The 116,783-nt window shown below is 37.7% G+C and overlaps 7 protein-coding genes across 10 annotated transcripts; 3 read left to right on the forward strand and 4 right to left on the reverse strand.

Annotated features, from left to right (window-relative positions):
• Positions 1-5,188: 5,188 nt before the first annotated feature.
• On the reverse strand, positions 5,189-7,387 carry LOC105437373. Its single transcript, XM_011663891.2, has one exon. The coding sequence runs from the start codon at positions 7,235-7,237 to the stop codon at positions 5,189-5,191; it is 2,049 nt and encodes a 682-aa protein (XP_011662193.2). The 5' UTR covers positions 7,238-7,387.
• A 10,115-nt stretch (positions 7,388-17,502) lies between these two features.
• Positions 17,503-24,831, reverse strand: LOC115918525 (lymphokine-activated killer T-cell-originated protein kinase-like). Its single transcript, XM_030981793.1, has 6 exons — positions 24,462-24,831; positions 23,011-23,137; positions 22,491-22,623; positions 21,891-22,087; positions 20,134-20,284; positions 17,503-17,979 (listed from the first exon to the last, which is right to left on the reverse strand). The coding sequence occupies exons 1-6, from the start codon at positions 24,668-24,670 to the stop codon at positions 17,762-17,764; spliced, it is 1,035 nt and encodes a 344-aa protein (XP_030837653.1). The 5' UTR covers positions 24,671-24,831; the 3' UTR covers positions 17,503-17,761.
• On the forward strand, positions 24,822-45,319 carry LOC582137 (integrator complex subunit 4). The gene is made up of 18 exons (XM_030981792.1): positions 24,822-24,965; positions 25,671-25,827; positions 26,969-27,124; positions 27,997-28,103; positions 28,887-29,093; positions 32,013-32,348; positions 33,113-33,287; positions 33,538-33,743; positions 34,478-34,620; positions 35,249-35,364; positions 36,460-36,593; positions 37,770-37,933; positions 38,661-38,754; positions 39,301-39,384; positions 40,953-41,158; positions 42,612-42,909; positions 43,424-43,544; positions 45,026-45,319. The coding sequence occupies exons 1-18, from the start codon at positions 24,912-24,914 to the stop codon at positions 45,187-45,189; spliced, it is 2,922 nt and encodes a 973-aa protein (XP_030837652.1). The 5' UTR covers positions 24,822-24,911; the 3' UTR covers positions 45,190-45,319.
• Positions 45,320-46,818: 1,499 nt separating this feature from the next.
• Positions 46,819-53,435, reverse strand: LOC582091 (cilia- and flagella-associated protein 300-like). The gene is made up of 7 exons (XM_011663887.2): positions 53,231-53,435; positions 52,135-52,216; positions 51,506-51,578; positions 50,808-50,974; positions 50,155-50,327; positions 49,418-49,484; positions 46,819-48,254 (listed from the first exon to the last, which is right to left on the reverse strand). The coding sequence occupies exons 1-7, from the start codon at positions 53,335-53,337 to the stop codon at positions 48,123-48,125; spliced, it is 801 nt and encodes a 266-aa protein (XP_011662189.1). The 5' UTR covers positions 53,338-53,435; the 3' UTR covers positions 46,819-48,122.
• On the forward strand, positions 53,434-57,069 carry LOC582048 (transmembrane protein 256 homolog). The gene is made up of 4 exons (XM_011663888.2): positions 53,434-53,634; positions 54,563-54,594; positions 55,308-55,388; positions 55,918-57,069. Exons 1-4 carry the CDS (start codon positions 53,541-53,543, stop codon positions 56,071-56,073), a joined length of 363 nt encoding a protein of 120 aa, XP_011662190.1. The 5' UTR covers positions 53,434-53,540; the 3' UTR covers positions 56,074-57,069.
• A 2,864-nt stretch (positions 57,070-59,933) lies between these two features.
• LOC115918106 (transmembrane protein 254-like) lies at positions 59,934-66,284 on the reverse strand. Its single transcript, XM_030981794.1, has 4 exons — positions 66,145-66,284; positions 64,256-64,359; positions 63,319-63,378; positions 59,934-60,840 (listed from the first exon to the last, which is right to left on the reverse strand). Exons 1-4 carry the CDS (start codon positions 66,229-66,231, stop codon positions 60,720-60,722), a joined length of 372 nt encoding a protein of 123 aa, XP_030837654.1. The 5' UTR covers positions 66,232-66,284; the 3' UTR covers positions 59,934-60,719.
• A 2,442-nt stretch (positions 66,285-68,726) lies between these two features.
• On the forward strand, positions 68,727-107,970 carry LOC115918526 (E3 ubiquitin-protein ligase RNF13-like). 4 transcript variants are annotated; one of them, XM_030981797.1, is made up of 10 exons: positions 68,727-68,868; positions 73,475-73,793; positions 79,595-79,669; positions 80,377-80,505; positions 81,386-81,473; positions 85,058-85,139; positions 97,454-97,559; positions 103,366-103,459; positions 105,867-105,947; positions 107,327-107,970. In XM_030981797.1, the coding sequence occupies exons 2-10, from the start codon at positions 73,677-73,679 to the stop codon at positions 107,761-107,763; spliced, it is 1,209 nt and encodes a 402-aa protein (XP_030837657.1). In that variant the 5' UTR covers positions 68,727-68,868; positions 73,475-73,676; the 3' UTR covers positions 107,764-107,970. The 4 variants fall into 4 exon arrangements, with proteins under 4 accessions (XP_030837657.1, XP_030837656.1, XP_030837655.1 ...); XM_030981796.1 differs by lacking the exon at positions 97,454-97,559 and adding an exon at positions 98,436-98,541; XM_030981795.1 differs by lacking the exon at positions 97,454-97,559 and adding an exon at positions 94,984-95,089 and having other exon boundaries at positions 68,728-68,868.
• The last annotated feature ends 8,813 nt before the right edge of the window (positions 107,971-116,783 follow it).

Raw genomic sequence — 116,783 nt, forward strand, 5'->3', positions numbered from 1 at the left:
TCAATCTAGGCGGGTTTTGTTTTGTTTTGGGGGGAGGGGTAGGGGGGACACGGAATATTTTGCAAATCTTGAGTCAAGCCGTTACCTCTGTTTAAAGGAGGTGCCATACGAGATTGTACCATTTATATACATGTTGTGACAAAATGTTTTTTTCAGACTGTATGTTCACGAAAAAATAAAATTAGACGAGCAATACTGAAGATCTGTTAAGCATCATATTAAAGAAACTATGTCTCTTTTGCAGCCAATATCAAATTCTGTAAAACTGTGCAGGAATTATGAATATGTCATGTATTTCCTATCTGTGAAATTTAAACGTTAGCAGTGTCCTAATATTCAAATTAAGCAAGGAAACCTGTTTACTTGCTAGACTTCCCTGTCAGACACTATTGAGTGACAAACTGGCCTTTTTTCCCTTTTTGGTAATAACATACATAAAATGAGCTGTAAAGGGTACATGAGCATTTGTCTACATCAATAACCCACGTACGACCATTCGGTACAATGGTATGAAAATCAGACTATAACTTACTGGCTCTTTAGCTAGTAAGTCGATTCGACAACTAATAGTCGTTATTTTCCCACTTAAAGACATTTTCAAGCCCCCCTTTTTTTAAGGGAAGTTCTAAATTAGTATTATCTTTCAAATGCTGTTGGAATTTAACCTTTTAATTTTTTAGCCTGCAAATGGGACAGAGTACTTTTAAATAATGTTTTTTAAGTTCATGAAAATTTCTTCAAAAGAATTGCACGGTTTCACGTACAATTCCATATTTCATTTATTTTTTTTAATTGAGTTACGCTTTTTTTTTTTTTAGCAAAGTGCTCTTATTATCTTGTATTTGTATACAGCATACAACGACATAAGTTGTTAACATATTCTTTGTTAAATGTTATGTGTAATTTCGATTAGGCTTGCTATCAAATATATTACATAAGGCGAAGTTTTCCCAACTATATACGTATTTTCATATTCTCGAGTGGGGGGGGGGGCGTGGGTCGATTAAAGAGGGATTTCTGATTTCGTATCAGGCGCAATCAACAAAGAATTTTTCGGTAGGTCGTCACTCCCTTAAAGTTCTATTTTTCTCCATGTCTCATCACATTATTATTATCATTTTTTTGTCGTAGTAGAAGTCAAGGGCGTCAATCCCGGGGGACAGGGGGACGCGTCCCCCCACAATTTTTTTAAAGGGGGGGGGGGGCGGGACATCATATCAAATGTCCCCCTGTTTTGTCAGAAAAGAAGAGGGACCACCAGGGAGCAACGATTTTGTATACAAAATCTCACGAACAGGCACCAAAAAAAAAATAAATAGTGCCTCTTACCCCCTCCCCACCCTTACTTAATAACTGGCTGGCTGATTCGCCACTAAATATTTCCTCTCGAATTGGGCCCCCCAAACAAATTAAATTGTGCTCTAACACCCCCCCCCCCCCCCCCCCCCCCCCCCCCCCCCCCGGCTTATTCACTGGCTGGCTGGTTCGCCGCTAAATATTTCCTAACGAATTAGGCAACAACAAAAAAAGTTATTGTGTCACTCCCATGCTCAAGCTCGGATTGACGCGATTGGTTGAAGTAGTAGTAGTAGAAGTACTTTCATAAAGTATTACGAATAGCTAAAGAGGAAAAACCCTCTTGAGTCTGACATTTTTGAAAGAATTGAGTTTTAAAAAGTCTGGGTTAAAATAAAATGGGAAAGTGGTCCATTACTCGCAGAGCAATAAAAGATTTAGCCAGTATGAAGAACCCAAACCAATAGTGATTACAAGTTTTTAAATGTATAACTTTCTCATTTTTTCCCGAATTCCTTTAAACTTTCAACAGTCTCCTTCTCTGATTTTTCTGCTTTCTTCTAGTCTAAAGTAGTTTACCATCACGGCTGGATTCCCGTTATTGACCTCTGACCAATTGTTACCGCAGCATAGTCGTGCAACCTTTAAATGGGTTGGGGCTTGAATATGGAATTCTCTTCAAACGACTTGAGATATTGTACACCTGATGTTGAACTAGGTTAAAGAATCTTCTTGCCAAATACATGGAATGAATTACTTATCTGCAAACTTTACCTGATTATTTTTCTGATACCGCTATGATTCCGTTTTCTGTTCTCTCTCTCGCTCTGTGTCCTTGTCTATCTCTCCCTTTTACTTCACTCTCTCTGTCTCTCTTTCTGTTCTTCTCTATCTCTCCCTTTTCCTTCTCCCTCTCTCTCTCTTTCTCTCTGTTCCATTCTACTCTCCCCTTTCTCTCTCTCTTTCTTTCTTATCATTTTGTTCTTTTCCCTCCCTCTTTCGTGACCAAAGTGTAGTAATAAAATATTGCATGTGTCTTTTTGTGTACGTGTGTATGTGCGAGCTTGTGTGCGTGTGCATAATGGGCGGATGGACCGCATGCGTGTTACCAAAATGTCCGGTAAAGGAGTACTTTTTCGTGCGACAAAGTCCGGCCCGAGAATTGTAAAAAATGGGTGTATTTGACTTTTCACCCGGAGATTTCTTTAAAAAGGGGGTGTTTTTCATTTTTTTCTCTCATCTCTTTGGACTCCTGAGAAATTATTTCGAATTTAGGGGGGTACATTGAGCATTTTTCCGTATTTAGGGGTTCGGAAATGTTGGCAGTCCTCACATAGGGGGTGCTTTCAAAAAGAGGGAACGAACATACGCGTACCCTAAATAACAATGAGTGGGGGGGGGGGCGGGATAGAATGTTAGGCCTATTCATACGTATGTATTTTTCTCATAGATATTATATTAACCCTCCCAACGTTCGTCGCGTATATATCATTTACGCTTCATAAAGAATTTTTACAATGTTATATGTATAACCTTTTTTTTATATAGTTCGTCAAATTACGTGTAATACACAAGGTTATAAAACTACACAAAGTTCAATGTCTTTTTTTTCATTTTAATTTCATTTTGATTTTTTCATTTCCAACAAAATACAATACATTTAATGAATACAGTGTAAAATGTATACAAAACATAGTTACATTTGTAAAAAACAAATCTTAATAGTAGTTTATACATTTGAGGAAGACAAAAATTGAATTTCTAAATTCGAGGAAATGGAGAGATCCACTGAAAAGCAGAGCTTGTAAATTGTGGACCCCTTTTATTGACGATGCCTTGTAATTAAATATCACTGACATTTTCCAAGTAAATGAAATGAATAATGATGTTATATGCGTATATTGCTGTTCCTGAAAGGATTAATTTATTATCCATATTTAATTTTTAAAAATAGGAGAATATCACATGGTCGATTAAACTGGGTTTAAAAATAAGTTGTTTTCTACCGTTTTCTACATATACTGGCATGCATAATTTCGGAAGACACTCATTTTTTCGAAAGTTCGATTATCCTATAGGTTCATTATTCCTAATAAGCTCGTAAATACGAAACACGAATTTCCAAAAATGGAGGGGGGGGGGGCGTTCGTAATGAATAAGCTTCATAGTTTCAAAAGTCAAATAGGTTTCGTTATTCCGGAAAATGAGAAGAGGCATATTAAAGGATCTATGCCATTTGCGGAACGGAGAACCTTTGGAATTGTTCACCACCGGACCTTCGAAATCAACAACCTTCTGAACAAAGAACCTTCGGAATTATGCCCAAGGGGGGGGGGGGGGGGGGGGGGGTAAGAGGACACTTTTTTTTTTTTTGGTAGTCCAAAAAAATAATCGCAACCGATTCAGCCAACCGAAAAGTCGCTCAGTGGGGGGGGGGGGGGGGGGGGGGGGAGAGAAGAGGACACTTTTTTTTTTTTTGGGGTAGTCCAAAAAAAAATCGCAACGACTCAGCCAACCGAAAAGTCGCTCAGTGGGGGGGGGGGGGGGGGGGGGGGGGGGGGGGGGGGGGGTAAGAGGACACTTTTTTTTTTTTTTGGTATCGAAATTTGAAAATTTGACATTTTGCTCCGTTGGGGGGGGGGGGTAAGGTCATCTTTTCGAGGTCGGCCATGGGATTTTTTTTTTTTTTTTTTTTTTTTTATTTAAAAAAAAAAAAAAAAAAGGGGGGGGGTTAACCCCCCAAACCACCCCCCCCCCCCTGTGTACGCGCCTGAGTAGTAGTAGTGTGACCATCTGGAATAACGGTAAATGATGTACACACATGTATATTGCGTAGATTTTCAGTTAAAACTACTGTCACAATCTTCACTGCGTCCCAATTCGTTCGCAAAAGGAATACCAAAAACAAAGTTTAACATGTTTAATAATAACCACAAACGTAGGCACAAGGGATGGAGAAATGGTAGTAAAATCTCGAATAATAATTAACATAATTCAATTTGTTCACAATCTTTATGATCACCCAAATACATTCACATTTACAAACATTCTTTTCGCATAACTCTGAAATAGCTTCTTTTCAACATCATATAAGTGATGGTATTTGTGTTTCATTTGGAGCTAGGGTGCCAGGAAAGGTTTTTTTTGCAATCGTCATTGCCTTGTTTTCGTTCACATTCTTCCCCATTAATATTCTTCTTCTTCCTTGTTATCGTCAGGAAATCGCATTCGTTTTGCACCTAGTGTTACGTAATTAGCGCGTTCAAGTTAATGCGTGCAGTACATTGCGCGCAGATGAAAATGATGTCACACTGACCGCAATGAAGTGCCCTTTCGAATGATATCAAGTATGGTATATGTTCACACAAAAAAACTGTATTTTAGACACCATATTATACTGTTTATGATTGTGTTAGTACAGACGACCGTTAGTGCCACATCGCCCGTCATTGCACGCATATCTTTGTGCCACGATTGCAGGTCTAGTTTTTAATCGTTCTCGTTTGTAACAATTAAATACATCATTACTGTATTTCCATGAAACAATATTGTTTATTTGTTAAGTCAATCTGCACATGAATGTAATGTGCTTCTCCAGTTCAATCATGCCATGTTGTAAAACTGTTTTGTAATACATACACGATCGAGTTTGGCTGCGTGCTAGCTTTGCACAAACAAAAGGGACTTTTAGATTTGCGTGGACTGATACGTGTGACATGACGTCCAATCAAGGCAGTGCATTAAAAGGACGTCGATCGTAGCAATCCACGTTGTCGTTGTGCAAATCTAAAAGTCCGTAATATTTGGTAATTCCACCACGTCCAGTGTATATACGTAGGGCTACGTCATGCATATGGCAGCAGTTGAGTGTAGTCTTTAATGATCTACCTAATTATTTAGGTAAGGAAGTTTCGTCGCCAGTGAATTCACGCACAGTCGAAATGAGCGTCACCTTGCAGTCACTGCCCTCACCAGTAACAACAGCTGCAGTTCCACTGGGTGATACCGCTAGGAGAAGTCTCGAACAACCATGCGCTTCTCCTTGAAAGAGGGTATCCAACGGGTCTCCATTCAAATAGAACCTTTGCAAAGTTATCAACCCCGCTTCGTTCTTCCAGAGGGCATAGAGTATATTGTTGTTGTCGCATCCGATGGCAACTTCTTTCCATTCAGGACGGGTGATGGTCTTCAGAAGCTTTCCACTCCAGTCAACGATTGAGATCTTTGTTGAACCGTGGGTGAATATGATCTGGTTAGGACTCCGTGGACAAATTGCAATGCGTTGTGGCTCAAGGTTGCTTGTGGGAATCGATTTAGTTACGGGCCCGTCGCTACGTACGACATATATCTTTTTGCTGCTTGGAACACTGCAGTAAATGTTATCTTTAAGGTCCGTAGCCACGTCCGATATGGGTCCAGGTAATTCCCTGACATGGTATATATCACTATGGGCTTGTTTGCCAGGACAGCTTTCATACTTAACCAACACGAACCTTAGGTCTGAGAGCGATGCAAAATCCGAAGAAGACGTATTGGAGTCCATGATTCTTGTCTCTATGCCAAATTTAGTTGCCACTTTTGAGGAAGCTGTAGTTTGTAGTATTGCTAAATACCTAACAATTTGACACAGACGATCCTCTGTTACTTTGTATTTTTTCTGCCATGTTTCGATGTAGTACTTTGATGTGGTTACAGTTGTGCTAGGTCCTGCAAGGGACGCTAAAATAGCTACTCTCCCATCATGAGTAAATATCATGGCCTTGATGATCACTCCTGGGACCTGCATGCCTATGTCGATGCTCTTTTTCTCACATACCTCACGGTTGGTGAACAAATTAGCTTCAATTGGAGACCCGTTGTCCGTCAATCTGAAATGAAGCTGTCTTTCCTCCATGACTTTCTTGATCGTTTTGCGAATATATTTCTCTGGCGCCTTCGAGAGAAGGCTGTCAAGGGATTCCAGAAGACCGTTATATAAGGTAGCAATAAGACTGTAGTTCTCACCCTGATCTAGCGTCTCTTCCGCCTTCAACTGAATTATCTCTATGATTTTGGTCCGATCTTCTATTATCTTCTGCCATTGACTAAGTGTTTGATTCCGTAATTCGAAGAATTTTTCATTCTTAACTTTCACACAATGGGTGTATTCATCAAAATCGTCTTCAATCTGCTTATCAAGAACATCTTTCTGTTTCTTGGCCAGATTTTCGGCTTTCTCAATCATGGGAATAATGGCCGCACACTGTTCGCCCACTTGAGCCAGTCTTGACATTCGTGATTGTATTTTCTCGCGCATCATCGGGACAAAATCTTCAACCTTTACACACTTATGGTTTTCCTGAAGACGATGTTCATTGATAGAACACACCTGACAGACTGGAATGAGACAAAATGTACAGAACAACTCTTTCTTCTTCCCTCCATGTTTCTCACAAAAGATCCTCCCATCTGGATCATCATTATTCTCCAGATCCATCCCGGCGACAGGTGTTCTGCTTGATATGTCTGCAATGCAGTGGTGCTTATGCTTCTTACTACATGCCATGCACAAAGCTAGCTTGCACTCGGTACAGTTGAAGAAGGGCGATGCCGTATCTGAATCAATGTTACCACAAACCTCACAAAGTTTGTTAATCACTTTCTCCGTCTTCTGCTGTTGCTTTGGCTTCTCTTTCTCCAGTCGTTCTATCAGGGTCATGGCGCGAAAGTCATGCCTCAGGCCTAATATTCCCGCATCGTTGAGAATGGTCTCTTCGTCACATAACGGACATGCAATCTTCCCAATGCTAGACTGTTCTTCCTTATAATATTTCTCCAGGCATTTCTCACAGAAACTGTGAAAACATATGAGCAAACGAGGCTTTTTGAGCTGTTCTAGACAGATGGCGCACTTCACATCTTCACGAAGCAGCGCAAACATATTTGGATCTGCAGATGCCATATTTCTGTATTGGTTATCATTGACAATTCAACTGCTGGAATGTAAAACCCTCGAAGAAGTAGCTGCGAAGTGGCCCAGGCCTTTGTCTTAAAATCGAGGGGCAAAACTTCTGATCTTACGACGATCCCCGAAGTTCAGAAGTTTTGCAAGGTCGGTGATGTGCAATCAAAGCTATCGAGCAGTATAGGTTTAATTTTTGAGAATGCGGATTTTCTGTTGGTTCCCTTCTTCTTCTTACGTTTACAAGAGCAATTTCAAGATAAAACATAATATTGACTTGCAAATTATTATCGAACCTATTAACTGTTATCATACGAAAGAAATAGCTATCCAGTACTACTGCACCCTATAAGAGTCAACATACATAGCTAGAAAATGTGTCAAACTTGGTATCGCTCACTTTCAAATTGTTAGCAGAATATGAAATACCTGCAGAGTCAGTTCAATCGGTGGTAAACTTGTGTAGCCAAGGTTGCCATGTCTTTTGGTGGCGTTACATTAATGTCGTTTCTTCAATGGTGTTCCTCTCTCGATCACCAGATAACGTCTCGAGATGATTTTCAACGATGACTTCAGATTCCCAAGGAACTCATCCAATCATTCACATTTGAGTCAACAGCTAGGTCCTAAACATCTGAAATTAAAAAAACAAGGTAAATTAAGCGCGAAGGTCCTTTGGCAAGACATTAATCTACCCGACTAAGAATAAATGGGTAACTGCTTCACATAAAATTATTAAAAATAGTTTCCTTGAAATGCTAGATCGCCGTAATGGCAGCCATGCTTACCCATAGGAAAGTGAAAAGTATCCCGCAGACCTGCCACAGACCTGCCGCAGATCTGCCGCAGATCTGCCGCAGACTTTTAGTCTGCGGCAAAGAGTATGCCGAAGTATGCGGCAGAAAGAAATTTTGCTGCAGACTTGCCGCATACCAGTATGCCACAGGAACAGTCTGCGGCAGATCTGCGGCAGGATGAAATTTTGCTGCAGACTTGCCGCATACCAGTATGCCACAGGAACAGTCTGCGGCAGATCTGCGGCAGGATGAAATTTTGCTGCAGACTTGCCGCATACTAGTATGCCACAGGAACAGTCTGCGGCAGATCTGCGGCAGGATGAAACTTTGCTCCAGACTTGCCGCATACTAGTATGCCACAGGAACAGTCTGCGGCAGATCTGCGGCAGGATGAAACTTTGCTCCATATTTGCCGCATACTAGTATGCCACAGGAACGGTCTGCGGCAGGGCGAAACTTTGCTCCAGACTTGCCACATACCAGTCCGCCACAGGAACAGTCTGCAGCAGGTCTGCCATAGAAAAGTGGGAAATTATACAGTGTGAAGCAAGGCTATAGGCGGCCATTTTGTAGGACATGCAGTACCATATGAGGTTGCAGGCTGTGTTAATTAGCACTGTGAATTGTCTTTTTAGCTTCTGTCAAACCAAACAATTTGCTAGGGCCAATTGAAACCAATTGTAACCAATCATCTCATGCATATTCAACTATTACTTTACACGTGTGACAGAAAAATACATTTATCATGATTTGTTAAGCAAATTAAGACAATGCACATCATTTTTGTGATTTCTATTTTCCTTTTGCCATTATTAACCAATAGATTATTTTGTCTGATCATGTTACAATTACATTCACGTTTTAGCAATAGATATATTGATTATATCAGGGATATATATGATTACTAACCAAGAAACAATATACATATTTAGTATATATATGTGTACGAGCCTGTGTCACTTTAAATGTTACTCTTGAATACACTTCAAATGATCTATGTGATGGAGTTAATACAATTGAGAATAGAATATACCTAATTGGTAATATTTATATATATTGGTATTACCTAATTGGTAATATCGATATTGCCAATATCGATTATGAAGTATCAATCAGTATGCGGCAGGTCTGCAGCAGGTCTATATGAGATATGAATATTCATGATGAAGAGTCTGCGGCAGGTCTGCAGCAGACTCTTCATCATACTGAAGGAGTATGCGGCAGGTCTGCAGCAAGTCTGCAGCAAGTCTGCGGCAGACCTGCAGCAGACTCTTCATCATACTGAAAGAGTATGCGGCAGGTCTGCAGCAAGTCTGCAGCAAGTCTGCGGCAGACCTGCCGCAGACTCTTCATCATACTGAAAGAGTATGCGGCAGGTCTGCAGCAGACTTGCTGCAGACTTGCTGCAGACCTGCCGCATACTCCTTCAGTATGATGAAGAGTCTGCTGCAGACCTGCCGCAGACTCTTCATCATGAATATTCATATCTCATATAGACCTGCTGCAGACCTGCCGCAGACTCTTCATCATACTGAAAGAGTATGCGGCAAGTCTGCGGCAAGTCTGCGGCAAAACTAATTTGCATGTGAAAAAGATGACTGTCTGCGGCAGGTCTGCTGCAGATCTGCCGCAAGTCTGCCGCAGGAGTATGCGGCAGGCTCATTTCTTTCCTATGGGTACCCATAGGAAAGTGAAAAGTATGCCGCAGATCTGCGGCAGACTTTTAGTCTGCAGCAAAGAGTATGCCGAAGTAGGCAACAGAAAGAAATTTTGCCGCATACCAGTATGCCACAGGAACAGTCTGTGGCAGATCTGCGGCAGGATGGAATTTTGCTGCAGACTTGCCGCATACCAGTATGCATGCCACAGGAACAGTCTGCGGCAGATCTGCGGCAGGATGAAACTTTGCTCCATACTTGCTGCATACCCGTATGCCACAGGAACAGTCTGCGGCAGATCTGCCACAGAAAAGTGGGGAAATTATACAGTCTGCGGCAAGGCTATAGGCGGCCATTTTGGAGGACCATGCAACCAACCATGACGTAGTACCATGAGGTTGCAGGCTGAGCCCAGCATGATCTTGTAAATTCCTGTGTTATAGGCACTAGTCTTTTTAGCTTCTGTCAAACCAAACAATTTTCTTCAAGTAATAACTGGTATCATGAGAGGAATTTGTTATACAAAAAGAGAAAGTTTTGTTGTGCCATGTGATCTTATCTTCAGCCCCACTAACTCACTTTTTTGTTGTAACTCTTGTGTATGTGTGCACAGTAGCACATCTTTGACTCTACTCTGGACTCAATGTATATGCAGTTATTGCATTCTTATACCTCTACCTCTACTTCTGCATTGTGTTAATCCCACATTTGCAGAATTTTTGAAGCAATTCCGCCTGTTCTAGCTGTTTCTACTAATTCAAGGTGCTAGAATGATGCAATATGCATGCCTCTCCAGCATAGCATAATTCCTGCAAGACTGCATACTTAATTGCCACGTCCACTGGGCTGGATATTAAAGAGTATGCCACAGGTCTGCAACAGGTCAATATGGGATATCTTCATGATGAAGAGTCTGTGGCAGGTCTGCAGCAGACTCTTTGTCATAGCCTTGTCTATGAATATTCATGATAAAGAGTATGCGGCAATGGTGCGGCAAGTCTGCGGCAAAACTAATTTGCATGTGAAAAAGATGACTGTCTGCGGCAGGTCTGCTGCAAATCTGCGGCAAGTCTGCCGCAGCGAGTATGCGGCAGGCTCATTTCTTTCCTATGGGTAAGCCGGTGTAATGTAATCGTTGAGCGCCAGGAGTGTAAAGCTTTGGTTTGACAAACATGACTGCCAGTGTGCGCTATACAAGAACCCATTTATCATTATTATTATTACTCACATTACGAGCATTTTTTTCGGTCCGGGAATTTCTGGCCCATTGTATTATTTTTAACGTTTTTTTTTCCTCGAGCCAATTCCACTGTGTATAGAATCTTATTTCTGTCAGTGCCCAATATCATAGATTTCACTTATTGTAAAATACTGATCGATTTAATTATTAAAAATTATATATCTTTTGTAACATTTAGTTGCGGTATATACAAGAAAGGTGAAAGTGTTAAAATTTTGATGAAGAAATTGAACTTTGTGAAATTCGAAAATCGAAAATCGCTAGGGGGGATCCGCATGTTTGTTAGCTCAATTGCGGTTATGTTTGTTGAAGTCATATAGAGAACTATCATTTTTACCTAGGGGCTGATTTATGATTTTTTTTTCTATTATTTTTATGTGCGGGGGGGGGGTTACAGGGAACTGCATATAGCTCCGTTTAGTCTCATTTCACAACGCCCCCTATCGTCAGAGTCAGCAGCCATACATGTTAGCCTATGGACTTTTTTTTTTTTAATCGTTAAAAATTCATTTTTTGTTTAAACGAAAAGCACATCCACCCCGACGTACGTTATCACTAGCTCTTTCATTGGAGCCCTCATGTCTCGTTGACTTTTGAAAGTTCACCCACCGTAATTTTTCAAAATAGGTTGCAAGCTCGCATTGCCTATAATACACATGTGAAACAAGTCGAACTTTGGACTGCCAAGTGATTGTAAGATTATAGGTCAAGCACACGAAGGATAAGAACCATGAATTATCAATTATCACTTCTGCTATGTTCATTATGTCCATTTCATCCAACCCCCCACCGTAAGTTTTCCATTTAGTAAAAGCAAACATTTTGCCGAGTTTAGCAAAAACATGAATATTCATGAACGGTCAGATAATACAGCCTTTTAGTACGTAACGTATAGTGAATGGGAATGGGCGATGATCCGTCCAGGAGGTAGAGGTCAGTGTTTTGTGCTGGCAATGTTCACGCTAGCGAAAATGAGACAATCGGAGCAATATGGATAGTATACTCGTATTTGACCAATTTCCAAAGAAAGTTGCAAAAATAACCATACAAAACCATATATAAATGGAAAGGTTATATATCAAGGACGATTATGATTGTAAAAATTGCCACCATAAACGCTAATTAGCATTACATTATGCAAATTAGCCAATATTTTCAAATCTTAAGCTCTACTGAATACTATTCACACTAGAAATATATTTCTAGGGCGTCGAAATATCAACATTTTGTTTTGTAAATCTTTTTTTAATGATCTTATGACTTAATTTCTTTTGTTTTTTATTGTTTCGGAGCTAATTATCTATTCATGACATTATTATAAGAAAATTAAAACATTCAATGGAATTATAAATAGATCACCTCCTAGAAACACGTTTCATCAACAAACATGCAAAGTTTGAACATAAACAGACATCCTACTCTTGAGTTATCCCTATTTGGAATTCGGACAATCAATCAAAAGACTGATTCCTAGAAAAACAAAGAGAAACATAAGCTCACATTTCCCAATTTTTCTGAGACACAGTACAAGTTATAAAAATACAATATAACGATAAATTTTACGTTTTTTAAGGTCAAATTGAATTGTTTTATTATGAAGTTCTCTCAAAATTTCAACAATTGATATTTCCATTAAAATGTTTGTATTTGTACAATGAACAACAAAAGTAATAAATTTAATTGATATAATAATTTAAATTATCTTAGACTCTTTGTTCAAGGTCACCTCAGAAAAATTTGCTCTAATTAACAAAAGCGCTAATACCAAGGCTTTCTCTTAATTTTTTTCATGCTGATTTTTTTTGATGAAATGGAAAAAAAAGTATGTAGTTTCAGAATATGACAAAATCAGAAAATTGTCATCATTTTGGGCCAATACTCACGTTTTCTCCATTTCAGCAGGGCTCCGTGTTTTACATAATTATTAATTCTGAATATTCCACACAAGTCATGAGTAAACTCGATCTCCTTGCTAAATCTTGCTCACTGTAAATCCACGAGACTTTGCGTCAAATGTCAATCGACTGTGATTTTTCTGTCATGCTAGCATTAGTTATTTATAAAAAATAAAATTGAAGAAACTCCATAGGAAAACAGGAAAATATACTGTATGGCAGGTTTCTAATGATTCAGAACAAGACGTCCATGCATGAACTTGAAACCGAGCTAGGAGCCTCAGCATTCTGATTTCAGTACGCAGTTAATCATCCCTATATATACACGGAAAGGCGATAAAGAGAGGGTGGATAAAGAGAGAGAAGAGAGAGAGAGAGAGAGAGAGAGAGAAAAGAGTCCAATCATTTGCCAGATGGGATTGCGAAATGTTTGCTTCCTGCTATGTTCATGAGTGGAGGAAATTGCGAAATTTGAATGCGCTTCCTAAAGTGCCCTGGAAATCTGACAACCAGAATAATAAAAATAAAAAAAACTTTAGCGAGGGACTCCGAAACAACATGCTTCAAAAAAAACTGGATTAGGTATGTTGGTAGTCTTTACCACGAAGCAATTTAATCTAGGCAATTTTTCGGGAGGGGATGGGGGGGGGGGGGTGTTGGGCCGCGGAACATTAAAAAGAATTAGGAGCATCAGAGATTTCTTTATTGATATACATGTTGTGGCAGGTTATTCCAGACTGTATATTCGCGAATAAACGAAATAGACGAGAAAAACTGAAAACATGTAAGGCATGCATCACCTTAATCTTAATCATCATTCCTATAAAAGAAATGCTTCGTTTTACGTGCAGCGTTTTTATTTTTATTGAAGAAAGACGATACTAATGTTCGGGAAATAGTTGCCTTATGTCATACGAGTAGTAGAAGCATTATTAGTAGTAGTAGTAGTAGTAGAACTCGTAGGAGTAGCAGCAGCAGCAGTAGAAGTAAACACAAATATTATTATTATATGTATTATTCTCTCCCGCTTTAGACATAATTTATCTAATTACCTTCCAGTGATATGAATTTGCTACTACATATACCTTCCAGAGCTGTCTTTCTATCTCTCACAACTAGCTTCTTGCTCACATTCGGGTAAGCCTATAATATATTCTTTTATCTTGTTCTGTAACACGATTTGGGAACTCTCCAATTCCCTTTTCCCTCTACCTCAATCCTTTCACCTTCCAAAACTCTTTCCTTCTATCCATTTTCTACCACAGTTTTATTCAGTACTTCCTTTCTTTCTCTCCCTCCGATGATCGCCCAAATTTTTTCCTCCTCTCATTCTTCTATCCTTAACCACCACAAAATGCACACTATCTCCTTCCCTCTGTCAGCTCCCATCTCTCTCTCTCTCTCTCTCTCTCTCTTTAGTTTCCCTCCTCCCCTCTCTTTATTCTCAACCCCCCCCCCCCACACACACACACACACACTCTCTCTCTCTATCAATCTATCTCACAACAAAGCCCTTCGGATCACAAATGTCTTGTTATACTAAAAGCTCGTTATAACTATCAGGGTGGAAAAAAAACACAATAGAAAACAAAGAACGGGACGGGATGAAATACCTTGTTAATATATTAGATATCTCCAACAGATATCAAGGTGCGTTTGCTCCACAGCTTGTCACGTGAGGTACGTGACACCCAGGTGCAGTAAATGGGTACCTGGCAGGAACTAACTCCTTAAAATGCTTGAGCACTAGCTGTGATGGCAGCTGTGCGAAAAACAGGGTAATAATGGTGCCTGGAGTGGCTATGAGTCAGCCATATGAGCGCTATAGACAAGACTCCACTATTGTTAGAGGTGTTGTAGCCGAGTGGTTTAAGTACTTGATCTGAAATGCAAAGGTTGTGGGTTCAATCCCCGACACAGCACTATTTCCTTTGGCAAGGCATTAATCTACATTTGCCACTCCATACCCAGGAGAAAAATGGGGACCTGGTAGGATGAAGAAAGCCTTCGTGTTGGTAATTGCAACATGCCCTCATGTCGACCATACGATAGGAATAGCCTACAGACCATGAGTGGAGATGGTGCACTTCTACGTGAATAAATCCGATGACTGGGGTAATAATATCTGTAAAGCGCTGATAGATGGTCTATCGTATTAAGCGCTATATAAATCCATAGTATTTTCATTATGCCCCACAGAAATAATGTTAGGCTTACATAATACATTGTATGTTATTGTAACGTTCGGCACTATTCATAATCTTGCCCGAGGTTGATTATTTTTAAAGTTGTGGCGTCTGCGTGTAATCCAGCTAAAAGTGGAAGTTACACATAGATTTAACCGAGGACACAGGTTCAAAGCTGAGTCATGTCTTTCGGATGGTGACGTTTAAAGTTCGGTCCCCAGACGTAAATAATCATATCTGATTGATACACGTCTGTAAAAACCCAATACACACACACTTCAGCAATCCAGATGATAAACAAAATACAAAAGGTAACTGAGCTATGCTTCAAAATTGTTTTATTTTGTTCAAGGCTAGATATTTCAATAGCTGTACACAATTCTTTGGATATGATTAAAGTCATACACATTAAAGGATGTACATAATCAATGAATGGATAAAAACATCATAATAATAGTTATTAAAAAGAAAATATTTACAGTCTATTCATATTCTACATATTTACATTTTGCAAACAAATGTATACAAAGCTACTTTAAGCTTTCATCTGCATATACATGCATATCAGTGATTTACCTCCATTATCAATTGTATTGTTTTTGACTTGGAATTTACAAATAAACAACATCCAAACACAGGTTGGGCATTTAAAGGGAAAGTCCACCCTGATAATAAGCTGGTATTAATAAAAAAAAAAGCAGAAATATGAGAGAAACAAATTAGTGACAGTGTGAGCGAAATCCAATTAGAAATGGGAAAGTTATGAATTTTTGAAGTTGTCAACGATGAAACACAAATCGGCAACACACTGACATAACTCAGCTTGTGATGTCTTCTCCAATTCAAGTTCCTCTGTACAGGAAATCACATAGACTTTTATTTTCTTAGTTTTTTATGAGGCATATGTCTTATACAGGGGTTGTATACACAAATATTTGCAATAGTGATATTCAAGGTGCATGTATAGTTGGAAATTATCTTTCAAGCAAAAAAAATGACATGTCTGATTTGTTTAAGTTCAGAGCAAATGGGAGAGAACCTGGCAAGACAAGTCACAAAGTTGTCAATTTGCATTTGATGACTGATCGCAATTTTGAAAATGTATAACCTTCTTCTTTTTAATCAGATTTTGCTAAACAATCACTGACCTGAGGAGTGTTTCACAAAGCCTTTTTTTTCAATGACAAATGACAAAAATCAGTGAAAAAAAAATCTGCTGATAACCAATCAGAAGAAAGGATTTCACTAACTTATAACAAAAAGATTTCATTTGTCATTGATGGCAAGTTTTGTGAAACACAATTTTCTGTCACCCAGTACACGAATCCCAGAATCGCTATATTCCTAACCTGCCAACCTTTCTCAGAAAAAAACTAAAAAGGAATCTCTCAAGGCAAGATTAGGAGTGGAGGTGTCATGGTACAGTGGTTCATTCACTTGACTCTCAATCCTAGGGTCGAGGGTTCAAAACACTACCCGGCACCAATGTCCTTTGGCAAGACATTAATCCACATTTGCCACTCTCCACCCAGGACTAAACAGGTACCTTGCAATTGCTGGGGTAATAATGATTGCTGGGCCTGCATGAAGGGCAGTAGGAATACTGATCGTGTAGCCACCCTGGGTAAATAAGACCAAATTAATATTCTTATATCAGTTATACTAGAAATGCAGTATATTTAAAGCCTATCTGCACTAGTTTGGCCAGGAGGTATTAGACCCCCTGCCCCCCCACTCAGAGGTCGGAATGATCGCATGCGTGTTGCCAAAATGTCCGGTAAAGGGGTACTTTTCGTGCGACAAAGTCCGGCCCGAGAATTGTAAAAAAAGGGGTGTATTTGACTTTTCACCCAGAGATTTCTTTAAAAAGGGGGTGTTTTTCTTTTTTTCTCTCATCTCTTTGGACTCCTGAGAAATTATTCCGAATTTAGGGGGGTACATTGAGCATTTTTCCTGATTTAGGGGGGTCTCCAAGGCAGGAAAAGCCCGCTAAAAGCCCGCGAAAGGGGGGTTCGTAAATGTTTGCAGTCCTCAGATAGGGGGTGCTTTCAAAAAGAGGGTACGAGCATATGCGTACCCTAAATAGCACTGAGTGGGGGGGCCGGGATTAGACCTCTCTACGTGGTCACTGACAGGTGGTTATCTCATCAGCTCTCAGTCAACATAAGAAAAAGGGGACCATGGGGGGATCAACGGGTACCACTTTGGCATTGTTGGCTATATAATAATAATAATAATAATAATATTGAATATTTAGGAGTGCTAAACACAATAAGTACCATAGCGCTTACAATACAAATATATGAAAAGAGGACAAAAATGTACAGTACAGGAAATATATCACATAGATCATTGGGGAAAAAGGCGAGTTTTGAGGGACCTTTTGAAGGTGGCAAGACAGGTAAATTTCCCTTAAGGAAAGAGGGATGCTGTTCCAAGTCTTTGATGCAGCTACTGCAAAGCGTTTTGAAGCTGCTGAGAGTCTAGATTTGGGAATGTTAAGTTTACATGTGTCGGTCGCTGAACGAAGATTACGAGTTGGTGTATATATTTGGAGGGTGTCATTAAGATATTCAGGTGCCAAAAGAGGGCGCAAGTAGCCACAAGTAGTGCAGTTCCCGCTTTAATAGACTTTAATGCAGACGTTTTTAATCAAGAGAGAGAAACTCCAGGGTTCTTAACACTAGTCTGAAGGCCCTGAAATAGGGACCATTCCTCCAACATAGGAATAGTTGGCTAATCTCTAGTCTAGAGCATCACATCTTCCAGGGCAGCGAGAGTCATCTTAGCACTAGGCCTCTGGGTGGGGTCTTCGATGGTACAGGCACAGAAAAGTTCAATGAGGAACTGGTACGCGGGTCCTAGGTTCTCTTTGGGTAGCGGGGGTCTGGTTCCCAATGCTGCCTCAAACTCAGACTCGTCAAAGCTTGTCTCATCGTCGTCATACTCGCTGTCATCTCCACTAACTGTAAAAAAAAAAAAAAACAGAACGTCAATGACGTAGCGCTCATCCGCATCTCGCAACAACAAATATCGTAAATTTTATGTGGTACACTTTTGAACTGGTTTAATTTTATTTTTTGTGATTTTTAAATTATTTTTAGAATAAATTTGCATAAATTACCATAATTAATCAATGGAGCAAAATCTCAAAATTCTGTGTAGAAATTTAGTAAACCAAATTTAGCTCTATCAGATAAAGCAAACCAAATCAAAATCGGTCAAGAAATGAGGGAGAAGAAGCAATTTTTGTTTTTTTCTGGAATAAATTTGCATAAATTACCATAATTAATTAATGGAGAAAAATTTCAAAATTCTGCGTAGAGGTTTAGTGTACCAAAGTTAGCTCTATGATATAAGGCAAATCAAATCAAAATAGTCGAAATATGAAGGAGAAGAAGCATATTTTGTGAATTTTTAATTATTTTTGGAATAAATTTGCATAAATTACCATAATTAATCAATGGAGCAAAATCTCAACATTCTGTGTAGAAGTTTAGTGTACCAAAGTTAGCTCTACCAGATAAAGCAAACCCAATCAAAATCGGTCGAGAAATGAAGGAGAAGCATATTTTGTGATTTCGAATAAATTTGCATAAATTAGCATAGATAATGAATTTCACGATTCTGTGTAGAAGTTTTAAATCCCCCTCCTAGCCCTATCATAAGAAACAATCAGAATCAAAATCGGTTGAAAAATAACGAAGAAGAAGCATTTTAAAATCTGTGGATGGACGGATGGAAGGACGGAAGGAAGGACGGACGGACGGACGGACGCCACGCCATGGCATAAGCTCATCAGGCCCTTCAGGCCGGAAGAGCTAAAAACACTACCGTATTTATAGACCTGTTTACTTATGAATGAATTTCAAGTTATGCATGTTTTTCTCTAGAACCCCTGTGTACTTACTACACCCATCTATTTAAAGGGGAAGTCCACCATGATATCAAGCTTTAAATAAAAGCAGAAAAATGAGGGAAATAAATCAGTTAAAGTTTGAGCAAAATCATATTAGTAGTAATATGAAAGTTGTGAATTTTCGAAGTTGTCATCTGTGTTAACACACAGTGGCAACACTGAATTATCTTGCAAGCTCCTCTCCAACTTGCTCTGTATATACATTTACAAAAACTTTCATTTTCTTATTTATTGATGATGGAATACCCTTGTTTCATACAGGGGTTGTATAAAACATATTTGCAATATTAACATTTAGGGTGAATGTATGATTGAAAATTTTCTGAATGGAAAATAAAGACTTTTGAACTTTTTTTTGGGATTGATTGCACCCTCAAAACAAATTTCAAATTATTTTAATCGGTTTTCGATCAAAATTTCATTGATCTGGTTCTCTAATTTTTCTGCTTCTAGGACTTTCAAGAAATACCCTATAATCTCTCGGAGAGTCTTCAAGTGAGGGAAAGGTTAAAGCATGACTTTACTGTATGGGTGATTGGATGGGGTATGGGGGTATGGGTGATTGAAATGTAAAGCATAAGGCCTGTTTATCATAAATCTGAAGGCTAATCCCGATTATTGACAACAACTGACATTGGGTAAACACCAGAACAGTGTCAAATTCTCTGTGAGAGTCCATTTCTATCCTATACCAGCGTGCCCACACACAATTTTTTTATTCCGAAACTCTATAAAGAAACGTTGTATAAAGAATCATTGTATAAATTCCAGGGCGTCCAGACTGTGAGACACACAAGAAAGTAATCCCCAAACTCTACAGCGAAACGTTGTTGTTCGCAGTTTGCTACTGCGGTCATGAAACGAAAGCCGGAAATGAGAGGTTAGGTCTCGTTAATTTGCTCGCGGTCACGTTAAGCCCCGCCAAGTTATACCGTTCTAGTTCGACCAGTTACACTAGTTACGTCCACACACAACACATTCCTGGATTCTTTATCGAGTTCTAGTTCGAAACGATGCCCAGACCCGCGTTTCGTTATTCAACGTTTCGTTATACGACGTATCGTTTGTAAGCATACGCACACACCATTTCATTGTATAAATATCCCGAAACGGTATAACTATACCGTTTCAGGATAGTTATACAATGAATCTGCTGTGCGTGGACACGGGGTATAATACTAAAGAAAGGAAAGAAACTCACAAAGTAGATCAAGATGGGGGGCCTCTAGGGACATCATCTCCCAGATGACCAGACCGTATGAGAACATGTCCGTCTTATGCGTGATGTCACCGGCCATGTGGACCTCCATAGCATTCCATGGCTGAGAGCCGACGTAGTCATCAGTAGGGTTCTGAAGAATGGATGAATGTACAATTATTATGATTATTATTACTATTATTAATATCATTATTATTATTAATATTATTATTATTATCGTTATCATCATCATCATTTTTACAACAGCATTAATTACATTTTGTCCATTCCTTTCCGTTTTAGACATATATCCAGTTACCTTCCAGCGCTATTAATTTGCTACTACATGTACCTTCCAGAGTTGTGTTTCAATCTCTCACAACTAGCTTCTTGCTCACATTCGGGTAAGCCTACATTCTGTTATCTTGTTCTATAACACGGTTTGGGAACTCTCCAATTCCGTCTACCTCAATCCTTTCACCTTCCAAAACTCTTTCCTTCTATCCATTTTCTGCCACTATTCAGTACTTCCTTCCTTTCTCTTCCTTCTATGATCTTTACATTCTGCCCTTCTCTCATTCATTAAGAAATGGAACGCAGATTAGCAAAGAAAAGGTGCACATCTGATGAATCCTGGAATGCACTTAATTGTTTTATACATTGAATTAAAAAACATCATAGGTGTACAGATCAAATTCTATCCGAGAGGGGGCAGTAGGAGGGGGTTGATGTACTAACTTACAATATAATTTTTCCTGAAAATACACAAAAGCTTGAACTACATTGATGCCTAAACATGAATATTTTGGTGTGGGATATAACAGCAACTATCTGAAATAGGTTTTCATGATTCACGTATTTAGTTTTCTTAGATTGGTTCGGTTTGCCTAGATGTTTTCTAGTCTAAATTTACAGTGCAACATCCAAATCCTTGGGTTCCATGTCCATGGCACAAAAATTCTCACAAATGGGAGGAGTCAAGCTCAAACCTGTCTATAAAGGCCACTCAAAGCAATCAGAACAGAGTAGTGTTTCACAAAAACTAAGATCGACTTTAAGTTGGACTTAAATATGGCAGGCCGTTCATGCCACTGTTTGCTCTCACCATTAACTGGCATTGTTCTTTCAAGGGACGTACAAATCATTGTAATAAACCTACAGAATTTACATTTTTTGCTAATTCATTATTGAAGGAAAAAATATTATCTAAAGATCATAATGGTGAGAGCAAACAGTGGCATGAACAGCCTGCCATAGTTAAGTCCAACTTAAAGTAGTTCTTAGTCTTTGTGAAACACTCCCCAGGAAACAATAGACAGGTGCCATTGCAGACAGGCTGTCGACTACATAATTTATTCTAAAGAAAATACATGTGACCATTATAGACAAGTCAGGTGGTCTTTCAATACACCAAGGACCACTATAGATGGACAGATTTTTATTAATTTGATTTCAGGAAACAAAAGTGACCTTTGCATATGAAGAGTTTATTTCCAAAAAGAGCTAAATCCATTTTTGTAACTTCAGAGAAAAAAAATAGTTTACCAGATTTTGTACAGGCGTCTAAGGAAAAGTGATATTAGAAAGTGCATTTTTTCATAATTGCTGTCAAAATTTAGGTAAATAATTTTGTTGAAAGATGGGTACTTAAGTGACAATGTTCTGATATCAATAACTCAATTTTCATCAAGTAGATTTAGCTCCTTTTGGAATTCAGCTCTTCATATAGAGCTCGCCACTATGACTAGTGTTGACTGTACCTCCAGGCCGTTCAAGTCGTCCGTCAGTTTGAGTGCGACTCCGAAATCGCAGAGCTTGACCGTCTCAAAGTCGCCCTTGACCAGGACGTTGCCACTCTTGAGGTCACCGTGGATGTACTTGAGGTCGTTGTGAAGGTAGTTCAGGGCCGAGGCCAGGGACAGGGCCACTTGGTAGATCTGGGCTGCCGGGAATGGACCTAAAAGTCAAATTCATATGACGACTTGCTTACACATCTAATATTAATTGTCACTACATACAGTTTAAAACTAAACTATTCTATTCATAACCTTACTGAGTTTTGTAATTATTTAAATATGTGAAAAATTGATTTGTCCCGATTTATGTTTCTTGAGAATGTGATGTTTCAAAGCTTACTTATACAAAAATATCAACGAGGGCCCTAATTCAGACAGTCAGACAGAGAGAGAGAGAGAGAGAGAGAGAGAGAGAGAGAGATGGACAGAGTGCAAAATGCATTCTTCTTGTCCAACACTGAATTCTTCAGAGATATATCGACGCTCAAACTTGAATTGCCAATTTTTTTTTAAATGAGTTTAGATGAAAGCTATCCTAGACTTGTTCATCTTTCATACTCTTACCTTTTCCCGCTTCCTTGCGTTGATCGATCATACCCATCAAGGACTGTTGACCATTTTCCATAGACAGACACAGCGATCCATCAGCTGACTTGCTAAGGGCTCGGAACTCCACGATGTTAGCATGGCTCATTTTCTGAAAAAGCATAATACTTTTATTACAACGAATGCTTTGAATAATTAGGTCTTGTTTACACAGGGTAGCCATATCAGTATCAAAGCTCGTCTATACTACTTTGGCCAGGGGGTATTAGACCTTCCTGCAAGGTCAGTGACAGATGGTTATCTCATCAAATTAGCTCTCAATTAACATAAGAAAAAGGGGATCATGGGGGCCAACAGGCACAGATTAGGAATAGTTTGCTATAGAGGGCGCAAGTAGCTATAAGTAGTGCAGTGGGGCTTTCTAAAGGCCCTGACATAATAATTACTACATCATTGCCAGGTTTCCATTTTACAATTTTGGAGCAAATGCATTTCAGTCTCCTTTCCTAGTTGCTTAGAATTATAAAGATAGAGGTACCTTAAGAATTACTGCTTCCTTTTTAAGCCTTCCTTCTACGTCTACATCTCCTCTGCCTTTTTTGTACTTGCTGCGGATTTTTTTGACAGCCCATGGTGAACGTCCACTACCGTCAGGCCTTGGACTCCTTCAGAGAAAAAAAGAACAAAACAAAATAAAAAATAGTGGTGGTGGTCAGGTCTTAGGAATTAGGATTGTATTGTAGTCTACCACTTGCTACGAAATTTTCAGTAGGCCTACCTCTGACAGACCCACAGAAGTCAACATTAATAGGAGGATGCTAACCGAACGAACCAAGTTCAAAGACAACATGCACAGGGCCCAGTCCTCATAGGACGAACTTCAGTCTCTATAATCGGAGGTCTAGTGGAGCCAGACGTAGTCTCAGTGGAACAACCAACGATTAGAGAGACTGAAGCTTTTGGTCTAAGAGAGTCAATGATGTAGTGACAGAACGTCACAGGACTCACAGAACTTCAGATTCAGATGTACCAACACTGGCAAGAGAACACTGATTGGGCCAGTAACTGGGCTGGAGAGATCATTTGGAATTGGATGTGAAACAGACCCACAAGTACAACAAACGACAAAAAGAATAATAATTTGGAAGACAGATGAGATAGATCTAGATCTAAAACAAGTCAAATGGGAAGTTTCTAATAATCGGTTAACTTATAATATGGGATGGGCCCATTCATTGCATGACATGACTTAGATCTCTAATACTATCTGTAGTGTACTGTAGACATAATCACTGCTAAATCAGTTTTTTAGTTACAATTTACATCATCATCATTCATTCTACCCCAATGACCCACCATCAACAATAATCAGACAGGCACTGACCATAAGAGCACAGCTCCTCACATCAACCTACCTCACCCGAACCCGTCTTACCAAGATTAAGAAAGCAACCAACACAAAGTGTCCTCTCTGCAATCTTGAGGAGGATACCGTAGTTCACGTTGTGGCTGCCTGCTCGACTACTGTCAACCTTCTGGAAGACCTTATCGACAGAGCCAGTAGACTCCTGCATAATGTCCTCGACTCTGCACCAAATACACCACTGCTCAACACCCAGGACCCTTCCCATCTGACTTGCGCTATTCTCTTGCCATATGATCCATACCTTCCCTCCACTGTCAATGATTCTATTTTAAAGATGACACTTCACTATCTTTACAAAATTCATGCCCATCGCCTGCACTCCATACCCTCCAACTAAGGATTTTATAACATATTTACAGCAGCCTACTACTTCGAATGCGATATAGACTCTACTCGCTGATCTCCGAAAAGCGGAGGGACAACAACACTCAACAGAGAGAGAGAGATCATCATCATAAAAATCAGCAATCCATCATCATTTTTTTTAGTCTTTTACTCTTTTTATATTAGCTTTGTAGATTAGATCTACAATCTACAAATGTTTAATAATGAAAGTGACAAACCTTTCGAGCAAATAAACTGACACGCCAGTTCCCCAACCAAGCTTCTTCATAAATGGAGAAGCGGGAATTTGAAGCTTGGTAGCGGGAGAGTTCCGGGCGGGGGTAGCCACCGAGACTCGACTTCTCTTCGCCGGATGCACGGGGGTCAGGAAATCCGAACTCACGTTCTTCAGGGAGCCTTTGGTAGCTTTATCCTCTGTTGATGCCATAGCCTTTCCGAATTCCCTGTTGTTGGAAATACAATTAGATCTAGTTATCCTTCCTTCTTTGAATATTGCTGTGATTTTGATTTTTCAATAAAATTCGTTATCGTTGATTTTAATTTTACCGCAAGTTACATAATTTCTGCCATGAGAGGGCGTGGTTTAATTTCCGAAATGGACAGCGAGCTTGTATTTCCACCACGAAATTATTGACTGTAATTGGATTAATTGAATTTCTCATTACAGAATGGCAGCCCATCTGAAAAAGCGTGCATATGAGGAGTTCAGCCAAATAATTCAGGTAATAAAAGCAAACACAAGGTAGCTAGATGTCGATGTATTCTTCCACTGGTAGATACAGTACTGTACCACATACTAATATTAGTGTAGTGTTAATATCAGTGAGCAGTTGATGTTGTTCGTGAAGCCAGGACACAGCCCCCCCCCCCCCAAAAAAAAACAGTCCCAATTAATCTTGATAGTTGTAAATACTAGAATGTAAAGAATAGATATAAGGTACTCCAAAGCCATTTGCATGATTTATCGCATGACTCGTTAAATTTAATCTAAGATTTAAGAATGGAATTTCAATTGTGAAAATGACAATGTCGCCGACAGACGCGAGACGTCCGACTGAGAGTGAGACTCCATGAGAGTGAGACTAAATTTTGAAAAAAATCTGAGTCGAGTGAGGATGACCGGTCTTGGGAATGAAAGTCATGGAGAGTTACACTTGCACAATGAGGTGAAGTGAAGGTGAGGTGAAGTTGAAGGTGTCTATTTCAATTGTTTTCTTCAAGATTTTGCCCTAGGCCTAGCTAGTATTGGGTAATTTCATGTTATTTACAAATATAAAGGTCATACTGTCTTAAACATCTATTATTGAAAATATAGTTCTTACAGGCTTGTCCTTGTGCCATTATTTTTGTTAACCAAATGAGTGTCTCTTTTCATAACAAAATATGAATAAATGATTATTTTTGTTTTACTTATTTTCATTGAACAGGAGGAACCCAAGGCACCTCCAATCAAGGTTAGGCTTGTAACACGCCCCCAGACCTCCCAGGTCACCCTCGATCTTCAGAGGGCTGGCACTTCAAGAGAGGCCCTCACTCAGCTGCTTGATCTAGAGAATCAGTTACCAGTCAGCCAAGATGCTGCAGGTGATGATGGTGGTGATGGTGGTAGTGGCGGTAGTGGTGGTGGTGGTGATGGTGGTGGTGATGGTAGTGGTGGTGGTGGTTTAGTAGTGGTGGTAGTGGTGGTGGTGGTGGTGGAAGGGATGGTGATGTTAGTGATGATAGTGGTGATCATTATATGATCATGGTGGTGGTGGAGATGATGATGGTGGTGGTGGTTGTGGTGGTGCTGATGGTGGTGATGGTGGAGGGGATGATGGTGATGATAGTGGTGATAATGATGATGATGGTCTAGGTGGTGGTGGTGATGATGGTGATTATGATTATGGTGAGGAGAATGATGGTGATAATTAATAGTGAGGATGGGAAAATCGCGTTGAAAAGAGCCAAACTTAAGCTTTTCGTCTTGCACCCATCAGAGTAAAACGTGAGAATGAACAGAAAGCCGAAATCAAACGATTTAAATGGAAAGACCTTGATAGTGAGGATGATGGTGATGGTGGTGGTGGTGGAGATTGTGGTGGTGGTGATGATTGTGGTGGCGGAGGCGATAGTGATGACGAGGATGGTGGTTGAGGTGATGGTGATGATGGTGATAATGATGATGATTATGATTATGATGATGTTGATGTTTGTGAAGATGGTGATGATGGTGGTGATGATGATTATGGTGAGAGTGATGGTTATGAATGATAGTGATGATGAAGATCTTGATGTTGATATTGATGGTAGAGGTGACTGATAATAATTGTTATGATGATGATGATGCTCCTCCTGCTACCGATGATGATAGAGTATAATGATACTGATTGATGTGATGTTGGTAATATACGAGTATTGATTATAATAGTCTTGACGTTAAAATATGTACAACCAATTAAATATATGACAGTTTAATATTCTACAAATAAAAGGCATCTTTACATTCAGGCTGAGTTTATTTTGGATTTCCATGCACATTTTTGTGAATGAATTAGGATGTAATTTACACCCAAAACAAGAGTATTATAAACAAAAAATAATGATACGAATGCCTAAATTAAGATCAACTCTGCCCCAAGTTGAAAAGTGGTCAAAAATAATGGTAAAACAATTTGATGTAGTCTTTAAATTGAGCATTTTGTTCAGCTGTAACAGTACTAGTTTTGTTTGTTCTTCCAACCAGAGAGTATTATCAACACCCTTTTTGAGCACTACAGCAAAGAAGAAGGAGCCCACGTCAGGTCAAAGATCATTGAACTCTTGGGTCACATTGCAAGACTCCCAGGTGTGAATGCTGTGGGTATTGCCAATGACCTGATGACCCTGTTAAATACAGAAGGTGAGAAAGGGGTGAAAGGTTAACTTAGGAATATGGGCAGCGTCTCACGAAACTGTCATAAGTACAAATTCAACGACATCGCATTGAAATGCTTGTATTAAGTTTAACACACGTTTCGAGGGGATCTCGGTGAACTTGCCCTTATGACGGTTTCATGAAATGCTGCCATGGAAAAGGGGACTGTTTGACTTGTTGGATGTTGTAAATTTGATTAGGGTTTAGTGGTGGTGTTGTGGTCTAGTGGATAACTCGCCGGACTGTCAATCACAATGTGTGGGGTTCGAATCCCTGCTGGAGCTCTGACGTCTTTTGGCAAGACATTACTAGTCTATGTTTGCCATACGAGACCCAGGTGAGGTAAATGGGTAGCTGGCGGGAATCAATTTCATGAATTGCTAGAGTTCCGTATAAATGGCAGCCATGCTGATAGCAGGAGTGTCAAGTTTTACAAACATGAGTGCTGTACAAAAAAACACTGTTATTACCAATATGCATTTTCCATAGACTTCAACCCTCTTTGATAGACCCATAGATGTACAGGAGCCCCCAAAAATGTGTAAAGGGAAAAAGTGCTCATAGCATAAGATGAGGGAGAAAAAAAACAACATGATGTGGAACAAATTATGACCATACAGAAAGAATCTGTGAAGGAGGTTGGGGGTTATGATAACAATGATTGAAATAGGAGAACCAAAGAGAGAGAGTAAAGGGTGCTATTTTGTTAATTTATTTATCTCTCATCTACATGAAACCTCATTTTGTTTACCCAGGACGCCATGGTTGGCCAATACATGAAATGAATAAAATTTAGTAATTGTTAATTTAGGAATTGCATTTACGTCAAGATTTCATGACACTGTTTATTTGTGCAGGTTCTCACAAGGTCAAAGGTCAAATATTTACCACACTCACTGTGATTGGCCGAAGCCTTCCACTGACTTCTGATCTCCACCGTCAGCTTGTACAACTTGCTCAAAAGGTAATCCTAACGTTTATACTTTGAAGTGTGTCAATTACAAAATCATGTGCTGCTCTTGATGTATTACAGGGGTTCCATTTTGTTATACCGCAGTCAAACTATGAGCTTTAAAGCGGGACTGCACTACATATAGCTACTTGCGCCCTCTATATAGCAAACAATGCCTAATCGGTGACCATTGGTCCCCCAGGGTCCCCTTTTTCTTATGTTGATTGAGAGCTGATTTGATGAGATAATCACCTGCCAGTGACCACACAGGGTGGTCTAATCCCTCTTGGTCAAACTAGTGCAGAGGGGCATTAAATGTTTCTTCTACAAAGAAATGTTGCAATTTAAATACACTCCCATTTATGTGCTTACAGACTCGCATAGAAAAGGATTCGCACTGAAACCAAGTCCAACTTTGATTTCATGCGCTCTTTACGCAAGGTTTAATGATATCTTATATTTTCTTCATACTCCTTAACCATCTACTTATGGAATGGCAATGCCAGATAAAGTTTGTTGAGGTCGATTTTATACATTCTACCTATATATACAAATTGTTTTTTACCTGTCTAATTTACGTTTCCTGGTATACATGTACACCAAGGTAATCGCAATGTTGCAGATATAACTACTGGTCAACTGACAATTTTATATTTGCTGAGATACATTTTATTTACAGTGTGCAGTATACATGTACATGTATGTGATTTTTAACACTGACAAAACTTTTTGAACATTTTTTTGGAAATATAACTTTTCAGTAATTCCAGCATTACAAATCTTTTCCCATTGAAGCATTTAACGGACTCTAACCATGCCGTACGATGTGCCAGCTTGAGCATGATTGGTCAGCTTGGCATGTGTGACCTCAAATCTGTGGCGTCGTCATCGTCCTCTGGAAAGAGTGGCAAGGAGCGTCGTAAGGGCAATCTGCAGAGGATGCTGGGTGAATTCACGAGCGACAGGGACGCTCGGGTCAGGGAGGCCGCTTTCCAAGCTATGGTAAGGAATGAGATGACCATGGGACCAGGGGGTGTTTCACAAAGATCCTAAGTCAAACTTAACTCTAAGTTGGACTTAAACGTTATGAAGAGCCATTTGCAGCCTTAAAATAAAATATATTCAAAAGCAAAAATTCAAGTATTTCAGACTTTTCATAAATTCCACATCAAGAACATGAAATCTCCTTGATAATAAAAAAAAATGTGAATGATTTGAATCAACATTTTATGCCTTCAAAAAAACTTTTACAAAATATTTTCAAGATGCTACAGCTTTCCATACTTGATAAAGATAAGTTCTACTTAGGATCTTTGTGAATCACCCCTAGGGCCCTGTTTCATAAAACTCGTCATCAATAACAAATGCTGAATTTCTATGACAAGTATGCTCTCAGCCAATCAGATGCCACAATTCTAGTAGCTTATAACAATTATTGAAACTTGTAGTAGATATCAAGGTTTATGAAACAAAGCCCTGATATACGGTATACTCCTTAGTAAATTGATTCGATCCTCATTTCATGAAAGGTATACTGTACATCTAGGCTTAGGGTAAGGGTTAGGTTTGCGATGGGACGTTAGGTAAGGTTTAGGGTAGTAGTGTTTGGTCCAGGGTTTAAGTTCAGAATTTGGGTAGTGGAGGATTAAACCATGAAGCAATTATCACCGGAGCACGTGTTGTACAATTGAAAATTCACCTGCTAAAAATGTACTATTTTTTTCTTCCATCTTCATTGATGTAGTCACCATACATGTATAGTTTCTTAGCCTGGTTATTCTTTCTCCTCTCTGTGCATCTTAGTAGTAGTAGTAGTAGAATGGTTTTTTTATTAGACAACTTCAAAATGGTAGCCCGAAAGCTAAATTACATTGCAAGTTTTACATGTATTAAAAATCATTTCAACAAACTTAGATAATATGGACAAGTACACATAATACACAGTCGGGTAGATCATAACTAATTACATATTCCCTACTTACAAACAAATTGATGAAACAAATAAAATAGATTCTGCGTTATTTTTTTCCTGTGATCATTGTTAAGTGAGGAATATTCATATTTTAAATATAAATTGAGGCTGATTAATGGAGTTATAACAAGTAAGTACTGAAGATTTGTTTAACTTCGAACCGTAATGCACATTGAATGTCTATAAAGCTACACAATATATAAGGATTTATCATAGAAACATGATTAAAGGTTAGGGAGAGAACGATGTAGAGAGAGAGAGAGTGAAGTTAGAAAGAAAAACAGGAAGACATGCGGAAGATGGGAGAGGGAGAGGGAGATAGGGAGGGAGTGGAATGAGAAGAATGGAACAGTTGGAACTGTGAAGACATGGAGAAGCGGAATGATGATGAAAGTAAGACGACAAGGAAAAGGCGATTAGAAAGAAATTACAAAGTAAATTACAAAGTTTCCCTTACAGAGAAAGACAGTACAATTTACCAATCAATAACAATAACAGAATATATGCGTAAAAACTTTAAATATGTAAAGACATAGAATGTACATGGGAACGTGCGTAACTATAAGAGATATATTCACTAATTAATCAGTTTGACAGTTAAAAACACAAGTGTATCCATTACAATGTGGATTACATGCACTAATCTTTATGAGTTGATGGGTATAAAGTTGAGCAGTATTAAAAGCAACAAAAGGCATACGATTTAAATAAGAGGTGTGGAATCGGGCAGGAATCAGGGGAATTTATGCGTTGTTGAGTAACCTGGTGAGATATGGGACTGGGCTTTTCCTGTAACGTTCTGTTTTGGACTTAGGTTCTATACAGATACGTGATTTCCGTGTGTTTCTGGTGCTGGCGTTTAGTTTAAACCAGTCTGATTGGTCGGATTTTAGTGCTTTCAGGGCAAACTTGAGGCATAGCTCTTCTCGGCGAGCATGGAGAGTTTGAAGCTTGGTCATTGAAAGGGCATTTGAATAGGATATGTAATATCTACCTAGTATAATTCTTAATGCCCGTTTTTGAACATTTTCGATCTTGTTGGACTGGGCGAAAGTCAATGCTCCGTTCCAGGCAGGGCAGGCATATTCGAGGAGTGGTCTTACAAATCCTATGTAAACTATGTACTACTACTACTACTACTACTACTACTACTACTACTACTACTACTTATCAAGATATTAATGATTGGAATTACAAATTTTGAAGACCGTTCGCTGAACGGTTTTCATAACACTACAGTCTATAGGGGAAAACAAGTATGGCAAAACCGGTCACTCAAATATTTTTACTCTTTTGAGGCACTTCTTGATCATTTTGAAGCGCAATTTTTTTCAGGGCTTCAATATTACACCATATCACAGACACTGGTAACATTTAGGAGCGTGTATCTCAGATTTAACATTGTTAAACGATCCCTTTAATTGACAAGGAGGGAAAGCCCTGTCTCATTTACAAAATGGTGAGACATGTACATGCATAGAGCAGTCAACACTTTTGAAGCAAGTCATCAGAAATTTGCTTTGTGGCTTGTGTGCATGCTAAGAATCTGAGAGCGGCACAACAGCTTGTCAGTCTGATTAATGTAGAAGATCGACGAACCCTATCTTATCTACTCATTTTTATCTTTATCTGTTTTGTTGAGAGTAAAACATACATGTATGGCTGTTATATTCAATAATTTATATAATCATAAAGCAAATATAACATAGTTTTTAGAGTAATCTTGTAATGCTTGTAGCTTGTGGGGGAGAGAATCTTCTGTATGAAAGATGGTCCTCACCTAGAGTATACTAAGTAGAGTTTATGCCTTCCCATATCTAAATAAAAAAGTTGTAGATTGATATTAATGATCAATACAGTTATGATTATGATGCTTTTATTTGTTCATGCCTGCTACCACTCTAGCGCTCACTCATTAAACTTTACAATTCTAAACTCCCCCATCACAGTTCGCCCTCCACCAGCGAGGACAGAAACTTGACCTGGATCTCTACCAGCAGTCCATCAAATCCTTGACGGACGACCACGAAGGGGTACGGCTGGTGGCACTCAAACTAGTCTGGGTCCTGGGCCAAGTCCACCCTGACGAGCCCGTCTCAGCTCCTGGAACTTCCGAGGAGACCCTGAGACTCGTCGACGACGGTTTTGCCAAGATTTGCGACATGGTGACAGATTCTTCGATCAAGGTGCGAGCGGAGGCAGCGGGTCTCCTGGGCTCGCTGCATTCCGTCAGTACCAGGTTCCTGGAGCAGACTCTGGACAAGAAACTGATGTCAGGACTCAGGGTGAGACAGGGGTCAAAGTTCAATGATGATAACTTTTTTGGGCAAGCAAACACTTGTAAGAATACTGCCTTGCGTGAAGGTAGAAATATCAAGAGAGAGAGAGATTGAGAGAGAGAGGGAGAGATTAAGAGAGAGAGAGAGAGAGAGAGATTGAGAGAGAGAGCGATAGAGATAGATAGAAAGATAGAGATATAGATAGAGAGATATATAGAGAGAGAGAGAAAGAGAGAGAGAGAGAGATTTGTGAAGATTTGTAAAAAAAATCAGAGAGAGAGAGATTTGTGAAAGTTTGGACAAAATCAAACAGGTTATGGATGCTTGAAAGTTTGGTTCACTGCATGGATGACAATCTCAAATTTTTCAATTAGCCATATATTGATGTCATGCAATGTTAGAAAACTGATTTGTTTGTACAATGAAATAATAGTCATTTTCAATTGTCTCCTTAATTCCATTTTCCCCTTGATGCTCTACTCATGGAAAGCATGCTACATTGAATGAAAATAGCCTTTTTTGCCATGAAATCCAGATTTGAAATGTGTGAGATTCAGTATTACAAGAAATATTTCTGTCCGATATCCTGCTCAGAATTTTAGATTAGTCTACTATTTCCACCAGGCCATGGCTTGTGTTATCCTATCATACCTCCTAGGGAGGGTGGGAGGGTAAAAACTTGTTTTTAACAGACTTTGTTAATAAGGGTTGGAGTCATTGCATATTGATTCATTTAACATTATTCTTATCAATGTACCAACAATTTTCAGAAAAAGTTTTCAGCCCATGAAAGACAGAAGGAGCAGTTCACATCGGGTGAATGGTCGACCGGTAAGAAATGGGCCGATGATAAGCCACAAGAGGACGTTGACCCCGATTCCGTCAGTCTAATTACTTCCGGGGCATGTGGTGCCTTCGTTCATGGTCTCGAGGATGAATATTTAGGTGAGGTTTCATAGATATCTCCAGTCATATATTTTTTTTAAAGGTCATTTAAATTTTGTTTTCTTCTTTAGTTTACTTTCAAGTGATAGGCTTTGAGGTTCAAATCTAGTGTTACAGCACTAGTGTTTACTTAAGGCTTAACACAATCTCAGCTCTAGAAGTGGTGAAAGTCAAATGGGGGTTTCAATTTTAAAGGAAAAGTTTTCATGATGACTGATATTTTTTAATGTGTGTTTGTTTTTTGCATCAGAGGTGAGATCCATTGCTCTAGACTCTCTCTGTGAGCTGGCTTTCCAGTCACCGTCCTTCGCCATCCTCTCCCTTGACTTCCTCGTCGACATGTTCAACGACGAGATCGAGAGTGTTCGGCTGAACGCCATCCACAGTCTAAGGAAGATCAACCACCATATTAAGCTGAGGGAAGACCAGCTTGAGATCATTCTCAATGTGCTAGATGTGAGTTTGGGAAATTTTACTTGATTATTAGGCTTAAAGGTATAGACCAGTTTAGGAAACGCTTGTAACTTTACCAAGACTAGGCCAAATTTCTTATCATTTTGATGATTCCATAACCTTGCAGTACACACCAATACTTATATGCTAGATGATTAACATTTTCTGATCGATTCCACAACATTTCTTTCACAATGCAATCGCATGACCAGAACTGATCTACACTGTATACCTTTAAATTGTGATTTCTTTCTTTGTGGAAAGGGGTGAGGTAGGAGGGGTAATGGCTCAGTGGTAGAGCATTGGTTTTAAAAATCGGGAGGGACTGGTTTTGAAACCTTGTTGATATGCTAGTCTGGTAAGGTTGACTTGTTCAACAACGAGATCGAGAGTGTTTGCCTGAACTAATGCTGGCTTTCCAATTGTAAAGGGAAGAAAGATAAAGAGGCATGATGGCTAATTAAGAGTGGTGGTTTTAAATTCAGGAGGACCTGAACTAAAAGCTTATTTCTAAAACATTCTTTGTTTTATCACTGTGAATTAGCAAAATTGTGTAACTGACCTAAACAAAATCCCCTGAATTGCTGTTTGTAAATGTGTTACACAATTTATTTTCATAATATAATTTAATGAGAAAAAGAAAACCCTCATATCACCCCCCTCACAACAAAATTATGACATGTATCTTTATTCATTCATTTCATTTATTACTTTGTTGATTTTGTTGCTGTTTGCAGGATTCATCCAAGGAAATAAGGGAGGCTCTCCATGAGCTGCTCTCCTCCATTACCATGGTAACCAAGTCCTGTCTCCACAAGGCCCTGATGTTCCTCATCAGGAACCTGAGCAAGTACCCCCACGACAGACTCTCCATCTGGAAGTGAGTTTATAGATTGTTCACTTCATTTTATCATACCTCGAAAGTAGGCATAAAGTTATACAAAACTTTTTTGCCCCTCGGTGTCCGCTAGTGAGTTACTCCTGAATTTGGTGCTGTGCAGTTACGGATAAACATGGACAGTTTAATAATTGAGCAGGATTAAACTTGTCTTTGTTCAGTGACCAGTACATATCAAGATTTGATTTGAAAGAATTGAGTGATGGACTTTCTGCTACATATGATGAAAGACTCTTCCAACCGTTTACTACTCTCTGTGAAAAAGAGCTCTGCCTCAATTTAGATTTTATGTGCTTCTTTTGTAGTTTGAACTGGTGACCTCTTTTTACTGTGACAGTGGTTACGATGACAGAATTTAGTTGACTGGGGGTCGTCGATTCCTTGCATTATCTTATAGACATTGGCTCATTCGTTTACATACATACATTTGTATTCACATACGGGAAGCCTTCATCTCAATGGTATTGCGGGTTTACAAAAACCATTTTCATAGAATGATAGCCAGTAGATGCTCTATCAATACTCATGTATCTATAAATTTTGATAATTGTTACTGTTTCTGCAATTCTTACTCTTATCATATTTTACATTTTTTATCAATTCATTTCAGCTGTTTGAAAAACCTTGGTACTGCCCATCCAGACCTGACCTTAGCCTTGGTACCAGACCTTCTTGGTACACATCCTTACTTTGATACACCAGAGCCCGACATGGACGACCCAGGCTGTATCCTTTAGTGTGTCTGATATTGAGACTATACACACATGCATTAATGCGTAAATATCCATAAATGAATGATACATGCCAATACAACTAAAACAATAACAACAATGAGATCTGCTGGGGGGTGTTTCTCAAACCTCCTTAAAGTCAATCTTAACTCTAAGTTTGTAGCCTTAAAATAAGTATGTTCAAAAACGAAAATATAAATGATTTGAATGAACATTTTATGCCTTTTAAAATCACTTTTACAAAATATTTTCAAAGATGCTAATGACTTTCCATAATTGTTAGTCCAACTTAGAGAAAAGTTCAATTTAGGATCTTTGTGAAACACCCCCCTGAATTTTTACAGACTGAGTTTTACGTCACCATCTATACAAGAGATAGTCAAATTGAACTCTTAACCTTCTTCGGTCGACTAACGGAACATGCAGTTCATTGCCACAGTCCTCTTTACTCACATCACGTGTGCAGATAATACTCCAAAGAATGTTGCACTCTAGGGTTTCAATCCATCCAGGTGAGTGTTTCACAAAGACTAAGAGGCTGTTCAAACCGCAATGAGATAGCGCGGTCTATCGTAGCACCCCCTTCTTTCTAGCGCGCTAGACCGCGCGCTCTCTCGTGGACCACCCCCAATTTAAGAGGTGCTCCAGTGGCACGCCGTTTTGGCTCGCCGTGGCTCGCTGTTGGGCGGACCGACACGACGTTGTACCTTCCAAACCGCAGAGATAGCGCGGTCTAGCGCGCGCCGTCACTGCCGGTGTGAACAGCCTCCAAGATCAACTTTAAGTCGGACTTAACTTTGACAGGCCTTTCATGCCACTGTTTGCTCTCACCATTTACTGGTATTGGTCTCTCAAGGGACTTACAAATAATGGTCACAAATCTACAAAATTTACATTTTTTTGATAGTTTATTATTGAAGGGAAAACTATTACCTAAAGATCATAATGGTGAAAGCAACTAGTGGCATGAATGGCCTGCCATTCTTAAGTCCAACTTAAAGTCAATCTTGTGAAACACTCCCCAGAAATTTTTCTGGGGTAATATTTGTTCCATATTCCATATTGTGTCCTTGACTAATGCTTTACCCAGACATTGCCGTGATGATCATGATCTTGAATTCTGCTGTCAACTCTCCCACCATGTCTGCCCTATTCCCTGAGTATACCTTCAGACATTACACCTATCTGAGGGACTCCCTGCCACACCTAGTACCTGTAGTTGAGGTAGGTTTCAGATAGGAATGTTCATTGTTGATGAATTTAAGAGTGATAGTGATGGTGATGATGATTATGATGATGGTGATGATGATGATTGTGATGTTGATGTGGATGATGATTGTAATGATGGTGATGATGGTAATGATGATGATAATGATGATGATGATGATGGGGGTTTTGGTGATGGTGATGATAATGATGATAGTGATGATGATGATGATGATAATGATGATGATAATGATGATGATGATGATGATGATGATGATGATGGTGATGATGGTGATGATGATGATGATGATGACGATGATGATGGTGATGATGGTGATGATGATGATGATGATGATGGTGATGATGGTGATGATGATGATGATGATGATGATGATGATGATGAAGAAGATGATGGTGATGATGGTGATGATGGTGATGATGATGACGATGATACTGATGATGATGATGACGATGATGATGACGGTGATGATGATAATGATGACCATGATAGTGAAGATGATGATTATTGCAGTGGTGATGATATTGATAGAGGTTACTAGTAAATCTTTGGGCTATGATGTTGTTCATATTGATATTGGTGTTGGAGTGAATTTAGAATTCAGATACTTTTTGGGGGTGCTGATAGAGTTTTCAAAGCATCGTTTAACAATGCAATTCTGAGATGCATGGCCCTACGTGTTATCAGTGTTTGTGATATGGTGTATTATTGAAGTCCTATAAAAATTGCTATTCAAAATGATCATGAAGTGCCTCAAAAAAGTAAGAATTTTTGAGTGACCGGTTTTACCATACTCAGTTTCCCCAATAGACTGTAGCGTTATAAAAACTGTTAGGAAAACAAACAATTTGATTTCGATTTCAAATCATAAATATCTTGATAATCAGACAGGTGATCAGCTTGTAAAAGTCATGGGATTCCTGACTGACCTAAAGGTATATAATTATGATTGCAGAAAGGGCTAAGTCCAGGATTTTGTTTCAGAATCTGAGGCAATTTTACAGATTCACTTTAAGTTGTGATGATGATTATGATGATGATTGAAAGAAAATAATGTCCATTTTAATTGTTGTGACTTGCTCTTGCACATCAACTTGTATACAAGGAAAGAGGAGGGGGGTGAAACAATTATCTAATTTTATTCTAATTTGAACTTTCTCTCCATCATTTCATAGAACCTTCAGCTAACCAGAAGACAGGGGTTATCAGAAACAGGAGACAGTATGGCTGACAGACAGACCAACCCTCAAGACTTCTTACAACAAACCTTGGACAAACTCAAGGGTCTCGATGGTCTATCAAACTCAGCTGCTATTAACATCATGCAACTCACTATTAGGTTGGTGCAGTATAGAAGGGAGGATTATATAGAGAGGCAGGGAGTGATAGAGGGAAGACGGAAGAGAAGAGAGAAAGAGAGAAAGGGATAGAGGGAGTAGAAGAGAAGAGAGAAAGTGATAGAGGGAGAGGAAGAGACGAGATAAAGAGAAAGGGATAGAGGGAGTGGAAGAGACAAAAGAGAAAAAGAAAGGGATAGAGGGAGTGGAAGAGACAAAAGAGAAAGAGGAAAAGAGAAAGGGATAGAGGAAGCGGGAGAGGAAGGTAGAGAAAAAGAGTTGGAGGGTAACAGAGAGGAGTGAGACCAGGATGGTAGAACAGAAGAGAAAATAGAAAGAAAGCACAGAAAAAAGGGAAAAGTGAAATGAAGAGAAAAGCACAGAAGACATACTTGTCAAAACTAGCTGATGTCAAGATCATTCAAGGAATTGGAAAATGAGATAAGATACAGAACATCTGTTTTATTAATAAAGAAATGAAGGACAAGAGTGATAGATAGAGAAAATGAGAGAAAGAAGCTAAGAGAAGATGCATGAACAGACGAAAACAAAGGGGGAAGAAACTTCTTCAAATATTTGAATATTTGTTACCGCATATAGTCTCTGTTATGAATTTTCTTAACAACTCCTCATTTAAAACTGACTGAATCCAATACTGCACATGTGCTGTAGCTTGCGTTCAAACACGATCTCATTCATTTTTATCATCTCTCCGTCTCTTTTTCTCAGAGATCTGCAGCGTATCAGCGAGTTAGAGCCAAAGATAGCTGCCACCGCCCAGTTATATTCCATGTACATTGATTGTCGGCTCACCCTTGCAAAGGTAATCTATGACCAAACATATATACAGTGCGTCCCAGAAAAAACGAAACTGAGAATTATCAATGTTTTATCATAACTTAGTCACATTATTTTATAATTAATAAATGACACATATTTGGAGAGCTTAGATCCTCTTCTTTCATTTGATGCAATTCATATGATGCATATTTCACGCATGAGTGATTGAAATGAATTTGAAGAGAGGACACCAAAAAGTCATTTGGCGGACGGTATCTGAATTTCAAAGAGAAAATCACATTTCTAGAAAGTTGAGTTTCTGCCCTTTTATATGACACCTCAATCAGAAGAAATGAGCAAGGATTGACAAAGTTCTGTTTGTTTATAGTAGTGCTTGCATTTCCATAATTTTATCAAACGAATTCGTTTTCACTGGCTGCCTGCCATAGCAACAAGCAGAATTGACAAAAGACTTAACTCCGTTTCGTTGACGATCAGCTATGCATGAAGTCTTTCGCCTACGACTGATTGTCAACGAAGCGGAGTTAAATATTGCATATTAAACCTTGAGTCTTTTTTTGTGTTGCAGGCATTGAGTGGTGAACACTGGAACGTCCCTGCCATGCTCTGCCCTCAACAGAGTGCCGAGACTGCTCTAGCCGCTTCAGAAAGGGTAAGTGAACCATTCTTATCATTCAGTGCTCTGAAGTGACTCTAAGTGACTCTGTAACAAATTGCCTCAGATTCTGAAACAAAATCCTGGATTTAGCTCATGCTCCAATCATAATTATAAACCTGTAGGTCAGTCAGGAATCCCATGACTTTTTCAAGCCGATCGCCTGTCTGATTATCAAGATATTTGTGATTAGAAATCAAAATTTAATTTATCGTTTTCATAACACTACAGTCTATTGGGGAAAATGAGTATGGTAAAACCGGTCACTCAAAGATTTTTACTTTTTTGAGGCACTTCATGATCATTTTGAGGCACATTTTTTTAGGGCTTCAATATGACACCATATCACAGACACTGGTAGCACGTAAGGCCGTGTATCTCAGATTAAACATTGTGAAATGATGCTAATGATTGTTAACATCTGAACAAGCCTTTACTCTCTCTCTCTCTTTCTCTCTCTTTCCCCCACTCCCTCTCTCTCTCTCTCTCTCTCTCCCCACCACCCCCTCTCTCTCTCTCTCTCTTTCCCCACTCCCTCTCTCTCTGTCTCTCCCCACCCCCTCTCTCTCTCTCTTTCCCCACTCCCTCTCTCTGTCTCTCCCCACCCCCTCTCTCTCTCTCTTTCCCCACCCCCCCTCTCTCTCTCTCTCTTTCCCCACTCCCTCTCTGTGTCTCTCCCCACCCCCTCTCTCTCTGTCTCTCCCCACCCCCTCTCTCTCTCTCTCTCTTTCCCCACTCCCTCTCTGTGTCTCTCCCCACCCCTCTCTCTCTGTCTCTCCCCACCCCCTCTCTCTCTCTCTCTCTTTCCCCACTCCCTCTCTGTGTCTCTCCCCACCCCCTCTCTCTCTGTCTCTCCCCACCCCCTCTCTCTCTGTCTCTCTTTCCCCACTCCCTCTCTCTGTGTCTCCCCCCCCCCCTCTATCTCTCTTTCCCCACTCCCTCTCTCTCTCTGTCTCTCCCCACCACCCCCCCCCCACCCTCTCTCTCTCTCTTCCCCACTCCCTCTCTCTCTGTCTCTCCCGACCCCCCCCCCCCTCTCTCTATCACCCACACACTCGCTCTTTTACTCTAAGACCTAATAGAGTTCAATAAATACATGCAGCTCCTTCGTTGCACACAGCTACTGTTCATTTACACATAACAAAAACATGGCAACTATTTTAGTGGCGATGTAACGCATCATATGTGAACAAGCCTTTACATGTAGAATCAAAATTCTTTGCGCATGCCCTCTCCTGGGGAGTGTTTCACAAAGACTAAGATCAACTTTAAGTTGAACTTAACTATGGCAGGCCTTTCATGCCACTAGATCCTCTAACCATTCCTGGCATTGGTTTCTCAAGGGACGTACAAATCGTGGTCACAAATCTACAGAATTTTCCTTTTTTGAAGGAAAAAATATTGTCTAAAGATCATAATTGAGAGACCAATGGTGAGAGCAACTAGCGGCATGAACAGCCTGCCATAGTTAAGTCCAACTTAAAGTCAATCCTAGTCTTTGTGAAACACCCTCCAGGCCTCCATAATCTACTCAATGCCACTCCTCTTGATTTGATCCCTCCTAGGTGATAGAGCTGAGTTACAGACTCCAGCACCTCTACGTGGGCTGCAGCGAGTCCGAGCTCGCCATGGTGCAGCAACTCCGTCTCCGAGCCTGGGCCCTGCAACTTGTGGTACAGCTCAGGGGGAGCGCCAGCAACAGTGGCAGCAGTGGTAGCTCCTCCAGTCACCTCGCGCAGAGGTTTCTCACCAGAGCGTCGGCCATGCAAGAGTGAGTTATCCTCACAAAGTTTGAATTTGAATTTTATTAGTAAACCTCAATTATATACATGAACATTTTGTTTCACAATACGTATATAAAACAATTATATAAATAAGAAAATCACAAATTAACAATTAACATTGTAGCTTTTATATGCAGTGGTAAATGATATTACGGTATAACAAATAATTATATGACACGTACCATCCTATGTTTTTACAAAAATACAAAACAAATGGGAATGATAATTTTGATAATGATGTTCTTAAAATAAAACAGGTGGGATGTTAAAATTCCCCTCATGTATTTATGATTGTTTTGTAAAATTTTGTATAAAGGGATAGGCACGTTTCCATGAGAAAAATGACAAAAAAGGGCCATCGCATTTTCAGGTGCTTTTAATTTCTCGACTGGCATTTGAAGGAGAAACAAAAATAGATCTCAGGAATTAGGCACTAGAAGCTGGAATCCTGTGCTAATGTACATGTACCAACTATATTTCATATTGAATATTCAACATATCAATGCCAAATGCATGTATCATGTCTTTTTAAAACTTCTGTAAAAGTGATTCATTTATTCATTTATTTGGCACTTTCAAGAAATATAACAATAAAACATTATAATCATGGTGATTTCGAAATTAGAATGACAAAAATTATACAAATACAAATTTTTGTAACAATATTCTGCAGTATGATAGTGTCAAACTTGCAGGAAATTTGCAGCAATCTAGATCTTGTCAAATATTGCAAAATTATTTCTCATTATCGTCCAAGGTACATTTACAAAAAATTATTACAATTATTATGTATGATTTCCTGCAACTTAACAATTCCAAGTTGTCTTTTCAAAGCAAAGCCTCCCTTTAAAGCCCCACTGCACTACTAATTGTAGCTACTTGCACCCTCATTACAACAAACAATGCCTAATCGGTGACTGTGGTCCCCATGGTCCCCTTTTTCTTATGTTAATTGAGAATGGATTTGATGAGATAATCACCTGTCAGTGACCATGCAGGGAGGTCTAATCCCTCCTGGCCAAACTAGTGCAGATAGGCTTTAAGATTGAATCATTCATCACTGTTGATGGTTTTTTCGCATGACTAAAAGTAAATATCTCTGAATTTTACCCATTTTGAAAATATTCGGTTCTTTCTACTCTTGATGAAAAGAATATAAACCCATCATCGTTTATACACAACTGAAGGTGAACAAATTAAACATCTTGTGTAGTCAAACTAACGTATAATTTTACGTTTCACTCGCAGACACTTCACATCGGCGAGCATCACTCCAGACTCTTTTAACACATGCCGTCTTCTCCCAGGTGCTGAAGCTCTCTGCAGCGAGACAAGGCATCCTAGAAAAATTCACACAGTTTTAAGCATAACTATTCCCTATAATTGATTTCAAGTTACAGTACGTTTCATTTTCCGTTTCATTTTACGTTTCTCTTGTAGACACTTCACATCGGCGAGCATCACTCCGGACTCTTTCACACACGCCGTCTTCTCCCAGGTGCTGAAGCTCTCCGCAGCGCGACATGCCATCCTCACCAAGTTCCTGCAGCCCCTTCTCCTGCACAACCGAGCCCCGATCCTGTGCCTTGCCAACACCATAAGCTGCGTCTCGGCGACGATCCGCGAGCCGGTGGGAGGGAGCGACAATCCCCACCGCTTCACCGCGGGACTCACGCTCGGGCTGTTTGTGGACGCCGAGCTGGAGAATGTCCGTGACCTGGAACGGATCAGGATTCAGGTGAGAATGACGGCCTAGCAATCTTGATAGCGAAGAGAAAGTTATCGTGGGGTGTACGTATGTAGCGTCGAAGATTGCTCTCTTTTGTCATAGAGGTAAACGTCTAATGAGTCATTCCAAGAGCTCTAGCACACTAACTTAGAAAGATGGAAAGAGATGTGCAGCAGAGATTCATTGCATTTTGTTTAATGTTATGCTTATTTTCCATTCTGTTATATGCCAATTGTAAGCATACAAGTCTGCTGCCCCCTCTTTGATTACTTGATTATGACGTATACAACCGTAGCATATTATTACAGGTCCTCTAAAAAGAAATCAAACTGGTGTGGGTTGTTGCCAATATCAGCTCACATTTATGCAATATCGTATAGCAGGAAGTCTATAAATAAAACAGAAAGTATTTTGTAGAGAGTATTATAATTTTGAAAGATAATGTGGCAAATAAAGATTAAACAATCTGGCATCCAAGATCTTTGAGTAGCAATAACTGTCTACGGTCCTCTCGCTTTGACAGGTGCGTTTCCCAGACTCCAGGACTCAGCTCTTCATCCCCCGTAGTAGTGACTTCAGAATCCTGAGCAACCTCAGACATCGCTTCATGACTGAAATCTACCTCTCGCATGGCTTATGGTCAGGTTAGTCCAATTACCCCGTCACTGTGTTGGTCTACTTGATTGAAAAGATTTAATTATAATTGCGCTTCGCAGCCAAATGGCTGAATTATGTACAATTTACATTGGCAATAATACATACATGTACAAATGTGGTTTGAAATTCTCACAAAGTATAATATACAGTATATAACAAAATTTCTTCACCAATATGACTAAGGCAATAACAGACAAAATTAGGTTAGATGCTGCTTGTAAGTGTCGGCTTGCATGGTGATGTAGATATACAGTAGGTTTGCGGGTGCACCATGCACTCCTGACGACGGATAGTCAACCTGTTCGAAACATCGAGCCACTCATCCTCTCCAAGCGCTATAGTTCTCCTTAGAACTATATGCTAAGAAAGATAACAAACAGTCCTTTTCAGGACTCCTCAAACCTCTCTCTCTCTCTCACACATGGTGCACCCGCAAACCTACTGTATAAAATTAGGTTAGGTTTAAAACATATTTGTATGTAATTTGAATGTAATCGATATGCATAATTTTTATATTGCAGTTTTCATGTTTTCATGTTTTAATGGCAACTTGCCTACCTTTTTATCTACATGTTTTAACTTGAATTGTGATGTGCATAATTTTAATACTAGAAATGCCCTAAATTATCACCTCCCCAAGATTAGAACGACTTGTATGAAAAATTCACTATTTTTTAAAGGACCATTAATATGGAATAGTATACCTCAGGAAATTAAAAAATGTAAAACTCTCAATCTTTTTAAAATCAAATATAAACAATTTCTGTTAAACAAGTATATAATAATTAGTATCAATAGTATCGGCCAATTTTTGACATTTTTTTTTTATATACTCTGATCGTGCATGATAGTAAGTTTTAATATGTTCTTTGTTTTTTGTTCTGTTCTTTTGTTCTCGTTTTCATGTATGTGTGTTTTTAGGGGTAGGCTTTTATATAAGGAACTTCCCTCCTTTCTGCCTATCCCAAATGCTCTTATAAATTGCCATTGTATTTGTTATCACTTTCTTGTGTCTTTTTATATTTATAACTCCATTCTGTATTTGTATGTTTTAAATGTTTTTATGAAGAGTATTGAATAAACATTGAATTTGAATTTGAACATGGTCTAATAATCATTTGGTCTACATATCGTTTGGTCTAGCAAGCATTTAGGCTAATAGTCAAATGGTCTAATGTCCAATCAGTATACTACCCATTTGGTCTATTTGGGCTGGGTGTAGACCATATGGGAAAAGACTAATTGGGTAGTAGAAGAACTGGTTATAGACCAAACCACAATTCACCATCAAGGGAAGTCTAAGCTTGCAGACTATTTTTGATCAGTGATAGATCAGGACCATTTTTACTTGGTGCATGAGGACAATAGAATTAGGCCTACATGTGTGTTTCAATGTTGAAAATGAATTCAGGATTCTAATTTTCCCTGTTTTTTGTTCTTCTTTTCTTTCTATTCTTTTCATTCACAGAGCCATGTCAAGTCGAGGTCAGCATTGTAATGACCCATGAACCCCATGCGTTGGGCCCTTCCACTTCATCCAAAGGGGAGACATCATCAAGTAGTAGTGGAGGGACTGTGGATCTGTGTAAACCCGTCAAGGTGTTTTTAATGCCCAAGCCTGCCAAGAGATGATGAGAATATTGGGAAAATTTGCTGAGAATTGCCAGAGATATGTCAAATATATTGTCTGTTTGTAGCCAGAGGGTGTTAACTTATCTACTTTAACACAGAGTTATAGCCCCACTGCACTACTTGTTCCTTCTATATAGAAAACAATGCCTAAGCGGTGCTTGTTGGTCCCCCATGATCCTCTTTTTCTTATGTTAATTGGAGCTGAGTTGATGAGATAGCCACCTGTCAGTGACCACGCTGGGTGGTCTAATCCCTCCTGGCCAAACTAGTCCAGATAGGCTTTAATGACAAGAACAGGGTACCTTGTACTAGTATTTGAAATTAATGTAAAGCCGATAATGGTACCTTAAACGGTTTCCTTAAACTTTTATGAAGATGGTGATGGTTTACACAGTAATTTTTCCATTCTATGTACTTGTGTATTTCTCTACGATGCAAAACCTGAAAATGCTGTGTACTAATGACAAGCATTTCGGCACCGGGAAATTCAGAAACTTCAACAAAATCAAATTGACGAACAGATTTTAAAAGTTACTTGATTTTCGGGGGAATTCATATTCAAATTATGAGTTTCCATCAGTCAAGAGAGTCGACCCTCTAAGAAATCTTTCAATATTTTTATGCTCTCTGTCTTGGGCAGAGATATCACTGCTCGTGTTCATTACCGGTAGGTTCCCTTGTTTTGAAGATCTAGTTTTGACATTTTTCTCATGTATACATTGTACAGTGTATATGTAATAAACTGTATCTGCTCAGTGGACAAGTGGACAAAAAAGTGTCCAAAAAATGTGAATTGTAATGTACATGTAAGATTAAGATAACAATTGTTGTATCATAATAAAGAAGTTATGTAAATGTATCATTCTGCAGTGTATATTCTCATTCTTGTTGTATATGTGGGATAATGAAGGGTACTATTTGGGACTTTGAGTTCATTATAAATCAGGGCTCTGTCTTTTAAAGGTTGCAATTGATCCGAATTTCAAGTCCTTTAATCAATCGCAAGTTTGCAGTCCCCTATCTCTTATGTATATAGTTGCAATTGATATCAATCGCAAGAAAGTTTTGATATATCCCAACTTTTTTTAATAATAATAATAATAGCCTAATAGTCCACTCCAGATTTTATTAAACCGAAACAGAAATTGCACTATCCCTTATTGTTGAACGCCAAACAAGGTAGCAACAACTCGCATCTTTTAACGTCTTTTTGGTATGACGCAGCCGGAGTTCGAACCCACGACCTCCCGGTTGTGAGGCGGACGCTCTACTGACTGAACCAACACTCCGGTACATGGCCCAGGTATATCTGAAATGTTGTCTTCTGTTGGTTCTCTTTCTGTGCATCCCCCTCCCCCTTTCCCCTCGACTCCCACTCTCTCTCTGCATCTCCCTTATTCACAATCAAGTATTCAACTCTCTATCTCTTTCCCACTTGACATCGGTCACATTCACTCTCTCTTGTTATTTTCCATCCATTTATCTTGTTTACCTTTTTATTTTAATTCTTCTGTGTATCTTGCTCTCTTGCTCTAAACTTCTTGAGATTTCTCTTCATGAGTTAATCATTCCTTTTTAAAACTTATTTGCATTTATGAAATCAAGAGAACAGTTGGAAGTACATAGATATAGATAAAAATGAAAGCACAAATTGAATTTAAATTCCAAAAAATTCATGAGGCATGAAAAAAATTCTATGAATACCTAAAATCTCAAGTTCATACGCAAACTTAGAATTGAAACAAATATATAACGGGAAAAACAAGAAGGGAAACGAAGTATATTTCACCTCCAATTTGGGAGGCAACCCCAATAATGCACATTCATGATGTAAAAGTATTTGTGCATGTCCCCTCTGAAGTCTTTTGATTGTCGTGTAAATTTGCAACCTTCAAACCGATGATAAAAGAATACGGACATGTCTTTTTAGAGGATCTATGATGAAGTATCCACAGGTCTGCTGACGATCTGGGACAAAACGATCAAACTGAAGCAGAGATATAACTGCAAAACTAATGGTAGGAGAGAATAGTCCAGTCTCTTTTAAAGCCCCCACTACACTACTTATAGCTACTTGCACCCTCTATACAGCAAGCAATGCCTAAGTGGTACCCGTTGATCCCCATTGATGCCCTTTTTCTTATGTTAATTGAGAGCTGATGTGATGAGATAACCACCTGCAAGTGGCAATGGAGTATGCACAGGATTTGACATTCATAGGTTGGGTGGTGTACATGTATGAAGACAATACTTCCAAAATAACGGCAGCAAAATATTGGTGTGTCTCTTTAGATGATTCACAGTGAAGTACCCATATTCCAGAGTTCGGCGATAGAAGGATATCATTTCCAAACCAATGATATAGAGAATACTCCATCTTTAAACAACTCACAATAAAGTACATGTACATGTACATAGTCACAATTTTAACAATAACACGTTGAGTGTTTATGTGAAAGCATCGCTTTCAGTCCGATGGTAAAGAATTCAGATATGCCTTTTTCTTTTAGCCGGTCAACTGTGAAGTACATGAAGGTCTGCTGATGGTCATCACCACTTCCAAAGTTTGGCTAAGTGCCATGTATGACACCATTTCCTAACCGATGATTAAGCATTTCGACATCCCTCTATAGATGACTCTTGACCCAGTACACTGATCATATACTTTCAAAAGTTTGGCAAACGTAGGTTGAGTGTTATGTAAAGACTAAAGACACCACTCCCAAACCAATGGTAGAGAATATCGACATCCCTCTACAGACGATCCATATATGTACATGTACTCCAAAGTTTGATGATGATTTGTTGAGTGTAACGTAAGACACAACTTCCGAACCGATGATTGAGCATACTGACGTCCCTCTATAGACGATTCATGACCAAATACACCGTTCATACTTTCAAAAGTTTGGTGATCGAACGTAGGTTGAGTGTTATGTAAAGACGCCACTTCCAAACCGATGGTAAAGAATACTGACGTGTCTTTTTAGAGGATCCACGATAAAGTATGCAAAGGTCTGACGATGGTCTTGGTCACAAGGATAAAACTGGTAACTGTCTTTATCCTGTGGAGACAAAAACAAACAAAATCAATGATTGGTAGGAAAATCAGGGGGGTGTTTCACAAAGATCTTAAGTTGAACTTATCTCTATGTTGGACTTAACAATTATGGAAAGCCGTTAGCATCTTTGAAAATAGTTTGTAAAAGTTATTGTTTAAAGGCATAAAATGTTGATTCAAATCATTCATATTTTCTATTATCAAGGAGATTTCATGTTCTTGATGTGAAATTCATGAAAAGTCTAAAATACTTAAATTTTTGCTTTTGAATACATTTTATTTTAAGGCTTCAAATAGCTATCCTATAGCCAACTTAGAGTTAAGTTTGACTTTATATCTTTGTGAAACACCCCCCAGCAGTCCTTTTTAGGGATGTGATGCCACAACTTGTTTATGACATGAAAGACATCTTTCGTTCATGTACTTCATTGAAATATTAAGGGAGATGTGAGTTGGTTTTAATAGCGGTAATGTCTGTGGTACAGTCAGCTCTCTGTCTTGACCTACAAACTGACTCAGCGGACTCGGGTTCAAGACTGAGTCACGTCTTTCGGATGGTGACGTTAAAGGTTGGTCCTCATCAGACGTAAATAATCATATCTGATTGATACAAGTCCGTAAAAACCCAAATTACAACCTCTATTACCATGCCTTCCTTATACTAAGAAAGTAAGGCATATAACAGCCTCTTGTTGCATAGACTGTAACTGTCTTCTATTAAAATGGATGATTAACATATTGGACTGTGACAAAATAGTATAACATTGACCATATCAAAATGCCTATGATGATTAGAGAATTCTGCTTAAGTCTTTTATACACATCGTGCATCATGCATATTTTGATTTTCGATTTTCATACATCTCGGTGGTCATACATATGAAATTTATGAAGTGAAAACAAAAATATACAGTTTAAAGTTGTACTTTCAAGAAAGGTTTGGAAAATGTTAATCTCTAGATCTCTCTTGATTCTACAGTTTCTGATATTCTGATGACAAATTTGGAAACACATGTAGATCTGTTGCGAGACAAAAAGATAATATGAATTTAAATATTCGCATACATTTTCTGCCCTTCTAGTCCTGTGCATATTCTGTCAAATAAATGTGCTAACGGCCTGTAAATGAATTTAGCCAAAAGACTCATTTGAGATTATTAAACTTACCCACGCCTTGACCTTGAATACATGAGATGTAACTCTCAGCTCTTTAGTTGAGGCATCTTTCTGGACACTGCAGAATCAAAAATAAAGAAATAAATCACGATCAATCAAGTACAGTATTCATTTTGATATTTTGTTGTTGTGTAACATATAAAAATGTAGACAGCTTCAGATTCTCGACATTTCATTTCATGTCAGATTTGTATCTGGCTTTATACATTGTATCACAATTGTATCAGTGAAATTCCAGCTTCCTCTAATATACAGTAAGGATTTTTTAAAGCAACTAGTGGTAATTTGTAACAATTTAATGTGAGTCAGAAATGCTTTATATTATATTTCATCACAGTCCTTCAATATATATATATATATATATATATATATATATATTATATCTCCATGTATATACATTTATCTGCCAAGAATTATTACTGTTAATTAAAGAAAAAGCAGTCCTTTGGAATATCATTTCCAGTCACTTTCTGTTACAGTAGGAAGTAGCTCAAAGTAGCCCAAATCAAAATCAAAAGATTAAATTGAAGAGATTGTCAGATAAACATACTCTTGCTTCCTCATACTTTTGCTTGCATCAAGATGCTTGCAAAACCATGTAGTTTTACACATTCAGACCTTTATCTGCATATGTTTTTGTTGTTCTTTGTTTTTTATTAAAACAATAGCCATACTTGTTATGAAAACATTACATGATAGCTATCCAGGTAAGAGTTTGAAGGGTTTACCTGACAAGATCTTTGTAGAGCAGTTTAGTGGTATCCAAGTACGGTGTGATGCTATCTTCATACTGACATAATGAGCCGCCGAGACACAGATGCTCGAAAAGATGGAAGAGAAACTGCTCCCTCTCAGCCTCGGAGTAGACCTCATAATTATCAGAATCTTCAAGAAGAATCATCTATAAACGGTTTTAGGAGAGATGAAAAAGAAGAAAAGTAATACTTATCTGATTTTATCAAGAATAATTAGCAAAGGAACAATCAAATAACCTGAAAAGTTATCACAACTCTTAATTGTTATTGTATTGATAGCACAAATAATTACCTACCGGTAAAACCTTTCAATGACTTCGTTGCCAGATATTGTAGTAATCAAAGAATTTCCTCTACAGAGTAAACACCAAATCTTCCAAAAGTTTCTGTAAAACTTTGAATACCAACGTTATTTTTTGTCTTAAAGCATCCCTATTTTAAGCAACAGGTACTGTAGTCTTTTTCTTTTCATTTTCATATGAAAGTTAGAATTTAGAACATGAAAGTATGAATTTAAATCTGTACAATGGACTAACATCATACATTACATATCAACATGTGTGCATGCATACTTTGCTGTAAAAATACATGTCATGCAATTATTTCGCACAAAAAGCTCAACACACCTTTCTAACTTCATCAGATATTGTGAATTCTTCATAGAATTCATCGAAGCACTTGACGATGCGTCCCCCTTCTCTAACAAGCTCCTCCTTCTCCAGACGATCAAAGAAGGTCATGGAGGTCACGGAACAAGGCACCTGAAGAGCCTCGACTTTCTCAGCAGTGAATCCTTTAGATAGTAATAGGAAACAAAACATGATTATAGATGGAACCTTCAGGCCTGGGCCCAACATCGCAAATCTTTGAAATTGATCATACGGTCAACTGATTGATAGTTTGATGAATTGATTGAACATACCGGTACATGTAATGTTGTGCTCATGCAGTAGGCCTACATTGCAAAATATCAATCAACCACAGAATTATTTTTGTGTTACAGGTTCTAGATTAGCGGAAAATATGAAAGGAACAGATTAATAGTATTTGACCAATTCCCTCCCGCTCCCCCCCCCCCCAAAAAAAAAGAAGAGATCTTGGCTACATTTAAATTAAATCTTACACATATCTCTTCAAAATTGTGTAGGGACACTGAGAAACATGTTCATGTAGGCTTAAGAGTATCTGCACATCCCTTTTTTCTCTTCTGAAAAATGGTTAAATTATCATTTGGCAGATGCACAGCATATAGATTTTGTACAATGGAGGGGAGGGTCAAACTTAATTGGGAACAATGTTTAGATGATGAATTCATGATACTTGCCTGGAGGACCCCATGACCCACTGTCTGATAAGACGCCTAAGGTTGCCTTGACAACAGGGTCTTGGAAAAAATCCTGAGAGAAAATCAGTAAAAAAATAATGTATTTTCAACTAGATCTACATTGTAACATGTATGTTATTGCATGATATATGGAGGTTTGCACTGATAGGATTTTTAACAGAGACTTCAGATTTATTAAAAAAAGAAAGAAACAGTCATTTTGTATGAAGTTGAGGATCATTTTGGATTTGTGATCTACTGTTTTATTCTACTGTAAAAAAAAATCAAATAAGTGTATTTATTGGCTATACTAGTGTAGATTCTATGATCTAACACTATAATAAAATTGAGCAATTCATTTTCTGAGATATAGATCTATGTACTATTATTAGTAGTATTAATGTTTTGAAATGTGCATATAAATGGGGAACCGATTAAATCCTAGAAAATGATGTGGATTTATTAAAGACTTGAAGTGTGAAGTGATTCCAAGTTTTTTCACTGAAAAACTACAACACACACATTTCAGTAAACTGTGTTCAATGTTGCTTCATTGTTATTTCTTTTCTTGTAGTTTTAATTTGCTATTAGTTTTGTATGTTAGATAATCACCATACATACATACATACCAAAATAAAGTCATCCTTTTGGTAAGCCTGAAAGAGTTGGTCATAGCTGAAAAACTGCACAAACATCCGACCTTTCATTCCCCTGCGAAAACAATTTGTAAAATATAACTAAATTAACAAATGAACATAACATACACGTACAATATGTGAGTTAAAGGCACAATATCAACATTTTCTGACCAAGTCTAGATCTAAAATGTTTGAGGGAGGAGGGGGGGGGGGGAGGGTGTCCAGATCGATGCTTAACATATATGTAAAAAAATCCATCACTAACTACAGTGTAGATCTAACTAACCAGCACTAACCATCATGAATATTTGTTCTTAATAATTATTGTCTAACATAACTCTTATTTCACACACAAATGTCAAAGGAAGCTTATTAATATTATTATGAGCAAGTTAATCAGACAACATACATGTATAAGTTATAACATATAGACCCCTCTAGATCTAGGCCTATATGATTGGTGTAAAGAGGTGCGTGCTTGGCCTAATTGACGTGTACCTAAACTAAATTAAATTCAGATTTTAATACCATTTTTTCTTGGATCTTGGATTATTTTCCTCCTAAATACTCCGAAGAAGAGTTTTGACTGGAGGTGGGGGAGGGTGGACGATTACAATTTTGACATTGAGTCAATGATAATTGTCATTTCCTGCAAGACCAAGGACCATGCAGTATGTGCATGTGCCTGAATTTCAAAATATCTTCAAGACTCAAGTAGGCTACATGTATCATTCTCAAGTTCATTCAAGTTCCACATTGTTACGCAAGAAATGAGTCAAGACAAAAAAATGTTGGCAAATTTGGTAACATTAACTGTCTTTTAAGAAGATTCTTCAACTAAAATATTCCCCCCTTTTATCGGAAATATGCTAGTCGGTTTTTATTGGCCACCCTGGCCCTGTAACTTATATAAAAACTAAGCAGTAGAATCTAGATCGTACTCGCTGAAAGTCTAGGCTCGCGCTCGCGGCCGCCCCGCGACGCGCGGCAGGCCAGGACCCCGGCATGACGGGCAGAGTCTGAGCTGAGGAGTGCAGTGAGTGATACTGATAATTGAGGGCCTAACTTAAGCCGAACATTTTCATACCATTTCATCAGCGAATCTTGCACCTCATTGTTCTTCAGAGATGCACTGTTCTTATCCAGTTCCCTGAAATGGAACTTCTTGTCCTTCTGAACATCTCCAGAAGCCATACTTTATCTGATCTTGCAACAATTAAGATGGAAAAGAAAACTGATCGAGATCGTGAGAAATGCAGTCGAAACCAAGGACGCTTTTTTGTCGTTCAGTCTAGCGCCATCTACGATTTTTAGATGATATATTTTCCACATCGACTCCGAAAAAACTTGACTTTATCATTGTTTGAGCTTTTGATCATTACTTGATTAAATTAAAAATGCCTGCCATCGTTAAACCAGGGGAACTCTTTGTTCAGATTGCAGGAATTTCGGGTGCTCTGGCCGTTGCTCTTGGGGCGTACGGAGCTCATGGTATGTGCCTTCTTCGCCTTTAAAAAAAATATGTAGTCCCACATGCCTAAATTAATGTAGTAAACAAATAGCTTTTGAACTAACTTTTCCATGCATGTAAAATATCCCCCCCCCCCCCAAAAAAAAAAAAAACTCAAATAACTTTGTTAATATAAAATAGGTTTTATAAGTAGCGGCGGATTTGCCAGGGGCGGGGCGGAGCAGTTCTGTTGTTTGTTAGATTGTTCTTCAACTTATTATTATCCTGATTATGTTATGACGTGTCATGTCTGTAATTATTGCTGTCTTAATTTTGCCTTTACTTTTGCTTTAGATCTAGGGCTAGGCCTATCTACTTTACCGTCCTGAGCTGACTTTTCTTTATAATTATTATCCCCAGCATCAACAAATCGTCAACTCGCGTACAGCCAATGTGATTCATAACACTGTTTCATGAAATAATGTAAAACGTTTAAATTCCACACCTCTCTTTGTTTTTATCCAATTAATATGAAGAAACTTACAATGTTTTGTTTGTTTAATTTTCCTCTATTTATTCCTTAAAACTTACAGATGGGCCTGACACGCCCTTTAAGTTTAAGTTAAGTTAGATTTACAGTTGATTCTATTAATAGCACAGACAACATCATTTAGGTACATGATGCAAGTCATATTTATTCAAGATCAAGAGATACTGAGTTGCGTATGATCAACAATTGAATTGTTTACTTGAATGACATATATCTCTGCATGGTTTTGCATAATGCTTTGGCAAAAGTACGAAAATACTCTAGCCAGAGGACTGTACTTGCATTGGAAGAAGAGGAAGAATTAATTTTGTATTATTCTTTAGAAGAAAAGAAAAGTTCTTGTACAGAAATACGATTCTACTTGTTAAATCATGTACATATATTTCCAAAGTCTAATTTTTTTTTCTTTTTCATTAAAGGCATGAAAAATCAATCACCTGAAGCGAAACATGTAAGTAAAAGTTGTTATTATACAATAGACCATTTTCAAATTGTATTAAACTATACTATTACCTAGCATAGAGATCATACATTTAACTGCTTGTATCTTGCATGTATGCAAACACTAGTCGTTGGTAGGTCCTATGGACATGCTGGATTCTGAACAATATTTTGTGTAACTTGCATTCTACATTTCTATACATAAATTAAAATACAATTATTTGTAAAAAGGTGCATATAGAAATAATTTCTAAGGTGCTCTTAACAAAAATGTATCCATTTAAATTTGAATGCATTATAAATGGAAGTAGCCATTTTAATTATATTCAAAGTCTAAATGAAAAACCACTATTCATGTACATGTAGCTTCTCAATTCTTATTTGATCATTCAAGGATATAGTTGACCTTTTCCATTCACAGTGAAAACTGAATCATAAGTTTTCATGTTTAACTTTTAAAATGCTTGATAAATACACGTTTTAGAGAATTGCAATCAGATGCTGTGAACTAACAAATCTAAATGCCTTAAGTGCTTGTCATTTTGTTCTCCCTTTTTGTAATGCGTGATTGGCAAGCTCACACAATGCAGGCATTACAAGTTCCTTTCATTTTTATTTGTAATGTATCTGCATTTATTTGAATTGATTTAATCACTTTACTTGTCTTTTCTGTGTTTATATAGTGCTTATGATCTTTGTTTATCTCTTTTCTAAATACTCCAGACATTTGACACAGCAAGCAGATACCATTTTGTGCACACCTTGGCTCTCTTGGGGATCCCTCTCACCAATAACCCTAATCTGGTAAGAGAAGGTTCAAAACAAACCTGCCATGATTGCCATTTTTTTAAGGCAGTAATGTCACCAGCGTAATAGTAATTAATGACAACAACAACAATAACAATGATGATGATGATGATGTTGATGATGATGATGATGATGATGATGATGATCTTGATGATGATGATGATTATGATGATGATGATGATGATCTTGATGATGATGATGATGATGATGATGATGATCTTGATGATGATGATGATGATGATGATGATGATGATGATAGTAATAATAATAATGATAATGTCCGAGTGGAAAATATTAATACCAAAAAAGTACCGGTATCTTGGGAAAATAAAATAACCCTGACTTCAATAATTGCAAGCTAGGTAATAATAAATCTCCATCAGAAATATTAAGAATCACCCCATGACTGACCAGTAACAATACTGCAAACTCTGATTACTTCAAAAGAAGATAAATAGACAAGACATTACCATGGACGTCATTAATTCCTTTCTCATTATAATCTTTTGATTTTATTTGCATCCAGTCCGGTAGCCTGTTGACATTGGGGATGGTGTTGTTCTCAGGTACTTGCTACTTTTCTGCCCTGACTGGTTCGACAGCTCTCAACAGACTGGCGCCCATCGGTGGCATGACCCTCATTGCAGGATGGGCGTCCATGGCTCTGGGTAATCTGAGATAACTCGGCTTTAAATAGGTTCTTTAAAACAAACTACTCTAAAAAATAAAACAGGGCCCTAGCTGTTCCGTAAACCTAATTGTTAACGATAGCAAGTTACCATAACTGTTTTAAGCTACTGAAATCATTGCATTTGGACTCGGTTGGCCGAGAGCAAATTTGTAATAACATTTTGGCACTTGTTATTGAATATTCGCATGTGTGAAATGTTCTTGAATTTCATGATCGGTTCAGATTCACTATGTGAAATGAATGAATCATAACTGATACATGTACAACTGAATTTATTCGCAATTTTGGAAAGTTTTTTGTCTTCTTGAAATTGTTGTTGTTTTCATGAATTTTACGATTGGTTCAGATTCATGATAATTTCATGTGAAATTAATCAATTATAACTGATACACCAGAATATTTTGCAATTTGCAAATGTTTCATGCCGGCAGAAATTGTTATTGATTACAAAATGCGGAAGTTTCTGGTTTTTAGAATACGTTAATTGACCCCTTCTCTGACACCAAGTTTTTGAACAATTGTCAGGAATAAAAACCTACCAGTGTTAAGGCTTGCTTGTTCAGCTATGACGTGGCCAAACCGCAGCGATTTTTACAACATAAAGTGTAATACACTTGACATTTCTGTGTCTAGCAGTAACGCGTAGCTCAATACGCGCAAGTCCTTAGTTGTGCACAGTTGCCATTCATTTACACATATAAAAAAACCTGTGGGGCTTTTTTGCTGCAGTTTACTGCGATATATCTGAACTCTTGCCACATCAATTTGACACTTATTTTTTAGCTAAACGTTAATTGTATCATATCATTTCTAAATGTACTGGTCTCTAGCGTGAGTATTGCTAGAGGGGTCAGGGTTTACACACTAAAAAGTTGTTACTATCAATGCCAAAGGTGTATATTGTCATCAATCACATTCATAGCTTTATAAACCAAAAGAGTTGTGTTTTTGATTTTCAAGATGAAAAGTCTTTCTACTTCCCATTTTTTTTTTAAATGTTAATGATTACATGTAATTAAAGTGATGAATAAGATGTTTCCTTCCTGCAATATTGGCTCTGTGCACCACTCAAAATGATGGTGGTGTATACTTGTGTACACTGTACTTAAAAATAAAATCATTGTTTTCAAATGTTGTGGTTGGGTCTTGCAAAGACATAATTTTGTTCACATTTGGCCAATATTTTCATTATCTATAATAAATTGTTATAAATGCTAAACACAAAAAAATAGGCAAGTTCCCCCCTGATCAAGCAACTTCTCATAATTTGTTTACTAGAAATTTTTGAACAAATGTTACCTATAAGGGACTGTGACCACATGTGGTTCTTATGTAACTTTTGTGTGAAAATCAGATCAAGTTATGCTTGAATGAGCACACTATAAAGACAAAATGACCACATTTCAAAATCTACTTGTAAGGTTGTCATTTCTCTGGTGTACTGAGAAACAGTCAAATTCATGACAAAAGATCACACAGAATGTGTATACATGTAAGAACCACACATCAGGCACAGTCCCTTCTAGTTAAATTTATTCACAAATTCTGGTTCAAAATTATGAGGAGCTGCTCAAGGAGGGAGGGGGGGGGCTTACCTTTTTGTCATGTACAAATGTACTGTATTTGGTAAGTAATAGTAATTTTGTTTGTCATGTCACATGTAAATTTATTTCTCTGTTTGATGACTATGTTGTTTTATATATTGGTATAATAATTAATTGAAGATACAATAAAAAGACATAAAGATTGAAAATGTTTTCAGGGCTGTTTGTACTTAAGGCCTCTGTGCCTTTATTCTACATACCAAAGGTTTTTATTAGGTTTTAATTTTCAGTCTTGGGTATTTATTACTGCATTTTGAAATAAACTCTATAAAATGCATTGTGAATTGTCTATCATATTAGTCATAATTTCCAAACTGTGCAAAATTGTGAACACTTCCAAGTACCCAATGGCATGTAGTCCCATGATTTTCAGCTAGGTTATTTCAGTCGGTCATAAATCTGATGAGTAGAAAACCTCCCAATACTTGATCATCAAAAGTGTGTAAAAGGATGGACATATGAAATGAGAAAGAAGCTTGAGAGAGAGAGGAGAGAGAGAGAGAGAGAGAGAGAGAGAGAGAGAAAAGAGAGAGGGGGGGGGGGAGGTAGGGAGATGAGACAAGGAGAGAAGAACAGGTGAAGAAAGTGTGTGAAAAATGTGTATACAGTGCACAACACAAAACCTACCACCCCTTCCCCCACACATGTTTTAGAGCTTATGGGACAAATGCATTATTATCACTTAGATCAGAACATTTCCTTGAACTGCCTCCCCCCCCCCCCCTCCCCCTCTAAAGTAATGAATGCAACAACATTGTTGTACCGTTTAAAATGGCACAATCAGTAAAAAGACATGAATTGTAATTTTTCTGTTTAAAAAATGATCATTTTATTTGAAGACAATGATATTTGATGAAAAAGTACTCCATTGCACGTACAAATATATGCAACTAAAGCAAATTGCATAGGATGAATACGTCTCACAGTAAGATACATGTATAAGGAATGAAAAACAATATCAAATTAATTAATTTGTTCCAGTTACACCTTACAGGCTGCATTCATGTGTATATACCGGTATATCTCTATTCTCTATGCACATGTATTAGATTTGATCATATTCATTTGCAATTTACAACATATAATTGTAAATAGCAAGATATTAGCAATTAAAATTGACATTACAATCTTATCTATTACACATTCTTCTCTCAAATTGTGACGATAACAAATATTGATCATAATAAGCAAATAGACACAGGGTATTTTGTACAAGCAAAGACTTTCCGAAAACTACGGAATGTGGAATTACATGTACTTTTCAAATCATACACATTTATCTTGCATACCACAATGATCTAATAATAATAATGACTGTTTCTTGTAAAGAGCTTTACCAATTGACCAACTGATGCACAAAACAATATTACTATTACCCGTTACTAGATTTTATTACGATTGAACTGCACTTAAAGGTACTATGTCCCTTTTGCAGCCAACCTCAAATTCTGTAGAACTTTGCAGGAATTATGAATATGTCATGTATGTCCCATCTGTGAAATTTAAACGTTAGCAGTGTCCTCATATTCAAATTATGCAAGGCAACCCGTTTACTTGCTAGACTTCACTGTCAGACACTATTGAGTGACTGACTGGCTTTTTTTCTTCTTTGGTAATAACATACATGAACAGAGTTGTAAAGGGTACATGAGCATTTGTCTACATCAATAACCCACTTCTTGTGATGGCCAAGATTAAACTGATTGAATCTTTGCGCAGCATAAAACGTATGACCATTCGGTACAATTGTCTGAAAATCAAGACTATTACTTTTGGGCTCTAAAGCCCTAAAGTCGATTTGACAACTAATAGTCATTATTTTCCCACTTGAAGACATTTTCAAGCCCCACCTTTTTTAGGGAAGTTCTAAATAAGTATTATCTTTCAAATGCAGTTGGAATTTAACTTTTTCATAATTTTTTTGGTCTGCAAATACCTTTAATAGTACGCATTCACCACTACTGTACTAGGGAGCATTCCAGCCAGTTCCCTTTTTATGGGTGCAAACATGCGTATCCAATCGCATTAGATTTTGCATCCTATTACATGAAGGCATTTTATGACAAGATATGCAATATATGTAATAGAGGTATCTGTGTTTTTTGTGCTTTTTTACATGGAAAATCCATCACAGTGATAAGAGTGCTTTGGAGTACAGGGTACATCAATTCTGCAAAAAATGAGGTATTACAGATGGTGATTCTTTGCCTCTATCTATCACTAATCTGTTTTATCTCATTTTGCTGCTTTTTAATACAGAAATAAACATGATATCAACATGGACTTCCCCCTCTATGCTGTTGAATACTGTTTGAAATTGTTGTAAAAGCCATGTCCTGTTACTGAGCACCATTGTCAATCGGTTAAGGTAGCTTGGCAAAATGCAATGGCACGAAAACATGCATCCGGAACGTGAACTGCATAATTGATGAAAATCATAATTTTATCACATTGTTAGGATATGGAGTTGGTAAATGCATGAGGCTTAATGTTAGCTAAACTTTCATTCAGATATGTTAGCAACAGGAACTGTTGATTAACAAACATCACTGTTATGCATTTTGCATTCTGGACGCATCTGTTCATGCCATTTCGTTAAAGAAAAGACTCCTACGAACTACTTCTTTCAGTTCATTTCCTCTTCTGATCTTAGGTTGGGCGACATGGATCATACTTCAACAAATGATGCATGCAAAAGATTCTCCTTTAACCTGTTGAAAACGGTATGATTTCGGTGTAACCACCATTTCCTATAGACCTGAGCCTGTCATATTCTGGGCATCATTTCAGAAAATCATCATCCCATTGAAAAGCATGTTAATTTTATCACACACGTTTCAATGGGTTGTCAGCGAACTAGTTATTACAGGGATACCAGTTGGCTTTCTCCAATTGGCCTGAAAAAGGACCTACTGGTAAACATATTAAAACCCATATGAAAGCTGAAGAGGGTCTGAAAATCAGGGAATAATTTGAAAACTTGCATCCCTGAAGAAAGCTCATATTATTTCTACACCTCATACTTTATTCACCTCATTCTCTCTTCTGGCCTTTGGTCGGGTTATACTTTAACAACTGATACATGCAGAAGATGCCGAAAAAGAAGGTGCCAATGCCCCATTTTAGTCTCGCGGAGCTTGATAATTCTTTCATCCTGTCAAATGATGGGAAATGGAAAAGAGATAAAGGGGAGAAACATCAATAAGATTATGACATTTGACGCAGAGTGATTAGTGAATCCTGTTGAATTCAATATAAATGCTTGAAGTACATTTACGATTGTTCCAAGACCATCTTAAAACCTTGAATGAGTCGAATCTAACTCCAAACATTTTTTATTTGTCATCTCGATCTGAAAAAGACCCAATGACATCTGTGGTACAGTTTTATCTATTTTTGGCTGGTATGCTTCTTATACCTGACCCATCATCACCCCCTCCCCCCTATCAGGGTGCTACAAGAATTTTTTTCACCACTTGCCCTGTCGGGCAAGTGGGTTTTCAATTTACTTGCCCAAACAATATTTCCACTTGCCCAAAACTTTAAAGCGAAAAAGGACTCGAGGTTAAAGCATTTATTATCTCGTAATGATAAGTTAGTGTTTTAGATAGCAAATTAATGCACATACATGTACAGTGTAACTGTACTGAATAATAACCTAATATGTCAAAGAAAATGGTCAACAAAGGATGGTTGAAGGTTTAAAAAAACGCATTTTATTGATTCTCCATAAATAATCAGATTCACATGAAACTAGACTAAACAACGTCGCTAAAACCATGAAAACAAAACAACAACGGCTTATATTCTGGGGGTCTCGATACTATTATCAAAATGACTCGCTCGGTCGGATCTTGAGACCGCAGTAATAAATTGAAAACGAGACAAAAACATTCATCTGATTTATATGAGCAGCGAGTTTTAAATAATATGTTCACAATCATTAACAGTCATTATGAATAAATATCAAACATTTGACTTTTTGTACTTACTAGAAAATCCCTGTTGTTTATTCCATTCCGATTCGCACGTGTTCATTTCCCTAGAATAATGACGTCATATTTGGCGTGATTCAACCAATCGGCAATCAGAGAATAGCAAAGGCCTGTCGGTGCGGCCTGCAGAGCTAGAGAGAGAGAGCGCGAATAAGCTCGCAGCTGGTACGATCGCGCTAGCTGTCTCTAGCTAGCTCACGGCCGGCCGTGCGTGGAGGCGGAGCGGCATTCATGGCTTGAAGTGTCACTGTTGCATGCGCGCTGAGCTAGCTGAGCTGGCTAGCTGTCTGTGAAGTTTTTTCGAAATCGGAACGATCGCTTTTTTGCTTCTGGATTTTGACGACGGGTAAGAAGTTGACGGGTGAATGGTAGAGTTCTTGGACACTAGGAAATTACTGTAAAAGTATCACTTGCCCGAATCGGGCAAGTGATAATTTGATTTACTTGCCCGACGGCTCAATTTGGTTGCCCCGGGACGTCGGGCAAGCGGGTTTGTCGCGCCCTGCCCCTATGCCAACAACTCTAACTCTCTTACACTTACTCCTACAACAATATTGTTAACCTCAGACAACCAAACAACTTCCCCTTATTATGGGCGTTCCCAACTCAAGCTACGCTTTCCGGGTTTTCGCCTCCTTCCGTATCTGAATTAATTACTGTATACTCTATGTTGAAATAATTGTTACATATATCATGTATATATACATTGTGTTTTATATTGTGCTGTTGAGAAGGAAATAAATGTTAATAAATACAAAAAAATACAAAATACAACTAGCCCATACTATATTACCCACTAGGCAGTCATTTTAGTTATCTGGAGGATTTTGGGGGGTTAGTTATGAAGGAGATGGTTGTCCTAGAAGGTTGTAGGAGTAGTTGTCTTGGACAATCAACTTTCATTGTTAGTAACTGGCCAGGGAGGGGGGGTCCATCATGTTACAGATTATTTCTATTATTAAAAAGATTGAATAGCAGTCCATAAAAGAATCATACTTGATTTTCTGCAATCTATATGATGTAGATGTACTAACATCTCTAGCAGGGTTCTAGCTCTTATCTACAGTAGAACAATTTTGTGACTATCATACCAATAAAAAGCGGTATTCCACCTTGAAATTGAGTTGGTTTTAATAGAAGTCGAAAAATGGGAAAACCAGGTCAGTGAATGCTTCAGCAAAAAACTGATTAAAAATGAGAAAGTTGGGCATTTTGGGAGCTGCGAACAAACTAACAACTTTGTGATGTATCTTGCAAGCTCCCCACCCAATTAAACCTACATGTATACTAAAAAATTTACAAATGTAAAGTTTCCCTCAAGGAAATTTTCAATCATATTTTTCACTCCTAATAATTGTTGCAAACTATACCACCCCTGTAGGATGAAAGTTTACAAAATTCTCTGTACAGAGCAAATTGGAGAGAAGCTCGCAAGATATGTCACAGTGTCTCCAATTTGTGTTCCACTGATGACAACTTTACATATAATATTCATAACTTTCTTATTTTCAATCGGATTTCGCTTGAACTTTCTCTGACCTATTCCTCTCTCTCTTTTCTGCTTCTATTAAAACCAATTTCATATCAGGGTGAATTTCCCCTAAAAGAATTCTTAAAGCACACTTTAGTATACTCACCCTGCAAGATAATAAGCATAGAAACTCTCTAAAACATGCATGAAGATTGCTGTATAGCATCTGTAACAGGAAAAGAAACAAAAAATGTAACATGTATGTAAGAAAACGCATCCTGCACTGGATGAATGCATGTAGAATTATGACATGTACATGTACATATGTCAATTGTCATATGGAAAGTGGCAAGTTATTGTAATATCTTTTTAAGGTCTAAAATGAGATACAAAGAGATTGTAACTACATGGATTATTAAATATTAAATCAACAAAAACACTGAAAATATATTTGCATAATCCTGCTTTACATGACTAATATTTTAAGAGGTATTGATCATAAAAGGGTTTTTATAAAATGATTTGCAGTGATAATATACAATATATGTTATCATGATCTCATTTTATGAGATTCTTAAATAAAAAAGGACATGTATGAATCTTAGAGGGCGATTTATGATTTTATGCGAAAATTTACTACATTACATTGTTAGAATACAGATACTTCAGATACTTTCATTTGGGAAAAACATTTGTATTATTGATAAATGATGTCTTAATTATGATGTGATATGTCAATCTGGTCCATCTACCGGTACCAGGGCTGAATTATTCATTCCATTACCAAGTTTTGAAATGTTTTAAGGATGTGAAAAATTGATTTTCTCCCGATTTATGTCTCTACTTCTACTTGTACTTCTATTAATTCTGCTACTACTTGTCAACGCCTGTTCAGCATCTAGACAAGGGTTCTTCTGCCATATTACAGCTTACATCTAAACGTATTCAACAAAGGCCCTAATCAACCAGTCCACCTATTATTCATATTTCATGAGTTACGAAAAACACGAAACGCATTATTCCGAACTTCCCATAATACCCCGTCCTATTTCTGTCTGTGAGACATTGTCTGAGTTATCCCATTGTCTTACATATAAACTTACATCGTCTGCATCACAAGGGTTTGTTTGTACGCAAGGTAGTGGGCCAATGCACCAAGGGGTCCCAAGTAGTCGTAAGGCACAACATCAGGTTTGAAGGTACACAACTGAGACAAAAACAAAATATTATATAAAAACTAAAAAGCCAGCAATCTAAATTGAGATCGAGCATCTAATATAATAATCCAGAAATAAGAGTTGACCTACATATAGCTAACTTTAGACCGAAAGCTTCCGTCTCTGACTCTGATATCAATGGTTCTTAAATTCTTAAATTACGTCTACACTACAGTTTTAAACTCATTATTCCAGTAACAAATTTAAGGAATATACAAGACAGATCTAGATCTATGTAAGAACTTAGAACAACTTGTTTTTCAATTTAAAAACTATGGAACAAGGTCCAGGTGATATAGGGTTGGCATCTTTGTCGTTTGTTAATATAGATTGTATTATTTTACTGTACCATTTCTGTTCCCCATGAAAGACCAGGGGCATCATAACGATACCGCTGAATATGGGCTATCCAGATCCAGCCGTTTATTTCATCTCGTAATTCATAATTCTGTCTGTTATTATTTTACTAAAATTAATGCATGATGTCTTTTTATATGGAAACAAGGGAAACGCTCTCGACGGTCTCACCTGCATTACGTAATTCGATATGATGAAAAATTGAGGTTGGAACATTATTTATAGGCAGGGTGGCCCATTTAGCGCAGGCCCCCCAAAATGAAATCCTCTGAATATCATCAGCATTTTGAAGTGAATATTGACTAAGAATCATCAGAAGAATTATTTACTGTTGATTGTACCACGATCGATAACTTAAATGAAATATGAACAAATTAATACAAAAAATTGATTTATTAATTATCATATTAAGTTGTGAAAACATAATCCAAGTCTACTGACCTAAAATGACCTTTGACATTGTGACCTAGAATGTTCATCATATGATTTGTGATACTTGGGTACAAATTTCATGGAATTTGAACAAACAATTTTGAAAATAAGTTAAAATTCAAAATCTTGATGTTGATGCCACAACAAAGTCTAACTCTAAGTTTGTTGGCCTAAAATGACATTTGACCTTAACTTAGTGACCTGAAATTCTACTCACATGATTGGGAATTTGCTATAGTTCAAGTTTCATTGACTAAGTTATACTTATAGTTATACAATTATATCAAAAATTAAAAAATCTAACTTAAGGTTAAGTTTTCGATGATGATGCCACAACATAGTCCAAGTCTGTTGACCTGAAATGACCTTTGACCTTGACTTTGTGACCTGAAATTCTGCTCACATGATTGGGGATGTTGTTGTTGTTGTTTTAGTTTTAAGGGCGTGTGTCATTCAATTGTGAATATTTACGCCGAATTCAAGTTTTTTAATAATTTTAAATGGAAAAAAAAAAAAAAAAAAAAAAAACTTGATAACCCTAGTCTAGTCTAAGTTTCATTGACTAAGAACTTATACTTTAAAAATGATATCAACATTTCAAAAACCCAACCTTATAGGTTAAGTTATTTATGCATGTTGACGCCGTCGCCGTCGTCGTCACCGGAAAAGCGGCGCCAATGGCTATATCTCGCTTTTCGCTACGCAGGCGGCACAATAAAACAAACAAACACACAAATATCAGATCAATCCACTTATCCCAAAACCCCGTTTCAGAGCTGCTAGCGCTAGCTGAGCTGAGCCGCAACTACATCATGTACCTAACTGCAATTCAACTGCACGTCGCAACGCGCAACGGTACACTGGGCCATGTCCTCCCCTGGCCTGGCCGCTTACCAGGATGTCAAAAAACCAACCAGTTCAGGGCCAAGACAACTTCCACATATCACAATCTTGCAATGCAAATATACAATTTCGTTTCAGCTTACCACTGTCAGTAAAAGCCCTAATGTTACTACAACCATTATCATGACATTGGGAAGCACAAAATGATCAGAATGTTTAGCTAAAGGCATTTTGATGAATTTAGGTCACAAGCTCCAAAGAAACAGCAGACTGCAGTACGGCAGTTACAGAATGATGACGTCATTGAAAAACTGAAGATATCGACAAATTATGGTTCGAAATGTGAAAAAATCAAAAGAAAGTATGTATGGGGCGCAGAACTTCATTATTTTCAGTTCTGTGGCATGGAAGAACAGGCGTTGCCAAAAAGTTGCCTGCTGTTCAACTCACATAACTTTTTTTTTGTTCAAAACAAAACAGAGACATGCCGTATCCTTCAACAAAACGAGCAATCCCCCCCCCCCCCCCCACTGCTATCATGCATGAAGAAAAAAATTAAAAGGGAAGAAAATAGAAGAAGGAGAAGAAGAAAAAGAAGGGAAAAAAGAAGAAGGGGAAAAAGATTTTGTTGAAGACTCGTAAAAGGTAAAAAGGAGAAGGAGAAGATCGAGAAGAGAAGTGAATGACATGTTATATGATTGAAATTTTTATTCTTCTGTCGGTTCATACTTTTTCATGTTGTATATGTTTTCGTACGTTATAGAAATTCTACAAATTCATCATTATTTTCCTCTTCTTCCTTCTCCTCTTTTTCTTCTTCTCCTTCTTCTTTTTCTTCTTGTACTTAATATCATTTCTATCATCAGTTTAATGTTGTTATTATTATTATTATCTTTAATAAGTAGTTCTTTTAATTTTCTTATCTGTCTGTAAATATTACTATTTTAACTTATTAATTTTATACATGTCTGGTCCCCGGGCCCCACTGGAAATAAGCTCTCGAGCTTTCGTGGGTTATCCTGTTCAAGCTGACTTAATTTTGATCTGTTATTCTTGTATATTGTTGTTGTTGGAAGCTTGTCGAATAAAAATCAATCAAATCAATCAATCAATCAATCAAAGAAATAAAGAACACCTCTAGGCTCTACTATAATCTCTAATTCATGAAAACTGTCAATCGTGAGAGCATATATCTTTTGTACATGGATATATGAGCTCTGTATAGCAGGGCCCATGTTCAGTTGCAGGACCTCTTGTCTAGCTGTTCCATTATTAAAACTGCCTGCACACGTACGCAGGGGGGGGGGGGGTAACCCCCCTTTTTTAAAACCTTTTTTTTTAAATTCTTTTGTGCTAAACGAGGCAAACAAAAAGTGTTCCTCCCCCGCCCACCAAGCCACTGAACGAAATATCTGACGACGTAATTTTCCAATTTCCGGGGCTAAATATTAAAAAAAATGTGCTCTTACCCCCCCCCCCCCCCCCCCCAATACTGATGGGGTTATAAAAGCACATTCTCATAACGGAAGACTGAAAAGACCTTTAATAAGTTACATCAAAATCTATAACTACGGGCGAGCGTAGCGAGCGAGCGAGCATTGGGGAAATTGCTAGTCGCTTTAAATTAGGGGCACGTTATTATGATGAGAGGAAAAGGGGACACTTATTAGAAAAGAAAAGAAGCAAGTGCTAAAGCACAAAGGCTAATTATCAGAGGTGAAAATGGGGCACTTCTTACACCTACAAAAAAGGCACGCCAGGGATGAAAAGGGATTTATGAAATAACATCTCTATATGCGCTTCCAAAGAGCTTTGGACTTTATTACCCTATCTTTAGCTCCGGCATGCAGCCTTATCAGGGAATAATCCTACCAGGTACCATTTACCTCATGGGTTGAGTGTGGCAAATGTAGATCAATGTCTTGCCAAACTTGAGGACATTAGTGCCGCGGCGGGACTCGAACCGCGGACCTTGTTATCGACAGTCGGGTGACGTTTCCAATCGACCACAACACCTCAAAGATGAAAAGAGGTAAATATCAAAGATGGAAAGGGGTAATATGAGAAGGGGAAGGGGCACTTATAAGAAGGAAAAGGGGGAACTTGTCAAAGCAAAAGGGGAACCTCTCAGATTTGAAAATTGCAAATTAGGAAAATGGAAACTTGTCAAAGGGGAACGTGTCAAAATAAAAGGGACACTTATCAGAGGTGGAAAGGGGAAGGGGCACTTTTATAAATTAATAGGGGCACTTTTCAAAGTAAAAGGGGCACTTTAGGGATACTTGAAAAAGTGTGGGGGGCAGGGAGCACTCTGCCCCTCTGCCCCCCCCCCCCCCCCCCCCCCATCTGGAGCGCCGGCTGTAGGTGGGCTGACTACATAGTCGCATTACAGGCGCGGATCCAGGATTTCTTAGGGGAGGCCGGGGCGGGGCCGGGGCCCAATTTTTTAATTTTGTTTTGCTCCCAAAAATTTGAAAATCGCGGCGGCCGAAAAGTCGCTCAGTGGGGGGGGGGGGGGGGGGGGGGGGGGGGGGGGGGGGGGGGGGGGGGGGGGGGGGGGGGGGGGGGGGGGGGGGGGGGGGGGGGGGGGGGGGGGGGGGGGGGGGGGGGGGGGGGGGGGCTCTGCTATTTAAGTCGGCCTACCGGGTACATAATGGCTTTGCATATTAGTAGCTGCTGACGTTACTCGTTCAGTTGATCTAGCGCCATCACAAGACATAATAATTATAATGTTATGTTTATCATGGAACTTGTGCATGAATGTTGCAGATGAAAATCTGTCTTGTGAACGAGTCAGAAAATCTCATCTTTATTACCATCAAACATATAAAGGACTTATCATTTTGATGAAGAATCGAAGTTCTTAGGTATGCTATTTTCTATTTCATTATTTGGGTAATTTTGGTATAACACTGGTATGTTTTTGCGATTGTGTAACTTGTTCGATACTGTGTGTAGAATTCTCGAGTAATGTGTGTTCACTGTTGACTGTCGATACCAGCAGGATGCGGTAACCGGTACTAACAATAATGAGGTAACCGGTACTAACAATAATGAGGTAAAGGCAGCCAAAGGTTTACTAGAAACTTAACTCACGTGATCCATGAGTGTTCAGTCTTAGGATGTGTTTATGCTCACCTTTTTCACGTCAGAACAGTAGGCTTACGATTCTGATAGTGCAGTGATACGCGCGTTGGCAATGCAAAAAATGGATTCCACAGGCACAAAATGATTTTCTCGAAGCATTTCACATTGACTTTGTAGACTAGACCTAGTCTAGTTGTAGAGACTTCTATTTAATAAGTAGGGTCTATATGGACTCTATATTGAGGGTATTGAAGTATTCTGTGAGTAGGGTCTATTTGAATAAAAATAGAATCGGCAGTTCCCGCCGACCGGCCGCACACCGGAGCCACTACTCTACTCTAGTACTAGTAGACTCTAGGGTCTACAGAGATTTTCACGTTCTGAGGGGGACAACCCATAAAAGTAGACGGTGAACTGGAGGTATTTTCTTACGTGGAATCCATTTTTTCAATGCCAGCGCGGATTGGGAACCCGAAACCTGCAGTACTTTTCAAGCTGGCTTGCATGAAAATAACACTCATTAATTTGTAAGCATTGAACTCTATGCTCATTTTTGGGGCTCTTTCATGACTTTCGTTTCGGGGGGGGGGGGGGGGGGGGGGGGGCTCTTTTTGGCATTTGGGGGGAAAATTCGCCTCTAGTATTGTAACCCCGTCCCCATGTACACTGTATTTTTTTACTTGGAAAGCATCATAAACAGTACCCCCATGGAGCTGCGTTTACGATGAGCATTTCAAAACGCTCATTCTTCCTTCAAAGTGAGCATTAACGCACCCTTAACCTCTTGTTCCTATCCATGGCTTCATTAACAAGGAATTTAGGCGCTAATACCAATATACTTTGTCCTTATATTCTAAATAATAAGTGACTACATGTACATTAAAGTGCTAAAAATCACATGGAAATTTGATGAAGAACAATCTTGACTTGTTTCAAGTCAAAAAAGGTAGTTAATAATAATATTTATAACATCATTTTACATTTTTTTCTGAATATTGACATGTTTGATGAAGTGGAAGCAAGAAACAAGAGAGTGTTAGTTACATTTAACTCTTGAGTCTTTTCATAGCTTTATTTTTTATTAAGCCTCCAGACAAAAGACTCTTTTGGCCGGAGGCTTAATAAAAAATAAGGTTATCACTTTTTCCTTTTGATTTAACAAAATGTAGACTAACATGTACTGGTACATGTATGATAAAGACTGAGAGTGAGAGAGAGCACTAAACATGAATATTTTGATAAGTCTTAAAAGATTTTATTGCATAGGAACTTCTTCAAATTACTCTTTAAAATCGTCTGGCCGGATACACACGTCTTTGTATGTACTTGTAATTCAACAACTCCTGAAATTGCTTTAAAAGGGATGAATTTAATCATATTATTATTTTTGGCCAAAAGACCAGTGATGTAATACTAATCGCCACTCGCCAGCAATCTTTTCTTCAATGTAGTACTACAACAAAAAAAGTAGTAAGACTAGGAGTAGTACTCTGCCATGCATGTCTATTGTAATAACTGTGAGTGGCCAACATACATGTACAGAAGCCTGCATCAGTACACATGACATGTACCGGTAACTGTACATCTACAATGTACTTGTTCGTTTTGATTGTTTCAGAAATTAAAACTTTCCTGCTGAAAAACAATTGAATCTCAAATTCTCAATAGCCTGTATCAATTTTTGATTGATTTTTGTTTGTAAAAGTTTCTGGTTTAGACTAGAGTAGAATATAAAAATGTAAGAAATAAACAAAGATTGCATGTCTTGAGTAAATTTGGAAAAGAGAAGAAAAAGGGGGGTACAGTGTAAAATAAATTAAATGTAGAAGAGTTCAAAAGAGAAACACAAGGAAACATGTCAAAGTGGATGGAATAAGAAGGTGATACAAAGAAAAAGAAACACTGGTAAAAGGAAATACAAAAAGAGAGATACCCCCCCCCCCCCCCCCCCCTTAGGAAATAGATACATATGGAAATAAAGGTACACAACTGATACAAGGGTAGATGAAAAGAGAATATGAAAGGAAAAAAAACAGAAATTTGTAACCAAAATGAAAAATACAGGTACAGTGTAGACTGTAGAAAACAAAACAAAAAAGAAAGAAAAGGAAAGTACATTACGTGTGAGAAGAAGATTTAGAATTGCAGCTGGGGAAGAATTCAAAGATTACGGTACGTAGGGAGGTAAAGATAGACAAACAAAAAAAGGATTAGAAAAGGTGAAAGGAGAGGTAAAAAAGCAAAGAAGTTCAGTGGGTCATAACAAAATTGTATGAGTACACTCTATTGGAGTAAATTTAAACTTGCACAGTGTACATGTACATGTCACTATGAATATGACAAACAAAGAAAGCGGACAAAATATACAGTTCCTCAGGTAGACAAAGGAACATCCCTTCACTGCTATTATGTAAAAATGTGTAGAACAGGTGTCACATGCGTATTCACCTTTTTACATAATAGCAGTGAAGGGATGTTCCTTTGTCTACCTGAGGAACTGTATATTTTGTCCGCTTTTTTGTCTGTCATATTCATAGTGTCTATTGGAGTAAATTTAAACTTGCACAGTGTTCATGTACATGTCACTATGAACATGACAAACAAAGAAAGCGGACAAAATATACAGTTCCTCAGGTAGACAAAGGAACATCCCTTCACTGCTATTATGTAAAAAGGTGAATATGCATGTGACACCTGTTCTACACATTTTTACATAATAGCAGTGAAGGGATGTTCCTTTGTCTACCTGAGGAACTGTATATTTTGTGCGCTTTCTTTGTCAGTCATTTTCATAGTGTGTACTGTACATGACACCTCTGTATTACATGTATATCCCTTCTAAGTTCATTCTGAACTGATATTTAGTTTAGTCGGCAGCTCAAGTTATATTTTTAGGGTGGAGTCTTGTTCAAAGAAATGTAGGTAAACGGCCTGAATTACTCAACCCCTGATCTTCATTTCCCCAAAATTAATCCCAGTGCTCATTTGATTCCTCATTTGATTCAAATTTGGACAAGTCAACATTCTATCAAATTAGGGAAAATTAGTCAGTTTTAATTGCCTACTTCCTGCATTTTTGCTGAATTAAAATGCATATATGTTCATGTTGTGGGCTAAATCGGTCACTAAAATAGAATTTGTAAAATGAGAAGGAACTACAGCGTATATCTCTTTTTATTTTGAATCATAACTATTGAGTTCTTATTTTAATATGATCCTTTTATTTTCATGTGTATTTTTACCTGAGCATACAGTGTAGACCTCCTTTTGAAATTGAATATCTATATTAATGTTATAGTAAGTTGTTAACAGTCATTAGAAATGGTAAATTTCCTATTCAGTAGATCAATTATCAACCTGTTGAAATCCTATCTATAAGCCATGTCCTTCATGGCAAATTTCCTCTAAAAAAGATTGTATACTGTTGAAGGATAAGGAGCCACTCAAAAGGAAAATTATGAAAATTTGAAATGTTGCCACATGTTCAAGATCGACATGTAATGTAAACTGTACATGTGATCTAGCTATATTGTCCAATTGTTGTACATAAATATCTCAAGGAAGAAACTACGGTATGCAAGCCTTTGTTAACCAATTCTTCCCTTATGTTATTGGCAAGTGGCCATCACATCCTTGGGGGTAAGTTGTGTATGTATGTACATGTACATATTCAAGAGTGAAACGTTGACTTGAGATTCTTTTTTTCATTGATGATTTGGGCATAAAATATATTCCATACGTACAGTTGTATTTCATGGATATAATGTACATGTACAGTACATGTACCTGAAACCTCTTTTATGTTTCTGGAAAAAAATAACAACATGGAATATCTTGAGCCCAAACACATTGTTCAACCATAGACATACAATATTGCAACATGTACATTGTACATTGTACAAAGAAATGGTTCAACCTTCAAATTATGGGGCTGGATTCACTAAAGGCTTACATGTACATGTGTACTGTAATACAGTACTGTACAGTCATACATTTACAGTAATGTGCATCGATCGCTTCCATTTGCAATTTGACAGTTATTGAATTGACTCACTTTTATTTTATTTAGGAAAGAAGGCACCTGTTTATATCAATTTGCTCTTTGCAGACGGTGAATTAATCCCTGCATTCCATTGTTTTCTTGATTTGGAGCTCATTTGTTCACCTTCACTGTATGTACATGTACTATACATTTACAAATAATGTACTGTGCAGTCATGTAATGTGCATTGCTTCCATTTGCAATGTGACAGTTATTGAATTGACTCACTTTTATTTTAATTAAAGAAAGAAGGCACCTGTTATTAAATATCAACATACTGTACACTCTGCAGATGGTGAATTAATCCCTGCATTCCATTGTTTTCTTGATTCATCCCTGCTTAGACTTTTCAAGCGGATGATCTCACTGTGACATCATCAGCCATACGGATCGAGTCAGTTCATTGAGTAAACGGAAAGCAGCTCGGCTTCGTTTAAAGCTCTCTGGCCAAGACAGTCAAAGAACCCATTACACCTTCTTGAAGTTCTTGAGCATGTGAGGTAAAGCGAGGGAGCATTGAGGTAATCGCAGACAGAAATTGAAAGAATGATGTTGTTCTCATCGTGTCGCAGCTATCAGATCAAAATGGACGTCGGACAGGTGGTCGTTGCCCTGGTCGTCCTCTGCACGGAGATCATGCAGATCACCGCTGATGTCATAGCTGTGAGTTCATTGCCCATTTCATTTCTTACTTGTAAATCTGTGAATGTTCTTTATACAGGTGTACAAACAGTATGTACAATAACGTGTTTTCAAGCTTTTGGCAGTTATCAACCGCTTGATGTTTATTATGAATCTAAAACACATACTTGCAAATAATTACGCTGTATTTACATACAGTACATGTACCAGGTACTATGGTGATCAAACTTTTTTTTTTTGGATGGGGGTGTAGTGGGGTTGGTGGGGTTGAATGAGGTTGGTATTGTACATGACACATGTACAGTACATGTACTGTACATGTACTGTAAATGTGTAAATTCATTGGAATAATGTTTTCACACACACAAAAAGAACGAACAGATGAAATCTGGTCTACTGTACATGTCAGGGAATAATTTTCCTGGTATCGCATCGCAATTTGCTATGCATTTTTGCATGACTGCTATACAAAATATCTTTTGTGTAGCAGTTTTCTTCCATAGAAATGTACAGAATTTCATTTGAAGTATTTATCCATCGGCTGAAATTGCTAATCAAAAAATTTGAGGAAAATTATTCCCTGCATGTATATGTGTAGTGCTATTGCCCAACCTGATTTTTAATATTGTTCATTTTGCTTGCTATCAATAATACGGTAATGTATCAAAAATAATCCACTTAAACCGTTTGTGTTGTTGACTTTTGGACGCTGGGATTAGTACAATAATGATCTACCGGTAGACAATATGACCTTTGCATTGATATGAAATTCAACCATCAGTGAATATCAACTTTATGCACAATTTCTTTTTATGAGCCTGTGGAGTCTGAGCATTTTACTTCATTAACCAGGCTTGCTTGGAAATAGTAAAACAACCTATTCTCGTCTGTCATCATCTTCCTCAATTTCTGCCTTTGTATGGTCTCCCTGGAAACGGTTGCCATTGGCAACAACTCAACATGAGACTGTACGTGTACATAAGGGGAAGTTGGAATGGAGAGAGCAGAATTAAAGAAAATAAAAAAAGAGAATGATCATGCGTTGAAGCATGTCTACAGTGCAGATTGCATTCCCTGCGGCATTGTGAATAACTATTACTCAGGGTCAATTTTTTTTATTTGTGCTGGTATTATGGTTTACCGGGATACATATATCATTAGATGTACAGTACAGTACATTAATGATACAAGTATACGTGTAGTGTCTTATTACAGTATGTGACTCTGTGCCCTGCACATGTACATGATGCAAGGAGATACCACGTGCGTATAAATTTCGAAGGGCATTTTAGATTTGTGTCTGGACCCGGATATGATACAATTTACATGTGTATGTTAGTACCCAAATATCTCAAATTACACTACATTATATGTACAGGATGTTCAACATACGTAAAATAATCAAAGGGTAAATATAAATTTTGAAGTATTTCAATACAGGTGTGAGGCCAAATTATAAAAAAAAAACATGTTTAATAGCGTCCTGTTTTTCGAAAAATAGGATGGAGGAGGCTTTTTTTTTCTTTCAAAATGGCAGCTCAAAAATGGCCGCTCGGTACATTTTCCCTGACAGTCCGGCTATTTTTCAAGATGCCCGCTGACATTTTTTTTTTTTTTTTTAATCAGAAATAGATCCATTTTAGCAGTGTTTTTTTCTTAAAACAAAAAATTTCAACAAAAAATTAAAAAAAATAAATAGGAGGCGGCCCCCAAAAGGAAGCGGGCGGGGACGCCAAACATGTATATATTTTGTAATGACCTTATAGGGCAAATGGGAGGGGACCTGGCAAGATGTATGTTACAGAGTAGCCATTTTGTGATTGATTGAGCGCACATTTGAAAATTTATAACGTTCTTTTTTTAATCTGTGTTTTTTTTTGCTCAAACATTCATCGACATGTTTCTCTCATTCATCTGCTATTATTAAAACCGATAAACCACCACAGTGTACAGTACATGTACATGTGTCACGTACACTACCATTTAAAGAATTTAAGTTTTAGTGAAAGAGACAGATCTTGTTGTATAAACATGTACATGTATACTGTATCTAGGTTAATAGCAGGTGTATCAAGTTCCGGGGGATTAAATATCTCGGTCTCAATCAGCCTGGTACATGTAATGTACACGTACGTATGTATAGAGTCATTCAGACAGGTGAAGTCCTGTACATTTATCCACTATCCAGTGCAGTGTGAATGGTCTCTGTGTTTCAGAAAAAATTGCAGTACATGAGTACATGTACACTGTAGGAGTGTCGTGGCTGAGTGGTTTAAGGCGCTTGACTGGAGAAGGTTGAGGGTTTGAATCCCGACATGGCACTAATATTCTTTGGCAAGAATATTAACCTGCACAAGTACATGTACTCTGCACCCAGGGATTACATGTAAATGGGTACCCGGTGTGATGCGACTTCATTGTTGGTCAAACAGTTTTTGAGCGTCATGTACATGTAATACCTGGTTGTAATGCTCCCCAGGGAGTGGAGATTGTGCACACAGTGTGTACGACAGGCAAGTATGGAATCCAATGCCCAAGTGTTATTCACAGTACATGTACATGCTAACGGGTAGAGATCAGAAGCTTTCCTTTCATTCACACGTAATAACTGTACATGTACATGTACATTGTACGTGTTAATTAGCTAATTAGTAGTACCGCCATTGTCTTCAAAACTGTCTATGCATGTCAACTGAGAATAAACGGTGAGAGGTGAACAGGTTCGATGCCAAGCTCCTGAGGTACCGGTACCTGCATTTCTAGTTTTAGGGAGAAATTTCATACATGTAGCAATTACTTTTTGAAGGGTAGAACTCCTACTATTTTATTCCATATGTATATTATCTGTTTGGAGCCAGAAGAGCATTTTATTACCCCTCCCCCTTATTATACTCTTTTCACACTTGTTTTGCTTAGCCCCGTACTATCCCCGGACTAACTTTTTTGGCTTTTCTCTCTGCAATTCCTTAGCCCCGTACTAGCCACAGCGTGAATATATTCATCGATTCTCTCCACTGCGTTGTCCCGGACTATTTTTTGTTTCTGTTCTCATTCATTTGCTTGGCACCGCAATTGCGGAGTTAGCAGGAGTTAGCACCACAATTGCGGGGTTAGCCCTGCTATTTTGCAGGGCCGGCTAACCCCGCACTATAGGTGGGGCTAGCTAGCCCACTTTGGTAAATACAAGTCTGAACAGAAAGTGGAATAGGCTTAACCCCATACTATAGCTGGGGCTAAGACCCCCTCCTTTAACCCCACCTATAGTATGGGGTTTAATAAGCAAATTTTTGCCAGTGTGAAAAGAAAGTGGAATAAGCTTAACCCCAGACTATAGGTGGAGCTAAACCACCCCCCCCCCCTTTAACCCCACCTATAGTATGGAGTTAAGCAACATTTTGCCAGTGTGAAAAGAAAGTGGAATAAGCTTAACCCCGGACTATAGGTGGGGCTAAGATACCCTTTAACCCCACCTATAGTACGGGGTTAAGCAAAATATTGCCAGTGTGAAAACAGTATCAGTTACCCCTCCCCTTTATTAATATACAGTGTACCCCTCCCCTTTAGTAGTTATTACCCCTCCACTTTATTACCCCCTCCCCTTTAGTACATGTAGTTATTACCCCTCCACTTTATTACCCCCTCCCCTTTAGTAGTTATTACCCCTCCACTTTATTACCCCCTCCCCTTTAGTAGTTATTACCCCTCCCCTTTATTACTCCTCCCCCTTATTACCCCTTCTTTCCCAAAGAAGACGAAGACTTGATGCATGGCTGATCGTCAACGAAACAGAGTTAAAGATGAAGTTGAGTTCTGGTCATGCGATTGCATTGTGAAAGAAACGGTGTGGAACCGACCAGAAAGGGTTGATCATCTAGCATATAAGAATTTGTGTGTATTGCAAGGTTCTGGAATCATCAAAATGATAAGAAATTTGGCCAAGTATTGGTAAAGTTACAAACACTTGCACAGAAAGATGTATATGGGACTACACGAACACGTGGCGTAAAAAGCCGGCCCCCGATTTTTACGATGTTACATGCATATTTAGAATATGAAGGCATTTGAAGAGCCATGCTTTTCAGGGAACATGTCTTAACTGATGTTCTTCCACACTTGCAATAAGAATGAGTAATGCTCACAAATTATTTTCAACCTCTTCCCAGAACTCAACCTTCTCTTTAAGTCTTATGTCAACTCTGTTTGTTGCTACATGTACGGCAGGCAGCCAGTGAAAACAAATTTGTTTAATCAAATTATGGAAATGCAAGCATTACTTTTAAACAAACAGAACTTTGTTATTCCTGGCTCATTTTTCTTGATTGAGGTGTCATATGAAAAGGCAGAAAATGAACTTTCTAGAAATGGGATTTTCTCTTATACACTGTACATGTAGAAAGCCAGATACTGCCTGCCTCTTCAAATTGTTTTTAATCACTCATATTGAAATATGCATCATAAGAGTTGTATCAAATGAAAGAGAAGGATCTACATGTAAGCTTTTAATAAAAAATATGTGTCATTTATTAATTATAATTTTGATTAAGTTATGATTAACATCAATAAATCTTGGTTTCATCTTTTCTGGGACGCACTGTATATAGTGTACATGTACACGTTCACTGTATGCCACTGTCTATAGTACACAAAAGCAACATTTCCATAGATCTGCCATATTCTGCTGTTCATTAATGAGTTCTGCAGACTGGTGTACATAATTAATGTACAACGTACATGTATGTAATGAATTGTCTCCTGTCTCGGCATATATTTTTTGGCTGCTTATATGGAAATGGAAATGGTGCTCTCTACAGGATACCAGCAAAGGCACGTGTACATGTACATGTACATGTACATACATGTACATGTATGATGTTTTTGGCTCAGCCTCAATTATCCAGGCTTCTTAAGAGCAAACCCCTATGGCTTAGCATGCAATCTGCAGGTATTAAGGAAAGGATTTTCATATTCTGAGCATTATGCAGTCATACTTTTACATCATTATTTACATGTATGTCTAGCTCTCTAGTCCCAGCTTCGTGCAATGGAAAACATCTGTTTTCATTTGTTTTCATATAATATGTAATATATAATATATAATATATATTATATTGATTGATTGTCCATGTTTTTCTCTTCTCGTTCTACAAACGTGAGTTGACGATCAGCCATGTACACTGTACAGTGTATCTAGTCTTTCATCTTCATTGTGCATGGCTGTTTGTCAACGAAACGGAGTTAAGTCTTCTGTCAACTCAGTTTGTTGCTACGGCAGGCAGCCAGTGAAAACAAATTTGTTTAATCAAATTATAGAAATGTAAGCATTATTTTAAACAGACAGAACTTTGTTATTCCTGGCTCATTTCCCATGATTGAGGTGTCATACATACACCTGTACATGTACATGTACATGTATGAAAGGGCAGAAAATGAACTTTCTAGAAATATGAATTTCTCTTTAAAATTCAGATACCGCCCGCCAAATGATTTTTTGGTACCCTCTCTTCAAAATTGTTTTTAATCACTTATGCGTGATATATGTATCATTTGAGTTGTATCGAATCATTTATTAATTATGATTGTGATAAAGTTATGATATAACATCAATAATTCTTTTTTTTTCTTTCTAGGACGCACTGTTCATGTAGAAATGACTTTATTGTGTGGTATTGTACATGTACATGTACAATGCAGTAAATACTACAGTATGTACATGTAGATCTTTTAATGTAGTGAAAATGAATATAATACAACATGCACATCATTTTTAATATGGGCATAAAGATTATTATTACCATTTGTTCTTTTGTTTTTGTTTTGATCAGACTTCTCAGCACAACGATACCACCGCTTTCCAGTCAGTCACAGCTGCGTTTGGGTCTCCCCCAGATGGGCAAATGGTATGATGAATTTTGTTATATCTCTCTCTGTTTAATCTTTCTTTTTAGTTTTCTCTCTCAATTTATCCTTATTCACTTGAGCTTTACTTCAATTTTCTCAGTTCCCTTTTCCCCTCCTCCCTTTTTTCCTCTTCTCCTTCTTCTCCTTCTTCTCCTTCTTCTTCTCCTTATTCTCCTTCTTCTTCTCCTTCTCCTTCCTTTTCTTCTTTTTCTTCTTCTTTTTCTTCTTCTTCTTCTTCTTCTTCTTCTTCTTCTTCTTCTTCTTCTTCTCCTTCTCCTTCTCCTTCTCCTTCTCATTCTCCTTCTCCTCCTTCTCCTTCTCCTTCTTCTCCTCCTCCTCCTCCTTCTCCTTCTCATTCTCCTTCTCCTTCTCCTTCTCCTTCTCCTCCTCCTCCTCCTCCTCCTCCTCCTCCTCCTCCTCCTCCTTCTCCTTCTCCTTCTTCTTCCTTCTGTCTCAGTCTTTCTCATCTTAGTTGCACATGTACTAAAGTAATGTCATTATCTTATTTATTCTATATTATATTTTCTTTTTATACTTTCCTTTATTTTTGCTTTCAGTCAATTCTTTTCCAGTTTCTTTTCTTTGTCATTGTTTCATATTTCCTTCATTTTTTTCTTACATGTACTCATTTGACTTGCACATACTCATTTTATTTACACATGGGCATGAATGTGATTTTTTTCTTTTCTTTCTGGATTTTATCTAGCAGGGTTTGTTAGTAGTGGCCAATCCGATTGAAGCTTGTGGGCCGATACAAGTACCTCCCCTTCTGCCCAACGTGACTGGTGTGTACTTTGCCCTCATCAAGAGAGGGAGCTGTAACTTCGATAAGAAGGTGAGACGGAGACATTTCTTAAAGGGATTGGGCAACTTTGATTTAGATTCTGAAACATAATCCTGGATTTACAGTGTAGCTCATGCTGCAATGATAACCATAAACCTGTACAGTGTATGTCAGTCAAGAAGCCCATGAATTTTACAAGCCGATCGCCTCTCTGATTATCAAGATATTTATGATTGGAAATCAAAATCAAATTATGCATTTTCCTAACGTTTTTGTTATAACACGACAGTCCATTGGGGAAAAAGAGTATGGTAAAACCAGTCACTCATAGATTATTTACTTTGTTGAGGCACTTGATGATCACTTTGAAGTGCAATTTTTTTAGGGCTTCAATATTACACCATATCACAGACACTGATAACACGCAGGGCCGTGCATCTCAGATTTAACATTGTTAAACAATGCCTTTGTGATATTAACGATGTTAACGATTGCTTTTTGGTCCATTTGTAACACTAATAGCTGTTTTCGACCCTGGCGGTTACACTATACTGTACATTTACAAAATTTATGCATTCACCCAAATTTATATTAGAAAACTAATTAATAATCCAGAAAATGCTTTGTTGTGAGATACATGCACAAGTCATATCGATCAAATGTTTTGTTTCCTACTTATTTAATTGCTTTCAGACATTGCTTCTTCTTTTATGAGAATAAATTTCTGTTGAACCCACATACAGTATACCAAAAGCTACATGTATACATTTACCATAGAGGATAGGATTATTATAATGGTAAAACAAGGATAATGTTAATAATGTACTGCTCTTCTCTATAAAATGAGATAGCCACTCTATTTGATTAATTCTGAATGTATGCTGCTCACAATAACGATAATGTGCTGATGTTTTTTCCTTTGTACGTGCAGGTATATAATGCCCAACAGGCAAGGTACATGGGGGCCATTGTGTATAACGATGAAGGCAATGTCCTCACTACTATGAGCGGTAGTCAATGTAAGTACTCCAGGCTTTATCTCCATAGGGTGGTATTCTCATAAGTTAAGCTGGGACTAAGTCCAGACTAAACAAGAATTTTAGTTCACACTTCTATGGAATGCTAGGTTTCATCTTCCTCCTTCAATATTCATGACAAAGATAATATACCAAAAACTTTGTTGAAATTCAGTTCATACTCATATTATGTTTTTCTTCCCATTTCATTGCAAAATTAATTTTTTGAACACTTTTCATTGAAGGATTAAAATAATCTGTACAGGGTAAATTAGTTTGCAACAGGCACTCCATAGAAGTGTGAACTAACTAAGTACGCGCTAACTTAGTATGAGCTACCGGAATACCACCCATAGTGTTTAATTCAGGCTTGTTCACACGCAAGACTGGAAATCCATTTATTTTTTTTATTTTTGTTTACATTGTCTTGTTTTGGAGTTTTTTCACTTGTAAATGAATGGCGAGTAGGGATGGAAATTAATGAATATTTGTGAAGGCACCAAAGGTACAATGTAATGCGTATTCTTATTTATATATTTACTGTAAAGTGTAAAATACACAAAATATACATGTATGTGTTTCATGATGCTGGAATATATTATCGCTACAGTTTTTTTCTTAACATGTAAAATGAAAGGAAATCAGGGATAGGGAGAAAAATGGTTTCTGCTCACATCCAGGGCCCTGCATTTTCTCACATATCTGTGTGTTATAAAATACAAACACTGCTTATGTCATTTTATGCACAACCCCCCCCCCCCCCCCCTCATAAAGAAGTGCTGAGGTTTACCACATGATCCAGCTTTTATAGGTGCTTTTAGAATTCCATATAGCCTTAGTCTGTATTAAGCATATGATAAATATCTGTCGTACAGTTTGTTTTGAAAATGGCTTACACTGAAATAGTTGAAATAGTTGAAATATTTATTGGTTACTGAATCATCATAGGTTATAACAATAATGTGACAATGTCTTTACATGAGTATAAAACATAAGTTAAATTACATTTCCACATTCAGTAAATCATAGATACATACGCTCGAAGAGGTGATGATACAGAAGGGCTACAGCCTAAGCGTGACAGCTTGATACGCTTGCAGCCCAGAAACATTTAAAATCATAAAGATTGTAAAGTAAAGTAAATTACAGAACATAATTGGGGGAAAATAACAAAAAATAAACAGTGACTTGCAACCAAAAAAAAAAATGGGATAGAGGGTGCATGGGAGGGGGATTTTCCTGCTATATCAAGGAAATGCTGACAAACATATATGATATCATGTGTTAATTTAAGAGATTTGTCAATATTTGCTCAATAAAATTGATTTCACACTTTTCTTGAAAGTATATACTGACTTCAAGTTACGGATGTCAACGGACAGTGAGTTCCAAATATCCGGACCAGAATGTCTTATAGATTTCATAGCCATTGTTGTTTTAGGATTACATAAATGGTATTTATTTGATTGTCTGGTTGGGTATGTATGTATGTATGATGGACCTGGGTCCTGTTTCAGTTACAAATGTATGATTATATTATATTTGGAAAAATGCAGAAATAAATTCAAAATCAAATAACAATTTCCAATGATTGTTATAAACTACCAAAATCCTGGCTGCGAGCAGATTTGTCATAGATCTGTGGCAGTTGCTATTGATAACAATTTTTTTTTAAACGGGGCCCTGATCGGATGGTTGAATTGCAGAAGGTTAGAAATGAATTAATTTTTTCAATGTTTTTTTTTTTTTTTTTACTGATTCAATTTCATTTTTAGTTTTAGTCACCCCCTCCCCCACACACCAACCTTTGTAAATTCATTTTCTCCCCTTCAGTTCTCTAATATTCAGTAGCTGGTTGTGTATTGGGCAAGTAAATTGAGTCGTGATTATCATACTGTATGTCGTTTTTTTTAACATATTTCTTCACACATTGAAGTTCAATGTATTTTTTAGTACCAGTATTGTGCAGGTACTTTTAAAAAGAATTGAGCTCCTGCAAATGAACATGAGAGCCCTGTAAAATTTAAATGCTCACAACCGATGGTTGTCATGCAAAAAAAAAGAAGATTAACAAAACGCCTTCGCCTTGAAGATTTTGTTTAAGAGTAAATTGAGTCGTGATTATCATACTGTATGTCGTTTTTTTAATGTATTTCTTCACACATTGAAGTTCAATGTATTTTTTAGTACCAGTATTGTGCAGGTACTTTTAAAAAGAATTGAGCTCCTGCAAATGAACATGAGAGCCCTGTAAAATTTAAATGCTCACTATCAATGGTCCTCATGCACAAAAAAAAGAAGATCATTAAAAAAACGCCTTGGCCTAGAAGATTTTGTTTGTTTAAGACTTGTAATGCAATCTTGCAAGGCAGTCGTCCAGGATGCGAAGATGTAAAACTAGTACGTAGAAAAGTAGAAGCAGAAAGTTGATATCAGAAGATAAACATTTAAAGTCTATAAAACAAAATTCAAAGGTTACTTGGAGCGCTACTGGTATTTTCATAATAGTGCTCTCTGATCTTGTTTATAATATCCTTTGTTTACTCAGAAAATAGTTTCTGATCAAAGTATCATAGAGGCTGTTCACACCGGCAGAGATAGCGCGCTAGACCGCGCTATCTCTGCGGTTTGGAAGGTACAACGTCGTTTCGGTCCGCCTAACAGCGAGCCACGGCGAGCCAAAACGGCGTGCCACTGGAGCACCTCTTGGGGGTGGTCCACGAGAGATAGCGCCCGCTAGAAAAAAGGGGGTGCTACGATAGACCGCGCTATCTCGTTGCAGTGTGAACAGCCTCATAGATATCATCTAAAAATGAATAAATGTTCAACTGAGGTTACAATCATATGGCTTATAGAATGATTGCCTACACTTAAATATGTAACATTAATTAAAATGCATACAGCAGGATGTATGGGAAACAACAGTTACTGGTTATTATGCAAATGGATGTTTGTGGTTTTGACTTTGAACAAAAATGGGAAGCAACACATTGGTTTTCTCAAAATTGTACCAGTAATAAAGACAGAGTCAGTGTACTGCTAGACTCCTCTTTGTACTTGCCTCTTGAATTAACCAGACAGGGATGCCAGTTTTCAGGCAATACATGTAGCCTGAATTCAGGCCCTGACGAGTTATTTTCAGACCATAGTTTAGGCTTTTTTGTGTACAAAATAGCTCATTCTAGGTGATTTTCAGGTCGTCTGATCAATTCTAAGTGGCATCCCTGACCAGAATATTTTGCTCTTTTTTTTGCCACAAGTATAATATTCCCCTCCACAACAGATATCATAAGAACTTCCATAGTATATTCTCATGTCCCATACATGTGCATGTTCGTTGAATAACTTGAATTTTAACATAAACGTACTTCCTAATGATTGCACTGAATAACAAAGTTGGCTAAGTATTTTATCTAAGTTGAAAACTAAGTACACTGTAGATACTCATATTTCTTACTTGAGTACCGTAGTGAATTTAATATCTGCCCAGGATCTATTGTCCTCTTTATAAATTGTAAGTCTACATGTCATCTGATTTCATTTTGATGTTTTTTTCCTTCACGTTTTTTCCCTTGCCACTACCATAGATAACAAGTTAATCTATATACCATCAGTGTTTGTCGGGAAAGACAGTGGCGAAACATTGCAAGGGATGAACTACTCAACAGGGTATGTATTACCAGATTCACATCTAGATGTCTAGATACACCTTATTGTGTCAGGTTTAGTGTTTGGGCTACGGCCCACAAGACCGACGGCCCTCTAGAATGACAGAGTTCATCTCATGAGTCTTCTGACAATTTGTTGAGGATTCACTAGACCGATGGCCCGTAAGACCAACAACGTGCAGGATTAACGGCCCAGGAGGCTGACAGTGCTAGGGAGTGTTAAGACTAAGATCGACTTTAAGTGGACTTACATGTAACTACTGTATGGCAGGCCATTCAATTCACTGGTTGCTCTCATCATTATGATCTTTAGATAATATTTTTTCCTTCAATTATGAACTATCAAACAATTTAAATTCTGTAGATTTGTGACCATGATTTGTACGTCCCTTGAGAGACCAATGTCAGTAAATGGTGAGAGTAAACAGTGGCATGAACGGGCTGCCATAGCAAAGTCCAACTTAAAGTCAATCTTAGTCTTTTTGAAACACTCTCCTGGTCTCTTGTTCCTTCTAGCCACTTTTAAGAGGGTCCATCAAACCAACGTCCCACGAGACTGAATATTTTCTATCTTCCCTCCTTTATTGCTCTGTTTTGCCGGTTTCGTTGGCCATCGGTCTTTGTTCTTTCCTATATTTCTAAATGTGCTTCTTTGATACAAACATGTCGGTCTCGTGGGCTGTCGGTCCAGAGAACCGTTATTGAACGTCGGTCACGTGGGCTGTTGGTCTACTGGGATGACCCAAAGTGTCCAATCCATTTCACAATGTGAAAATCAGCTGAGCTTTATTCCGTCTAATCAGCTATCTGTATTTGAAGAAAATAGAGGAAGAAGAAAAAGTGAAAATGCCAAGCAAAGACAGAAATATGGAGGTTTTAAGTTTGTTTCAGAATGCAGAATCACGTTAACATTTACATGTAGATTGTCGTTCTGAAAGCATAGGGGAGTTGCCTTTCATAAAGGACCCTCTTATAAAGCATTAATTGTCAATTACATATATACCTACAAATTTCATCAGGCGCCATGGCACAGTGGTAAAGCAGTGGTCTCGTAAGCGGGAGGTCCTAGGTTTCGAAATCGAAGGCATTATTCCTCATTATCAAGTCCCTCAGATAGGACTTAAAGCCGTCATTCACCTGGTTGCTAGCTTACTTACAAGCATGCACATGCTTTCTCAGCAGTCGGGTAAAAACAAAATCTCTAAAACAATCAATCTATAATAACCTCACACAAAATATTAAAAACAACAACAACAACACTGAAGTTAAGATTTGAAGGCTAAAATCAGGTTGAAAAAATTGCATTTAAGTAAGTCTTAAAGATAAAGTTGAGTTCTGGTCATGTGATTGCATTGTGAAAGAAACGATGTGGAATCTATCAGAAAAGGTTGATCATCTAGTATTTAAGTATATTCATGTGTATTGCAAAGTTCTGGAATCATCAAAATGATAAGAAATTTGGCCAAATCTTGGCAAAGTTACAAGCACTGTACACAGAATGATGTACATGGGACTACACGAGCACATGGCGAAAAAACCTACCCCCCCCCCTCCCCCCCCCCCCCCCCCCGATTTTTACGATGTTTCATGTCATATTTAGAATATGAAGGCATTTGAAGAGCCATGCTTTTCAGGGAACATGTTTAATCTGATGTTCTTCCACCCTTGCATAATAACAATGATAACGCTAACAAATTATTTTGTACCCATTCCCAGAACTCAACCTTCTCTTTAATCAAGTTAAAAATAAAGTTACACGTTACGTAATACAGTCAGAATGCCAAACTCAAGTCGCAGAGATACAACTGTACACTGTATGCAATGCATCGATTATATTCTGCTTTGTTATTGTTGTTTTCTGACACGCAATCTTCATAGTTTTATTATCTTCATGTTGACTTTTTCTGGTTTGTTACGTTTTGATAAGAATCAGAATCATGTAGAATCTGTGCAAAGTCTGTAGAAGAAGAACAAAACAAATACAGGATATTGTTTCCTAAGTTGAATACATGATCTTATAACCCTTTATAGAGGAACAGATTTTCACATAGGTCACCTTTGACCCTCAAATTGGCAGTACAGTTTATTTTACACCACTCCATATGAAAATATAATGAACATATGCAGTATTACTTGAAATAAAGTACGGTAGACACATTATCACCAAGTCACACAAAAGTCTATACATAGAATAATACATGCAGTCATGTGTGACACTGTGGGAAAGTGTCTACTTTTTTTTCAAGCAATACTAGGTGCGTTTTCATCATCTCGAGATTGCCAAATAGCCCGCTATTTGGGAAATAATCCCGAAGTAACAAATCGCGTCTTCACTATCTCGAGATTCGACCTCGAAACTTGAAACTCGACCTTGAGAAATTAGCTCGAGATACTTTGCTCAGCGTTAGCGTGTATTGCGAATCTTCACTCTAGTGAAGACGCTCGGGACAAATAGCTGGATATTTTGCCAAATAGTAGGATATTTTGCAAACTATCCCAAGATATCTTGGGATATTATCCCGACCAACTATCCAGCTAATTTGCTACTTCGTTCTAATGAAGACGCAATTAGCTGGATAGTTTGCGATCGGGATAGTTCAAATAGCTGGATATTTGGCAATCTCGAGATAGTGAGGACGGGCCTAGTGTGTACGGTACTGCACATTACTCTCTTTGGAAATTCTTTGATCTTTTTGACCTTGTTGGTTTTAAATGACTGTTTTGAATGTCATGTTTATTCCAAGTATTTGGGGGTTTTGGGAGGTTTATCATTCCCACCCTTGTGGTGTAGTGTACATGCGTATGTGTGCATGTGTCTCTGTAAACATTCAGCAGTTTGAGACATATCTCGTACAGTGTTTTGTGACTTTCATTGACAAAAACTGTATGACTAAAAGTATTTAACCCATTGTTTATGGTAATCTGGTTTATCCTGCGATTAAGCCAGGGTCATAAAAGAATTCTGTAGTCAATGGGTAATAGTCATTTGTTTGGAAAGAGAAAAATAACCACACAAAATCTCTCTGCACACAAAGAAAGAGAAATTAATTATTACTGTAAGCAACATTGAATTTATTGAATAAAAGTGTGAATTACCAGTATGGGTTGTAGTTCTACAATACAACACAAGGAAATGCAAGATATTTATGTACTTTGTACGTTTAAGCTTGTTTCATTATGAGCAAATGTCAACAATCATAGTCAAAGTCAAGGTGATAAACACCCATATTGTATTCACACAGCCATGAAAGAAAAACAATGTACATTTAATTGTATGTGTGGCAAAAATCCAATACACATCCAATGAATTCACAATTGTACAATAATTCCCATCGATATATGTTTCTGAGGTCTTCCATCAAATGTTGGTACAAAAATACAGTAATACAGCACAAAGGATATTTGATACATTTAAACACTTCAAAGTTTATTAACAGCAAGTAAAATGCATAATTAAAACAGTGCTTGTACATGTATACTTGGCATCTAGCAGTACAAAAAAAGAAGAATAATACTGAAACAATATATTTAATTGTACAACCCTTGAACAATTATATGAATGGTCAGGGTTAAAGAATAATAATGGAATTGTTTGATGTTATAAATAATCTCTTAGAATTGCCAATTTGATTGCTTTTGTGAGAAGGGATATGAATTGAATAGTGATTTGCATATAATCGTTCCTAAGAAGGAGTGCGACATCCAATTGTTGTATGTGCATGTACAAATGTACATTTGTAGCTACAATGTACCCGGCTATTTTTATCATGCTTATGGCAAATTCTGGCCAACTTTATTTCAATTCCACAATACAATTGAGAATATCTTAGAAGGATGAACTGATCCTGCCAAGAACACAAATAGATATCTTGTTGAAATTGTTCAAAATCCTTCTAATACAATGAAACCCTGGATTCATCTCAATAATATCCTTGGTCTACATTTAAGTCTTTTTTTTGTTGCCAATTTCATGTTGTGCCAAATTCCAAGAAAATTCTACATTAAATCCTATTGATGCTGGTGACTTTATCATAGCAAGGGCTTTAGATTGTTCAAATACAGTTGTGAAAGTGGTCCAGGCACAAATAACAAATTTTCGGGGAATCTGTTGTTCTGGAGAGGAAGTCCATCAACTTTGTCAATTAAAGTGATCCGGTAACTTTGTCTTAGATCCTTTAAAAAAATCCTTGATTTAGCTCATGCTGTAATGATAATGATAAACCTTTAGGTCAGTCACGAACCCCATGACTTTTACAAGCCAATCGCCTGTCTGATTATCAAGATCATGATTGAAAATCGAAATCAAATTTTGCGTTTGCCAAACAGTTTTTATAACACTACAGTCTCTTGGGGAAAACGAGTATTGTAAAACCGGTCACTCGAAGATTTTTTACTTTTTGAGGGCTTCAATATGTATTCACCATATCACAGGCACTGATAACACGTACATGTAGGGCCATGCATCTCAGATTTAACATTGTTATTAAACGATCCCTTTAAAGCACATGTAGTGTTCCTGATCCAAAGAATATTTCTAGTTATTCAAATATTAAGATTTGTAAGATTATTAAAGGATATTAAGGTTCTACATGTGCAACACCCATTTTACTTGTATACATGTATTTGCTATGAAAAAAATTGAGAAAAACTGTCAGTTTATCAGGGGCAGATCCAGGAACGATTGATCAATTTCATTTATTTATTTTCATAAAAACACTGTGAACATGCAGCCCTATGGCTGGGACTGTTTAAATACATTAGAAGCAGAACACAGAATACAAACATCTCAAGATGGAAACAGATGATAAAACGGTATTAAAATAATTAAAGATAAACTCCAGTACTGGTAAAAAAAAAAAATAATTCTCACAGAATCAAACGAAACTTACACTGAATGTTCAAGATTACAAATAAATGACATGTGCCAAACAATTTTGGAAGAAAATGTATACTGGCTGAGTAATGAGCATAGAAAGACAAGGAAATCAAGGTAGTACTAGCCCCGACACCATGTGTGTTGTCCCATATATAGGTTTTTATGTGAGTGCTTGTTACTTTACCAAAACTCGGTCAAATTTATTATGATTTTGATGACTCCAGAACCTTGCAGTGCTCACCAATACTTACAATGCTACATGATCAACTGTTTCTGATCCTTTCCACACCTTTTCTTTCACAATGCAATCGCATTACCAGTACTAAAGTTTATCTTTAACATGTTTTAAATATTATCTTGATTCTGTGAAGGGGGTTGGGGGTACAATCCAGAATATATATCTGACAAGCCCTGCCCCTGTAAATAGATAAAATAGTAATAGTAATCCTACATGTAGTGAGTTTATTACAGTTTATAGCAGTGCACTATGCACCCAAAATGAACAAGTTTGTTCAACCCAATTCCATTGTATCATAGAAAGTGTTATTTTTGCCATACTCTACTCCTGTATGCAGCTGCTACACTTTATGTAACAGTGAGTGAAACACATTGATAATTTCCTGTCTTCTTGCCAAACTAGTCAGCTGATCATGAGGTCATCAAAATCAAAATGAAATTAAAGTCACACTGACTGACAAGGATTGTTTTGTAATTTACCTATTCAAAGCAGAGTTGCTGTGGTCTAGTGGGTATGTCACTGAACAGTGAGTAGCATGGTTCATGCTTCAAGTCTCAGCCGTGGCACTAACATCCTGTGGCAAGACATTAATATGCACTGCCTCTCTCCATCCAGGAGATAATGTAACTACTTTGCCACTGCCCTACATGCATGCATGTGAACCGTGCAAAATAGCATGAACACTTTCTAAAGAGTGGAGATGGTGCACACTTGTGTATTAAAGGCCTTGAAATCCAATGACCAGGGAGAATAATAATAAATTACATTTAATGTGCATTAAAAGTATCCTCTAATGTACCAAATAAACATGTAAATTAACATTATTGATATTATTCCTCCATTTCTGTCTTTGCTTGTCATGAAAGTATTCGGATAACCTCTTTTGTTTCTTGTACATTTTTTTTTTTTTTTTTTTTTTTTTGGGGGGGGGGGGGGGTAATTTAGTCGGTCATGTGTTACTTTTAATAATTTAACAATAAAACAAGGCTGAACTCTCATACATGTACATGAACATGTAGGGGTCTTGTGCATACATAAATGAGCCCCCAATTATTTATTTAGGACCACCCCCTCCCGATGTGGGTATTTAATGCCATACTGTACTAGAAGCACTACCACAAATTCCCCTCTAGTGCCATCTCAGGTCAGCTGGCCCCTTAACTCACTGCTTCCCTATCTCTGCTGTTGCCTCCTGTATCGAGTTCTCTGTCTGCAAAGTGCGAATTATAGGTCTTGGGTGTAATATGCACTGTTGGTAAGTTGACCTTGAGATGGCACTATGCAATAAATTTTATGCTACTAGGGTAGAAAGTTCATCAGTTCAGTATCGCTTTTAAAAGGAGGCCTGTACATGTTCATACACTGTACAAACCCTCAATATTGAAATCTGACTCTACCCCCCCCCCTCCCTGAAACAGTTTGACAATGAATAGCTGTTGTAGAATTTTATCATTCAATTTGTAGAAATAATGAAATATATATGATGTATTATAAATGTGGTATATTTAAGATGTGCTTTGATTCTTGAGATGAACAATTTATTTATCTATCCATATTCCGTAATGATACAATGCAATCAATTTCTAATCATAATATAATTCAATCAATTTCTATCGTGATATAAAGAATATCCATTCTACTCGTGCTTACCATGCAGGGCCTTGTTAATCTTTCCTAACCTCAGAGTCTATTAAGCTGATCCCCCCCCCCCCTTCATATCTAGCTCAATATTAAAGCATCGCATTCAGTCTGGTTTCCAAGCAAAGTTCCCACCCCATCCCGCCCCTTTTTAACCGTCTCATTATTGAACAATAATAATAATAGTAATAATAGATCACATTTATAACGCACCTATTACATTGTTTCTAGGCGCATACATTGTTTAAGACAGTCACAGTTTTGCACCAAACGCTGCTTGCCATGAAACAGCGACACAATGCCTTATTGTAGAGCATACAGAGTTTAACAACACAATTATTCACACCCCTTGTAAATTTGATATTTATTGTATTTTTCGTAACTCGAGAGTGAAAGGTACACTGGGTGAATCAATTAATGGCTTTGTAGAAAGATTACTTTTTATATGTAAGCTTTGATATGTCACATTCTCAAGAAACATAAATTGGGAGAAATCAAATTTTGGCATATTTATAAAATAACAAAACTTGGTCAGGATATGAATTGTTGACTGTATGGTTTTCAAAAATAACATACAGGTTGAAATTATTCACAAAGTAAACGCAAGGGAAGGGGGGGGGGGTATTCTATCTTTGAGAACATTTTGAAAAGTAATGACGGACGCTAGTTGGGTGAAAAAAGGTTGCGAGTAATGAGAGCTAGGGTTAACATACCGGTACTTTACAAGTTACAATTTATGTGACATAATATTACCCCACCTTCCCTTCCAAATCCTCTCCCCTACACGGTAGAGAAGAGGGCTCTTTTGTTGCACAGCAATGTTTCTTTAGGCAGATTAACTCCTTTCGCCTGAAGAGGGCTTTAGAGGGGTGCATTTGTTTAGAAGCCAGGCAACGAGGAAATTAATATTTTGTGTTATGATCATTAACTGGCTACATGAACAAAAGCACCACAAACCCTCATGCACAGTTTCAAGTCTTCCACTTGCACCAACCAAACTGCACCATTAAGTAATATGTTGTGTTTACATGTACATTATAATCATTAACTATATTATACTGGCTACATGTACATGAACAAAAGCACCACAACCCCATGCGCGGTTTCAAGTCATTCACTTGCACCAACCAAACTGCACCATTGTCACTTGCAATGTTAATACAATCTCAAAAGCACACTATAGATGTCACCCGGCCTCACTCACAATTAGTCCACACAACAGCACTATAATCGTTTCTAAAATTCTAACTTCATTAAATTCTTTATGGTATCGATATACCTTAGTCACACTGCCAAACCGACTCCAGACCGACTCTGAGCAGGCTTTATTTTTGGTGACACGACATTTGCTCCTGCGACAATTGCTCCGGGCTTATTTCGTCTAAGATGTAGGGTTAGGGTTAGGGTTTCAATAGGGTTTTATGTTAGGTTTAGGGTTAGGTTTAGGGTAGGGTATAGTGTTGAATCCAGGGTTGAAGTTAGCCATTCGATTAGTGTATGAAATTTACAGCGGAGCAATTGTCGCCGGAGCAAATGTCATGGAACCTTATTTTTGCCATAGGGGTAATGTCATTTTTGGGTCGGTCTGTTTTCGGTCCGGTGTCAGTCTTGTCGGTGAAACTCAGGTGTAACTATAAGCTTTGCAAAAACAGTATAATATGTGTATAGTATTGTGTATGCATGGTGGATACCTGTATGTGTTGTTCATGTATGGTACTAATTTGTGGTTTACTGGTTGCTATTTTTTTTAATTCATTCAGAATGATAAATTATCATTACAGTGCCATAAAAAGCAATTAATTTCCCACCTCAACATTTCAATAGGCCAACTACAAAGCAAATTAACGAGGCATTTCTTTCATGATACTAATTTGTGGTTTATTGTTTTTTAATTATATTATTCATGATGATAGATTAAAGTGCCATAATTGAAAGCAATTAATTTTTCCCTGAACATTTTTATGTGCACTGCAAACCAAATTAACTACCTGTAGTTATTTTTATAGTGACATAATCCATACCATTAATTTTTCCCTCAACATTTTTATGTGCACTGCAAAGCAAATTGACTGCCCATAGTTATTTTCTGGTTACATAATCCATACTACACTACCTTCATATTAAATTTTATTACATACATATACATGTACATGTATTACATTTTATAGTCAGTTATTGATGTAGTTTCATGTCTAGTGTTCACTGTTCATGTCTAACGTTTCATTTGCATCTAATATTGGAGTAGCAAATTTTGTGACTTATGACATTTATTTCTCTCTTTCTCTTTCTTTTCCTTTTCTTTCTTTCCCTTCCCGTTAATATTGCATGTGAAAAAACTTAAATACCTTCTATTATTTATTTATTCATATTTTATTTCCTATTATACATGTATATTCTCTTTGAAACTACATGTATTTTTTGTCTTTTCTTTTTTTCATTTGCAATCCATGCAACTCTTCGTTCATCTGTTTTTGCCTTCGCTTTGTATCAAATTGATTCACTCCTTATCACATTCGCTTTCTTTTCTCTCTCTCTCTCTCTCTCTCTCTCTCTCTTTCTCTTTCTCTCTCTCTTTCTCTTTCTCTCTCTCTCTCTCTCTCCCTCCTCCCTCCCTCCCGCTCTCTCCCTCTCTCTCCCTCCCTCCCTCTCTCTCTCATGTCATCATTTGCATTGGCTGCTTTAATATCTTCTAAATGATCTGACATCATAACTTCCTTTTTAATTTCTCCGCTCATCTCTCTTCTCTTCTATTTTTTGGTCTACAATTTTCATCAATAATTTCTCATTTGATTTACCTCTTCATACTCCTCTGCACACACATGACATTGTAACATTCTGAATGTTTTTATCTATTTTTTACTCCATCTTTCTCATCATGTCGACTCATAATACTTTTATCTCTATTATCAAATAACTTTTCTCTTCTGACTTACTCCTGTCGTTTCTTAAAATTGTTTCTTTCTAATCTCTCTCATCTCATTGAATCATAATTCTAACATCAAATGACTTCTCTAAACCTCAATTTTTTCTCACAAATTCTCACTTTTTCTATAATTTATTCATTTTTTTTCTCCCCGTTCCGTCCACCCCCAGGTATACCATTGAGCTAACTCCTGGCTTCGTCTTTCCCTTTCATTTATACCTCATCCCATTCGCAAGCATAGTAGGAATATGTTTCATCGTAATGTTATGCTTCATGGTAAGTTTTAAAAAGGACCTCAAAATCTAGATGGTAACCATGACTACCTGGGTACCACACATGGTAATATACCTTTGAACTCTAGCGGCAGATTTGTGATGATGTTTTGCGATCAGTTTCCCCGCGTCTACGGAACAAACTCCTAGCATTGCCAAGAAAACAGTTCTTCACTCTACTCCTTCAAAACATCTGAAAACATACCTCTACAATTCTTATAGATTTCTTCATAATTTATTATTAGCCTCTGGAAAAGGAACTCAATAATCCAATTATCATTTATTACTATTTATAATATTTTCTTGACTTTGTTCAATATGAAAGAGATTTCATTCTAATTTCATTGGAGGATCAACATGTGATGCTTCATAAAGCAATGGGGTTGTCCTGTTGGAAAGTCTTTGAAATCTTACCTCGGACCTGTAAATGGGGATGATTCTAACAGGCATGCATTCATGGAGGTTTGTTTTTACCCAAACCGTTTCCAGGGGAAGTCGTGTCATCAATAATCATGACAATGTCATGCACCTTGGAGGGGACACAATTTTGCCTGTTTGGAGCCAGAAGGGCGTTACTACTTTCACACAGAGTTGAGTCCCTTCTGGTTCCGATCAGATGATTTGTTAGTTTTTTAAAGCCAAAATCTTACAACAACTTGTCGCCAGAGTTCAATGTAGGATAACTATCTGTGGTACCCGGATTTCGATGGAGTACTAGATATTACTGACCGGGGTCCAGATCCTTTGTCTGCATTAGGGTCCAGCTCCACATCCTGGTCCTGTTCCTGGTCCAGCTCCTACAGTATGTCTTCTTGGTTCCCATTTCATAGGAGTTTACCAAGATCAATAGCCCTCACCCTTTCCGTCTCCTCCCTATTATTGCTCTTCCTCCTTTTCATTGATCACTCCCTCCCCCCCCCCCCCCACCCCTCTTTTTTTTTTGGTTTAACCTTATTGCTTTCTTTAGGCATGACTCTTTCCTTGCACACCTTTGGCTACTTCTGGCTGCGTCCATGCAATGGCTTCTTAAGTGCTACTTTTTTGTTTTGTTTTTTATTTCAGTACTGATGCATGTTTTGGTAGATGTATTTTTATGTCTGTGACTGTGAGGGGATTTGTTTGGCAAAACCATGAGCTTAGCAGCAATAATTACACAAAAAGTAATTGCTCTTTTTCCATATTTCGCACCAGAAAGATTCTGTGTGAGCCAATTGGGCCTTATAAAAGAGAGAGAAGGACCCCCTCCTCCTGATAAAATGTCAAATTAATGTTCCTGAATTCTTCTTCTTCTTCTTCTTCTTCTTCTTCTTTTTCTTCTTCTTCTTCTTCTTCTTCTTCTTCTTCTTCTTCTTCTTCTTCTTCTTCTTCTTCTTCTTCTTCTTCTTCTTCTTCTTCTTCTTCTTCTTCTTCTTCTTCTTCTTCTTCTTCTTCTTCTTCTTCTTCTTCTTCTTCTTCTTCTTCTTCTTCTTCTTCTTCTTCTTCTTCTTCTTCTTCTTCTTCTTCTTCTTCTTCTTCTTCTTCTTCTTCTTCTTCTTCTTCTTCTTCTTCTTCTTCTTCTTCTTCTTCTTCTATGACCTGTTTGTCATTTAGAGTCAAATTGTGATGGAAAATCAGAGTGCAAAGACCTCAGTATTCAGTTATTTATGCCATTACACAGTTTGGTTGAACAGGCAGAAGAAATTTCCTTCCAAACCATAGCATCCTCATTGGACTCAGTTAAGACCCAGTAAGATTTGGGTACATTATTTGATTTTTCTCAGACAAGCGCAAATCACTTTGAACATCTTGCATTTTGAGAGCATTGAAAGCGCTCTGTCTCATGGCTTTGCTGCCATTTTCATTTCTCTCATGCATGTTGTTGATAGTTTCATCTTGTAATCCATTCGCTGTCTGTGCTTTGTACTTGAAATTAATTGCTGTTTCGTCAAGCAAGCATGCTAGATACCTATCATTAATCTTGCACATACTAATATACTTCTGCTTATGTCGGTACTTGTAAGGTTCATTTTAATTGCATGTTGTACTCCAGGTATCGTTTGTTTTGAGCCAGAATGGCATTACGTCATACCTGTATGCCTTAACACAGAGTTAGTGCCCTTCAGGCTCTAGACAGATGATATATGCCGTACAAGAAGTCTCATCTGAATGCTCCTATTCTAACGGTGTATATTCTTTATGTTAGCATGGAACCTCTTTCACACTCGCACTTGAATAGATTCAGATCTGTATTTTATAATCTATCCATTGGAAGTAGTCCAATGTGAATGCTCCCATTCTAGCTGCATACATTTCCTATGCTAGCATGAAACCCCTTTCACACTCACTCTTACCTTTAGACCTGTATTTCAACTATGCTATTGTCTAACAGGTGGGTGATGGCGCTCTACCCTTTCACATATTATCCCTGGAGTTATTACTTGCTTCCTTTCCTTTGTATGAGCACTTCTTGCACTGCTTTCCTCATCCTGTATGCGGTGAGTATTCAAGTCCTACCCCCCTCCCTCTTCCCTCTTCGCTCTACCACATCCTCTCCTCGCTCCACCGCGCCCCCTCCTCGCTCAACCGCGCCCCGTCCTCGCTCAACCTCTCTCCTCACCTTTCCCCCCTCATCTCCCTGCCTCTTTGTCGTTTGCCATCGGGTCTGTGGTAGTTTAAAGCTCTGATGGGTGTGTTCATACGCTGATTTAATTCAATCGTGATTTGATGGAGAGGAAGATTATTGAATCTTGGAGATTAGTTGTACATGTACAACACATGCTCCTGCAACAATTATAACAGAATTCCTAAATTCAATGGTGGATCAGGCATTACACCTAAACCTAACAAAGAAAATCCAACCCTATCCCTAATGATAAGCGCAAAATAAGCGCCACACAAGTCAGAGGTCCAATATTAGACACATGCAAGGCAAGGTACGCTTATTTTGCGCTAATTTTTAAACCATGGATTATGTAAATGAGGGTTTAAACCATGGGTTAATTCTAAACCTCCTTTGTGAAGACGAAATAGAGCCTGGAGCAATTGCCGCCAGATCAAATATCGGATCACCTGAAAACTTGGCGCAGTATACATGAATCATTCAATTGATTCTTCGGCACTCCTCAGTGTCGAGACCTGTCCCCCATCTCGTCTCTCACCATGACTCACTCCGTGCACATCCCGTGACAGAAATCTGATAACGGCTCCATTCAAACCCGTTTCATTCATGTATGAACACATCCACGTAGAGCTTAGAACTCGGTGATAGACCAGTGACAAGGCTTTGCAGGTAGCATTGAGGTTTAGCTTGGATATTCTTTTGTTTATTTTCTCCCCTGTTTGGTCATTTTTATATTATGTTGTGTTTTCAGGTACCATGTGGTCCTTTTAGCCACTGAATCCCCATCCCTGGGATTTTACTTCTTACCTTTCATAAGCGTCACGTCCACTTGTCTCCTCTTCTTTGCCATGTATGCGGTAAGTAGGGTCGTACGATGCCCCCCTCCCCCCACCCCTTTATTACCCCCCTCCCCACCATCTTGCCCCTGTGAAGCTGTGCACTGGTTCAAAGCATTGTTTGTTGACGGAGCATTTGTGAAACCTGGAAGTTTATAAATATTCGATCTTCATGTCTCGTCTTCTTTGCCATGTGTGTGGTAAGTAAGGTCGTCCAGGCTTCCTCCCCCCCCCCCCCCCCACGTTCGTACAGTGGGGTTCGATATGTACATACATGTATAGAAACGGTGGTTCTGAGTGGCAAGGCACGATAAATGCACCCTACATCAGCCCCCTTTGTGGTAAGTAAATGTAGATGTGTTGCCCTCATTGTTGTGGCTGGTAAGTACATTTATCTAGTGTCTCCTTTGACACATTAAAACCCTGAGCAATAAGCGAGTTCGTAAATAGCTCTGGAACGCATGACCCCAAAATATCCACAGATCTTTTACACGATGGATACGTCCCACGTGTGCATTTTAGAGTACTCACTGCCAAAGGTATAGAGGTGCTTCATGAATATCTTTTGTTTGCCTCTTGAGAAGAATGCTTCCACCTGTGTATCAGATAAATGTAACGTTGGTGCATAAATGAATACTGATTACATAACTTTCATGAGCACGATCCGAGTATTCGTCTCAATGGTTTTACAATTTGGGTACAAATGACCTTTATCTGCTCATGCGCAAATCCTAATTACGAACTCGCTTATTGTTGCTGGAGCAACTGTCTGATCACCTACTGGTCTTGCATGTCTCTCACTATGAACATGGCGGACAAAGAAAGCGGACAAAATATACAGTTCCTCAGGTAGACAAAGGAACATCCCTTCACTGCTACATGTATTATGTAAAAATGTGTAGAACGGGTGAATATGCATGTGACACCTGTTCCACACATTTTTACATAAAAGCAGTGAAGGGATGTTTCTTTGTCTACCTGAGGAACTGTATATTTTGTCCGCTTTCATTGTCCGTCATGTTCATAGTGTCTTCTTGAGATAAAGGTAAGCACTAAATACATCAGGGCCCTGTTTCATATAAACTTGTTATCAATAACAACTGCCATAGATCTATGACAAATCTGCTCACAGCCAATCAAATGCAAGGATTTCAGTAGCTTATAACAAATATCGTAACTTGTTATTGATAACAAGTTTTATGAAACAGGGCCCAGGGAGTCATTCACAAAGCCTTTTTTCAATGAAAAATGACAAAAATCAGTGACTAATCTGCTGATAGCCAATCAGAAGCAAGGATTTCACTAGCTTATAACAAAAACTGTCATTTGTCACTTTCGACAAGTTTTGTGAAATGGGGCCCGGCTCGACAATTTGGACTCTATCTGGACTCTTCCTGTTATACCATTTAACACCACCAATGCCCCGCATATGTTCTTGGATGAGGCATTAAAGTTGTATTTAACATCTAATGCATTTGAAGCCTAGAGTAGCTTTATCTATCAACAGAGATCTACATTTGGGATTGTAGTTGACGTTGTGTTAGTTTGTTTGGTGGGCGTCGTTCAATTTCGAATATTTACGCAAGATTGAGCATACTATGGATTGAACCGAAACATTGTTGGCTTTTACCTTGGATTTAGAAGCATTTATTAAAGGGATCATTTAACAATGTTAAATCTGAGATACACGGCCCTACTTGTTATCAGTGTCTGTGATATGGTGTAACAATGACAAAATTGCGCTTCAAAATGATCAAGAAGTGCCTCCAAAAAGTAAAAAATCTTTGAGTGACCAGTTTTACCATACTCGTTTTCCCCAATAGACTATAGTGTTTAATTCCAATCATAAATATCTTGATAACCAGACAGGCAATCGGCTTGTAAAAGTCATGGGGTTCCTGACTGACCTAAAGGTTTATACATTATAATTATCATTGCACCATGAGCTAAATCCAGAATTTTGTTTCAGAATCTGAGACAAAGTTACCAGATCCCTTTAAAGATGAGAAGTTTTTTTTGCAAATTTATCATGTAAGCTTTTGCTTCACTTATCATAAGTTAACAACTTGAAGTTTGCATTATGATATCAACAAGCTGTCAGTGAAACACACCCATCTTCATTCATTATTCACTGATGAAATTTTGATAGCCTATAGACATGGCCAGATTTTAGCTTTTCATCTCGGTGCATGTACATGCATTGTATGCATTACCATAAACTAAAATATCAGCCAAACATTTGTCAGTGTTCGTATCTATTGAACCATAGTTTGCTTCCTTGTTTTATATAAACTCCCATCTGCTTTTTGCTTGGACATACTGTTACATGTACAATTACAAACAGGTAAGTAGACAATTCATGGCACGCCCTTTCATATTCCCTTTTTCTGTACTATCTGGTGATTAAAAATCATATATTCCAAGGATTCATAATACTGGAGATTTGTTTCTCTGCAGATTCATGATTCTAAAAGTTAAATAGGGCTCATTGATCCTAAGGTTTGTAATTACGAAAATATTCATAATTCTGAAAATGAAATAGGGTGCGTAATTCCGAAAGATGAAATTGGTTTCATAATTCTGAGAATGAAATAGGGTTCATAATTACGAAAATGAAATAGAGTTCATAATTACAAACATGATATAATTCTGAAAATGAAATAGGTTTCATAATTATGAATATGAAATAGGTTTCATAATTCTGAAAATGCAATAGGTTTCATAAATCGGAAATGAAATAAGGTTTCATAATTCTAATAATAAAATTGGTTTCATAATTCAGAATAATAAAGTAGGTCTCATAATTCCGAAAATGAAGTAAAAGTTTTATAATTCTGAAAATTAAATAGGTTTCATAATCCTGACAAAAAACATTACTATTAGCATTACCATTACCAATGAAATAGGTTTCGTACTGTAATTCTGAAAATGAAATAAGGTTTTGTAATTACAAAGTTGAAAAAGGGTTTAATTCCGACAATGAAATAGAGTTAATTCATATCTAAAATTAAATAGGGTTTGTTATTTTGAGAATGAAATATGGTTCTTCATTCCAAAGGTTCTAAACTCCGTAAATAATACAGTGTTCTATATAATTTTCGAAATTTTGAACCCTATTTCACTTTAGGGAATACGATTCGTTTCAATTTCAGAACAATGAAACCCATTTATTTTTTCGGAAATATGACCATTTGGAATTATGAACCTTCAAAATGTTGCGTCTTCAGAATTTAAACCTCAGGAAGTACAAATGTTAGGATGAATGAACCTTTGGAATTATGAATCTTTGAAAAACAATATGTAACTGAATTGAGCATTAATGTGTAGCACAACTACTAGTAGTGCATAGGATATAGGAGTTGTCACTGGTGTTTGTGTATTAGATTAAATGCAACTGGAAAGTAAAGATAATGAGAGTCTTTTACCAGTCAGAAATAGGTTCATCAGACATGCATGTCTCCCCTAACAGGTATAGGATCGCTCTGTATCCTCATTATTTCCTTTGGATATATTACTTCTCGCCTTTTGTTGTCATCACTCTCATCTGTACTTCTTTCTGCTTCGTATTCTCGGTGAGTTACGGTGTCTAAGGGGGTCTGCTCGCTATTTATAAGGACTGCTATTATAAAAGACCGCTATTCATTTAGTAACGCGTTATAGATAGCGGTCCTTATGAATAGCGGTCCTTATGACTAGCGGTCCTTATGGATAGTGAGCTTGACCCTGTCTAAGTCATATAGTTTCTACGTTGTGTCTTGTAAGTATGGCTAAAAGTGTTTGTTTCTTATGAATAATAATAAATAGATTAATTGATAAATAAAATTCTTGGCCTGCAAACTAGAACCTGGAAGGTAAGTTACAAACTAGATTATTCATACCCTTACCAAGTTATATCATTTTGTAAGTATGTGATAACAAAATATTTGTCCCTATATATCTTTATGAGAACGTGATTTATTGAAACAAAAGCTGTCATGTGTCACTGATGACAAGTTTTGTGAAATGCCCCCCTGGTGGTTCTTGTGTTAAGTCAATGGGAATGAGAGAGTTCAGTCAGAGTCAGCTGGTTAATCACTGAACAGGTAGAAATGTCTGTTGTTCTTGCTTCTCTTCCTTTTTATTTATTCACCCAATTTTCACCCCCCCCCCCCCAATCCTGACCCTTGGCCCGTAACCCCAAACTTGGCATCCCCCACCCCTCTCGAATGGGGACAATGGTGTCTGTGCGAAAACAAAGGATCTGGACCCGATTTCAATTCTTTATGAAAATGTGATATTTTCATTTTATATAAGTAATAGAATGTGACGTAATCATTTTATATAAGTAATAAAATGTGATATTTAATTTGATATAAGTAATAAAATGTGATATTTAATTTGATATAAGTAATAAAATGTGATATTTAATTTGATATACAGTAAGTAATAAAATGTGATGTTTCATTTGATATATGTTGTGGAATTACACTTAGTTAATAAATTTGAATTTGATACAGTGTATTAAAGTTTTTATTTGTAACACATACATGTATGGCCATATAATATTTAAGTATCGGCTATTATTAAATTGTAATTATATTGTACTGGTAGTCAAATTTATCGATGAAATTTTCTTGAGGTATTTTGTTTAAATTTTAAATAAAGCATAAGCATATGGAAATAGCATATAGACTATTTTTCTAGATTGTAATATAAGAATTGTGTTCATGATTGAAAAAAGATTTATTGTAAGGGGATTTGTATTAGCTGGTATAATAAAGATATTACAGTTCATCAGAAATTAACATAACACCAGCAAAAAATAGGGTTTAACAGAAATATTGTGTTATCTATTGCATTCCACAGATTGCAAAGTATGTGAGAGATCAGCGAAGGCAAAGGAAAGCCAGACTCTCCCGTGACCATCTCAAAAAGCTGCCTATCAAGAAATTCAAGAAGGGTATGTTTGGTCATTGTCGTATCTGGACACCTACCCCCTGGACATCCACCCCCCCCCCCCCCCCCCCCCCCCCCGGATAACCACTCCCAGTCAACTTCCCCCTAGGACAACTACCCCCCTAGGGCAACCACCCTCTAGGCCGACTACCACCCGGACAACTACCCCCAAACAACTACCCCCTAGGACAACTACCCCCTAGGACAACTAGTCCCTGGACAACTAGTCTCTGGACAACTATCCCCGGACAACTACCCCCAAGGACAACTACCCCCGGACAACTACCCCTTAGGATAGTTGTCCGGGGGTAGTTGTCCTAGAGGATGGTTGTCATAGGGGGTAGTTATCTGGGGGGTACAGGTAGTTGTCCGGGGGTTTGTTGTCCGGTGTCCTAGAACTGGTCATTGTTAATCTAAGAGATGATGATTGGTATATGTACCACAAAATCAAAGAAGAGCATTGAAGAGAATCATACTGAATCTTTTCATATTGCACTCATCAAGAGTTATTGTAAGGAAAAGGTTAATATATACATGTACAGTGAATATGCTTTTTAGTAGATCACCCCACTTTTTTTCGCCTTTTAAATGTATGTATCATAATTATGATTATACCTTTTGTCATATCTATTACCATGTACATTATGTTCCTTTATTGTATGATTATTTATAATTATTACCATGTATATTATGTTCAATTATGTTATTTTCAATAAAATGGAAACAAATCAACATCAAACTTGAATATAATATAAGATTAGGCTCTGATTGGTTGGTGGGAGTAACAGAAAGCTAACTGTAAAAGTAGCTGTTTAATAAAACATCCTGTTTAATAGTAAGGGTTGCTATTACAAGTTTAAAGGGCAATCCGACCCTTGGGATAAGTTGAGTTCTATGGAAGTAGAAAAATAGCAGAAACAGAATGCCAAAAGTTTGAAATGGATCGGACCAATAGTAAGGTAGTTATGAATGTTTGAAATGTGAGATCACTAAGTCTATCCGCATCTCAAATTGGTAGTTTGGTACGTGGATAACTCTCCAATTTGCCATGTACAAAAATATCACTAATTTCTGTTTTTCTCATACGTTCCTTCTTTTTAAATTCAACTTTGATAAATGCAAGTTGATCAATGCAATAATTATTAATGTTATTTTAATAAATTTAATTTAATAAATGTAATTTTATGTTTTCAAGCCGGGTTTTACATCACGTATTCATGAAGATCATACATAACAATATTTAATAATTGTATTTTATCGAATTATTTTGTATATATACTTCATGATGTTACAGTTTAATCATTTAATTTCCATTTTTTAATGATCAATAATAATTTTTCTCTTAAACATTATCAAAATGTCCTGCTCCGACTCTCAAACTGTATACCTGATCTTACACCCTTTGAATTTCTATTTATTTCATATCCAAGTATGCAAACCGAACTCAATATTATTATTGTTTTCATTATCTATGATTTATTTACTATGTACTGTTTATATCTGGATTCATTTAAAAGTGTTTAAGCATATAATTATATTTTTTATGTCTATGGAATTATTTTTACCTTGTAAATTCACTTGTATCAGCCTCCAGCTGTATTGTTGAATATTCGAATAAAACCTTATCAAATCAAATCTTGGGGCACTACTCAAAATTTATCATAGGTAGCATATTATTATAGGTCCTTTCAAAATAATAGACCCTCCTGAGCCATGAACTTATGAAAAATTCATATTTAGTCATTTTGTATGTTAGAACAGATGAGAAAGTAGTCCGGCACCACAGCACATTGACATTACCACTTCAGCTAATTTGAAGTGCCCATACGTATAGTGATTATAACTTTAATATATTCATAACTTTCTTATATTTAGTCAGATTGAATTGAAACTTTTCATCAGTTTGCTTCTCTGATTTTTCTGCTTTCGTTTAGAGCATCGGTAGTTGTCTATTTGGGATGGATTTCCCTTTAACATCCCTAGTTTCCCATTATTTCTAGCAGCCAATCGGATGATAGCGCCAGTCTTCAAATACATGTGTGAGGGAGGCGTCTGAAGCAAAGATATCCAAACTGTCACAAGAAAATGATTTTTGGCTGTGTCTTTAAAAATTATCTCTTATAAATCAGGCCTGATAATTACCTGAATTAAAAAAAAAAAATCCAGATCTTTTGTTTCCCCCTTGATTTTACCCCTATTTTCCAGATTTTCCAGATTTTGCATGATTTTTCATGATTTTTCCAGATTTTTTTCCAAACAATTAATCAAAAGCTAGGGGGTGGGGGGGGGGGGGGAATGTTGTTCGATGCCATTTTCTTCCCCCCCCCCCAATCTTTTTTCGTAGTGCTCATTATCACCCTCGATAAATGAAACTTCCTTATGCATTTATCTTTCTGTTTTTTCTTCTTCAGGTGATGAATATGATATATGTGCTATCTGCCTTGATGACTACGAGGAAGGTCAAAAGCTGCGCATACTGCCTTGCAACCATGGTAACAAATAACATATAATTAAGTGTTAAATATTTCGTATCTATCCTCATCTTAAAGGTACTATGTCTCATTTGCAGGCTATAAAAAATGAAAAGGTTAATGGTACTACATGTATGTCCCTTTTGCAGCCAACCTCAAATTCTGTAGAACTTTGCAGGAATTATGGATATGTCATGTATGTCCTATCTGTGAAATTTAAACGTTAGCAGTGTCCTCATATTCAAATTATGCAAGGAAAGTGGGAAACCCGTTTACTTTCTAGACTTACTGTCAGACACTATCGAGTGACTGACTGGCTTTTTTTTTTCTTTGGTAATAACATACATAAAACAAGCTGTAAAGGGTACATGAGCATTTGTCTACATCAATAACCCACTTCTTGTGATGGCCAAAATCAAACTGATTGAATCTTTGCGCAGCATAACACGTATGACCATTCGGTACAATAGTCTGAAAATCAAGACTATTATTGGCTCTATAGCTCCTAAGTCGATTTGACAACTAATAGTCATTATTTTGGGAAAATAACGACCATTAGTTGTCAAATTGACTTTAGTGATTGCAATCCATTTAGTAATAGTGTGATTGATTTTCAGACCCTTGTACCGAATGGTTGTGCGTTTTGTGCTGCGCAGAGATTCAATCAGTTCAATTTTGGCAATTAAAAGTAGTGGGTTATTGATTTAGATAAATTCTCATGTACTCCTTACAGCTCATTTTATGTAAGTTATTACTAAAGAAAAAAAAAAGAAGTCAGTCACTCAATAGTGTTTGACAGTGAAGTCTAGAGAGTAAATGGATTTCCTTGCATAATTTGAATATTAGGACACTGCTAATGTTTAAATTTCACAGATAGGACATACGTGACATATTCCTAATTCCTGCAAAGTTCTACAGAATTTGATGTTGGCTGCAAATGGGACATAGGACCTTTAAGGTTGACTGACACCGTCAACTTCTTCGGCATTCTGGTCCTTATTTTAGAGGATTTACTACGCTAACATGCCTCAAGATCAAAAGCTGAAAAGACCCATCTTTTTCTCTGTTTCATTTATTTTTGTTTTGTCAGTCTCCTGGCCCGTGAGGTCTTGGACCTTTTGGAAATTTCTCTCTTTATTTGTCCCAATATCTATTTTATATTTTACTTCATTTCATCAAAGATAAATGATTAGGGTTTGGGTTGCAATTTGGTCTTAGATTAGTTTTATGGTTGAGATATGGGCGGAGTGTTGTGATTTTACCAGGGTTGAAGTTAAGAATTTGATTAGTGTTGGAAATTGACCAACGAAAATAATTGTCTTATTGGCATGTGTCATACAATGCTCCAATAAAAAGGCCTTGAAAAATTCATTCAATATCTCCTTTGTACCATTCTCCAGCTTACCACTGTAAATGCATAGACCCCTGGCTGACGAACAACCGTCGCACCTGCCCCATCTGCAAGCGCAAGGTCATCCCTCCGGGCATGGCTGACTCGGATGAGGAATCTGACTCCGAAGCTGGCGACGCCCCAAACGAGAACACGCCCCTCCTGTCTAGCATGCATTCGGACAACCTGAGCGACCATGGCGCGGTGGGTGGACTCGCCGAGACGGCGACTCCGCCCCCATCCCCGATGACGTCCGTTGAAGGCGATGACTACCCGCCCATCGACACCTTGATCAAGGTTGAGTCGGATTCGGAATCTTCTGGGAGTTTCCCGCTTGAGGAGGCCAAAGGGAACATCCAGGACCCACCCAACAGTAACGTGCTCAGCGTGACCGTGCATTCTGAGAACGAAATAGATCCAAGCACAAGTAGTGCTCCCAAAGTCTGAATCTCCAGATGATCTAATGGGACATTTGTAATCGAAGGAATGAACTGCGTGAATCATCGTCACCCGCTAGCAATTGACATCATAGAACCTTGATGATAATGAAAGACAGAATAAATGACTGACTGAATGACTAAAGGAATGGATTGAATGAACAAAGACGAATCGATTAAGCGCCATTTCAATCTTGCATCGTTATCACAATGATTCATTTATGAACAGCGCCCTCACCCCACCAATGGCAGGCAGTCGCATTTCCTGTGATACTCTCCATGATTTCTGCACTTTCATGGTGGGAAATTTTCCTACGGCATCAAAGAAGGAGTTGGGATGAATATGATTTCCAAAGCAGCTGTGCACTTAATGTACACGTATCTAAGACAAGCTAACGGACGCTAGCTTCAGTTGTCATGGTTAGCAGGTTCTGCTAACTTATTTTTTTTTTATAGGGCACTTGTCTTTGAAGTATTGAATGTGATTATCATATGGCCTTTTTGTAGCCAAAAGGGCATGTAACTCTGTTCCAAGTATAATATACATGTACTTGAAGGGGGTTAAATCATATTATGAGTTAACGCTCTTCTGGCTACAAAAAGACGGTATCGTGATGTACATAGCACTGTTTTTGTGCTAAAAAATCTAATACATTATTTGACTTTATCACTTTAGAAATGATGATCATTAAGTACATATTGAAAATATTGTATACCTCTGATTATGCACATTCACATAAAAAAAACAAATTTCATCATTTTGTGTTATGAGTTGCATTCATGGATGTAATTTTTCTCCTCTTTCCATTTACTTTCCATACATACATACATGTAGCTTTCTTTTCACCCTATGATCATTCACTAGGTACATTATACACTCTAGATATTTCTGTCAAACCCATATTGTTGATTCATACTGTATACAAATTACTTGAGAGAAAAAGTGAGGTATAAAGATATTAATTTTGTTCACTATATTTTGGGGAAAATTGAGAGATCTTATCATCTTGTTATGTAAGAGGAAGCACTTATTTTATTTTTTTAAATAAAAAGTTAACAACTATACACTAATACAGTGGCCAATTTTTAAACTACCGGTATAAGACTTTATGGATAGTTTTCAGAATGCTGCTCTACTATGAAGCATTTTAAACACCCTTGTATTATCAATCCAATTTAAAGTTGCATTTCTAATTTTGCTTGTAATTAGCTCTTAATTTTTTACAAACATTTTTATATTGAGTTTCCCTTTTGTCCAATGAATGTATTTTCATGTATCTGTGCCTTAGGTACAGTGTGTTGTATATCATTGAACTCCTGTTTTCATCAGTTTCCCCTCTGCAAAGCACACGCACATCTAGGAGTCGCAGAAACTTTTTAAAGCCTATCTGCACTACCTTGGCCAGGAGGGATTAGACCTCCCTGCATGGTCACTGACAGGTGGTTATCTCATCAAATCAGTTCTCAATTACCGTAACATAAGAAAAAGGGGACCATGGGGGACCAATGGTCACCGATTAGGCATTGTCTGCTATATAGAGGGCACAAGTAGCTATAAGTCGTGTAGTGGGGCTTTAAAGGGAAGAACTTGTTTCAGCAGCTCCATATAAACTAGGTCCCAATTCACAATGGTGCTTTGAACCTGACTTGTGGCTTTGTGGCCCCTCCCCCTATCAATAAAAAAAAATATATATATATTTTGTTTGGTTTGAAAAAAATATATACCAGTAATGGTATAGGTAAAAACAAGATTTAAATTTTTGAAGAAGAAGAAGAAGAAAGGACAAACAATACAGTTGTGCTCTTTGTGCAGTAATTTAACATTTTGCTAATTTTGATGACCCCCCCCCCCCCCCCCCCTCCCTTCCTTCCTTCCTCAATAAGTAGTAATTTTTATACATTTTTTGGAAAAATATATGGAAAAAAGGACCTTTTTTCACTTTTGAAAAAAAAAATTGATACAGTTGTGTTCTTTCTGTCGTACTGTATTTTGACTGTTTTGCTAGTTTTTATTCTTATCTCCTTTTTTCTTGGCTGCAAATATTAAATTAATAATTTAGACAATAGACTAGGTTTAAATCACTGTTGTGAATTTGGGGTTTGGAATCTACATGGTACTATGCAATCCTAATCTTCAAGTATAAGGATACCTTAAGTTATATTTTCATACATTAAAGTGCTCCATAATGCGATGGAATAAAAAAAATATATACACGCATATTACAGGCATTTATCTATATATCTACACCGTATTATACATTTGTACTATACTTCATCTTCATATTAGTAATAATTTGTCTTCATATGACATTTCCGAGATTTGCCCTAAAATAAAATCCTTTCCGTAGTGTATTACTTAAAGGCATCATTTAACAATGCTTAATCTGAGATGCACGGCCTTACGTGCTACCAGTGTCTGTGATAAGGTGTAATATTGAAGCCCTAAAAAACTATCGCTTCAAAATGATCAAGAAGTACCTCAAAAAGTAAAAAATCTTTGAGTGACCAATTTTACCATACTCATTTCCCCCAATAGACTGTAGTGTTATGAAAACCGTTTGGCAAACGCAAAATTTGGTTTCGATTTCCAATCGTACGGTAAGTATCTTGATAATCAGACAGGCGATCGACTTGTAAAAGTCATGGAGTTCCTCCTGACTGACCTAAAGGTTAAATTATAATTATCATTGCAGCATGAGCTAAATCCAGGATTTTGTTTCAGAATCTGAGACAAAGTTACCCAATCCCTTTAAGGCCCTAGTTGTTCAGATATGGGGCGGCAAGCCTCCGCATCAAAGCTGCCATGGGTTTTTTATGTGTAAACATGAATGGTAACTGTGCAGTAACAAAGGACTTGTGTGTATACATTGAGCTCTGTGTTATAAGATAGAGAAATCAGAAGCGCATTACACTTATTACACATTACACGTGTCTGAACGAGCCTTTAGTAATGACTACCGGTAATAAACGTTTAATGTAGCGTACACTCGGTTGCAAATTCACCCATCTTCTTTTTTTTTAACCTTTGCTTTGCTGTGTCTGTTTGCATCGTGTCTGAACGAGCCTTTATTAATCACCGAATATAGCATTTAATGTAGTGTGCACTCACTCAATCACTGAATTTCTGTTTACACCTTCGCTTGTTCTCTGCTTAGAGCCGTGTAGAAGAACATGAGCAAAAGTTTTTCTGGCTCTGAACAGAAAATATAAGATAACGAGCTGCTTCAGAGATAGCACTTGTTCAAGTAACCCCATCCCTGCCCCAAGTATCCACAGACCTTTTATACATGGAGACGTCCCACTTTAGGCATTTCAGAATAATCACTGCCAGAGTAGTGGAGGTGCATCAGGAATACCTTCTGTTTGCCATCTTGAATAGGGTAGAATACTTCCACCTGTGTATCCTAGAATTTACCATTGTTGCATGAATGAATGAATAGTGATTACACAACTTTCATTGACACGTATCCAGGGCCCCGTTGCACAAAACTTACCATTGATGGTAACTTTGCCATCAATGGTAACTACCATGGAAACCCCGATTTTGTTTGGTTGTTGAGCCCTGTTACCATGGTAGTTGCCATTGATGGCAGTTACCTGCAATGGTAAGTTTCATGCAATGGGGCCTTGCAGTCGTCTTGACGGCTTTTACAATGTTGGTACGAGTGACCTTTATCTGCTCGTGCGCAGATAGCATTTCCGAAGTAGCGTATTGAGTTGATGCCATGCTAGTGTATGTACACATGTACATGTGATGACATGCAAGAAATCACGTCGATGACAATTTTATACCTATTGTGTTGCCTATAGAAACCATGTTTGGATTACATAATACATGTACATTGTCATATTCGCTCATTACGTAAGATGAAAGTCAGGAGTTAAAATAGGCCGTTTTCATAATGTAATCAAATTTAATGTCCAAATATTTGTTAAGTGCCTCGTTAAAAGTTATTTCATTCTCCTGTTACAAATATTTGTATTTCTATACTGGTAGTCAGAATACCAATTGACTGCAGTCCCCATTCTGACTTTTGAAATACAAATATTCATAAAGCTGAATGAAATAATGTGTATCATGGCACTTAAAGAGAAGGTTGAGTTCTGGGAAGAGGTGAAAAATAATTTGTGAGCGTTATCATTCGTATTATGCAAGTGTGGAAGAACATAAGATAAGACATGTTCCCTGAAAAGCATGGCTCTTCAAATGCCTTCATATTCTAAATATTTCATGTAACATCGTAAAAATCCAGGGTCGGATTTTTACGCCACGTGTTTGTGTAGTCCCATATACATCTTTCTGTGTACAGTGTTTGTAATTTCACCAAGACTTGGCCAAATTTATTATCATTTTGAAGATTCCAGAACCTTGCAATACACACAAATTCTTATATGCTAGATGATCAACCTTTTCTGGCCGATTCCACACCGTTTCTTTCACAATGCAATCGCATGACCAGAACTCGACTTCATCTTTAAGAGAGATTTATGCATTAGATTTGATGACATAAAAACAAATTGTCTATAGCCTTACAAGTAGGTTGATTTTTTTGAAAGTCTGTGGAATCTTGTTACATATTATATAAAATATTTCTCTATATTTGGATATAATATTATCAGTACCGTAGGCCGAATACCATTGATTTATTTAATTGCATGATGGACTTGCATCAACCAAATAAAACATCTAAATATTCTTTCTACCTTATCCATATAACAAAGAGAATAGTACTAAGTGCCTAGTTATTGGGAGAAACATAATGTACTGGTTGTACAGTAGGGAATACATTTTTTTCTTTTGCTTGTTATATGTACTTGCATACATGTATATATTTACACGAACATACATATATATATTTGATATAAATTTGAAGAGTATATAATATATATGTGACCATCCACCTTCCATCCCCAAATAGCAAACTTTGAAGACGCATCTAGGAGCAGCCGCTCTTTTGCCCGAATGCTATTAAAGAAATTAAGCATGTTTTATGCTTGTAAGTAAACAACCAGGGGACCGAGGGCTTTAAATCCTCTCCGAGGGACTGCATAATGAGGATTAATGCCTTCCCAAAGAGCATGAGTGCATTGACTCAGTTTTGAACCCGGGACCTCTTGGTTAAAAGACCACCGCTCTACCACTGAGCCATCGTGCCTCCTTGTGCTATTGTGTAATAGAATTCAGGGTGGATGGTGACAATGATTGTAAATTTGTTGTGTAATTATGTCTATTGAGAATAATTTTTAAAATGTACTTGCACATTTGATTTTGAACTTCACAATATAATGATCTTAACCACAAACATTTGGATTATGTTGGTAATTTGTATCGTCTCTTAAAGGTACTATGTCCCATTTGCAGGCCAAAAAAAGGAAAAGGTTAAATTCCAACGGCATTTGAAAGATAATACTAATTTAAAACTTCCCTAAAAAAGGTGGGGCTTGAAAATGTCTTGAAGTGGGAAAATAACGACTATTAGTTGGCAAATCGACTTAGGAGCCGTAGAGCCAATATGTAATAGTCTTGATTTTCAGACTATTGTACCGAATGGTCATACCTTTTATGCTGCACAAAGATTCAATCAGCCTAATTTTGGCCATCACAAGAAGTGGGTTATTGATGTAGACAAATGCTCATGTACCCTTTACAGCTCAATTTATGTATGTTATTACCAAAGATGAAAAAAAGCCAGTCAGTCACTCAATAATGTCTGACAGTGAATTCTATCAAGTAAATGGGTTTCCTTGCATAATTTGAATATTTGGACACTGCTAACGTTTAAATTACACAGATAGGACATACATGACATATTCATAATTCCTGCAAAGTTCTACAGAATTTGAGATTGGCTGCAAAAGGGATATAGTACCTTTAAGAGTTAAAAGAGGTTACGGTATGTACCTTTGTGTGCAGATTCAAATTAACAATGATTAAATTTGTAATCTATATTTCACTGTATGCCAAGAGATGAAAATTGTGTAAAGATAAAAGTTTGGATTACTTTTTGGGAAGAAGAACGAAAGTGACAAATGAAAGACCACACCATTATTAAAGAGAAGGTTGAGTTCTGGGAAGAGGTGAAAAATAATTTGTGTTTGTTACTCATTCTTATTATGCAAGTGTGGAAGAACATCAGATAAGACATGTTCCCTGAAAAGCATGGCTCTTCAAATGCCTTCATATTCTAAATATGCATGTAACATCGTAAAAATCTGGGGCCGGCTTTTTACGCCACGTGTTCGTGTAGTCCCATATACATCTTTCTGTGTACAGTGTTTGTAACTTTACCAAGACTTGGCCAAATTTCTTATCATTTTGATGATTCCAGAACCTTGCAATACACACAAATTCTTATATGCTAGATGATCAACCTTTTCTGGTCGGTTCCACACCGTTTCTTTCACAATGCAATCGCATGACCAGAACTCAACTTCATCTTTAAAGAACCGTTTCCTTGTCTGCTAAATGTAGTTTGCGAAAGTGAATTGCCTGTCCTAAAAGCACCTTAATATAGGCATGCTCGCTTGCATAAAATTGCCGGGCTTTTCACACATTACCACTTGGTAACTTGTCTTTCCCGGTAATACTTTGTGCATGTCTGACATAGCAATAAGTTATTGATATATTGATCAGCAACTCTTGCATTTCAGTCCGCAGTCTACGGTCATGATGTTGATTGTATCACAGCCATTTGGAGAGTGATAATTATACCCTAGGGATTCGTAGCAAACAGCCCCCAATTGAGGAGTCCTTGATAGCCCATAAAAACAACAAATTTATGTTTTTGTTCTTGACTGTGATCTTTAGAGTCATGAACATTTTGGTATTGAATAATAATCAAAATCATATTGCTATTATAATAAATATCTAATTTATTAAAGCTTATTGTAAAATAAAGAATGTTGTATGTGACCTAGTTCAGAACAAATAGTATGAACTTCTTCTTGGAACATCTTCCAAGTCTCTTTCTTCAGCGATCCCTTACATTAGGATTATATTTCCACCCCCCCCCCTCCCTCCCTTTATCTCGCTTGTTTACATTTCGTCTGTTTAGAGTCAGAAAGCTGTTAGCTCGTACTTTCACACTGGGTTGACTCTGAGCAGACAATTCGCCCAATCAAATAATAGTCAAATTCAGTTTCCGGCCCCCCCCCCCCCCACTCAGTGTTATTTAGGGTACGCATATGCTCGTTCCCTCTTTTTGAAAGCACCCCCTATCTGAGGACTGCCAACATTTCCGAAGCCCCCTTTCGCGGGCTTTTTGTGGGATTTTTCTGCCTTGGAGACCCCCCTAAATTCTGAATAATTTCTCAGGAGTCCAAAGAGATGAGAGGAAAAAAGAAAAAACACCCCCTTTTTAAAGAAATCTCCGGGTGAAAAGTCAAATACACCCCTTTTTTTTACAATTTCTTGGGCCGGACTCTGTCGCACGCAAAGTACCCCTTTACCGGACATTTTGGCAACACGCATGGGGTCATTCTGACCCCGGAGTGGGGAGGGGGGGGGGGGGGGGGCGGGAATTCAGTATTATAGATTGCATCATCCAGAATGTTAACATAGAAAATGGGTGTGGTACTATAGAAAAAACTGATCAGCATTACACCAATTTTGTACCTTGAGGGGAAATTGTTTGGAGATGGTTACCATGGAGAAGCTTGCCATTTTTCAGTATACGTTTAAGAATTTCAGATTATTTTTGCAATAATCTGTGAAATGCATTTCAGTGTGTGTCTTTCCTTTTCACCTTATCTTCTCATCTTCAGCAGACGATTATCGAAATGCATTTGTTTTGTTGACAACTTTAGAATAAGGTGCAGGTGCGTGTAATTACATTGCTTGTTCTATAAACGAATGTGAATGAATAACTAACATTATATGCAATGGTATCATGTACTCTTATGATAAATTGACTACTAAACAATATCAAAGTAATGTACATGAAATCACAATGTTATATCACTTTACTTTACTAATGTACAAATAAAACAGAAAAATCCACCAAAAAATGTTTTGATTTGTCTTCTTTGGAGTTGTTTTTCTTTTTAATTGTTTTTTGTTAAAAATAGATATTATTGAAAGGAGTGATGCAATATTCGCGAAGACAATCATGATCAGCATTATATGATGCTGGTCATTTCAAATCTCAAGAAATTTAGGGCGTCAAGGGAAAATGGCGGTCTCGTGAACCTTCAAACAAATTTGAAATGCATAGTGATGTCATGTACCTCCTGATGCTTCTTCCTTCCTGAATTACATGCAATCATGTCGACAAAAATGCAAATCTGCAAACAAAACTCTCCAATAACCGTGGAGGGCGTCGTACCCTCTTCCACTTGGATACATTGGTGATACCTTTTTGCGTCTGACGGGCATTTCAATAAATAGATGGTGGTGGTGGTTATTTTACCTGACTGCTAAGAAAGCATAAATGCTTGTAAGTAAGCAACCAGACGGCCGACGGCTTTAGGTCCTCTCCGAGGGACCTGGTAATGAGGATTAATACCTTAATTACCAAAGAGCACTACTGCTAGCGCATCGTCTTGGTTTTGGACCCGGGTCACCGGATTACGAGACCACTGCTCTACCGACTGAGCTATCGCGTTTCCTATATGTTGGCATGACCCCTAAATATGGGTCCACATTTTCAAAATTTCAAAAATGTTCCGGATGTTTGCCATGCAAACACACGTAATTTTTGGAAAATGGGCTTTAGTTTACTTCGAGAAAAATCCGCCAAAATGACCCTTAAACATGGGTAGGGTTTTTGAGGCTTCAGCGGCACACCCTCGTCAAAACCAAATCCGAGTACACCCCCCCCCCCTCCCTCGGGACTGAATTACTAGGTTATAATGTACAATTGCACATAATGATACATTAAGTCATAACTAATGCGACAAGGGGGATTCCCTCTTGAATATCCCTGCAATAACTCATTGCGAAGATTATAATGTATTGCTGTCATTATAGTACATCACCCCCTTGCAAGCTGAAATGCTCCTGCAATGTGAGTTATATTAGGATCTTCCCGC

The sequence above is a fragment of the Strongylocentrotus purpuratus genome, unplaced genomic scaffold (genome assembly GCF_000002235.5).
Source record: "Strongylocentrotus purpuratus isolate Spur 01 unplaced genomic scaffold, Spur_5.0 spur5_scaffold_12, whole genome shotgun sequence".
Taxonomy (NCBI): Eukaryota; Metazoa; Echinodermata; class Echinoidea; order Camarodonta; family Strongylocentrotidae; genus Strongylocentrotus; species Strongylocentrotus purpuratus.

What these genes read in the sequence shown, in the direction of transcription:
- LOC105437373 (XM_011663891.2), bottom strand. Translation starts at nt 7,237, where the DNA reads ATGGCATCTGCAGATCCAAATATGTTTGCGCTGCTTCGTGAAGATGTG.
- LOC115918525 (XM_030981793.1), bottom strand. Translation starts at nt 24,670, where the DNA reads ATGGCATCAACAGAGGATAAAGCTACCAAAGGCTCCCTGAAGAACGTG. An exon ending in ACGACTTGAACGGCCTGGAG is followed by an intron (nt 20,285 to 21,890) that starts GTACAGTCAACA and finishes TCCATTCTTCAG; the next exon opens with AACCCTACTGATGACTACGT. An exon ending in CCCCCATCTTGATCTACTTT is followed by an intron (nt 17,980 to 20,133) that starts GTGAGTTTCTTT and finishes TTTTTTTTACAG; the next exon opens with TTAGTGGAGATGACAGCGAG.
- LOC582137 (XM_030981792.1), top strand. Translation starts at nt 24,912, where the DNA reads ATGGCAGCCCATCTGAAAAAGCGTGCATATGAGGAGTTCAGCCAAATA. An exon ending in TCTCGAGGATGAATATTTAG is followed by an intron (nt 33,288 to 33,537) that starts GTGAGGTTTCAT and finishes TTTTTGCATCAG; the next exon opens with AGGTGAGATCCATTGCTCTA. An exon ending in CTCTAGCCGCTTCAGAAAGG is followed by an intron (nt 39,385 to 40,952) that starts GTAAGTGAACCA and finishes GATCCCTCCTAG; the next exon opens with GTGATAGAGCTGAGTTACAG.
- LOC582091 (XM_011663887.2), bottom strand. Translation starts at nt 53,337, where the DNA reads ATGGCTTCTGGAGATGTTCAGAAGGACAAGAAGTTCCATTTCAGGGAA. An exon ending in TGGGTCATGGGGTCCTCCAG is followed by an intron (nt 50,975 to 51,505) that starts GCAAGTATCATG and finishes TACTATCTAAAG; the next exon opens with GATTCACTGCTGAGAAAGTC. An exon ending in TATTCAAGGTCAAGGCGTGG is followed by an intron (nt 48,255 to 49,417) that starts GTAAGTTTAATA and finishes TTGTCTCCACAG; the next exon opens with GATAAAGACAGTTACCAGTT.
- LOC582048 (XM_011663888.2), top strand. Translation starts at nt 53,541, where the DNA reads ATGCCTGCCATCGTTAAACCAGGGGAACTCTTTGTTCAGATTGCAGGA. An exon ending in AATCACCTGAAGCGAAACAT is followed by an intron (nt 54,595 to 55,307) that starts GTAAGTAAAAGT and finishes TAAATACTCCAG; the next exon opens with ACATTTGACACAGCAAGCAG. An exon ending in TCACCAATAACCCTAATCTG is followed by an intron (nt 55,389 to 55,917) that starts GTAAGAGAAGGT and finishes ATTTGCATCCAG; the next exon opens with TCCGGTAGCCTGTTGACATT.
- LOC115918106 (XM_030981794.1), bottom strand. Translation starts at nt 66,231, where the DNA reads ATGCCTTTAGCTAAACATTCTGATCATTTTGTGCTTCCCAATGTCATG. An exon ending in TAGGGCTTTTACTGACAGTG is followed by an intron (nt 64,360 to 66,144) that starts GTAAGCTGAAAC and finishes TTTTTGTCTCAG; the next exon opens with TTGTGTACCTTCAAACCTGA. An exon ending in ACCCTTGTGATGCAGACGAT is followed by an intron (nt 63,379 to 64,255) that starts GTAAGTTTATAT and finishes TTCCTGTTACAG; the next exon opens with ATGCTATACAGCAATCTTCA.
- LOC115918526 (XM_030981797.1), top strand. Translation starts at nt 73,677, where the DNA reads ATGATGTTGTTCTCATCGTGTCGCAGCTATCAGATCAAAATGGACGTC. An exon ending in CTTTCCTCATCCTGTATGCG is followed by an intron (nt 97,560 to 103,365) that starts GTGAGTATTCAA and finishes TGCATTCCACAG; the next exon opens with ATTGCAAAGTATGTGAGAGA. An exon ending in CATACTGCCTTGCAACCATG is followed by an intron (nt 105,948 to 107,326) that starts GTAACAAATAAC and finishes ACCATTCTCCAG; the next exon opens with CTTACCACTGTAAATGCATA.